At 41.8% G+C, this 144,179-nt stretch overlaps 2 protein-coding genes and 1 long non-coding RNA gene across 4 annotated transcripts; 2 read left to right on the forward strand and 1 right to left on the reverse strand.

Annotated features, from left to right (window-relative positions):
• The first annotated feature begins 2,721 nt into the window (after positions 1 to 2,721).
• Positions 2,722 to 3,311, forward strand: LOC122650668 (predicted GPI-anchored protein 58). Its single transcript, XM_043844064.1, has 2 exons — positions 2,722 to 2,928; positions 3,081 to 3,311. Exons 1-2 carry the CDS (start codon positions 2,722 to 2,724, stop codon positions 3,309 to 3,311), a joined length of 438 nt encoding a protein of 145 aa, XP_043699999.1.
• Positions 3,312 to 28,877: 25,566 nt separating this feature from the next.
• LOC122651848 (RING finger and transmembrane domain-containing protein 2-like) lies at positions 28,878 to 111,456 on the reverse strand. Of its 2 annotated transcripts, XR_006331523.1 has the most exons (9): positions 110,563 to 111,456; positions 103,845 to 103,921; positions 85,881 to 86,049; positions 58,355 to 58,443; positions 58,082 to 58,246; positions 57,826 to 57,903; positions 45,074 to 45,177; positions 29,119 to 29,288; positions 28,878 to 29,067 (listed from the first exon to the last, which is right to left on the reverse strand). XR_006331523.1 is itself a non-coding variant. In XM_043845405.1 (8 exons), exons 1-8 carry the CDS (start codon positions 111,227 to 111,229, stop codon positions 29,183 to 29,185), a joined length of 1,455 nt encoding a protein of 484 aa, XP_043701340.1. In that variant the 5' UTR covers positions 111,230 to 111,456; the 3' UTR covers positions 28,878 to 29,182. The 2 variants fall into 2 exon arrangements, 1 of the variants encoding a protein (XP_043701340.1); XM_043845405.1 differs by having other exon boundaries at positions 28,878 to 29,288.
• LOC122651849 lies at positions 29,174 to 46,360 on the forward strand. Its single transcript, XR_006331524.1, has 4 exons — positions 29,174 to 29,310; positions 33,731 to 33,736; positions 45,406 to 45,410; positions 46,349 to 46,360. It is a non-coding gene; the product is annotated as an uncharacterized LOC122651849 (long non-coding RNA).
• Positions 111,457 to 144,179: the final 32,723 nt, after the last annotated feature.

Consider the following 144,179-nt stretch of genomic DNA (forward strand, 5'->3'; position numbering starts at 1 on the left):
GCTAGAACTCAGCTGGGTTACTATTTACTGGGTTGTCTGGGCAGCTCCTGGCTGCCAAGTGGTGGGCCCAGGTCAAGATCCGAGTGGACCAGTGTAAACCACTCCCCATGAGGTCCACAATGACCTAACATGCATGTAGGGTCGATCAAGGCACTGCCTATGGTGTAAAACCCAAGAAAATGAGCTTGTTCACATTCTAAGCATTCTCTGGATGATGCACTAGGCGATGCACACATCACCCAGAGACATCACCCAGAGAATTAAAGTGGATTGTTTTGCAGATCTAAGTTTGGGGACCTCCACGTATGGACTATAAACTGTGTAAGGAGGTGAAAAATGACCAAAATACCCCTCCTCACATCTGTCCATAATTATGAACACCTTGGGTACCCAAGTGGGCCCCGCAGGGCTTGGTAACCCTATCTGTGTTGGTCTTACAGCACTGCTGACCTAGGGACTGTGTTGTAAGACTATTGTGACCTAGAACCATGTACTACAGTGGTAAAATACCATATTGACCCTAAGCCACATTCTCCGGACGATGCACCGAGACATAGGCCTAAAGCCCAATGTAAGGCCCAGAGAATTCCATGTGATCTCGGACTGAGCACCGAGTCAGACCAATGAGTCTAGATCAATACTAGGACATCCAAGAATAATTTTAAATATAATTAACACATGTCCAATCTAACACTTTAGGATTTGATTCTATGTTTGAGGTGCGCAGCCAAATACCGGCCGAAACTGAACAAACAATTGAACCGGTAGGATCAAACCAAGGTGAGTGGAATTACACCATGAGTGTAGGTGTAACATAATGGATGGGTCATGACAACAACAACAATATTTACTATCTTTAATTACTGTAAATTGTTTTATATCCTCATTTGAATTTTGAATCTTATCTGATGAACATTGGAAATGGATGATAATGCTTGTATGTGGAATTGCTAGATTAGATGCCATAGCTGGCTTGGAAATGAGGCATGTGGTAGCCTGTAGAATGGGATATGGTTGACACCACCCGACTCATATGATGCCATATAGACATGGGGTTAGAGATTCATCACCCGTGCTACGCACCCTTGCCAACAGCTGTTAAGGTGTTGGATGCCTGTGGGAGCGACCGTATAAATTTGATTATGAGCTATATGCCGGGCTTTATGCCATAATATAATTCAAAAAAAGAAATGCGATTATGAGCTTTATGCTAGGCTTTATGCTGGGCTTTATGCCATAATATAATCCAAAAGAAAAGAAATGTGATTATGAGCTATATACCAGGCTTTATGCCACAATATAATCCAAAAGAAAAAAATGTAATTATTAAGCTAAATGGCAATGATTACCTCACAGGTTAATCACAGAGGGCCGGTCGGACTGACCTTGGAAGGGATGCTGGAGCTGACTAGTCCTCTCCGACAACTCAATGGGTGTATTACGGGAAGGGGTTTCAAGCCTGCACTAGGGATACATGTATTGGGGATTGTAATAGCACTAACCTGCCTTAGTTGTGATGTTAGGTGGCTAATAAATAAAATGAACTGCACCTCATGTAGGACTCATTTGGTTGTGCTTGCATGTGCATGCATGGTTTATATTTTATTCACGGGCTCGGTGGAGCTCATACTCTTGTATATTCTCTTTTAGTTGATTTCGCAGGAATGGATTTGCCAATGGGCGAGAAAGCTGTCGATGGAATTGTAGATCTTCCTCATCTAGTTGCTTAGCGACGATTTTGTTATTATTTAAGTTTCATTCTTTCAAGAAGTGTAATTACCAAGATAATGTATTTATTGAACATAAATGGATATGTATATGGTATAACATAGGTGTTTGGGATTTTATTGTTAATGAAATAAATCATTTGTGGGTAGTTCGATCTTCCATTGCACTCTGATATTCATTTATTATCTTTTTCCTCATTTTGTGGTTTGTGACGTGTAAGTACTGCTTCTTGATCCTTGGGGATTGGTGGATGTCGTAGGATATCCGATCACTTGCCTAAATCCTCCCAGGGGATGGTTTGGGGTGTGACAGAGTGGTATCAGAGCGAGAAGCTCTATTTACATTCACAAACAACGGAAGTAGAATGGTGGGTGGTCTAGAGACAAAGAAATAAAAGTTTTAAGAAAACACCAAAATAAAGAAGTAGATGAACACAGTAGGGAACTAGCTAGGTGCAAAAACCGATAACTTTATAATTGAAGAGGCATAAACTTTTACATCTGGAAAGGAAACTAGAAGTACTATTTTCAATCTTATTACAAACGAAAGTGCAACCAATAAAGCAAAATCAAACACCAACATGATTTGGAAGACTCTAAATTTTAGCAATTCTAAAACTAGATCTACTCTTGAGCTGAACCTTAAGCTTGAGATGATAACCAACAAATCATAGATATCTATAGACTCAGCTGTATTATAGTTAAACCTTGATAGCCAGGGACTTCTGTGTAATTAAGAGGGGAAACAAAATACCTTTAGACTCATACCACCTGTATCAAAATCTTACCCCATCGATGGTCAGGCCGAAGCTAGTGCATATCTTACTTAACACTGCCTTAAGATCGTCGCACCATGTATTTCAAATTTCTTGCTCCAAATCATTCCATTCAAATATTTCAAGTACATAAATGTTGCCTCAATATATGAAATATATTGAATTTTCCTATTGCATCCAAGTAATCATAAATCCTAAATTTCTTTCAGAGAGCAAGCATGGTGCAAACTCGATCCAACAGAAATATTCCTCGTGGAGCATGTCCTCCTGTTAACCTTCCAGTCAATCCTCCCAATGAATCTGTTGCTCAGAACATGGAAGTTCCACCTGCACCTATACCTGAGGCCCCTCCAGCTCATGCACCTGCACCTTCCCCTGGTATGACTGCTAATGAGGTGGCTACCATCATGACCAATATGATGCAGGTCATGCAACAACTACAACAAATTCTGTTGCAAACCGGCAAAAATAGTAGGAGTTGCCAGCCCACTTGACCACTCAAATTGTGACTGCAATGCAACAACAGCAGGAAAAGTTCATGACTTGCATGAACGCACACTTTCAAGGTGCAAGGTAGGCACATGCCGCACCAGGGGCTTCTCCTGTATTTGACTCACCACCTGTACCTGATAAGTTTGTGGAAGACAGACAAGGAGTTAAGGGTGTAAAACAACATGGGTCCAGGAAGAGACCTATGAACTCACAAGAGCCTGGAGAGCCTAATAAGGCTCCCAGAGGACCCTATCCTGATTCAACTCCAACATGCTCTGACGGGGAGGATGCAAATCGACCTAGCCAATCGGCATAATTCAGCGTTGTGCCCTGGCTGTCTAAGTCAAACAACCGATGCTATGTCCATAATCGGTCAGGGCATAGATCCAGGGATTACAGGTATCGGGGAGCCAAATTCATGCCGTATTTGAATGTCATCTACCCGGAGCAGCCACAATAGGACAGTAGGTTAGAAATGGAGCAAAATTTTTAATTTCCTCGGCCGGCATCGAGTCAAGCGAGTCAGGCCTCTCCCCAACCCACTGTGCCTGCTAGGTGTTTCATGTGCAACAAATTCAGACACATAACGAGAGAGTATGCCAGTCGGGGATACAATCCATATCCACCGTTCCAATCTGCTACTCGATCTTCCAACTCCACAGAGACAGAGTTCGAGGGCAAGTAAATGCCTTGACCATAGGGGAAGCTAAGGCAAGTTCAGAATAATAACAGGTATTCTATCTGTATCATCCTCACCTGTTGAGTATTATTTGATTACAACATATCACACTCTTTCGTTCTACTGAGGTTGCTAATGCGAGAAAGGTGCCCTCGAAGAACTTAGAACACGAATTGGTGGTTAGCATTGTTAATTGAAACGTTGTGAAACTAAATAAAGATTATGGACCCTATCCATTTGAAAATTCTATATTGATACGTAGATTCTGGAAGGACGATAAAAGACCGTAGGCATGTAGTTAGGTCTTGGTAAAGTATTATACCGCAAACCAAACGAATAGAACATCCCATGCAGGATTCAAAAAAGTGTGAAGTATACTAGGTAGTTGGAAGTAATTAACCGAGGTGAAGAATTTAAGTTGGTGACAAGGACGAAAATGGGTGTTAGTATAAACCTAGAATAACCAAGAGCAGGAAGAAACTGGAACTGAAAGTATTAGACAAAACCTTGCTGAACAATAGGTATGAAGGGGCTAATGGGTCCCCGAATGTCTCCTCCGTTATTGGGAGTGAACAATAGGGATTTCATCAATATCCCAATTCATCCTAAAGTTGAGACTAGGTATTGGGAAACTAGAAGTTAAAGTATTCATAGGAAGAGCCGTGTAGGAAAGATGGTGTAGACTTATGTCACATAACCCAAAGCCGTAGAAGTATAGATTATTAGGCAAAATACATGGAAGTAGTTGGACCGTTTGATTTCTTTTGAGGTATATGTTGGGAGTTCGATTTTCCTTAGGCCATTAAAATCAAGCTGAACATTAGATCAATCAAACTCGGGAGCAATTTAGATAACTTATTGGGAGTTGGATATGTTTGAGGACCAAATCTTTATAGCTCAATAGAAACAATGAGCGATGCCGATACAAATGGAAGGACCTGAAGTACATCATGGGCAATCAAGTATTTTCTTGGGAATCACTAACCAAAAGGGTGGTGTGGTTCGATAAGAAAGGGAAGTTGAATCCGAGAATTATGACCAGTAGCGTACTAATTGGAAGAAGTCAATGGCGTATTCCATGCATTAGTGTTGAAGAAGTACCTCCCGGACTCGACTCATGTCTTGACTTAGGAACCACTTAGACTCATTTCCGCCATGAACAGTCAAGAGAAACCCGAAGAGAATGTGGGATGTGAGAAGCATAATCTCCACAATCGGATTATCTTATTGTAAAGGTACTGTGGAATAGTCGGCTCGATCAAGAAATGTCCGACTGACAAGAAAATGAAAGGCGGTCAAAGTATCCTCATCTACTTGAATCCCTACACACGTCCAATTTTGAGGACAAAATTTTTATAGGGTTGGGGGAATGTTAAACCCGTGCCCAAAAATACGGGCTAATTTGAAATTTTGTTGGAAGTTCAGAACCCGAGGTCAAAGCTACCAGTACACTGTGGTGCATTGAACCTGTGGTTGAACATAATGAGGTAGCCCCATTGGTGAGGACCTACATACCATTAAGAAGGCAAGCACCAACTCCTTGCAACTGTACAACTCACCACCAAATGTACAGCCTGAGGAAGGTACCATCCCTTCATTCTAGGACCCTTGGACTTAATCCTAGTTCTAGGCTAAACTAATGATGATCCTCATCACTTTAAATATTTTAGATGAGGCATTTTTAAACCCAAACATCAATTTGCATGATTGATTTGATGATGAGAACCCAATTCCATACATATATCTTAAATCCCAACATAAATGACAAATTCTGCTAATTTACAGATTGACCTTCTCTTAGTTAAAATGATATAACTCCCCCACCCGAACTCCATTTGTCTTAGTTCTAATTTTTTAGAAACTAGACTCATAGGGCTGCATTTTGTTAGGAGACACCATTACCTAGTTATGTCTCTAAGTTAGTTACAAGTTCAGCTCAAGTTGCTGTCAAAATCAGATCCTGCTGTCTTGATAGGTTGACCTTTGCGTAATAAACATAACATAACTTCATAATCCAATCTTCATTTCCTTTGATTCTAGTTCTGCTAGAAACTAAATTCATAGAGCTTTATTTTCTTAGAAGGAACCATGATCCAATTATGTCTCTAAATGAACCGAAATTTCATTTCAATCCAAACAAATTCTGCAAATGAATTCACTGGGCGATAGCACTGGCGATGCACACATCACCCAAAGTGGGAAAATGCAGTATTTTTAACTGCAGATGTGCGGGGACCATCCATACTAGCCATGGGCACCCTCCATAGGTTGAAGGGAGTCTTGGGAACCACCTAATACCCTTGGACCCCTGTGGACCCCAAAAGAGTGCCCAGAATGACTGAGAATCAGTCTAAAAATACATTTTGAAAAGAGACCTAAGTAGCCAAAGCCAAACAGGCCTCAGTAGGGGGTTATCCAATAAAAAGACGACCCCAGCTTGGTTATAGAACTTTAGTTGCTGCTGAAACCATGCGAGAGAAAAGAAGAGAGAAAAGAGAGAAAGAGAAGGAAAAAGGGAAGAAAGGAAGGAGAAGAAGAAGAGAAGGAAGAGGAAGGAAGGAGGATCAGCTTGGCAGCCCTGATCCCAGTATACCCAAGCCATTCTCAGGTATAAATACTTACCCTAATACGCTACTGCTGCTATTCTCTATTTCCTCATATGGATCTATGCTTTATGGAGGTAGATCCGGCCAAGGGAAGCCCAGAACAGCTGGGGACTGCCTTGTGCTGCCTCAGATCCAACGTGCAAACATGTTGCTTGGAAGATCTGAGGGTTTTTCATATATTTTTACTGCTATTATTTGCTTGGGACTGAAATCAGTCCCTGTGCCTGGCTGCACTACCTTATTGCACCCAGATCTGGCAGTTTGGGCTTGGATGTGTGCATATAGGCTAGTCTTTGCCTAGATCTTGGTAGGGACAGCCTACTACCATGATTATACATGTAAATCTGCCCTTGCATGTAGCCAAAACCTTGGCCTGAAGCTGGAACTCAGTTGGGTTACTATTCACTGGGCTGTCTGGGCAGCTCCTGGCTAGTAAGTGGTGGGCCCAGGTCAAGATCTGAGTGAACCAGTATAAACCACTCCCCATGAGGTCCACAATGACCTAACATGCATGTAGGGTCGATCAAGGCACTTCCTATGGTGCAAAACCAAAGAAAATGAGCCTGTTCACGTTCTAGGCATTCTCTGGATGATGCACTGGGTGATGCACACATCACCCAGAGAATTAAAGTGCACTATTTTGTAGATCTGAGTTTGGGGACCTCCACATATGGACCATAAACTGTGTAAGGAGGTGGATGATGACCAAAATACCCCTCCTCACATCTGTCCATAATTATGAACACCTTGGGTACCCAAGTGGGCCTTGCAGAGCTTGGAAACCCTATATGTGTTGGTCCTGCAACACTGCTGACCTAGGGACTGTGTTGTAAGACTATTATGACCTAAAACCATGTACTACAGTGGTAAAATACCATATTGACCCTGAGCCACATTCTTCGGATGATGCACCGGGACATAGGCCTAAAGCCCAGTGCAAGGCCCAGAGAATTCCATGTTGTCACACCCCAAACCACCCCTTGGGAGGATTGGATAGGTGACCCGAATTGCACGATGGCAATCCGTCAAATCCCACGGATCTAGAAGTAGTGCTTACATTCATGAACCAATATCCACATCTCAACCATAAGTAAGATCAGAGTAATGTAGAACATCTACAATTTAAACAAATAACCAGAAGCATAGCAATACGGGAAATGGTGTTAATATATACATATAGAAACTTGTTTGTTACATTTCCCAGCACACACAACCCACAACAAAAGAAAACATAAACCGATAAGCACAGTACTACATACATGATTATATATAGGGTTAGGATACCCAACCCCAAAAGAAAGAAAGAAAACAAAAGCAGTAATTAAAACCGATCCACGGCCAAAAATAGGAAACCTCCTAACAAAATAAAAAGGAGTTCCCAGCACAAAACATCAGAAGCACTCCTCAACGGTCTTCATCCACGACCACCAAGAAAGTACGTAGAATTGGTATGACCTCCGTCGGGGTCCATACCAACATCATCATACACACCAGGACTGTCCTCCTCTAGATAGCCCACCATGCCATGGCGGCATCCACCTACAAGATCATCTAAGAACAAAACAACATATAACAGAGTGTGAGCCCCACCGAGCTCATGAGCAAATAACGTCCATCATTTATGCATATGCAATCACAATCCACAGTTCACATGATCTACATGATATGCAAGTCCGGTTTTATTGTTAGCCACCTAACATTACAACTAAGTCTGGTCTGTGCTACTACAATCCCAATGCATGTATCCCTGGTGTAGGCTTGGTTACCTCTTCCCGCGATACACTCATGGGGTTGTCGAAGAAAAAAAGTCAGCTCCAGCATCCCTTCCTAGGTCAACCCGACCAGCCCTCTATGATTATCCTGGTAAACAACCGTTTCTTCCCTCATGCACCATATAGGTGTTCTAAATCTATGCACCTTTCGGTGTTTCGATATATGCACCTTTCGATGTTCTGATAATTGCACCTTTCAGTGTTCCGATCCTATTCACTCCCTGATAATTGTTTCCCAGGCATCCAGCACCTTAACCCCTACTGGCAAGGGTTTGTAGCACGGGTAATGAAACTCTAGCCCCATGTCTATATGGTATAGTATGAGTCAAGCAGTGTCAACCGCATTCATAGTAGGGGCTACCGCAGGTCTCATTTCCAAGCCAAGTACGGCATCTATTCTAACAATCACAATCATCATATTCATTTCACAGTGTTGATGGACAACAGTCATTATGCAGTGATTTGAGTAACTTTGATCATAAGTATGTAAATAGCATAACAGACAAGATTCAATTATTAATAGCCAGCATCAGATCATAATTACATTTGCACATACGATAGTATCATTCACTCACCAGTACTTGGCTCTAGGTACTCAGTCACAGATTTAATTCCAGTTGTTGTCTGATTATTGTCCTCGAGCACGGGATCAAGTCCTAGATACCAAAATTAAACAGTGTTTTATTCAGTTATTGGTCCTAAACTGGTGTCCTATGGTTACCCTATCTTACTGGGTTGACCCAGGGTTTGGTTGGTCTCATTTGGAAACACCGGGCCTTGCACTGGGTCTTAGGTCATGTCCCGGTGCATGGCCCAGTGCCTAGGGCACAGGGGTAATTTGGTCATTTACAGTGCCCACACCAGTTAGATTTAGTCCACAATATATTTTACATTACAACATACTGTTGGCCAACTCAGGACAATGCAGTATGATCAAGCACAGCAAGGCACAGCTGCCTGCGGGGCCCACTTAGGGTTCCAACCAATTTTCACATATAGACAGATGTGGGGGAAGGTCATTTTTGTCATTTCCCACATCCCACAGTATCCAAGGATCAAATCCCACAAGAAATTACAATTTTACCCTTTTGTATTAAAAGATTCCTTCACTGGGCGATGGCTGTGGGCCTTGCTGCATCGCCTAGTGCCTGCAATCGATAGCAGGGCTGAGCTTCCTAGGCTGGGCTTTGCAGGGCCAAGGGTTCAATGGATCCTCTACATGTTTGGGGGCTTGGGTAGCCCTAGTGGTGACCTATCCCATGGTACCATTGGTTCCTTCATCAGGGTTCTAGTTAGGTTGGATCCGGCTGCCCAAATAACCCTAAGGTTTCATGGCTGTACCCACCTAGGGTTAGGTCAATGCAACCCTAGCTTGCAATCTGGGCTTCAATCCAACACCCAGATGGGGATCTGGGCAGAGCATGCATGCTCAGCCAGAATTCTGCTAAGGGAACAGCAAAACCAAATATTGATTTTCACCAAAAAGCTCAGATCTACCATGCACAAGGTCTGCATGGCTGATCTGGACCAAGACTGGGCAAACCCAAGCTGTTCTGGGCTGCCCAGGGTTGCAAAACACAGTAAACATCAAGAAAGAACAAGTACAGCAGGTATGGGGGAGGTTCCTATACCTGAAAATGGCTGTGAAGTGGCTCGGATCACCTAGAGATGGAGCTGGCAGCAGCCCTCCTCCTCCTTCCTTCTTCCTTCTTCTCCTTCTTCTTCTTTCTCTCCTTTCTTTCCTCTCTTCTCTTTTTTGGATTCAGTTACTGCCAAGGGTTCTAAATGAACCAAATGGCCTCCTATTTATAGACTTGGCCCCTACTGAGGCCTGTTTGTTTGCTAAGGTCCCTTTTTAAAAAATCATTTTTAAAGTGATTCAGTCTGGTTCTAGGTACACAGGTGGGGTCCCCACTGAACCAAGGGTATGGGGTGGTCCCTCAGAGTCCCCTCTATCAGTGGAGAGTGTCCATGGTCAAGTTGGGTGGTCCCCATAATTATAATAATTAAATATATGCAAAAATCAGCCACTGGTCGATGTCTCTAGGCGTTGCTACATCGCCCAATGCCATCGCCCAGAGAATTCCTGCAATAGAATTCAAAGGGGAAAAACATAGGGGTTTGACCCTGGGTTAGGGTATTGTCCCCACATGCCCACCATGGGTTTTATATGATTTTTTAGAGGTGGGTCCCACCACTTGAAGGAGGAGAGAGATTATCTGGGATCCAAGTCATACATTAGGCTGTGAGCTGTCCAAGAGCAGGGGTCTGTTGTCCATCTTCTCACAGGTGTATAGGAGGACATGCACTGAGTTTCCTCATTGATCCATACCACTGGAGCGATGCTCCATAGTAAATCTGACTGCCTGATCAGAGGTTCCTGCACTTCAGTCAGATTCCAGCCAGTCAAAGGGCAGGGTTTGACACATGTGATCTCAGATTGAGCACCGAGTCAGACCAGTGAGTCTAGATCAACACTAGGACATCCAAGAACAATTTTAAATATTAATAACACATGTCTGATCTAACACTTTAGGATTTGATTCCATGTTTGGGGTGCGCAGCCAGATACCAAGTTAGACCAGTGAATCTAGATCAACACTAGGACATCCAAGAACAATTTTAAATATTAATAACACATGTCTGATCTAACACTTTAGGATTTGATTCCATGTTTGGGGTGCGCAGCCAGATACCGGCCAAAATTGAACAAACAACTGAACCGGTAGGATCAAACTAAGGTGACTGGAATTACACCATGAGTGTAGGTGTAACATGACTGATGGGTCATGACAACAACAACAATATTTACTGTCTTTAATTGCTTTAAATTGTTTTATATCCTCATTTGAATTCTGAATCTTATTTGATGAACATTGGAAATGGATGATAATGCTTGTATGTGGAATTGCTAGATTAGATGCCGTAGCCGGCTTGAAAATGAGGCATGTGGTAGCCCATAGAATGGGATGCGGTTGACACCACCTGACTCATACGATGCCATATAGACATGGGGTTAGAGATTCGTCACCCGTGCTATGCACCCTTGCCAACAGGGATTAAGGTGTTGGATGCCTATGGGAGCGACCGTATAAATGTGATTATGAGCTATATGCCAGGCTTTATGCCACAATATAATCAAAAAAAAAAAAGAAATGTGATTTTGAGCTTTATGCCGGGCTTTATGCCATAATATAATCCAAAAGAAAAGAAATGTGATTATGAGCTATATGTCGGGCTTTATGCCACAATATAATCCAAAAAAAAAAAGAAATGTAATTATTGAGCTAAATGCCACCGGTGAACTCATAGGTTAATCACAGAGGGCTGGTCGGACTGACCTTGGAAGGGATGCTGGAGCTGACTTGTCCTCTTCGACAACTCAGTGGGTGTATCGTGGGAAGGGGTTTCAAGCCCGCACCAGGGATGCATGTATTGGGGATTGTAGTAGCACTAACCTGCCTTAGTTGTGATATTAGGTAGCTAATAAATAAAATGAACTGCACCTCATGTAGGACTCATTTGGTTGTGCTTGCATGTGCATGCATGGTTTATATTTCATTCACGGGTTCGGTGGAGCTCACACTCTTGTATATTCTCTTTTAGTTGATTTTACAGGAACGGGTTTGCCAATAGGCGAAGAAGCTGTCGATGGAATTGTAGATCTTCCTCATCTCATTGCTTAGCGACGATTTTGTTATTATTTAAGTTTCATTCTTTCAAGAAGTGTAATTATCAAGATAATGTACTTATTGAACATAAATGGATATGTATATAGTATAACATAGGTATTTGGGATTTTATTATTGATGATATAAATCATCTGTGGGTAGTTCGATCTTTCGTTGCACTCTGATATTCATTTATTATCTTTTTCCTCATTGTGTGGTTTGTGACGTGTAAGTACTGCTTCTTGATCCTTGGGGATTGGCGAATGTCGTAGGATATCCGGTCACTTGCCTAAATCCTCCCAAAGGGTGGTTTGGGGTGTGACACTGCTAGTGTGGTTGTAGTGAACTTTATGTCTAACCCTTTCACCCTGCTCTGTAATCCAAACCCTTGCACCCCAGATGCCGACACAAGGTTGCAGTAGAAATACCGAACCAAGTTTGGGTAGCACGACAGTGTAGGAGATAGCATTAGTGCCCAGCCTAGGGCATTGAACTTGGCATAGAGCCCATACTGGTGGAAGTCATCTACTTGCACCACCCTACCATTCACAATGTTTTTAGAATAGAACTTCGCCCAATCTTGCGAATGCTCGTATCGGGAGAACCAAAATTGATCAAACTCTGGTTCCTCGGATGAAGAATCTTCTTCGAGTAATGGAGAAGATACTACCAAGGGTGAAGAAGGCACTGGGTCTTACCGTAAGCACTTGCAGGTCACTGCCTTTCTTGTCGTGTTGTGTTTGCCGCTTGTAGACATGGTTGCTGTAAAGCAAGAAGGAGAAGAGAAATTAGGGCATAAAATAGTAAAATCAAATAAAAAGAAAAGGAAACTGAGGACAGCAGTGCTATAACAGTAAAAATTTCAAAGAAAACTCACTTGGACTCACGTAGATGCACGGGAAACTTGCAAAGATGCTTGGATTTTGTGGGGAATTAGTCAAAAAGCCCTTTGGAGCACTGACCTTGTGGTTTGGAGCTCTCAAAATAGGATTTGGCATGAAACAATGAGCTCATGGATTGTTTATAACTGAGCCCCGATTCTCTGGGCGATGCACTGGGCCATTGAGCCAACTCCCATTGAAACGCCCAGAGAATAGAATTTCAGCATGAATGTGATTTTTAGTACATGGGCTTATGTCTCCTCTGAAGTAATAGTAAAAATAAGTCCATTAAGGCTTTTGTATGATAATGTGAATAAAAAAATAATAATATAATAATAAATATAAATAAATATATATATAATAAATAATAGTAATAAGTAAAATACACAAATGTATACAAGGTGGGACAAATAAGTGAGAAAATGCAAGAAGACAAAATTTTTTTTATAGCCTAATTTGGGAATAAATATTATGCACAAAGTAATATATACATAGACACTTGGATGTATGAACCTTTGTGTGGGTGATGTGTGTGAAAACTCAAACATAGATATGTAGGCATAAATGGTAATGTGTACTTGCATCATGGCCGCAAATTGTGTAGACATTTGGCCCAGCAGCTCCTGTTGTTGCTGCATGGTCTGCATCATGGTGGTCATGATGTTGTTCACCTCTCCAGCTGCCATACCTGGCTGAGGTACAGCGGCAGTAGCTTGGGCAGCCATTGGTACCCTCGGCGAAGTAACCGATACTTCAAAATTCTGAGCTTCGGCTCCGTCTGGTAGCTCAACTTCTAGGACAAATCGAGGGCGTCTTCCACAATGACCACCTCGGTTGTATCTAGTATTGACCATGATTGATTCTCTGAAAGAAACTTTATGTTCAATATTCCCACACCCTTAACGAAAACAATCTATAATTTCTAACTATCACATGTATGCTGTCATTTCCACAGTTCTAGTGTAATAATGTTAGCATTCAAGTAAGAAGTGATATTTGCCAATTACCATTGCTAAGAGTTTTATATCTACGAAGTGTTTTATACCATGATATGTGATGCAAGATGACCAACTAAAGATTTATATTAGTGAGCAGTTATTTAATCTATACCTTTGCCTAGCATGCGAGTCTCTCCAACTTCTTCCCAGTGATAAAAGCATCTATGTATAGGTATCCTATATCACTCCTAACCTCGTCTGCTAAGGTAAGGTAAATGGCACGATCCTCTGCACCACTAGTGTCTGCAAGTGCCAGGAAAACAATCAGTTACTTTCTGCCCGGGACTGAATATCTCGAATCCAAGCTAGTCTCTTTCTCAGTCGCCTATTGTAGAGCATGTTGCCTGGGTCTCCAAGCTCTAACAACACAGTCAGATCCTGCCATAATTTCTAGGTATTAGGTTTCTATGTTCATTTAACTCAAAATCATGCTCAACACTATAGGTATTTAAAGCAGCATAGGCAGAAAGTTAATTGGATCAGCTCGAGGTTGCACACAATGCTACAGTGTTCAACTAGATCTAACACACCACTCAGGTAGGGATATGTGCAGTGTATAAATTTCTTATTTTTCTCCGTAGCCTTTTGGGTTTAACTTTGGTTGAGCTAGGCCATGGGTAACGTATGGCCTACTTACAGGCACAGTGTTATAAGTAATGTCTAAATTCCCAAAGCTCATTTTGTGTCCTGCCTTTTTGGACCTTCACCAGTGACCTATGGGCTGTGTGATGAGGTGGTAAATGACCAAAATACCCCTCTCCACTTATGCTTGTTGTCATCCATACCCTGGGTACTCAAGTGGGCCCCATAGGGCCAGGTAACCATGTTCAAGATTGGTTCCAGCTGAACCGCTGACCTGGGTACTGGTTTGTGTGACTATTTGGGCCATGTATTGGCTGAGTATGTTGTTAGGGTACCAAGTGAATCAAATTCCACATCTCTAGATGATGCATCGGGAGATAGACCCGAAAGCCCAATGCAAGACCCAGAGAAATCCCAAGTAATACTTGTATGAATGCAAAGTCTGACCAGTAAGCCTAAACCAACACTAGGATATTAATGTAACTTTAAATATTAATTGACACACATTTATGATCCGATAAATTAGGTTTTAATCCTATGCTCGAGGTGCACAGTCAGACACCAACCAGAACAGAACCGACAGCTAAACCAGTAGGACCAGAACAAGGTGAGTGAAATTACACCGTGTATGTAAATGCGACACGGATAATATGTCAACACAAATTATAATGATACTATTACATTGTTCACTTAATTCAATTACTGTGAATTCTATTGAATAAAGAATGCTTGTCTGGTGAATTCTGTGATTGGACATTGAATGTTGTATGTGAATTGCTAGACTAGATGCCGTAGCCGGCTTGGAAATGAGGCCTATGGTAGCCCGTAGAATGGGATGATGTTGGCACCACCCAACTCATACGATGCCATATAGATGCATTGGGCTAGAGTATCATCACCCATACTACGCACCCTTGCCAACAGGGGTTAAGGTGTTGGATGCCTGTGAGAGTGACCATATGAAAGAGAAAAGAAATGAAATGAAATGAAAAGAGAAAAGAAAAGATAAATGTTATGGGCTATATACCAAAGAAAAGAAATGTGATATGTGAAAGAAAGGATGGATGCCTCACAGGTTAATCCAGAGGGCTGGTCAGGCTGACCTTGGGAAGGGATGCTAGACGGAGGTCATACCGCTAGTACAAGTATTTTTGGTGCTAGCTGAAGAAGACCCGTGAGGGGTGCAGTTGACTCTGTTTTGACCTTAGGTCTCCTTTTTGTTTTGTTGGAGATTCCATCTCTTGCACAACTTTTGTTTTTGGGGCTCGGGTTGCCTTGCCCTGTTTATATTCTTTTGTATAAAGTTGTGTCAGATAGAGTTAGGAGCTGCTGATGTTCTGGGAGTGAGAAAGAGAATGAACTAAAACACTATTGATGTATATATATTTCCTTTCTTTGTTTTTCCTTTTTAAGTTAATGTAAATATAACTTTCCACAGCACTCTGTGTTTTACATCTTGTAATATTGTGGATGTGTGTGTCTGTGAATGGATTAACTGCTTCTAGATCCTTAGGGTTTGGCGAATTGCAACGGTGCAATTTGGGTCACCTACCTAATCCTCCCAGAGGGTGGTTTGGGGTGTGACATTAAATGTCACAGAGGAGATTTTAAATGTCACAGAAGAAGTTGCTAAAAATAAAATATTAGCAACAATGGTTTGGAGGTGAATAAATGATATTTGGTTGCCAACCAATATCACACATCCATTCGTATAATTTACATAATGAAGGGTATATGGAAGACCAAAATGTCCACTTAGGGTGCATATAAATATGCGGGTCATTTTCTCATGCTGTTTTGTATTTGAGCTTGGGGAGACTTAGGGCATTAATACATTCTTTCATGCATAACAATGAATTTCATTGCATATGATTGACCGACACAACGGGAATGGATCTCACAACCACGTGCATGCAAACCCAATCAAAAGCCATTTAAAACACTCACTGGCACATGTGTTTCCCTTAGACCGGCAGATGGGAAAAATACCCTGTAATTGCCGGTGTCCCATCTACCGGTGTGGGATTTCGTTTTACATCCACATGGGTTTTATTTTCCTTGTTTCAAAACACAATATCACTTTAAGGAGAGGCTCCCCAAGTGCCAAGAGAAAAATCCCTTGCTTCCCCAAGACTTCCAATGCGCCAACATCAATCCATCATTCAAATTCTCTTTAGGGTATGTTTCTACATCAAAACTAAATTTTCTTTCAAAAACTTGGATGTGTTCTTGAGTGTTTTAATCTCACCCATTCCCCTTTCTCTTCTATGGTGCTAGATTCATGCTACTCTTCATGCTTCCATTCCTTTACTAGTTTCCATACATATAACAACCATTTTACATCACACACACACAATTTCAAATTCTCTCTATTGCTATTCCCTATTTCTTCCTTCTAGGGTTTAGTTTGGGGCTTTTGTTTTGTGTATTGAACGTGTGCGATGAATTGTTATAGATTTGTTTGATCCTTCTTAGACTTACGCCATGTAGGTCAATGTACGTAGTATTATAATAATTCTTGTACAATAACTCCCCTCTTTTGTTCTCAAATTTGTTAGCCTTAGGTTGTGTAGACTAGGTGTTTGTATAAATTCCCCTATGAACTTTTATTTGTATGTATAACTTAGATAATTGCAACCTATTTAATTATGAGCTCCTTCTCTTCATTGGGGATGCTTGTAGGATATCGATTTGTTCAATATAATTAATGTATTACTTGGGAAACTACAAATTTATTTATTTTTACATTGTATGTACATTCTCCTCTGGGTTTGTATATGAATGATGTCAATTTAACAATGTTAAACTTGTTTGAATTAAAATATAAGATTTTGGGTTATGTTAGTTCAAATTATAATTACCTTAGCACTATTGTCTTATTTTTATATTCTTATCTATTTTCTATATATATATATATATATATATATATATTTTGGTATCCCGTTACTGTTTCTCTTTCTTATGATGTGTAGGTCTCCATCATGCCTCTAAGAGTTGTTGGTAGAGGCCACGGTAGGGTGATGGGCGAGGAGGAGGAAGAGGTAGGGGTAGGGAGGCACCCCCTCCATCATTTGATGAGGGTTATTTCAATCATGGAGGCACACAACCTCGTGGCCCAGAGTTGAGAACAAGACCGTACTATGCGAAAGGGAAGTGATCACTGATCACCAGACATTTACAAGTGCATGAAAGGTTCGGGGCACAGTGTTCGGGGCACAGGGTTTGTTTTCTACGCTTCGACAATGTGTTCGTATCGATCGAATTCATATCAAGGTAGGCTATTCCATTAAAATTCTAATTGTTTGTGTTCATGAATGAGTTCATGAAAATCTTTGTTCCCTCTACTTCTTCTTATACATATTGCATAAACTTGCATAAATCCGTATTTCTATACAATCCTTACAATGTTCTAGTAACTATAAACATGATTCATACATCAATTCAACAATGCAAAAATGAAAATTTCAATATCATGGTTACTCTTTCTAGTTTTTCTAAACCTAGGGTTTGAATTTGGGGTTTTTGCACTGTATAAGGAATATGTCTTACAAATACTTTCTGACTTCTATGATTCTTTCTAGATTCATGTAATGTAGTTGATATATGTACTGTTATGATACTTCTTGTATAAAAATCCTCTTCTTTTGATTTCAAGAACACTATCTTTAGGTTGTGCATATGTGGTGTTCGAAAAAGTGTCCATGTGAACTTTTCTATTATATAAACTAGCTATTTGTAAGCTTATCTCAATTTGTAACTTGCTTTCCATTGAGAGTACAAGTAGTTATTACATTTGCTCATTATAGTCAATGTATTACTTAGAAGAAACTCTAATCTTATTCACTCGTATGTACGTATAATTTTCTTTTGTTTTGTATATGGTTAATATCGATCTAACAATGTTTGGGTATAATTCCAAACCTAACGCTATCCTTATTATCATTGCACGGTGCTTAATTTACTTAAATTCCTCATTTCTTTATTTGTCTCATTACTATTTGGTGTGTTCTTACAAGATTTTTAATACTATCATAGAGAAAATCGGATTGGTTGGATAGCGAGTTAGCTTAAGGTAGAGCATTGCGCTCTAACACCAAGTTGTCACGCCCTCATTCCTGAACCACCGAAATCTGTGACCAGAACATACCGATACGCTCTACACTACCACCAGGATCACTGATGCAGTATTTAAGCTAACTCTTCCACCCCACACGTGGTAAATCAAAGATCAAGATGAAATACATACATAACCATAATCAGAGTAGCAAAAACTATGTGTTAACATAATACCTTAACCGTGATAGTTTATCCAATATTATCGTTTTATCACAACCAAATATTAGCCATTACCGATCATTCCCATCGGGACTTATGTAATACATAATAGTTAGATAATACATCCCTCATAACGTAAATCAAAATAATAAAGTTGCAGGTATCAATGTAGCAAAATATAAAGTATCAAAATGGGGCCACCGACCCAATATCCAATATCGCTACTCTCCCTGGTAGCACATCACGCAATTGCAGTCTGGTCTATGCCCCCTTCCTCAGGGGTCCACCAGTCCTCGCCACTACCGCCCTCAAGGGCCACATACTCTGAGCCGCTCAGCTCTTCCACATCTGCATCAACATCTAAAAAGAGGTATCCATGAGGAATGAGCTCCACTGAGCCCAATCAGCAAATCGAATCATGCAAGTGGGTACAATATGCATGACTGACAAATATCATGAATGCAATAATTACTATGCTCCTAACGTCTAATTCTAAGTTAGGTATAGTGCTATTGCAACACCCTAGGTAGCATCCCCGACCCTCCATCACACACACCCGAATGGCCTATCCGGCAATGTTAAACTTGAGTTGCGCAAGGAGCCTGCAGGTCCCTGTCCTCGATCGGGCACGCCGGTCCCAGTACCTCAATCGGAATCATTGGTTTACCTAGTAAATCCCCAAAGTTAATCACACTGCCACGGTTCCGGTCCTACAACGGATCACCGCTCCCAGTCCTCAACCGGAATCGTTGGTTTCCACGTGGGGGGATTATCCAATACATAAACCCCTGTTGGTGAGGGTCATAGCACCGGGTAAGATGTCAACCTAACCAATAACATCTAATGCCTAATAGGGAATGTACATGCATGGGCCAGAGGTCGAGTCCATAGTCCCTCCACTGGGCTCGCTATCCTCTTGCCCTCTCTAGCTTACATGTACACATTCAATCATAATTTAGTTATCGATCCCAAGTCCGACATACACTATGGTACTTGGATCCCATCATTCTCACATCACATCACCATCAACCGTACCCATATTCCAACACATACATATCCATTTCCATTCACAATATGCATCACCATATTCTCAATGCATAAAACTATATCTTTTCTCATTGCACATACCTTTCTCAGCATTCTTTCACATTCGCATTCTCATTCTCATCACATAACCATGTTCTCATTCAAATATCACATCAAAATAGTAATTTTGAAAGTAAATACATCCTAGCATCTACACTCAACATGGAAGCATTCCATCATTAATCAATCAATCTCGATAATCAATCAAGCATGTACATGTATGAAAATCACACAACAAAGTATTAAACATTTTGAAGTAGGTTCGGGTATCCGATTTCCTCACCTTGTTCTTCAAATCGACGATTCTAACCAAAATTTTGATTCCTGCGTGTACCCGTATGGCTCCTCTAGATGGTTGTTATTACCTAATTTAATATGTCTTGTAAGGTATTAATAGTTGTAGACAACCCCAATTAAAATCCTTCAAAACCACTACTTAAACATTGTCAAAGTAGGCAAAGTCACTGGAGTAAATTCAATTTGGGTAAAGCTGTCAATGCACATTAGTAGGCTTTGACTTAAATTTTGAGGGCCTTCCCAAAATATTTGGTCAAAGATCTCTTCATATGAAATTTTAGCCCTTTAAGTCTAGTGTACAACACGATTTGAATCGCGTCGATTTATTGTATCGGCCAAGTTATGGTCAGAACAATGGGCAAAGGTCAATCTGGCCGACAGTTGCATTTTTCCCAAACAAGCAATTGTATCTGCTGATTTCATCTATCGGTTTGAAGCATAATGAATCTGGCAGATGGGTTCCAGGGCACATCTGCCGGTTATACCCGATTGCATCTTCCAGTTTCAGTAAAACATACATTTCTTGTTTTGGTTTTGTGAACTTGGGGTTTTGGGTCAAATGTGGTGTACCTCAAGGTCTCTTATGTCTTCCTAGTCATGAGGATCACCTCAAAATAGGGTTTAATGCTCTCCAATAAATGGGGTTCATAAACCCTATGCTTTTAATTGGTTTAAACATCAACAAAAGGGAAGGAAAGTACATGGGGATGTACATTGGGGTAGGAAGATTTAATTAAAGTCCTCAATGTAGTTTAGTACAAGGCCATATATGAAACACTAACAAATCCTAAGAAAACCCTTATTTCACTTGTTCTTAACCTAAATTTCATGTACATGATTTTGGCTTTAAATGTAAAAGAAAATGGAGGTCTCATGGGTTCATATAGCCCTACATTTAAGGCATTAATATTTTCCATTAATGGTTCTTCCATTTTGATAGATGGAGCTCCATTGATATTGCATCCACAAATCCAAAACCTAACATGGTCTTAGGTAAAGGAATAGACATAGGAATAGGGAATGAAAGCACTCACCAAGGATTTGATGAGCTTGATTTGAGTTCCTCCTTCTTCTTCTTCTCCTTTTCTTTTTCTCCTTCTCTTCTTCCCTCCACGATTTAGGTTTTCTAGCAAATGGGGGTTTTCCCCAATAGTGAACTAGTGCTTGTCTTTATGATGCTAAGACCTACTAAGGCCTGTTTGGCTGGGTCCTAAACCATAAATTGCAATTGGTTAGGGCTTGTGTTGGCCAGATGCAAGTCCTCAGGTCTGAAATGGTTTATTGGGCCATTAATACATTTAGGCCCACAGCCCAAACACTATCTAGTGTGGAATGACTCTAGTGTTTCCAAGTCCAGTTTAGTATCGAGTAGGGGTAGGCCCCCACTCGGGTCTAGGTAGCATACACGCATACTCTCTAATCGATAACCCTACAAACCTTCATTACAAGCACTACTTAGGGTGAGTTAACCTTAATACCCCTAGATTAGGTTAGCGTTAAGTAGGGGTAGATCCCACTTAGGGTCAGGTGGGGCCCACATCCATTTAATTTAATTTTAAAGCTTAAATGGCCTATTTTTTACTCAGATCCAGCCAGGACTTTCTCCAGTACACTCGTACACTTTCAAGGGCATTAATCTTATGGATCATACGCATTAAGTGCCATTAGGTACAATGCACGGTTGAAGTTGATTATTCATGGTTAGTCACTTACCACTAATCATCCGGGTGGCTCCTGATTGACTTCACACCACGGCACGTACACAGAGGGTAGTCGATAATTTTATCATTGTCTACTATAGCCCAAGGTCACCGGTGTCGATAGTTATCGTTATCGTAACACCTATTATCAAAATTTCAAATTAGCTCAGATTTCTGGGCACGGTTATAATAGTACCACTCTCCCCTCCACAAGCCCTCTTTCTCAAAGATATGATCAAAGAAGATAAAGAAAGAGGAAGAAAAGAAGAGAGAAAAAGAGGAAGAAGAGAGAGAGAGAGAGAGAGAGAAAGCAGGGAGAACAGAGTGAGAGAGAGAGGGAGAAGAGAATAAGAGAATGAGAAGACAAGGGGATGTGGCTCCTGAGCCGCACCGTTGAACGGCACTTAGAGGACCGCCATGTCACAATCGCGGCACCATGGAGCAGGAGCCGAGCCGCCCAAGCCAAAAAAAAACATTGGGAGGAACCTCTGCAAAGCCTAAAGAAAGATCTCCAAGAAGGAAAAATCTGGAAAAATCTAAGAAATCTTGAAGAAAACTCTGAAAGGCTCTAAGGAGCCCTATAAGACTCCCGATCAAGTGGTGCTCTATCACCCTCACATAATTGAACCTGGTTGAGTGGTGCCATATCACGCTCACATGATTGAACCCGGTCGAGTGGTGCCCTATCTCCCTCACATGATTGAACCCGATCGAGTGGTGAAGTATCACCCTCACATGAATGAATCCAGCTGAGTGATTCCACATAACTATCATTTTTGGTCGAGCGGTTACACATAACCCCCATTTCTGGTCGAGCGGTTCCATATAACCCTCATTTCTAGTCGAGCGGTTCACATAACCCTCATTTCTAGTAGAGAGGTTCCACATAAACCTCATTTCTGGTCGAGCGGTTCCACATAACCTCATTTCTGATCAAGTGGTTCCATATAACCCTCATTTCTGGTCGAGAGGTTCTACATAACCCTCACGAGGGCCCCCATAGCCCTCATTCTTGGTCAAGTGGTTCTTTATAACCCTCAATGATAGTTGTTAAATGGAAGTTTTTACGAATTTGGTTTTACTATCGGTTTTTATCAAACATAGTTTTCAATGAAGATTTATCGATTGATTTACTGAAGTGGTTTTATTGTTCAACTCCGTCACCTATGAGCAAAGTGATGACAATACATGCTCCTAGTGACAGAATCAAGCGGTCTTTTATCTTCGCCCCTCAGCTGTTGGCACAGGCCAATATCAAAGAGGGGCAAACTATAGATGCTGAGTTTTGTCACCCCCAACAATGATGACAACCGGACATGGATGACTGACAACGTCCTTCACGGACACCACTCAAACCCAGAAACCCTTAAAGAAGAGCCCAAAACACCCAAATGGTAGCGGAGCTCGCATATGGGCTTCCATGGTGTAGCGGTATACATGTTATTGCAAAGCCTAGGGACTAGGCTACCGCAGCATCACGGTAGCTGTAGCCCCATGGTCCATTTTTGACAACTACGCCATAGTAGTTCAAAGCACTATTGTGATGCCGCAATAGCTACCACAGTGCCGCTGAGTGACGAGAAACCCTATAAATAGGGGTCCCCTCCTCCATTTGTGGAGAGAAAGTTTCCTCAGAAAACACACTCCCAAAGCCCAGTTTTGCCCTTTTAGCCTCCTATCCAGAGTCAGGATCGTCCGAACCCAACTTTCCCAACCCATTTTCACACCATTCCTTTGAAGAGTTGAGACTTCACTATGGCGTAGTTACTCTGTCCGAGGATCAAGCATCTGGCTCCCAAGACCTCGTGACATCGTTATTCTGTCCGAGGATCGAGCATTTGGCTCCCAAGACCTCATAACCTCCTTATTCTGCCTGAGGATTAAGCATCTAGCTCCCAGACCTCACAACATCGTTACTCTTCCCAAGACTCAACACTTGTAAGTGGTTATCCTGTCCGACGAAGAATAAGTCAATCGTTTGTCTCCACCAAAGCCGAGGAACACTTTCCATCTTGTATATTTTATAATCGCATTGATTCATTGTGCAGGTATACATTTCTATCATTAACCTTTGATTATGGCACAATGTAGACTTTTAAGTGTCCATGTGTAATATACATAATATTTAGCATAATGTAGTTTAGTTTTCTTTGAATAGTTTGTGCATCATCACTTAGCCATGCATGTTGGTATAGGACATTTTATAATGGAAGAATATTCGAAAACAAGCATCTAGTAGAAGGACTGGTTTACCAGGGCTAGGTGGGTGCACACTTTCCCAAGAGAAAAATGCCAAATGAAGCCACTCAATCAATACATGATACGTACCACCTCCTTTTCCCCTTTCCCGCTAGAGGGAACCCCCCGACGAGGCATGATCCTCACACCTGTGAAGTAGCAAAAGAAGGTATTTTGCTTAGGAAGTTTCTATCAGATTTGGAGATAGTTCCTAGGCTTGTCAAACGCCTTATTCCCCTATTATGTGACAACAGAGGGGGTAATTGCTCAAGCAAAATAGCCTAGCATCCATCAGAGGAACAAACACGTGCAACAGAAGTATCACCTCATCAGAGAGATTATTCAGCAAGACGACATGGCAATCTCCAAAGTTGATACTATTGAAAATGTGTTTGATGCCATGGCAAAGGTTTTGGCTCCTAGCGAGTTTCAAAAACACATGGAGGGCATGGGTTTAAAATGTATAGAAAATTGGCTTTGACGTACAAGTAGGAGAATGTTGGATTTATGTATCCATCAAACCTGATTTATTTTACTTTAAACCAATTATTTGTTTTGATTTAATATTATCACATGCGATATAAACTTTTTGCGTATTATGTATCTTTAAGTCTATACTTTAAATTGGAGTCACGACTAGGATTTGGGTTGGACACCCTTATCATATGGTTGTCACATTAGGTACACCTAAACATATTGTTACACCCGCACCCCAAATATACCCCTATACCCCAGGGCAGTTCAGACCTTTACCAAAGACAATGCCACGGAGGCATTGACCAACACCTGTGACCTTAGACTTAGATTATTATTATAGAGACCCCTTAAAGACCTGGAAGTGTGGGTCAAAGCCCCATAACTTTCCTTGAAGTTTGGGCCTTGACAGCAGCACTGGAGTCACGAATGGACTCACTCGTACTGAATCCACTCAAGGGTCTGCCCGTGCTGTTACTTGCCCTTTTGGTAATTTTCCAATGGGACCCACACCCCCGTGTCCCGGACACCCTATTTGGACCTTTGGACTATGTGGACCCCTGCCCTTACCCTTAGTTGGGTGAGTAGGCAATGAAAGTGGGCCCATAAGGCCAAACTTAAAAGATTAATGGGTTTTAAGTACCCTAACTAAAACCAAACAAGACCTTAGAGGACAATTGAGTCCTATGGACTTAGGGTGCACCCCAAACACACCCTAATTAACTAAATGGACCCAATGGTCTAAGACTTGGGCCAAACATGCCCTAGGACCTAAACTAAAACCCATTTAAAGCCTAAGGGATTAAAATGTATTCTAAGGACCTAAACCAAACACTACCTAAGGCCCCTTCTACCCCCTTAAAGATAAGGAAATCCCTCCCATTCACTTATCTCTCCCCCTCCCAAGCAAACCGTGGAGGAGAAGAGACAAGAGAAGAAGGAGGAGGAAGGAGAGGGAAGAAGGAGGAGTGGAAGAGGAATGACAGGGGAAGGGAAAAATATGGAAGCCATGCCAAGATGGCTGGCTGCCCCACATCTCCTCCCCCAAGCTAACTGGCCAAGGGAGAAGAGAAAGAGGAGAAGACGCTCACCTAGCCGTCGTTGCTGCCTCCATTGAAGGTAAGACTCCAAGCTTGGTACTCCTCCATTCTCATTTCTGTTTTGTAGTTTTCCTTGAGCTGGGACTGATCTAGGGTTCCACTTGGGACTCAAGGTGGAACTCAGTCCCTAGTTGGAGCTCTAATGGGGCTGACCTAGACCTGGTTTAAGCTCCCATGAGCTGCATTTACAGCCCTTACTGCTAAGCTTTGGTTTTAAACCTTAAAACCCAACCCTTAGACCAATTTGAGACCAAACCTTGTAGGATCTTGGATCCATGAGGTAAGCCTAGGATCTATTGACTCTAGGAAGGCCTAGACACCCCTCCCTGACCTTGAGAGCTAAGGGATCTCCAAGATTCAAGTTGGAGCAAAAGCCCTTTGAAATCTTGAACCGGATTGCCGGTGGATGCACGACCAGATCCATCCATCATGGTACCGTCCATCAGCCTGCCCAGTGTAAATCCTGTGAAATGACCTGAACGGATGAACAAACGGACTCAAGTCTGTTGCATCTGCCCGATGCCAGTTGCTCTCGGGCATGTCTCAGGAATCGAACGGATGCAGGGGCGGACCCAAGAAGCACATCCGCCTGTTGATCCGCTCCCTTTCTGGTGTGCTTCAGGTGTCGAATGGATGCACAATCGAATCCAAGTAAGATGTTTCGCTCGTGGATCCGCTCACTCTGTCTTTATCTTTTGTCCTGAACAAAGTCAGGGGCTGATTCACTTCTGCTGAAACCGTCTGTGAGTCCGCTCGTGCTGCCTTGGTTGAAATTTGATTTTACCCTTGGGGGCCTAGCATAGGACCCTTTTATACCTACTTTAATGATTTCTTTGGTATGTCTAGGTCGGTGCACTGGTGAGATTCATGTAAACCACGTCGGATGGCACCCGATGCTTGGGGAGATTCATGTCAATCATGCCGGGTGACACCCGAATTCCGTGAGTGGGTTCTAGGTGACTCTATTGGGTTTGAATATTATAAATTTGGCAATATTAAGCATGTTATTGTATAATTAGAAGCATTGTGCGCATTGCATTGATTTTCTTAAATGTGAATTGTTGTGAATGTAATATTGTTCTCACCATTGTATCGAGCTATGGTGTCGGATGTGCTGGTACCAGAATCCCAATTTATTTAATTATGAAAACTGTTATATGCCATCCTGATCTGTATGTGTCGTGCCGTGCTGGTACCCGGGTACTAGATGGAATGGGACGTTGATGCACCCGGAATACCTCTCGAGATGATAGGACCTGCATATAGTATATCTGTGGCTAGGATGCTTGTTCCCTTATGCTACGACCCTTACCAACAAGGGTTTATGTGTTGGATAGTCTGAGCACCTGATGGTTGTGGAGGCAGGAGAGGCCAGGTCAAGGGTAGTGCTGGCTAACGGGGTCTGCCACTAGGTGGTCATGATGGCTTCTACCGGAGTAGGTCCCCTAGTGATAATTAAGGTTTCACTGGGGTGATAGGATAAGTAACCCTCAGTGTCTCCCGAGTTATCACAGTAGTATACACTTGATCGATAGAATTGTATGTTAGGTGGAAAATGAATCTAACATTAGCATGCATCATTCTGTTTGATATTGATTGTGTGATGTATGTGCATTCCCCTTTGCTCCCTCACTAGCTAGTGTAGTTAACCCCGTTGTACAACCTCTTTTTAGTTTATATGCAGATAACCTCATGACGAGCACCGTTGGATGCGAATCAAGTGGAGCCGATGACCGTGACTTGGATGTAGATGTACACCCAAGAGTGGCGCCATTGGGGCAATTAATTAATTATTATTTAATTTCTGTATTCCTTCCATAATCATGTATAAATTGTATGTTTAATTATTAGGAAAGATTGAATGATTACGAACATTGTTATTATACTATGTGTTATCATTAGAGAACCGATGCTCTATAATTTCACATATTTTAACTAAATTTCGCTTCCGCTAACTCTGTGATTGGAACGATTAATTTCATTTGGTACGTTCCTTTCTGTCATCATATTGTGGTGACAGGGTGGATTGTGGCTCAGGACACTATATCTGTGATCCTGGTAGGTATTAGGATGATGTGTGATTGTCCCAGTCACCCCCCCTATTGTGACAAAATATCTTACATCGGGATTGAAGCGTGACACATTCATGCCAAGGTATGAATGCGAGCACACATAAAGTACAATGAGAAAAGGGCAATTGTGGAACTTACATGTTAAATGATTACAAATGATTAGATCCTCATTGTGCTACATGGAATGATGATATGACAATTATGATCATTGGATGGATAGTACATGACTTTAGTCACATGTATAGAGCCCGGCCCAACCCAACCCTATTGCAACCCTAGTTCATACCATAAATATGTGGGTTGTTGATCTTGAATGCTTTATTGTACATTCCATTCCTGATGAAAATGATATCTTATATTGTATGACTCTTCATGAATAATTACACTGCCTCTTTAGTGGAACAACCAATTGTTATTTGTGATGGCTATTTTGATCCGATTACCTATTCAGCTAATGGGCTGTTGTAATTCTATTTATTCACAATTTTGCTCTGCCTGAGTTATGGATTTTCAAGGAACATGTTGGCACTGAAGGCTACAAGTATCATGCAAGGATTGCAACAAGCAATGTACAAGAGGTTTTGAATATTAGAGGTTTTGGTGAACAGTAAAGAAATTGTGAAATAGTTAAAGCAAGGTACTCAAGCTGGATGGCCTTGGGACTTTTTTTTGAACTATTTTAACAATATATTCATCATCTCAAATGGTGAATGTATCATTAACTGTTAAAGATGCTTACTTTGTATCTGTAGCTAATAGGGTTGCTCATAATGCTAACTGCTAAGTTAGTTTATATTGTAGTAAATGATGCACCTCACTTTTTATTTTGTTAATTTTCTTCAGGGAGAGGGCTCTCTACACTGCCTGAGCGAATAAGGGAAAACAAACACAACCCCCCTTGGAATCTGATTGAAGGGGGAGGAATATTTATGACATATCACCCCTCTACATGAACAGTGATATGTGAAAGGAGCGTGCAATTTAATTTTTGAGCCGACATTCAACAAAAATTTTTCCCTTTTCTTTATTCTGAATAAAAAAATTAGGTTTGGATTCTTTATGGAAGTTCTTTCATCTTCTCAAAAACCTAATGGTCAGGATATGAGAAGACATGGGAAATGATCCCACTGTTGGGATGGAGATCTTTTACCCTTTTTTTAATGAAAGATTTGGAAGTATCAATCGGTAAATTAACCACCATCTGCTAGACTGCAGTTCAGAGCGTGACAATGGAGCAGCTTAACAAACACACCCCCCCCCCCCCCCATCAACAAAAAAATTCCCTCCTAACCCTAATAAATAAATAAAATATTCAGGTTTCTCATTTGGATACTGTTATGAATTTGGAGATCACAGAAAAATTGCAATCATTTTCAGTGTTTGTGATATTTCTGAAATAGGGAAGAAAAATGTCTGCATTGAAAAGAATTTACAATAAATGCTGAACAACATACATTGAAGATGATTTTCATTAGCATCTAATAACATGTATATGATATACGCTCATGAAGACCCTTTCATCTTTAGTTTGGGGTCCATGTTATATAAACCCCCATAGTTCATGATTACAACATATGAAACATGAAACAAGTTGAAGTTGCTCATTCAACTTCAGCAATACCTTTCAAACAGAGTAGACATCTGATGGCAGCAGCCCAAGAGAATGGCAGCAGAAAAAATTCCATTCAGTACCTGCGCTATATGAGACAATTGAGCAAGGAGGAAATTTGACAGGCTAACAGAACAAAGGCATATTTTAGAACAACTGAAAGAACAGGCTAGTTGACCCATCGCCAAACGATCTGAGATCTGCAGGTTTAACCAGTGCCCTACACAATGGGCATGTCCGTTCTCTCTCAAACCTGGAAAGATGACAATAAATCTGTCAACACAGAAGGGAAACATGCCATTCAACGAAAGCTGGATACGTGCACAGAAAAAGTAATATTTTTATAATGTACTTATACAGTGAGAAATAACACATCACTTTACAATAAAAAAGATAGCATCGGTTTTATACATATATACTAAATGATTTAGGGATACAACAACACACAAACTTCTGTATTCTGAAACAAACCTTAACCCCAAAAAAAATATTTCTGCACATACAACTACAAAACCTGTCATGACTGCAATGACTTACAACACAAAATGAAGTGAAATACATTCCACTCAATTTTCAGCACTGTTCAGGGCAATTGGAAAAGGCAGAACACATCCATGCACAAAAGAGGGAAGAACAGAGGCAGCTATGCAAGTGCCAAATAAAGAGTGCATTCTCTCAAGGACTCCAAATTATCAGCAAGAAGACAACTAAATCTGGTCCAGAACAACCTAATCTCTCAGACTTGATATAATAGTTCAACCACAAATTACAATCAAGATCCATCAATAAGTGATGGGAAGGCAGCGCTCCCCAGTACAGAAATAAACACGTGTATTATCTTATAATCACCCAAAGATTAGTAATTGGATAAAAAAAAATTTCATTTCAGTAATCAAAGAAAAGACCACAGACGAAGGATCGAGGCCTAAATGGCCAGTTGGAACAATCTTTAAAAGGCAAGATGGATAATTTAAATACAGAAAAGACTCGCAGAATTGCGACTTACCCCTATTGCTCCGTTCAGCTAACATGAGATCGTTTCATAAGTCGGGATTCGGTTATCCAATGCAAATCACATTGGTTGCTAGCCAACCCCCTGCATCTATTCTCAAGGTGCTATTGTCCCTTCCCATTTTAGGTCCACTGAAGATTGCTGTAGATTATTAGAAGAAAAAAAAAATTAGTTTCTGTCGACACTAGTAATGTTGGAAGACAACTAGGCGTGGCCTTGCAGTCAGAAGGGATATGTACCTATTGGTGGCAAACCAAAAACCTAACCCTAATTAAAGAATTAGGGCTAAAATAGGATAAACAAAGAGGACAGATCTAGGGGAAAATTGACATCACTCAAAATGCTGATCAAACCAGTCTCAGATTAGGATCTAATAACCCTCTGACTGAGACAAACCAGTCCCTATAATACCTCAGATATCCTGGGATTTCAAGTGTGTGATAAGGGTTTATGTCAATCTCGGATGGAACAGTGGAGGCTTCTGGTTGGGTACGGAATTAGAACTGGGACTAGGAATCTATGGTAGGATTTGAATGGGAAAGTGTGCAGGGTAATGGTTAAGGTTTTTTTTTTTTTAAATCCCAAATATTCTCTGGGACCCGGGCTGGCCCCTAGCACTTTATTAACAATCAATCAACCAATAAAAAGGAATACAAGGGGGGGGGGGGGGGGCATACCCACCTTACCCCAACCCAAGATGAGAACATTATAATTCACACACTCTAGCAGACCATATCTCACTCCCATACCAGACCCACAAAAATAATTAACGAGTTCTCAACACAGGAATACCGGTTACATCCTCACACAGAATACGCCTGAGACCCAGAGGGAGCTCCACGTCAGAAGCAAAGAATGAATTAGTAACCGAATCACCAGCCCAATTTGCCAGCCAGTCAGCAGCCCTATTGCCTTCTCTAAAGGTGAAAGAAATCGTGGGGTGGAGCGAATCGATCAAAACCTGAATGTCATGGAACCAGTACCATCCTTTCCAAATAGTGCACTTGCTTGAGGAAGTACAACACACCACCATGGAGGAATCTGTGTTAACATGGAAGTCAGAATACCCCATAGCAGCGTACATTTGGAGACCATCCTTTAGAGCTCTGATTTCTGTAATGGAGTTGGTACACTCCGCATAAAAATTTGCAAAGGCTGTCAACAAGCGACGATCATTGCCTCTAATAATGCCCCCTCCACCCCCCAAACCCAGATTCCCCCTACATGCGCCATCCACATTGAGCTTGACAGAATTGAAAGGGGGGGGGGGGGCACCAGTATACGGGGATGGGCATTTTGTATATAATTGGAGGTTGAGAGGTTTAAAAATATCAAGAATAAGAGACTCTTTTAAGGTTGGAGATTCCCCAATATGCTATCACGCACTTCCTGCGAGTCTATCTGCATCAGAATCTCTTGATTCCAACGTCCCTCAACAATGAAAACATCTCTTACTTGCAAATTGAGATCTAGGTGGAGCACCCCATCAACATGGTCCATTAGAGGGCCCCATCCCGACCAATTATCGATATCCCCTAATCCAATAAGCCATCTAGAATTTGACAATAACAGCTCCATTTGATTTAAAGCTCTTCTCCAAGAAATTGATCCAACATCTCTCACATTGGCCAAAGCAATGTCATCATTCTTAAGGAATTTAGCTTTAAAGAATTTGCACCACAGTGAATGTTCTGTCAAAATTCTCCAGAGGCCCTTAAACCTAAGGGTACTACCAATGTCTTCTAAAGATCGGATGCCAAGCCCTCCTTCCTCAATCGGCCGTGCAATCTTATACCAACCCACCCAATGGTGTCGTTTTCTCCAATCCGAAAAATCCCCATAAAAAATCAGAGCAAATACTGTTAAATTTTGCTTATGACCATATTGGGAATATCAAAAACAGACATAATATGAATGGGCATAGAGGAGAGAGTACATGCCTGAGGAGAATAAACCTTCCACCCGCCGAGAGTAGCTTCCCTTTCCACCCCGCCACTTTCTTGCGCATTTTCGCCAAAAAATCATCAAAAAAGTTGATACGGAGCTTGCCAACATAAAGAGGAGCACCAAGATATGTAATCAACAAGCTTTTCCTGGCAAATCCTGCAACAGCCTCAACCATTTGGAATTTATTTTCCTCAGCTTTTTTCCCTAAAACAAAACAGCTCTTTTGCTTATTTACTAGCTGCACTGAGGAACCTTCATACCTGCTAATAAATCCGATAATTTGTTTTAGGGATTTTTTCAAGCATCTCGAAAAAATTGTGGTGTCATCTACGAACAAACTATGAGTAATTCCAGGACAGCCCTGCGGTAGCTGGTAGTACTCTGCTCTACCCTCCACAAAGAGCGTTCTCAAACCTCTACTAAGAACTTCCTCCGCTAAAAAGAAAAGAGATGGCAATAGAGGATCTCCCTGATGAACTCCCCTAGAGGATCTGAAGAAACCAGTAGTCCCGCCATTCAAAACAGTTGAGAACCAACAATTTTCCACCGTTTTTTTAATCAGATAAATCCACCTTTCTGCGAAACCAAACCTGGACAGAACTTGATATAGAAAATCCCATTCAAGGCGATCATACGCCTTAGCCATATCCAGCTTGAGAACCACATTCCCACCTCGGGATTTCCTATTTATGTCATGAACAACTTCTTTAACCAAGGTAATATTATCATGAATGCTTCTACCTTGAACAAAATCCCCTTGTTCTTAAAAAATTATGCCAGAGAGAATAGAAGCCAGTCTAGAGGAAATTATTTTGGCAATAATTTTATAAGAAAAATTGCAAAGGCTAATGGGGTGAAAATCCGACATTACCTCAGGATTTCCTCTCTTAGGGATGAGCACCAGATGTGCAAACGTATAGCTCCTAGGCAAGAAACCTGCTGCGATAATGGTTAAGTATGGTAACAAATGCAGCAGATTTGAACAAGTTGAGAGAAGTTGAAGGGGGCTGGATGAAGTCACAGAAATAGATTATATTGACAGACCAGATTAAGGACAACTGAACTAACCAAAGATTGATAACAAAAATTAAGTGGTGGTAGGGGGAAAAGAAAAGGGGGGGGGGGGGGAGAACAACTAGCATTGAAATCAACAGGTTAGAGAAATCACCAGCCTAACCTGGAAGGATCTCACAGCAAAGGGCACAAGCACCAAATCGATATCCTTCAGGCCATAACCCGAATATTATTAATCTCAATCAAATACAAGGGTTACAGCAGAGGACAGGCCCTTTATTTATAGACCAGAGTGACAACTAAAATCCTATCAGACCATGACTCAACCAAAATCAGAAAAGTAAAAGGAAACCTTTTTCTAGACACAGCATAGTATTCCTAATGCCATTAGGTAACTAACTAAGAAATGATAATAAATCTTTAACTCAAAAAAGAAAGTTAAATTCTAATAGTAACAGACTGGTGGAGAGCTGAAGCACTACATCCTCAAGAAGAAGAGGAACAAGTGATGTAGGACACAACATAAAGAAAAAAAGGCCAAAATACTGTTCACTTTACTGTTCACGTGAACAGTGTCACAGCCCCTTATTTTACCTTGGTGAAAATATTATTAAAAGATCCTTGGTGGGGACTACATGAGAATCCAAGCTTTGACAAGAAAGAGGATCGTCTGCTGGAAGACTTGAAGATCTGATTTTATTTTGTTACTATTCTCTTAGTAGTACTTAGTTACTAAATCTATTAGTTTCTATTTTAGTAATTCTTTCATGTGGCTAAACTATAAAGCCTAGTAGTTTCTAATTTTAGTTACCTTCTATTTTAGTTATGTTCAAGTAGTTTTTATTTCCCTACTTTCTATTTTCAGTTAGTTTCTATTTTAGAAAGTTTCCACTTTTTTTTCTGTAAGCTTGCCTAAGCTATTAATAGGCCCCCTATTGCAAGGAAGGAGTAGATTTTGAAGAATAGAATTTTCAGGCGATGTTGCCATCGTTTATGGGAGAATATCCTTGTTTCAACAGCTGGGGTAGTTGTGGGTGAGAGACCCAGGCTGAGAAAGTTGTCCCCTACCCCCTTCTTATTCTTCTATGATTTCTATCTACTCGAGAGACCCAGGCTGAGAAAGCCATCCCCTACCCCCATCTTCTTCTTCTTCTATCTTCTTTGTATCCATAGTTATCAAGGCGGCGCCATGGCGTCCGAGCTCCTTGGTCGCCCTGGGCGCCATGGCGGTGTTGCCTTTATTTTTGACCCTTTAAAACGCCATGGTCGCCTTCCCGCTTTGATAACTATGTTTGTATCTTCTTCTCCTTCGTATGCCTTTCTATGTTCATTATATGTAAGCAGAAAAAAAAAAACAATAGAAGTTTCAGTTATTCAATTTGTTCATCCTTATTAGGTTGATCCTGGTTGCAAATGATCTCCCGTTAGTTTCCCTACTTCGAGGTTGACTTCTACATCATTTGGTATCGGAGCTAGGGTTGATGTTAATACAAGGAAGATGAAGTCAGAAGTTCCTTCCTTTGCTGGGCGGAGGGATCTAGTCTTCTTCTTTGGCTGATTGGATTCTCTAGAGGAATATTTTGATTGGTACAACCCGACAGAGGAATGGAAGCTTAAATTTGTTTACTCCCGATTGATTGGTCATGCTAGACAATGGTGGAAACTCCATGAAGAGAGACTTAGAACTAGAAGATGTGAACCTAGGACTTGGGAAGAGATGAAGTACGAGTTGAAGAACAAGTACCTACCGGAACATATGCACAAAAAGCTCTCCCTTCCACAAGATTACCACCAAAAGATCTTACACTTGAAGAGAGTGTGAAGCAACTAATAAATCAAGTGGCCTCTTCTAAGCAAATATTTAAAGCCACATTGATGCAGTTGCCTTAGCCTGGCTGGACCGGCATGACCTACTTTGGAAGCCCAAACCAAGGACTGGTCCTAAACCGGTTTTTTGGTCTGGCAAGGACTGGTAGTTTAGTTTAGGATGCAATATTTGTTTTATTTCTTGGGTAGATTACGTAGGAGCTTAGTTGGTAGTTTCCTTTTCTTAGATATGTCTTATTTTGGTAGTTTCCCTTTTGGTTAGTTTCTATTTTATGTAAAGGTATTTTCCTTTAAATTGATCTACTACGATAGAAGAGCCAGATTTGAAGATTTGATTAATAGAAGTTATTTGTGAAGCTCAGTGAGAGCGTGCGTGTGAACGTGAGTTCCCTCTTCCCTTCCCTCCTTTCTTCTAATTCTTCTACTATTCCCTCTGTGAAGCCCACCATAGCAGACCACCCTCCCTGGTTCTACATTATTTGGTATCAGAGTCGAAAGATCCCACCTTCTTCTCTATACCCTCTCTTCCGTTACTGTTCTGCTATGCCAGAAGCAGCAGTGAAAAAAAAAAAAACACTCAACTATCCTCTTCGATTCCAGGCAACCACACCTTCCCTTTCTCTCCACCCCCCTTAGCAAAACCCAACCCCTTTATGTTTCCCTTTCTTCCTCGCTGTAACAGCGACTCAAAAAAAAAAAAAAAAAAAAAAAAAAAAAAACAAGGCCCACTCTTCCCGCCGATTCCAGCAACCCATCCCACCCCCTGCAATTCCTACAAACAAACCCCCAGTCCCATCTCTCCCGCCGATTTCCCTTAGCAGAACCCCCACTGCCTTCCCTTTCCCCCCTGTGAACCGATCGAACATTCCCACCCTTCGGTTCCAGCAATTGAAATGAAAAAAAAAAAAAAAAAAAAGATGTGAAGAAGAACAGAGAGATCGAGAGACAGAGAAACAGAGATTCGAAGCCAAAAAAAATAAAGGGCACATACCTGGTTCGAAGTACTCCTTCCACGATTCAACTCCCCGCAGTCGATCAGCTCCCTCGCACCAACGTCATCCATCGAAGTCATAAAGCCCTTTCTTCCTCGCAGCCAAACCCACGATTTCACTTTTCTCTTTTTCTTATTTTTTATTCCTAAACTGCCCCTCAGTCTTTTTATTAATTCTGTTTTACTCCTTTTTTCACTTAGTTTCCAAGATTACCCTCCACCCTTCCCCATACAACTTACTTCTTCTATCCTTCTTAAACTTCGATATTACAGTTTTACCCCTTTTAGGAACTTCTACTTAATTACAGTTCTGCCATTAGTGTCATAAAATTCCCTTTTTGCCATTCACCTTTTGTCTTTAAGTGTTTCTTCTTTAGCTTAACCATGGTAACCAATAGTGAACTTAACCAACAGCTCAATTCTTGTAAGGCTGAAACAGATGCCAAATTGGACACTCTTACCACCACTATTAATTCCATTCAAAAAATGATGGAATCTATGCAAGCTTCGATTGATCGATTGGTGGCTTCTGAGAAAGGAAAGAGTCCCATGATATCTGTGGATTCTTCGAATTACACCCCACTACCACTACCACCATATGGGGCTGGACAATATGAAGGAGTGAACAAAGCAGCAAAGTTGGACGTCCTCGATTTTTATGGGGACCACGACCCGGAGCAATATCTTGACTGGGTTCATAGCTTGGAAATATTCTTTAGATGGTACAATTTACCAGAGGCCAGGAAACTGATATTTGCAGAGAGTAAGTTGAAAGGCACGGCCCGAGTTTGGTGGATCAAACACCAACAACAGAACCGTACTCGAGGTCTTGGCCAAGTTACTACATGGGCTGAGATGTGCACTGCAATGGACCGAAGATTCCAACCGGCTGATTACAAGCAGCGTGTATACCTCAAATTTGTGCAGTTGAAACAAGATAGTTTGTCAGGTGAGGAGTATGTGGGCAAGTTCTATTACTTAGCCACTCGATCTGAGTTTAAGTGGGACGAGGAAGTCTTAGTGGCGCAGTTCCGCAATGGCTTACATCCACAAATTAGTGCCGCAGTTGCCGCCAGTAGACTACCTACTATGGAGGAAGCAGTTCAGGTGGCCTATCAGGTTGAGGAAAATTTGAGGAAACCTTACAATCGAAGAAATTTTACTGGCACATATTCTAGATGTGATAGTTTTCGCCCACATCAGTCTTCTTTTCAGGAGAAGTCAGCTTCGGTTAACAAACCATAGGCTAGTGATTCTTCTGTGGCACCTACACGACCGGTTCGTCCTTACTCCCCACCTCGGCGAGGTTTAGATAGACCTTATTCTCTACATCAGCGTGGATATGATAGAAATTCGGTGATGCCGAAAGCAGCTATTCAGTGCTTCACGTGCAAGGGGTATGGCCATATAACTGCTCAGTGCCCTAACCATTTGGTAGCCCACATTGACAAGGACAATTTTATATCATTTGACCCAAAGGAGCAACAGCCCACAGGGACAGTCAATCTCGTGGCTGAACATGAGCGTGAGCCTAGTGAGGTTGATGATGATGATAGTGATGGCGAGCATCAGTATTGCTATATTATTCGCCCACTCTTGACAACACAGAAAGTTTCTAATGAGGAAGCTAAAGATTGGCAGCATAACAATATTTTTCAAACCAGGGTACGATGCAATGACAAGCTATGTGATATGGTGATTGATTCAAGCAGTTGCACCAACGTTGTCGCTAAAGATGTTGTTCGCAAGTTGGGTTTAAAGACGGAACCTCATCCGAACCCCTACAAGGTTGTATGGGTGAACAATACAAACCTCAAGGTTAATGAAAGGTGTTTGCTCCCATATTCTATTGGTGGACTGATTGATCAAGTGCAGTGTGATGTCCTCCCTTTGAAGGTCTGCCACATTCTTTTGGGATGCCCATGATTGTATGACAAGAAAGCCAAGCACTGTGGTTATGAGAATACACATTCCTTTCAGCATGGTGGCCTTGAGATGAAATTCCTCCCAGCTAAGGATCTTCCACCTATCAAACTCAAGAAGACAGCTGGTACATTTCTCCTACGGCGAGTTGACTCAGACAGCATTCTTGGCCCTATCCGAACTCGACTCCGGAGTCGAGTTCTTTTCGGAGGAGAGTTGATGCAGTTGCCTTAGCCTGGCTGGACCGGCATGACCCACTTTGGAATCCCAAACCAAGGACTAGTCCTAAACCGGTTTTCTGGTCTGGCAAGGGCTGGTAGTTTAGTTAGGATGCAATATTTGTTTTATTTCTTGGGTAGATTACGTAGGAGCTTAGTTGGGAGTTTCCTTTTCTTAGATATGTCTTATTTTGGTAGTTTCCCTTTTGGTTGATTCTATTGTATGCAAGGGTATTTTCCTTTAAATTGATGTACTACGATAGAAGAGCCAGATTTAAAGATTTGATTAATAGAAGTAATTTGTGAAGCTCAATGAGAGCGTGCGTGTGAATGTGAGTTCCCTCTTCCCTTCCCTCCTTTCTTCTACTTCTAATTCTTCTACTATTCTCTCTGTGAAGCCCACCATAGCAGACCACCCTCCCTGGTTCTGCATTACACATTTTGTCCCCATCACCCTCCACCTCCAACAGATGCTACCATGGAAGTCATTGAAGTTTTGAAGAGGGAACAACAAGAAGAGAAGGCAGACTCAGTGATCACAGCCATTGAATCCATTCAAGAGATGTTGGTGTGTGAACCATAGTTGGGAGATTAATGGGCTGTTAGTGCTGCCCTTGAAGGGGAAGAGTGTGAAGCCACCCTGAATGATAGCAATCTATGAGGTTAATGTTGAACAAGGTTCTAAAACTCGGATCTCCGTACCAACTCGGTTCTAGGAAAAACCGAGTCGAGTCGAGATCTCACTGAGTTGGTGCATTTTTTTTTTCCGACTCGAAGCCTCATCTCGGTGGGTTTTAGACCTAGTTTGGGTCTGAAACTTGGTATTCAGCCTATTTTAGGCCATTTAAACACAATGACACTATCAGATTTTGCAAAACCAAAGTCCAAATATGAGTTTCACTTTGAACCATAGGTTGATAGGTGTCGAGGGCGACGACGTACTAAAATACGCTACTCTACTCATAGTTTAGTAATAGAAAGCAATCAAAACATTTAATTAAGGTAAAACAACTTAAATAAGCATTAGAAATGTTAAAGTGTACAATACATCAATCTTTAAACAAATGTTACATAAAATGTGATATGTTAATGTATTCAACCCCAACCATATCCACATAGAATTCCCATGTCATAGTGTTGTCGTAGTTTTGCACATAGTTTACCACAGCACTCTTATAAGTGTTGTCATCAACATATTCCAACTTCCCTATCCTAGGGTATAGAAGAGGCGGAGGTGGTTGGTTTGAGGCGTGAGATCGACTACTACTGTCATATTGAGGCATAAATGGGTATGGCTGGTTTAGGACTGGGAATATGGGCTCAAAACCAGACCTTGTGCTTTGATTGTCAAACTCATGTGTTGACTGCCCAAACTGACCATAGCCACTATATTCGGAACCAATACTCTCCTGGCCATAATCATAGTCATGATGAGGCTGAGATGAATGCCACGACTGTCGCTCACTAGTAGTATCTATACTCGTGCTTCCGAAACTAGTAGTATCTATACTCCATCAAGTGATAGATCATCCAAAGTTGTGTAACATATCTTAAAATGACATGAATCTACCAAGGATTGAACAATTTTTTTCGAAAAAAATAGATTTGGGGAAAAATAGTTTACCTTTGAAAATCCTTCAAATTTGTGATGAATCTTGAAGATGCGTAGTTGAATCTTCAAATGTGCAGCTGAATCACAGTTCAAGTCTTAAAATCCATCCAAAAATTGAAAAAAGAGAGTAGTTTTGGGAAGAAGAGAGTAGATTTTGGGAAGAAGAGACTAAGAGAGTTCGTTTAGGGGTTTTAGGAAGAAGAGACTAAGAGAGAGTATGTTAGGTGGGCACTAAAATGGTAGATGGGCCATTAAAAGGGTAGATGGGTATTAAAAATGGATCAAACCGAGATATCGACCTGAGATCCGAAATCTCGGCGAGATATGGACTAAATGGTTAATAAAAATGATTCAAAACGAGCTATCGAACCGAGATCCGAGTTCTCGGCGAGATCTCACGAGCAATTTTTGTCATCATGGAAGAGTCTGTCCTTTATGTTTCAAATGACAAAGCGTACATTGAAGAGTTTGAACCAAAGAAGGTTGTAGACACAATTGTAGAAGACCCCATAGACATGACTGCTGATTTCGAAGTCGAGCACATAGAGTTCGTCATGCGACCAGAGTTCTTTGAAGAGAAAGTTTCATGCCTTGAAGACTACATTCCTAACATCCACGAGCTGTCTCAGTACTATTATGGTTTGAAGACAAACGTGCACAACACGAAGATCAGTCTTACCCTCTTTAAAATTCGAGGTGAAGTTTTTCTAAGGAAGAGTTAATGTAGGACAAAACATGAAGAAAAAGAGGCCAAAACACTGTTCATGTGAACAGTGTCACAGCCCCTTGTTATGCCTTGGTGAGAATATTATTAGAAGATCGTTGGTGGGGACCACATGAGAATCCAAGCTTCGACAAGAAAGAGGATTGGCTGCTAGAAAACTTGAAGATCTGACTTTATTTTGTTACTATTCTCTTAGTAGTACTTAGTTACTAAATCTATTAGTTTCTATTTTAGTTATTCTTGCATGTGACTGAACTATAAAGCCTAGTAGTTTCTAATTTTAGTTATCTTCTATTTTAGTTAGGTTTTAGTAGTTTCTATTTCTCTACTTTCTATTTTCAGTTAGCTTCTATTTTAGAAAGTTTCAATTTTTATTGCAAGTGTCGAATAATGTACACCAGAATACCGTGGGGGTATTCTGATCTTTTTACAGTTATTTCTTTGTTTTTCTGTACCCCCTAGTTAAGTCGGCTAGGGGTATTTTAGACTTTATGCTGTAACTCTTCTTATTATAAATACATAGGCTTGTGTGATCACATTGATCATTCAAGCATTCTCCTATTTTCTGTTTTGTTAATATGGCATCAGAGCCAACTTCTCTGATCTAGGTTTCAAAACCCCATCCCTTCCATTGCTCCTCTTCCACCTTCTTCCACTCGATATTCTCTCTCTTTTCCTTTTTTTTTTTCTTGGTTATCTTCACTCACTAGGGCAGATCTAATGAGGTGATCATAGGATCTAGATGCTGCCCTCAATCCAACCTCTTCAACAAATGGTTTAATCACATATCAAACTCGATAGCTGCTGCCCTGTGTCTTTCCAATTTGTTTTGGAGTTCTCCCCTTCTTGAAGATCAATTTCTCTTTTGCCTTGGAAGCTGTTTTTCCTTATTGGAGATCCATCATAGCAGTATTGGCTAGCAACTATCACAGGAATTTCAACTTATTTAAAGCCCATACCCATTATCGATCTCACTTTAGGGTTTTGAAAAACCCTAACTCTTATCGATTTTTGGGTTTTCTATTCTTTGCTTTAGCTGATCTTTGGAGATCTTATTCACACTGCTTCAAGGAGTAGTCAACATTACTATCAGCCCCTTTCAAGTTTTTTGAAGACCCCTAACCCCAACGATCTCCTCTTTCAAGGTTTTTTCAAAACCCTGAGCCTTATCGATTTTGGGGGGTTAGGGCTGTTTGTTGCTGCTATTACTTTCAAGGGAATTTCTGCTGCCAAGAGGATCACTCGGCCACTATCTTCCGCGCAGCAGCAACAAGACATCCCTAGTCCTCGTGTACAGAATGAAAACTCGAATGAAGAAGTCCTTATTTAAGAAAATCCAGATGGAGTCGAGAATGATGAAACCATTGTTGCGGAATTCAGCCATGTTGACGAACACGAGGTCGAATAAGAGAGCCCCGAACTTGCCCCAATCATCATTGAAGACCCTGTGATTGGTCGTCCTCTTGAAGCTGAATCCGAGAGTGCCAACATAGTTCCAATGAAAGTATGTGACACTTGTGGAAGTGCAGCGTGGAATGAATTGATTTTTCCTTGTAGCAAGTGCAACCAGGGAACAGAACACATTTACTGCATGCACCAGAATTTTGTCGGCTCTCCACGGAAAGATCGGAAGTGTGAAAGATGCCAGCCCCAGTTAACAAAGAACCACATACTTGTCCTTCCAGAGCTTACTGAAACTCGTGGACGAGTTTCTTTTAAGAAGGCGAGAGTAGATGTAGGGCCATCGGCAGCCCAGGCCAGGCCCAGCCAAGCACTCCACAATGTACCATCTTAGGCCTAGGCCCAGGCTCAGGCCTCCTTGGCCCCCTGACTAGGCCTGCAGCCCATGTTCAAGTCCAACCCAGGTTCAAGCCCAGCCCAGTTCTGTCCAGCCTGGACTTAAGTAACTCTGGCTCCTCACAGCAATTTCGTGGACTCCTTGGGTGGACAAATCTGGCCCCACAAGTGAACAGATGTTTTATGACTTTTCATTTCTCTAGGTTTAGTCTTATGAGTTTTCATTTCTCTAGGTTTAGTCTTGTGACTTTTCATTTCTCTAGGTAGATTTATTATTCTTGTTTGTAGTGTTTCTATGTATGGGAATTAGTTTCTAGATTTTTGGGAGATTGTTTCTATATATGGGGGATAGTTTCTATGTATGGGGGATAATTCCCCAGTGTTGGGATCCATCTAGCTTGGGAATTCCAACATTCCATTTATTATTAGATGCATGTAACCAAAGGTTCAACTAAACCTTTTCCTCCCCTATATAAAGAAATCATGGGAGCCTCTTTGGCAACCAGAATTTAAGGAAAAAAAGAAACCTTTCTTTGAAAAACCATATCCTGTGGATCTCAGGTGGGCTGTGGACTCAACAAAATTACATCCAAGGTGGATCTCCTTGGTGGTGGAATTGGTTGATCTCCAACAGCCAGGGCACTAGAGGATCTCTAGTTGCCACATATCCATCCTTAACATCTTCCATCACCATCTTCAATCAACTACACAACCGAATTCACCAAGTAAGTTAGCCTCCTCCATCATAATCCTTCCTTTCATTCCCCCTTCATTTGCAGCCTTTTCTCTACATAAAACCCTCCAACCGTGAACCCTTTCTTTAATTTCCATTAAACCAGAATCGATCTAGGCAGCAGCCTTTCTTGACTGCACCAACCCCCTTCTTCTTCTTCTTATCCTTTTCTATGGTCTTCCATATGTAAACAGAAAAAAAAAAAACAAAAAGCAATAAAAGTTTCAGTTATTCAATTTGTTCATCCTTATTGTGTTGATCCTGGCTGCAATCGATCTCCCGCTGGTTTCCCTGGTTCGAAGTCGGCTTTCGCATGAACAAGAAGCTGTTGTCCAAGTAGTACTAGTAGTAGTTCAATACTTTGTTTTATAATCAAGTGTTTTGTGTTTTTAAATTGAACAGGCCTAACCTGGTTGAACCAGTGTTTCAATTTAAGTGACTTAAGTCACCACTTTAATTAATGTAATTTTCTTTTTTTCCTTTGGGTCCACACTCCCACGAATTTAGAAAGGGAGGTGGAGTAGTGTTAGCTGGCTAGGATTGTTCATACTCCTAGGCTGAATAGGAGTAAGGCCTTTGGGCCAATATATAAGCAATGGAAATCGTGGAGCACCACACACTCCACTTTTGAAAATTAATTCTGCTTTGCAAGCTGTTGCTACATGTCTTCTTCCATGAAGAATTACGCTGTGACTGATCAAAGCTGGTGGGATTGGTGTTTGATCCAATCGAAACCTTGCGGTGTGAAGCCCGGGTGATTCTCTTTAAGTTCTACTTTCTAGTTTCAGTCAAAGATTGAATATTTATTCAAGCTACTTCAACAACAACCTGCTGCCAATAACTTTCTGTTACTACAAGTTGGAAGCATACCCCATCACCCAACTTCTTCTCCTAACCCTCTCTACAGCCCCAACCCTAGCTTTCCCCCTTTCTAGTTTCACTTTCCCATAACCCAAAATTCCCACAGACCTAAACAGCCATTAGAATCACACCAAAATTGGATCAATTATTCCTCCCACCAATTGGAACACTCAATCCTAACCCTAGCCACATTTACCCACTCAAACCATAAAATCCTCCATCTCTTTTCATTCCCCAAAACCCTAAATTTCTGCCCAGCTAATTCCAACCATCAAAAACCCTTCCAATTCTGACTGAGTAAACCTCACACCATAAGAAGAGCTTGATTCAAACCCCTGCCGTATCTGTCCATCATAAACCCTAAAATCCCCCTTTTCCCTCTTTTCTAAAACCCAAAACCCTAAACCTAAGTTGCTGCCCAGTCAAGTTTACACACTTTCTCATTCATCAAAACATCTCAAGACCTTTACTGATAGACTTCCCTACCTTCACTAGACATAACCCATACATCAAACCCTAACCCTAATTTCACCAAAAACCCTATTTTGACCTAGCCGATTCACCTGTTCATAACAGATCCTGGTTATCTGGCTCCTAGTTGGTCCTCTACCAATCTAAGACTCAATTACCGACTTAAACTCCTAATGCAACTAGGAAACTATAAAAGACACTTAACTGAACTAAAAAAACTTGTATTGACCCTAAACTACCCAGTATCTGGCGTTTATTTGAGGCCCATTACAAGCTTAAACCAAGAATTACTTGTCCCAAAGCTCAATCAAATCCATCCATAGCACAGGCCTATCCAGTGACTCCAGTCTCAACCAAGCAATCTTGCCTGCATCACCTAGGGCCTATGCAGAACTAGTTTTGGATCACTAACCATGGACACCCAAATTGTGCACCAAGCCTGTCATTTTGGCTTGGCAACCATCCAGCCAATAGATCTGCAAATTCTCATTCTGTAATTTGTGTACATGTGAATACCACAAGTACAAGTCAATGACACCCAGAAGTGAAATATTTTAACCAGATTGGTATTTCATAATTACCATATGCAGGAGCATAAATAGCTGATTATCCCTGAAAAGTTACAGCTGAGAAGTGTTGACACCCTACATATCTTTCATGCCACCTAATATGTTCAAGCACTACTGTCCAACTTAATGGGGTTCTCAATGTTTTTAGGGTACTCTTACTTGCCACACAGTTAAATAATATGTACCAAAATAAACAAATTCCCAGTTTCCATTCCAATTCTCACAACCGCAAATTCTCAAACAAAAGATCCATACAGGAGAACTAACATTAGGTCATTAACTGTTCATAAACGACAAAAGCTAATTAAAACAAAATAGAACTGAAGGAAATAAACTCACCACTCTGATACACAGTCTTCACAAAATATATGTTTACAGCGAAGTAAGATTGGAGCATGCATCTTCTCCTGGCAAATAGCACACAGATCACCAGCTGCATTGACCTACATTCAATTACTGATAACTTAGAATGCTTGTAAAGAAGAATTATATAATTAATATATTTAAAAGGTAAGGAATTATACATAATCATGTTTTTCTAATGTCCTCAAAACATAAATCTTACACCATCCCAAATTGAATCATTTATAAAGGGTGAAAATTCCCTACAAATCAGAAACACTTAGGTTGAAGAGACCTCAATTTGAGAATTGAGAATCATATATATTAAGGCTGCGTTCGCAAAATCTTGTTTGGTATTTCGGTTCGTTTTTTGGTCTTTAGGAACAAACCGAATGGAAAAGTTGTGAAAAGAACATTCTTTACAGACCGCCTCAGGCATGGTCTGTAAAAAACGAGAACAACTAAAATGAACGTTGAACGAGAAATATTGGGAAAAACCTGTGATTTGAGCAAAAGATAGAGAAGGCATCCTCTCTCACACGAGAGAGAAGGACGGTTAGGGTTCAGTTCTGATCTAACATAGGATCTTTTTTCTCCAATTTTGTGGCAGAAATCTGATCATAATCAAAGACTCGAAGATCCTCTGGTGTTAGGTTGGAGAACTCTTATCAAAAGGTATGGATTTCCCATGATTTGAGTAATTTTAGGGCTTTTGTGGTGGTAGGGATGATAGGGATTTTGATGAAATTTGTTAGGGCTTTTGAAATATATAAACCTATTATTCAATGTAATGTAAATAATCTTATGTTTTAGACTTGGTTAGTTCGGAACGGAAGCCATCGTTTGCAGAAGAAATTTATATACAATGGAAAAGAAATTAGAACATCAACATGAATGCTTTCATCTATTCAGTAGACTGAAAACAATTGAGTCTGAAATTTCATGAATGCTTTCATCTATTCAGGACACTTAATTTATGGGTGTTGCTCTCCCAAGTTTTCCATTTCTTCTTAAATGCTCCTCCCTCTCTCTGTTGCGTATTGGTTGTTATTTTTCCATTTTTCTCTCTCTGTGATGAAATGCTCTCTCTTTCTAATTATATGAGGGTGGGGGTCCAACAAGCACTTGCTGCAGAGGGGGCCCACAAGCACCCGGCCCGCCCCTTCTTCTTCAGTAAAGCCGACCTCTTTTTCACCAGTGCTGATGCAGTGCGCACGTAGATGAGGAAAGCAAAATCCCAGTGGGGGGGAAATGCCAAGTGAATGGTTTGAGAAACATAGATTTACCTGGTTTCAAATCATGAGCTTGTGCTCTGGTTTTGTTGGAACTCTTTTAATGGAGTTTGAAGCTGGTGGGAAATTTTTTACTAGTGAGTACAGATAAGCATTCCAGGGGGGATCCATTGTTGTAGGTTTTAGTTGATGAAGCGGAGATCAGATTGTGACTGGTGGGCTCTTTTCAGTACTTTTGAATCTTTTTCTCTAAAAAGTGTGGAAAAGGTTGTCACAGAGATGTCAGAAAAGATTTAAATGAGGGACAAAGAATAAATCATTGTCCATCATGGACCATGGGTCAGCTCTTTGGATTTGGCCTCCCTTCGCTGCACAAGTAGATGAGCTAGAGTAATGGCTATACCAGTTCAGAACCAATCTATAAATGGGAGTATGCCCACAACCATGTTAAATAAAAAAACAAAATATCCCCATTAGAACTGGCCTAGGGATGGTCCAGAATAAAGTAATCAGAACTGGCCGAAATGATAAGGTGGAAAACATAAACAGATCTGCTTAATTCAGTTGAGCTGGCAGGTTGAAGTGAGCTGACCAATATCAGCACAGACTTTCAAGCAAGTAAGCCTACTCCAGCCAGCCCAGATCACCCAATTCAATAAAATCATATAGGTCACCAGTTCAATCCAATTTTAAAGAAATCCAGATCTAAATCAGGACTTGCCAGATTGGATGGATGGATCTATATTGTGTACCATATAGATTACTATGATGAAGATTAAGTGCGTGGTTCTGATAAATAGAATGTTTAAAAGACGGGGGAATGCTTAATTCATGGTGGGTCATTGAGAGGTGGGGTTGCAGATCTTCTTCTTATATACCAATTTCTCTCAGCTCAAGTGTCTTGTAGATCTAGCCAAAACAGAAAGTCTCTTTGAATTTCTGTGTTTTTTGGGCCTAAATGAAGGAGATAATTGCCAGTTCAGTTTTCCCTGTTGAGTATCAATCATAAATCATAATCAGGATCAGCCCAAGGGATGCCAATCTGAATTAGACGTTCCACTAGAGTTGATTCCAATTTTTTGAAATCATGTTGACATGTAACTATGATGTCCTATTCCTTTTTCAACAATCTGGATTGATCTCCTTGACATGCCAGATGATCGGGGCACTGGGTCAAAACTTCAGACCCAAATGGTGATGTTGCTGAAATTTAGGGGATGTAATGCTTGAATGGTTGTTATGATTAAATATAGGTTTCCATTCTAAAAATTCTGTTTTGACCATCAGGTTTCATCTTGCATTAAACATTGAGCCATATTAAGAGCAATGCATTGTTATCCTTATGTATACTTTGGAATGATGGGAAACTTTAGGATAAGAGGAGCTGTTGTGACCTTATATGTATACCTTGGAAGAAAGGATTGTGTTTTCTACATGTTTTGAGGAGATATTCCATATTGAGATTTTTCATTTAAGAAGAAAATCCTATTTTAACCATCTTAAAAATAGCAAACTCTACTGGATGGGTTTCTAATCAAGGTTTGTGGCGAGGTCTCATGGTTACTTGTAAATTCCAAACTCTACTTGATGAGTCTTTAGCTCAAATTGGTAGTGCACTTGGAACATGAGCATATTCCAAGGGGATGGCGGTTCAAATCCACCAAGGCCCTTTTTATTCAACTGTTCATAGTATAGTCAGTGTTAACAAAACAGGAATTTCGTGAATGGCTTGAATGATCAATGAGATCAGTCAAGCTCTCTATTTATAATAATAATAATAAAAGAGATTACAAAGGGAAACCATGTTCATGACACTGTTCATGTGAACAGTGTCACAGCCCAAATTACAATTCTACCCTTGTTCAAAAGTACATAAATAAAGCATAAATAAAATACCAAAAATACCCTTATAATATCGGGTAACACATCTCAACACTCCCCCTCAAGTTGGGGCATAGATATCACACATGCCCAACTTGACTAGACTAGGATAAAACAACTTCCCACTCAACCCTTTGGTGAAGACATCAGCCAGTTGATCTCCAGACTTCACAAAAGGGATACAAATCTGCCCACTCTCTAACTTCTCCTTGATGAAGTGTCTGTTAATCTCCACATGTTTGGTACGGTCATGCTGCACTGGATTGTGGGCAATGCTAATTGCTGCTTTGTTGTTACAGTACAACATCATTGGAAGATGAACAGAACCACGGATATCAAGGAATAAACTCTGAAGCCACAGTAACTCACATATGCCCTAGGCCATAGCACAGAATTCAGCTTCAGCACTAGATCTTGCCACAACATTTTGCTTTTTATTCCGCCATGTGACCAGATTTCCTCCAACAAAAGTACAATAGCCGGAGGTTGATTTCCTGTCAGGGTTACCACCCCAGTCAGCATCTTTGTAAGCCTCAATGCGAAGATGGTCATGAGGAGACAAAAGGATCCCCTTTCTGGAGTGACTTCAAGTAATGGAGAATACGAAGAAAAAGCATGACCATGTGAGTGGAATAAGGATCATGCATGAACGGCTCACAAGACTCACAGCAATGGCAATATACTGTCGGTGTGGGAGAGATAAATCAGCTTGCCCATCAATCGTTGATATCTGCCCTTATCAACAGGTTCACCATCCTTCTCTTCCAGACGGGTAATAGCTTCCAAGGGAGTGTCACAAGGATGACAACCAAGCAAACCAGTCTCTGATAGTAAATCTAGAACACACTTTCTCTGGGAGAGAAAGATGCCTTTTGGAGAACGGGCAACTTCAATCCCAAGAAAATATCTTAGCTGTCCTAGATCTTTTATGTCAAATTCCCGTCCCAAGAAAGCCTTCAGGTGAGAAACTTCATCTGTATCATTACCAGTCACAACTATGTCATCAACATAAACTATGAGAAGAGTGACCTTTTCTCCCTTTCACTTGATGAACAGAGTGTGATCAGCATTACTCTGTTTGTATCCACAGGAGACCATAGCTTTATGAAACCTACCAAACCATGCCCGTGGAGATTGCTTCAACCCATAGAGTGCCCTTTTGAGCCTACAAACTTTCCCATGGGTCTTGTCAGAGGAAAAACCCAAAGGAACATCCATATAAACCTCCTCTTCCAACTCCCCATGAAGAAATGCATTTTTTACATCCAACTGCTGTAGATCCCAGCCAAAGTTGACAGCACAAGACAATAAGACTCGGACAGTGTTCAACTTCGCAACAGGGGCAAATGTCTCCTAGTAGTCGATCCCATAAGTCTGAGTGAAGCCTCTGGCCACAAGCCTGGCTTTATATCTATCCACTGTTCCATCTGGCTTCTACTTGACAACAAATACCCATTTGCACCCGACTAGTTTCTTACCCGAAGGAAGAAGAACTAGCTCCCATGTCTCATTTTTAAGTAAGGCCGTCATTTCTTCCATCATGGCTGCTTTCCACTTTGGATCTGCAATCGCCTCTTGCCATTTCTGAGGAATAGAAACAGAGGAAAGAGAAGAAACAAATGCACGATAGGAAGGAGATAAAGCATCATAGGAAACAACATTGGAGATGGGGTGTTGGGTGCATGACCTAATGCCTTTACGAACAGCGATAGGTAAGTCAAGGGAAGGATCCTTACCAGATGATGGAGCAGGGTCTGGATTTGGATCAAGTGCAGACGATTGTGGAGGTGGTATGGTGGTGGTGGTAGTCTCAACTTGTCCTATGCGCTCCCGAGTATATACCTTATCAACAGGGATTTGACTGACTGGTCTATGCTCCCCCTGAATAGGAGCCACTGTAGGAGCTGAAGTTACAGAAGGCTCCCCTTGAATAGAAGCCGGAAGAATAGCAGACACATCTTCAAAACCCTGATCCTGCTCCCCCTGAAGAGGTGTCTAGGAATAATATGACAAGGACTCATGGAAGACAATATCCATGGAGACAAAAGTACGACGAGAAGGTGGATGGTAACACTTGTATCCTTTCTGGGTCGCAGAATAGCCCAGAAAAATACATCCAAATGCTCCGTGGATCAAATTTCCCACAAGGATGATGATTGCGGACATAGCAAACACAACCAAAAACTTTGGGGGGAACCACAAAGGAGGAGGAACCCTGGAGGAGATCAACGGGGGAACGACCATCAAGGACACGGGTAGGCACACGGTTGATGAGATAAGCCGCGGTAAGAATGGCATCACCCCAGTAGTGAGAAGGAACCTGCCGTGCAAACATAATGGCCCGGTCTACCTCAAGGAGAAGTCTATTTTTCCTTTCAGCAACCCCATTCTGGGCAAGTGTGTCAACACAGCTGGTCTGATGGACAATACCATGTGCGGCCAAATAAAGTTGGAACTGACCCTCCATGTACTCTTTGCCATTATCACTGCGTAAAATGCGCAAGGTGGCATTGAATTGGGTCTGAACCATACGATGAAATAACTGAAAACAGCGGAAGACCTTACTTTTATGGCTCATCATGTACACCCAAGTGGCACGAGTATAACAATCAATAAACGAGACAAACCATCGATGACCAGAAAGGGAAGTACAATGGGCAGGCACACATCAGAATGAACCAAAGCAAAAGGAGACTCACTTCTTTTATTTAATGAAGAATAACTGGACCGAGTCTGTTTGGCCAAAAACACAAGCCTCACATAAAAACTCATTCCTATTACAATGCTTAATCAAGCACGGAAACAAAAGAGACAAAGTACTAAGGGATGGATGACCAAGTCGACAGTGTCAGAGATGAAGGTCATGGGACGAGGTGGACTATAAATGATGAGCTGTAGAGGAAGCCAAATGCAAAGTAGAAGGCTGACCCGGGTCAAGTAAGTAGAGACCACCCTGCATCTCACCACCCCCAATCATGCACCCCGTCTCCAGATCCTGTATGACACAATGAGAAGGAAAAAAAGTCAGTGTGCAGTTCAGATCTCTAGTTAGACTACTAATAGAGAGAAGGTTGGTAGAAAAGGACGGAACATGCAAAACAGATTTTAATGAAAGGGTAGAGGAGCAGCGTATAGAACCCTTCCCATTAATAGGAGAAAGGGAACCATTAGCTATTCGAACACTGTCTTTGCCAGAAGATGGAGAATAAAGATGAAATACATGGGAGGAGCCAGTCATGTGGTCAGTGGCACCGGAATCTATAATCCAAGGACTGCATATAGCCGATGCACACAGATCATCGACCGAGTACCGAGGCAAAATTAGAACCAGGAGGGGCAACAGGTGCAAATGCCGTAGTGGAGGCAGCGGAAGAGGCTCGTAGCATGCGACGGAAAGCTAGGAGCTCATCCTGAGTAAGCCCATTATCAGATGAAGGGGCAGCAGCAGCAGTAGTAGGAGAATCAGCCATATGAGCCTTGGGCTTAAACTTCCCACGGGCTTTCTTTTCCTTAAAATCAGCAGGCTTCCCATGGAGCTTCCAGCATTGAACCTTAGTATGATAGAGCCTATTGCAGTGTTCACACTTGACAGGACCTTTAGGGACAGCAGTACCACCATCAGTAGTGGTAAGAGAAGGAGTACTGGAAGCAACTTGCAAGGCGGATCGATCAACAGTAGAGGAATGCAGCATAGCAGCCCGACGAGATTCCTCATTATGAACTAAGGCAAAGGCCTGCTCTAGGGATGGAAAAGGGGACTGCCCAAGTACTTGCACCCGAATAGGATCAAACTCCATATTTAGTCCAGCCAAAAAATCATAGACACGTATTTTGTCAACGTGTTTGCGATAGGCAGCCAGATCAGTAGCAGTAGAGGGCTGATAGTGGGAGTAATGATCCAATTGCTGCCACATGTTCTTAAGGGCAGCATAGTATTTGGAGACAGAGAGCTCCTGTTGGGTAGTGGCATTAGCCTTCTTTCTAATCTCATAGACTTGTGCATCGTTCCCCGTGTGACCATAAGTCTCTTTGGCACCATTCCAGATAGTATGGGCTGTGTCCAGTATAAGAAAATTGTCTGAGATATCCCCTTGCATAGAATGGATCAAGTAGGACATCACCATCGCATCAATAGATAACCACTTGTTGAGCTGAGAACCCTCTTCTACTGGTTTAGTTGTTGTCCCAAGAAGATGGCCAGTGAGGCCACGGCCAGCTACTGTCAAATAAGTAGACCGAGACCACTTTAGGTAGTTAGAGCCATCAAGTTTGATTGGGGCAGCAAGGGGAAGAAAATCAGTCCGGGGCTGGCCATCAATGCCAGAAGAGGTCGAAGAAGAATCTGAACCAGTCATTGCAGCAGGTAACCAATCTTCAATGAAGCAACAAACAGCCAAAAAAAAATCCAAAAAAAAAATTCTGGAATCGACCCCCAATAGAAGAGGGCTGTATTGGAGCAAAAAATCTCAGATATGTAGGCTGGGAATGATGTCGCATGAAGGCAGCAAGGGTGCCAATCAGATGCAGCAGGAACCAGCAGCCCAACTCCAAGATCGATTAATGTCAGGGTTTTGAAAAAAAACCTAAGAAGAGAGATCGATAAGGGGCTGGGGTCTTCAACCAATCTGATGAAGTGAATAGGGGCTGAGAACAATATCAAATAAAGATCCCACAATAGAAGATGTAGCCGAAACAGATGTAGAGGCCTGATCTCCAAAAAAAATAGGAATCTTCAAATCGTAGACAGTTCTTCAGCTCCACTCGATCCAAAAAAGAGGCATAAAAAAGGAGGTATGTTGGGGCAGCAGCTAGATCATTACGATCACCTCAGTAGTGCTGCCCTAATGGGAGAAGAAGAATCAAAAGAAAGGAAGAAAGAAGAAGGGAAGAAGCTCGATGGAGGGAAGGAGAAAAAAATCAAAGGGAGGGAGGTGGATTTTGAAAACCTAAATCAGAGTGTATTTGGCTCTGATGCCATGTTAACAAAACAGGAATTTCGTGAATGGCTTGAATGATCAATGAGATCAGTCAAGCTCTCTATTAATAATAATAATAATAAAAGAGATTACAAAGGGAAACACTGTTCACTACACTGTTCATGTGAACAGTATCACAGCCCAAATTACAATTCTACCCTTGTTCAAAAGTACATAAATAAAGCATAAATAAAATACCAAAAATACCCTTATAATATCGGGTAACACATCTCAACAGTCAGTTATGACATTGACCCACACAAGAACCCAAATTTAATGGCATCTTTGAAATTTGACATATTTTTATAATTACTTTGGTTATGTTAATGAGATATTTTAATTTTATGCTAAGGTTGGTAAGAGAAAAGGATTTTACAAGTATTTATTGGTATAATTTAGAAAGAAATGGCATTATTGTAATTAATATCAAATTTGGAAGACAGGTTTTACCAAACGACATTTTTGTTCTATTATTGTTCTGAAAACGTTCTTCAGACCATTACCAAACGGCCATTTTCATACACAGAATGCTGTTTCAGACCAGAAACGCCAAAGAACGTTTCTGGTCAAGGACGGGTGTTCTTTACTCAGACCGTTACCAAACTCAGCCTAAGGATAGAGTCCTACATTTACTTTGAGTTCATGTTCATATTAAACTAGATCAATAAAAAATGGGGAAAATTTCTCACTCCCAGATACTTATCCTATATCTACTCAAGCTCCCCTACTCAAAGTTTCTTTTCTAATTCTCCCAGAAAATCAAACTTTGACCTCTCTTACTCTCCTATTAATTCTAAATCCCTAAATTTCCTTTGTACCCCTCACCTCCCCTACTACAACCCCTCAGGTGGCCCCCCTCTCCCATTGCCTCCCTTCGAGACTTCCCCAAACACTCCACCCTGCACCTACCCCTACCCCCACCTCTGCCCTCCGCCCCTTTCCCCCCCCCCCCCAACCTCTCACCCCTGCCCTATGCAACCCCCACCCCGTCTCCCTTATCTCTGCTCTGCCAGTAAATTGTCAATGCTCATGGCATGGTTCGAGATCATAGTTTCCCAAGTTTCCACGACAAAACCTATATGTACTATTATATCAACCAGGTTTCGACATATTTCAACAATATTTCAGAAATTTCAAAAATTTCAACCAAAAAATACCAAGTTTTGACCAATTTCAACCAGCCTAGTTTCGACCAGTGCATGACATGTCGAATTTTGCCCAAAAAAATACCAGGTTTCAGCCGAGACCTGGGAAATCTTGGTTTCCTGGTTGGTCAAAACCAGCCTCGGAACCGAGTTCTTGAACCTTGCCCGGTGGCAACGTCTCCAACGAAAAGACAGGAATCCAATGCAAATGGTCTTGGGATAATTGCTTCCTCTTTCAGGGCACCTTCGCCACCTGGTGGGCCATTAGCTGAGATGTGCGACCAAGCACGATGCATGTCTGCTGTGGTGGTGGTGGCGGCAGCAGTGGCAAGAGTAGTTAATGTGATGGTGGAGGCCTCAATTTGATGTCCAGTGGATGATGGGTTACTAGTGGTGATAAAAGTGGGCAGCCCCGGAGCACCTACGGTTTCATCTCCATCAGAAGTGCTACAGCAGACCCTTGCTTCAGTCCCCGATGGCAGGGGTAGCAGCAGCTCCACGTTCAATGCTGTTGCAGTAAAGTCAGATACTGCATTCCAGTGGCTGAACCAGGGTAAATAACCACTGGTAAACATAAATGACTGGTTTTATTTTTCCTAATCTCTTCTCATCCATTCAGTTGGGACCTACAATGGGTTGTTCGCCATTTCTGAAGAAAAATTTTTCTTTTCAGTAGTTATTTTTCTTCTGCTTTCCTGGGTTACTGTTATCCATTATTTGTACATCTAAATTCTGAGATGAAAAAATTTTACCAAGAAAGAAGAACAGAGATAGTCGTTGCAGGGAAAAAAGCATAGGGGCCTAGGGGGTGGCGGTGGGTGGGACTAAGGAGGAAGATAGAAGGTGAGTAGTTTCCTTACTTTCCTAAGAATGAGTGGGGCTGACAGAGGGGTCTTTCAGAGAGTCTCTTTTCTCTTTAAGCAATAACAACTGATTGTAGGTCCTGGATTTTATAACAGCTGGTTCATGTCGATGCTAATAAAGACGAATTTTGTGACAGGGTGGGGAGAAGAAATGGATGGTGGGGCAGGGTGAGAAGTGGTGACGGGGCGAAGTGGAGGTGACGGTGGGGTGGAATGTTGGGGGAGCATCGGAGGGAGGCTACTGGGAGTGGGGTGCCATTGGAAGGGAGGGGAGCAAGGGTAATTTAGGGATTTAGAATTGATGGGGGAGAAAGGGAAGTGAAAGTTAGCTTTAATGGGGGAATTAGAAGAAAATTTTAGTAGGGGAGCTTTGAGTAAATATAGAGGTAATACAAGGGAGATAAATTTTCCCTAGAAATTTCAAAAATAAAAATCATTATACAACAATTTTGAAAAGCTATGCCATTTTGTTCACAGGAATCTTGTAAGGAACATACTAAAACCTAGGTGCCTCAGATGCCAATAATAGATGAGGCACAAAGACTTTATTTCTCATTTTGAGGTGTACGAAATGCAAGGTTCAAGATAGCCTGAGCTTGAAACTGAAAGATTGCACGAAACCACGAAATTTCAGTCAAAACTTGGAAGGTTTTGGTTATTGGTTTCAATTGATGGTTTCGAGGCCCAAATGGGCAAATTAGTTCCCAAAACTTCTAAGAAACCCTATCTAGGCCTTAAATATAGTGGAACCCTTAGATTTTTAAATAAAAAACACATACAAAATATGGTAGTTTGTCTTTGGAACCTAGGTTGGCACTGTACTTGGTACGTTGTACGATGCTGTATACACAAAATTTATTACTAGAACACAGATAATTCACAATTAAAACACTTAAAATATGCTTTGGGAATGAATAAGCATCAAATTAGAAACCATTTCATAATTATCAAATGTTATTCTTGATAGTTCATTACAAAGATATGGGAGTGTTTTGGCCAATAATCCCAAAAACTGAGGTTTTCTAGGAAGTTTTCCTCTTTCGAGTCGAAACGAGTGAAATGATAACAACATAGTTGTCAAGGCGATAAGGCGACCCAAGGCGACCCAAGGCGGTGGAGAGGTGTCTACGCACTTAGGCGACAAGGCACCCTCAAGTGAAATTTTTTTTATTTCCTCAAGTGTTATTTTTTTTATTTCCCCCCTTTTCTAAAATTATTTACTGTGCTACAATATACCTGATATCATCAAAAATCAACATTAAGCCTCCTCAAGTCATCAAAAATCAGCATTAAGTCACCTCAAGTCATCAAAAATAGGCATAGAACTAGAAGACAATAGAATTGAAGAAGCAAGCTATTGGAAGTTTGAAACAATCAAAACATACATTTGGTTTATACTTTTCTTAGAAAATATGATCTTATCTATAAGTAATTAAATTGCTCTCGATTTAGAGAGATGTTCTTGTTCTCTAAGAAGTTTGACTAGTCAAATGATTTTTAGTTTTACATGAGACTTTTTGTATTAGTTAGAGCACAAAACCAGCTTTCCAACAAATCCAAAATTGTTTAAATCTGATTTATATTGAAGAAGTTATGTTCCAGTCAAACCTTATTTGGTCTACGTGAATGCTGTCAAATCGCTGTGAATGAAAATATTTTTCTATATATCAAAACAAATGAATATTCAGTTTTTGGTTCTTAGCAATGTTTTACCATATTAAGATTTATAGAATTTTTAGATTTGAGAAAAAACCCCAGCATTTGAAAGTTCAAAATTTCACCTACCGTTGAAAATCCAGTTTTTGTTCTTGAACTGGGGGGTTGACTTTTTATCCTTTTGGAATTTTAACTACTTTTATTGGATTCAAATAGGGGGGCATTTGCTTATTTATGAATAATATCTAAGTAACTGAAATTACAAAATTAAAAACATTTACTTATATGATATTTGGCATAAATAAGGGTCAATACCAGGTTCAATACCAATAAAACCCAGTTCAAGGCCCTACGATAAGGCAGTTATCGCCTTGGGCCCAACAAAACCGCCAGGATGCCTAGGTGGCGCCTTGACAACTATGGATAACAAAACTTGAAACATGGTCAAAAGTTCTTCCAAACTGCTGAATTTTGATCGAAACCATGCATTTTATACAAAGGCTTTGACCGAAACGATAACGAACTCTGAAGCATGGTCGAATTTTGGCCGAAACTGCAAAATTTCAGTCAAAACATTGCACTTCTTCAACATCGCAGGCTTTTTCGTTTCGACAACCTGCGAAACCGAAATATTTTGGTTGGTTTCGTGAAATTTCATTGAAACCTTGTACCATGACCAAATGTCATTCTGATTCTGACCAATTTCCTCATTACTTTATCAACAAACATATAGTTGTAACAAAGTAGATTAAATTTTCCCAAAGACTAGAACATACTTCCTGAACCACTTCTTTTTTTATTGCCTATATGTAATTTCACATGACATAAGTACCATAACATATTTAGATCAGGCAAAGAGGAGGAAATGAAGTAAAAGCATCATATAAACATAATGGATGAGAATAATGGAATATCAAGGTTTGAAAATTTAACTACACTTTAGGGACATTGGGCTACAGAAAACTAAATCTAAAGTAATGGACCTATTTATCCTACCTGTTCAGATGTAGCATAAGAACCGTAGTGGACCTCTTTTCGAGATAATGCCTTTAAAGCAGCAAAGAATGATTGTACCTGAGCATTAGATGCAGAGAAAAGTTAAAAGTACAACATACAATACAACCCCACTAAAAGCCCATGATCTTCAAAACAAATTTCTTAGGATAGCATACAGGCAATAAAATCACGCAGAACCAAAAAAATAAATTATAATTGGTCGGACACAAAAGATTGTGTTCATGGGAACTCATACCTTCTCAACAACTGACGTAAGCTTAAATGTTAGGTACAACCCTGTAGTTAATGATGAGAAAAGGCTGCCATACTCCTTGTTCAAGAAAAAACGGTACCAGACAGGTGTTGGTAATAAAGCACGATACAGTAGCAGCAGGTACTCAACTAGAGTTAGCATTTGACCCTGGATAAGCCAAGCAAGGTTTGAACAAAGAAACTAAAGATATAAAATGAAGATAATAGTATATTGTAAAGTTATTTCACAAAATATACTCTTTAAGACAAACCTTACCTGCTTACGATAATTACGGCCTCTACTGTTTTTGTAATACATCAGTAGAATACACTTGAAAACCATAGCTGCCTGCCGCACCATAGTGTCTGAAAAAATGAACCAATTCTGAAGTAATGCTCCCAAAACATACACTTTTATATCTATAGAAATGGAAAATGATCCATACATAAACTCGATAAAGCAAGAACGACAAAGATCTTTCATAACACATTCAGCTAAAACAAAAAAATTGTTCAAAGAGGTGGCTGGCACCCAGAAAGAAATCTACGAACATGTAAAGATCCCCCCCCCCCCTTTTCTTCTTTTGATAGGTATGTAGAGGATAAATTTTGTAATGAGGCATTGATGTGGTTCTAAATCACCTAGGCATTACGGTTCAGACCACTAATAATACCAAAATCGCAATGACAGGTTTAGGAACTAGAAAACAGAGAGTTAATTAAGCAGGAGCATAACAAGCCTCATGTAGCCAGAAATTTGGTCAAGTAGGCTGTTAGGGATAGAGTACAAACCATAAAGTCTGATTCAGATTTGACGATCAAATCCTAAGATACCATGTAATTACAAAACTAGTAAGTAACCAAAGTAGAACTCAGATTCAGTAACTGACAGAGAATAGCAACCAAAAACCAGGAAATAGAAAGTAGAACCAAAATCAGATTTAAAAAGCAGTGCTGGACATGAATCGTAACAGCTAGAACAGGCACTGATATAGGAACCCAAATACATAATTGAAGGAATAGTAACCAGAAACAAACCAGCAACTAGAACTAGAAGCCACAGGTCAAGGGAAAGGTGCAGAAACAGGTTAACATGTAGTTACCAAATCAATGACCTGAATCTGGTTCTGAAACAAAGTAGAAGAGTTAGAAATCTCAGAACAGAACATGCAACTGATAGAAAACAGAACTGAGTATCAGTAGCATGAAAACAGAATAATACAAGAGAAAAGACTGATATACACACAAAATATATGTAGAAAACTGACCTAAGAACTGAAGAGAAAAGAAGAGAACTAGAAGAAGGATATGTTCAGGAGTCCCATCTAATCTGTAGGGCAGGAATCCCACCAAGGGCTTCACTGCATCTTACAGCAAAGGAGCTTTGAATATCATAGAACTAACAAGTGAAAGCTATGTTTGAATCTCAAAATTGTGGGGGAGCTGTGTACCCTCCTGCTTTTTATTTATAAAACTAACAAATAACAGAATTAAGGAAACTCACAAGCACAGGCTAAGGAAAGCCCCATTACAACCTTACTATTGAAAATAGAAAGTCTCTAGAAACTCTAAGAAAATAGAAATATGCACCTAATTTCATTAAGTCTCAATTCCCTCATATTTGGAAAAACCCAAAAACGCTTAGTCCATGACAAATATAAACCAAATCTTGAACAAATCTTGACTCATAAACGCTTAGTCTCATATTTGGAGACTTAAATTTGACTCTTAACTTGAACATATCTTGACCCACAGGTTCAGTTGGACCCAAAAGACAAAACAAGCTGCTCTTCTTCTCTTCTAACTGGAATTCTGCATCAACTCTCCCTGGCTTTAAAAAAACACTTGGCCTGGAGTTTTGTGAAGTTCTCAACACATTATGTACATCCAGCTTGGAGACTTAAATTTGACACTTAACTTGAACAAATCTTGACCCATAGGTTCAGTTGGACCCAAAAGACATAACCAAACCCAAAACAAGCTGTTCTTCTCTTCTAACTGGAATTCTGCATCTACTCTCCCTGGCTTTAAAAAAACACTTGACCTGCAGTTTTGTAAGTTCTCAACACATTATGCACATCCAGCTTCATTTCATAAAAAAAACTCGGGCAGCTCAGAGATATTAGGAATGTAATCTTCAAGTCTAGGAGATTTCTCTTTGAAGAACTGCTGAGGAATCACAAACCCTACTTCTTCAAGAACAGCATTGTAAATGTTGACGGTTTCTTGTAGAGTGTCCTTGACTTCATCTTTGCTCTTGGCCTCATCTTCCAAGTTCCAATACTACATCAACCTTGTCTACAGCCTTGTATTGACTTCATCTTTGCTCTTGGCCTCCTCATTAGAATCTTCTACCTGTTGATCTTCCATCTTCGAATCTTTAAGCATGGTCTCTTCTTTGTCAGCACAGGTCACCGTGATCACTTCAGCTCTATCCCAAAATTAAGGCTTCACTTTGTTGATTGATGCTGCTTTGAGCTGAGACTCAGTACTTTCAAGGTCAACTCAGTTTGTCCTTTGTACCAAATATAGTGGATGTGGTGCAGTCAAGAAAGGCTGCTGCCAAGATCGATTCTGGTTTAATGAAAAGTAAAGAAAGGGGCCACGGTTGGAGGATTTATGTAGAGAAAATGCTGCAAATGAAGGGGGAATGAAATGAAGGATTGTGATGAAGGAGGCTAACTTACTTGGTGAATTTGGTTGTGTAGTTGATTGAAGATGGTGATGGAAGCTGATAAGGATAGATATGTGGCAACTAGAGATCCACTAGTGCCTTAGCTCTTGGAGATCCACCTTGGATGTGTTAGAGTTGTTAGAATATCTTGTATAGGGGTAGTTCTGTCATTGTCATGTTATAAGACATGACCAAGTTGTATTTTTCTTGTTCTTATTTTATTTTCCTTTACCTCCCTAGGGAGGCCTGTGTAATTTGGAAGAGATTATTAATGAAGTAATATGTGTGTTGAGAATAACTCAACACACAATCGATTCTCCCATCCTCTTCTCTTCTTCTTCTCTTCTCTTCCCTCCTTCTTCTTCTTCTTGCTGTAAATCTCATCTCTCTTACTAGATTCGATCCATCTTTAAGCTCCAACATGGTATTAAAGCTAAGCAATCTGGTTTGAGAGTCGACTAAGCTATGCTGTCTTGTTCTTCACCTCTCTTTGGAACCCTAAGAGGACAAAGGGTTCCATTAGAGGCTGTACTATGTGAAGTATACACATACTACACTATTTGGTGGTTCATTCTTCAAACCCACACACCATGGATGGAGTTTAGTGGCTGTTGTTGAAGATTGAAGCTCTTACAGCCACCCAGTTTTTTCCGCCAGCTGAAGGAGTGGTTCTCCTATTTCTCCCTCATCTTCCCATCTTTTGGGAAGAGGTTTGCTGCTTGTGGATCGCCTAGGGGTACTCTTTTAAACCCCCTACCACTCGGTTGAAGAAAGGACCTGTTTGAGGAGTATAGCTCCAAATTGTGACACTCTCAAGGTACCGCCAGCTCTGTTTTTTGTCTCTGGTTTGATTCGTTGTTGAAGCTAAGTATATTGGATGTGTGTTGGTGTATACGAATGGAGTTGTTTGTTCCTTTTACACCTATTGTTGCTATGGACTGAAGGTTATTGGGTATTAGAGCAGTTTGGTTGATGTTATACAAGCCTTTACTCCCTATACACTTGCTGTTTTTGGTATTGATTCTCTGTTTGGTTGATTTGGCTGTTTGGTGACTTGTTTGCTGGTCTGCCTATTTTGTTTGGGTTGAGGGTACTCCCCATTTGAGTAGTCCACTATTGTTTGCTGAAGTGTCTGCCCATTATGTCTACTGTGTCTGGACAAGATTCTGAGGTCAGTGGACCAACTACAGCTGGCAGCCTAAGTAGTGGTTTCCCAACCATGGCTTCTTTTGATAACCCCAACACCCAAATCTCTGTTGTGAAGTTGGACAATACCAACTACTTGGATTGGTCTCGTTCTGTGAAGTTGTCCTTACGCAGTAAGGGAAAGTTGGGCTACATTACTGGGTCAATAACAGCTCCTGCTACAACTGATCCAGGCTATCTCAAGTGGGAGACTGAGAACTCCACTGTTATGACTTGGCTGATATTCTCCATGAAACCTGAGATAGGCAGGAGGTTTATGAGTAAGGAGACTGCGAAAGATATTTGGGACAGTGTCTCCAAAGTTTTTGATAGAGTTGGAGATGCAACAAAAGTGTATCAAATTCTTCAAAAGATCATCCATATGAAACAGGATGATGGGAGTATATCTAAGTACTACAACTCTGTTATTAGCTTGTGGGAGGAATATGATCACTATAACAACCTCCAGTTGTCCAACTCTGATGATCAAGCAAAGGTCTACAGGACTCGAGAAAAGGAAAGGATCCTTATTTTGCTTGGAGGTCTTAACCCAGAGTATGAGCCTCTTCGCCTGCAAATCTTAGGAAGATATCCCTTTCCATCTCTGGATGAAGTGTGCAACTACTTGCAAAGTGAGGAAACCAGGAGAACCACTATGGATATTGCACCATCAACAGAGAGGCCTGCTCTTGTTTCCAATTCCCACAGAGACTGGAAAAGTGGGGGGAAAGGCCAAGGGCTACCTCATGGAGATCACCGTGAGAGATACAAATGTGATCATTGTGGCAAGCTTGGACACACCAAGGACAGGTGTTGGGATCTTCATGGACAGCCCCCTGGTATGCGTGGTAGTTCATCTAGTGCCCGTGGAGGAAAGCGAGGGGGAGCTAGGGCTCACTCCGTGACATCTGAGTCTGAGCCACCTGGATCCCAGTCGGCTCCTGATTCCCTCTCACAGGATGATATTGCAGCCCTCCGTCGGCTGATGTCTCACCTTGGAGCGTCTGCTACTGGTTCTACCTCTGGAGGATCTACTACTTCTGCCTTAGCTCTGCAGGTCTCATCTACTCCTCCTACTGCACCCACCTGGATTATTGACTCTGGAGCCTCTGATCCCATGACTGGTATGTCACAGTACTATGATTCCTACTCCATTTGCTCTGGCCGGGACAAGGTAAGGGTTGCTGATGGTTCCCTTTCTTCTGTCTCTGGTAAGGGTAATGTGCGAGTTACTCCTTCTATTTCCCTTGAGTTTGTCCTTCATGTTCCTGATTTTGCTACTAACCTATTATCAGTGAGTCACCTAACCAAATCCTTACATTGTTGTGTCACTTTCTTTTCTTCCTATTGTGTCTTTCAGGATTTGGAGACAAAGAGGGTTATTGGCAGTGGGACTGAGAAAGGAAGACTCTATCTTCTTGAACCAAGGTTACCTGCCCAATCTACTGCTGCAGCTTATGTTTGTGGTCAGAGTGACCGTAGTACTTTGGAGTCTATAATGCTTTGGCATCAGCGTTTGGGTCATCCCTCTTTTGTTGTTATGAGGAGACAGTTACCCCACTTGTTTACTTCTTTCCCATCATCTTATGTTTTTCAGTGTGAATCTTGTATTTTTGCTAAATATTGTCGCACATCTTATCTTTATCATGGTAATAGATCTACTGCAGCTTTTTCCCTGGTTCATACTGATGTTTGGGGGCCTTCCCCTACTACTTCTTTATCTGGATTTCGTTATTTTGTTTCATTTGTGGATGACTATTCTCGGTCTACTTGGACTGTTTTGTTGAAACAAAAGAGTGATGTTTGTGATGCTTTTAAGGATTTTTATCAACTTATCAGTACTCGGTTTGGTACCCACATTCAAATTGTTAGGTCTGATAAGGGGGGTGAGTACATGTATGGGGGGCTCCAACAGTTCTTTACTGATAATGGCATCCTCCATCAACTGGCTTGTGTTGACACCCCACAACAAAATGGGGTGGCTGAGCGCAAAAATCGCCATTTGCTAGAAATCACCAGGGGTCTTCTCTTTGGTATGCATGTGCCTAAGACCTTCTGGTCTGATGCACTTCTCACCACTGCATTTCTTATTAACCGGATGCCAACTCCACTCCTTGGCTACAAATCTACCCTGGCTCTTCTTTCTCCTCAATCCTCAGCTTTCTCCTTGCCTCCGAGAGTCTTTGGTTGTGTTTGTTATGTTCATGTCAACAAATCAGCCCGTACCAAGCTTGATCCCAAAACTCTCAAGTGCATCTTCTTGGGCTACTCTGATTCAACCAAAGGGTATAAGTGCTACCATCCTCCTTCCTAAAGGCGACTTCTCTCTAAAGATGTCACCTTCTTTGAGTCTATCCCTTATTTTTCTTCCCCTCAATATTCTGTTCAGGGGGAGAGTACTAACAGTGAACAGAACGCTGATGTCATTCCCTTTCTATCTCCCTTGCCTACCTCTACTTCCCCATTCCTATTTGATATTGGAAAGTACAAAGAAGTGGATTTTGTTGATGATGCGGATGCTGATGGTGTTGTTGATATTGATGCTAGTAATGGTGGTGATGCTACCAGAAAAAAAGAATACAAGGGAATAAACTAATGTTGATGGTGTTGTTGATATTGATGCTAGTAGTGGTGGTGATACTAGCAGAAAAAAAGAATACAAGGGAATAAGATTCAAAGAAGATGGTGTATTCACAAGAGGTGAATGCTTGTTGAAGGGAAAAGGGAAGCAACCATGGTATAAGCAACCCTGCCAAAACCCCTCTTTGGATCCACATCCTCAGTCTCATCCTCCTCAGTCAGGTAATTCCTCTCCTTCTGAATTAGATCTTCCCATTGCTATGAGAAAGGGGAAGAGAGCATGTACTAACCCCATAGCCCAGTTTGTTTCCTATGACTCCATTTCTCCTACATGTATTGTTTTTTCCACTCCCTTTGAGTCTTCTTCTATTCCCAAAAATGTCATAGAGGCCTCATCCGATCCAAAATGGATGCAAGCAATAACTAAGGAAATGGTTGCTCTAGAGAAAAACAATACTTGGACACTAGTTGATCTTCCTGGGGGGAGAACTCCAGTTGGATGCAGATGGGTTTATACAGTCAAATATAGATCCGATGGTACAGTGGAGAGGTATAAAGCTAGGCTGGTTGCAAAAGGGTATAGTCAGGTGTATGGCATTGACTACCAAGAGACTTTTGTCCCCGTAGCTAAGCATAACTCAATCAGGGTTCTCCTTTCGGTGGTAGCCAATAAAGATTGGCCAATGTACCAATTAGATCTGAAGAATGCATTTCTTCATGGAGATTTAGCAGAGGAAGTGTACATACAGCCTCCACCTGGTTTTAAGTGTCCCTCAGCTGAAGGGAAAGTGTCGCTTGAAGAAGGCTCTCTATGGCCTCAAGCAGTCTCCTAAGGCCTAGTTTGAGAGATTTAGACAAGCCATCCTGAAGAATGGGTATTATCAGAGTCAAGCTGGCCATACCTTGTTTATCAGGAGAGATAATGGTACAGTTACAGCTCTCATTGTCTATGTTGATGACATTGTGGTAACTGAGAATGATGTTGCTGAGATAAACAGATTGAAGTCTTATCTGGCTAGACAGTTTGAGATCAAAGACCTTGGACTCTTGAAATACTTCTTGGGTATTGAAGTATCTAGATCAAGGAAAGGGATCAACATTTGCCAAAGGAAATTTGTCTTGGATCTTCTGAAAGAGACAAGGATGATGGGGTGCAAACCAGCCACTTCCCCCATTGATCTGAATCATAAACTTGGTGATGAATGTGGTTCTTCTCTTATAAATGCAAGCAAGTACCAAAGGTTAGTTGGGAAACTAATCTATCTCTCCTTAACTCGACCAAACATCTCTTATGCAGTTGGAGTGGTGAGTCAGTTCATGCATGCTCCCAGAAGTGGACATCTGGATGCAGTGTATCGCATCATTAAATACTTGAAATCCTATCCAGGAAAAGGTCTTCTATTTGCCAGTCATAACCATTTGCAGATTGAAGGCTACACAGATGCTGATTGGGCGGGTTCAGTTTCTGATAGGAGATCTACTTCTGGGTACTGTACCTTTGTGGGTGGTAATCTAGTTACCTAGAGGAGCAAGAAACAACCAGTTGTAGCTAGATCCAGTGCAGAGGCCGAGTTTAGGGCCATGGCCCATGGAGTATGTGAGCTTATATGGCTGAAAAGGCTTCTTCAAGACTTGAGCTTTGAAACTAAAGGGCCAATGAAACTTTATTGTGACAACAAAGCTGCCATAAGCATTGCCCATAATCCGGTTCAACATGATCGAACCAAGCATATTGAGGTTGATCGTCACTTCATCAAAGAGAAGCTGGATTCTGGGTGCATTTGTACTCCCTTTGTGAAGACAGGTGATCAAGTAGCAGATATCTTCACCAAGGGTCTCACTCCTAGTCTATTTAGTACCCTATTGTGCAAGCTGGGAATGTATGACATTTATTCTCCAGCTTGAGGGGGAGTGTTAGAGTTGTTAGAATATCTTGTATAGGGGTGGTTCTGTCATTGTCATGTTATAAGACATGACCAAGTTGTATTTTTCTTGTTCTTATTTTATTTCCCTTTACCTCCCTAGGGAGGCCTGTGTAATTTGGAAGAGATTATTAATGAAGTAATATGTGTGTTGAGAATAACTCAACACAATCGATTCTCCCATCCTCTTCTCTTCTTCTTCTCTTCTCTTCTCTTCCCTCCTTCTTCTTGCTGTAAATCTCATCTCTCTTACTAGATTCGATCCATCTTTAAGCTACAGCTGGATGTAATTTTGCTAAGTCCACAGCCCACCTAAGATCCACAGGATGTGGTCTTTCAAAGAAAGGTTTCTTTTTTTCTTAAAATTCTGGTTGCCAAAGAGGCTCCCACGATTTCTTTATATAGGGGAGGAAAAGGTTCAGTCGAACCTTTGGTCACATGCATCTAAAAATACATGGACTGTTGGAATTCCCAACCTAGATGGAATTCCAACACCTAGGAACAATCCCCCAAAAATCTAGAAACTAATTCCCATACATAGGAACTACAAACAAGAATAATAAATCTACCGAGAGAAATGGAAAGTCATAAGGCTAAACCTAGAGAAATGAAAAGTCACAAGACTAAAGTGAAAAATCATAAAGCTGTTCACTTGTGGGGCCAGATTTGTCCACCCAAGGAGTCCACGAAATTGCTGTGAGGGCCAGAGTTACTTCAGTCCAGGCTGGACAGAACTGGGCTGGACTTGAACCTGGGCTGCAGGCCTAGTCAGGGGGGCAAGGAGGCCTGCGCCTAAGATGGTACATCGTGGAGCGCTTGGCTGGGCCTGACCTGGGCTTGGCAGGGGCTGCCGATGGCCCTGCATCAGGATGTCGTACTAAATGTGAGTCCACATTGGTGCATCTCAACATAAACAACTCCTGACAATCTCCTGAAGTCCTGATCACCTCAACCAATTGGCTAAGAGTATTATGATGATCACCGCAGGCCATAGCTCTGATATCCATTGATGAGGTTCTAAGCAAGGTTTAAAGTATTGGTATCACATATCGTATCGGTGAGGGTGACTTTGAGAGACATATCGTATTGTATTGGAGATACGTATCGCACGCTACAGATACGCATGAAAATGGTCAAGATACACATAGAAATACATTTTTGGAGGAAAAAACAATATAAATAAACAATATTGCAGTTTTAACCAAAAAAAAAAAATTTATTGCAGTTTGTTTCCTTGATTTGATTCGTTTTTCAGCAAGGAATCAAAGCCCAAGCATGAAATTTGAAAGAATATGTCACAAATTGAAGTTTTGGATGAAAACTTGTCCATCCAAGTGCTGTTGATGCTTTCTGGTTTCTGGAATCACGATTCTGTAGTCACATGTGCCTTTTAATGTGTGTATCGCAATGTATTGAGCCGTATCGGCCGATACGATGCGATACGTATCAATACTTGAATTTTTTTTCAACCCCTAAATCAATCGTGATATACCAAAAAATAGCATCAAATCATATCGAGAGTATCGATCATATCGTATCGCACCGTATCGGCCGATACTAATTGATACCATTTTTTTTTTAAAAAAAAAAAGAGACGTATGTCATTGTCTTGTATCGATACCCTGCGATACCGATATGTATCGGCCTAGACGAAAAGATACGGTGCGATACTTTAAATCATGGTTCCAAGTCACCAAGGCATTAGGGTTCAGAACACCAATAAAACTAAAATCGCAATTGACAGGTTTAGGAACCAGCAAAAAGAGATTTATTTTAAACTGGAGCAAAATAAGCCAGATGTGGCCAGAAATCTAGTAGAGTAGGCTGTTAGAGATAGAGAACAAACCTTAAGAGTCTGATTCATCTCTAACATTCAGATCCTAAGATATCATGTAGTCACAATAAAAAAGCAAGGAACCAAAATAGAAACTCAGATTTAGTAACTGATAGAGAATAGCAACCAGAAACCAGGAAATAGAAAGTATAACCAAAACCAGATTTAGAAAGCAGTATTGGACAGAAGTAGTAACTGCTAGAACAAGCACTGAAATAAGAAATCAAATCAATAATTGAAGTAAATAGTAACAAGCAACAAACACAACAAATAGTAACTCGAACTAGCAGCCGCAAGTAAAGGGAAAAGTGAAGAAACAGGTTAACAGGTAGTTACAAATCGATGGCCTGAATCTTGTTCTGAAACAAAGTAGAAGAGTTACAAATCTCAGATCAGAATATGCAACTGATAGAAAACAGAACAGACAATCAGTAGCAGGAAAACAGGATGATAAAAGAGAATGGAACTGATATATGCAGAAAAGGTTGGTAGAAAACTGACCTGAGAACTCGAAGATGGATACGTTCAGGAGTCCCACAAGAACTGCACAGCAGGAATCCCACCAGGCTACCTTGGCATCCCACCAAGGGCTTCATTGCATCTCATATCAAGGACCTCTGAATCTCAGAGAACTGACAAGCAAAAGCTATGATTGGATCTCAAAATCATGAGAGAGTTGTATAGACCCTTCTCTTTATTTATAGAACTAAGAAATAACAGAACTAGGAAACTCTCCATGTGCAGACTAAGGGAAGTCCCATTACAACTTAACTCTTGAAAATAGAAAGTCCCTAGAAACTCTTAAGAAAATCGAAATAAACACCTAATTTCGTATAGGCCTCAAATCCCTTATATTTAAGCTTATTGATTAAACCATTTACAATATAAAACCAAAAACACTTAGCCCATGACCCATATAATACCCCAATGGGGACTTAAATTTGAGTCTAACTTAAATCAATCTTGAACCACAGGTCAAGTTGGACGCAAAAGAGCAAGTTTTTCTTCTCTTTTGCTGGAATTATGCATCAGGCCTCCAAAACACCTTGAAGCTCGTCAAAATAGAGAGTCCTATCATGAGGCATGTTGCATAGAACTGGAGGATCATGATGTGAGGCATAAACTTTCTTCACCGAGACTGTGCCTTCTAAATTGTGGTGACAAGAAGAGATTACAGGTCCATGCCTGCTAGAAATTTCCTTACCAACAAACAAGAGTGATGCAGATAACTCCCATAATTGGGGCATATTTTATTGGGAATAAGCCCTGGGTTAGGTTATGTATGTGTTGGGACTTTGATCACCATGTGTTTTCATTGTAATGGACCCCTTTAATGGGCCTAAACATAGGTAGAAGGGGCAGGCATATGGGATTAGGCTTAGTCAGTTAGTTCTTCTTAATTTTAAGTTGTTTAATAGGCTTTAAATTCCCTCACCTTGCATGAGAAGGTTTCCTTTTATTATTATGCTTCTTATTTATGTTGCTTAGCAATAGGAATTTATTTTCCTATTCATATTAGGAATATGCTCTAGTTTTTATAAATAGCTTGAAATGAGCCAAGGCTCCATATGAATAGATGAATAAAGTTTTGAAATTTTCTTCAATGGATACTGTGTGATTCAGTAGGGGGTGAGATATCCCTGGAGGGCAGTGAGATTCTGTACCTTGTTCGTGGGAAGCCATAGTTATCCTTCTTTTCTTCTTATATTCTGTTTTTACTGCTAACAAGGTACTGTTTGAATCTCCCACCGATTGCTACTCCTATGTTTTGGTTATTCTCTGATTTATGTGATTCAACCAGTGTTAATCAAATGATCTTCCTAAGTATTTTGAGGTTGCTGAATTACATCCAAGGTATCATTGTTTACATCCCTGCGGCTACCCTGTTTTAACCCTATTTTCAGTCTGATTTAATTACTCACCTGAGACTGATTTGTACATCAGATCAAGGGGAGTTTTAGGACATTCAAGGCCCTCCTAAAAAGGACCTTCGACCAGAGTTTGGTTAAGATCAGATCACTTGAACTGCTGATATTGATTTTCTCCCCTGTCTGTCCTATTTTATGTTTCAGACCTGAAGTTTCTCAAATTACATTTAATCTAACCCTTAGATATGATTTATATAATTTCTGCTTCAGATTTGGTTATTCTTTAATTACTCTTAATTTGACCCTTGGATCATCGCTGTATTAAGATAATTCACTCTATTTGTTTGTGAGTGAGTGTCAGAGTCTGACCTTCATATGAGAAGGTTGACTTTTGTTGACTTTTCTGATTTGGGTGACTTGAAATCCTGTAAGAGGGGTGTATAACCTGAACTTAGGATTCAGCCTACCTACCCCGCACCAAATTGGTATCAGAGCTATGGCTACCCCAAGTACTAACTCTACAGGAGATTAAAATTCAAATGCAACAATTGGGTGATATGATCAAGGGTCTGTTTGATCGAATAGTATCTATGGAGTCAAATCTAATCAAGAGTCTGGATGAATGATTGGCTCGAATGCAGTGATGTTTGGGCATCCCAGAATCATCTATAGCACCTCCATTGAAAGTGAAGAGACCTCCTTTAAAAGCAACAGAACCTGAAGTCGAGGTTAACCTTGAAGAGATTCCAGCAACCGGTGATGAAGCGGAAGAAACAGTGCTTGAAGCTTCCAAGACAGAGGATCAACAAGTAGAAGATTCCACTGAAGAGGTTTCTATTGAAGAAATCAAAGCATACAAAACTGAAACAGTGAAAGATGATGTAGTGATCGAGGACACTCCACAAAAAATCATCAACATACATGGTGATGTTCTTGAAGAGGTAGAATTTGCGGCTCGATTCTTTAATGAGAAGGCTCCCACAGCTGAGGACTCTATGGATATGACATTCAAGGTTGATGCTGATTCAGAGATTGAACACACAGAATTCATCATGCCACCAAAGTTCTTTGAAGAGAAAGCTCCACACCTTGAAGTCTACATTCCTAACATCCACGAGCTGCTAGAGTTCTATTATGGTTTGAAGATGGATGTTCACTGCATAAAGTTAATTCCTCGATTTTGTAAAACTCAAAAACGAGTTTCTTCAAGCCAGGGAAAATTAATGCAGAAAACTCACATAAATGGGCTTATTTTATTGGAAATAAGCCTTGGGTTAGGTTATGTATGTGTTGGCCTATGATCCCATGTGTTTTCATTGTAATGGACCACTTTAATGGGCCTAAAATATGGGTAGAAGGTAGGCATACACGATTAGGCTTATTTGGTTCTTTTTAATTTATGTTGTTTAATAGATTTTTAATCCCCTCACCTTGCGTGAGAAGGTTTGCTTTTATTATTATGCTTCTTATTTATGTTGCTTAGCAATAAGATTTTTCTTCCTATTCAAATTAGCAATATGCTTAAGGTTTTATAAATAGTTAGTAATGAGCCAAGACTCCATACAATTTTTGATGAATAAAGCTTTAAAGTTTTCTTCAATGGATGTGCGATTCAGTAGAGGGTGAGATTCTGTACCTTGTTGGTGGGAAGCCATAGTTAATCCTTCTTTTCTTCTTATATCTGTTTTTACTGCTAACAAGGTACTGTTTGAATCTCCCATTGCTACTCCTGTGCTTTGGTTATTCTCTGATTTATGTGATTCAACCAGTCTTAAACGATTGATCTTCCTAAAAATTTTGTGGTTGCTGAATTACATCCAAGGTATAAATGTTTCCATCCCTGCGGCTACCCTGTTTTAACTCTATTTTCAGTCTGATTTGATTACTCATCTGAGGCTGACTTGTCCATCAGATCAAGGGGAGTTTTTCGGACATTCAAGGCCCTCCTAAAAAGGACCTTTGACCAGGGTTTGGTTAGGATCAGATCACTTGGTCTGCTGATATTGATATTCTCCCCCATCTGTCATATTTTATGTTTTGAGACCTGAAGTTTCTCAAATTCCATTTAATTTATCCCTTGGATCTGATTTATATTTAGGGTTTTGAATTAACCAGCCAAAAAGGGAACTTGACCGAATTTTTAGGCTAATCTGCTTATTTGATTTTCAGTAATTAGAATTCTCTTGTTTCCTGAATTTCTGTTTCAGATTTAGTTATTCTTTAATTACTCTTAATCTGACTACCGGATTATCGCTGTATTCTGAAGATCATCTACTCTATTTATTTGTGAGTATTTGTCAGAGTTTGACATTCATCAGAGAAGGTTGACTTTTGTTAACACTTCTTTTTTTCCACAATTTGTTCCAAAATCGGTGGATCTTTTGTCCCCTCCCCCCCCCCCCCCAAATCACAATTGTTTTAATGTTCTCTCACTTGTCAATAAGTAACTTTTTTGCTTACTAACTAAAATATAATAAAATGCTTTTAAAGTCCTGACCTCATAAATCTTGCATTAAATGAAATGCCTCACCTGTTCTATTGTGCTCTAAAAAAACTAAAGGGCATCTTTAAAACAGCCATCAGCTTGAACCACGTACACATGAATAATATGTATGAAAAGAAGTATAATGAAATTACAATCTACTTCCTAGATTACTGGCTAAGGTATTTCCTGCTTACAAAAGAGGTTCCAGATTCAAAGAAAAGTAAATTGATCTATGGCTTTTGGTCTGGCATTTTTTAGCGCAGTCCAACAAAGCTCGTTGTCCAATCCAGCCTGCTCTAGGGCCAAGCTTGAGCTCACCAAAGGCCTTCCCGGTATTCCTCCAAGTACATCTTTGTATACAATACAAATTATTTGTAATGGTCACAAACACATAAGCCAATAAAGACAGATGCCACCATGCACATGAATTTAACTTGTCTAGATGCCACATTGAAGGGAACTTGAAGTTCTCCAATGCATTAACATCAAGGTCAACAGCTTTTGAGCTTCAGTATCAATGAACTTATCAAATAATCCATAGGCAGGTTACTTGAGATTAACTGCAATAATATTTCCATTATCTACAAGACCAAAGTGTTATAATATCAGAAGTTAGACAACCAGATTAGAGAAAGTAGAAGAGACGAGAGAAGAAGTATAGAGTGCAAATCCCAAGAGAGAGGAGACCTGCGGGAGAACTGAATATTCTCTCGCAGGTCACTTAATTTATTATTTATAATAAATAAAGACTTGGACAAAACTGCCCTTACATATGCCAAAATACTAAAAAACAGAAATAACAAAGGACACAAAGACCTATTTGCCCTTATAACTATCGACTTCAACACTCCCCCTCAAGCTGGAGCATATATATCACCCATGCTTAGCTTTTTACAACAAGATCGAAAAGTAGGAGCAAATAAGGACTTTGTGAACACATCAGCAATCTGATCAGATGAAGAGACAAAAGGTGTCTCAACCAATTTCTTCAAAACGGCACTGCGAACAAAGTGACAAGCCACCTCTATATGCTTAGTTCTCTCATGGAAGACGGGATTACTAGCAATATAGATGGCTGCCTAGTTGTCACGAAACATCTTCACAGGGGTTGGAACAGAAAACCCCATCTCAAGAGGAGAGACCTAACCCACATCAGCTCTGCAATGGAATGGGCCATGGCTCTATACTCTGCTTCAGCACTGGACTTGGAAATCATGGTCTGTTTCCTGCTCCGCCACGTAAGCAAATTTCCCCCAACAAAAGTACAATATCCTGTAGTAGATCGACGGTCACTAGTAGAATCTGCCCAATCAACATCAGAATAAGCAACCAGCTCCATATGTTTATTTGGGCGATTAATCAGCCCCTTCCAGGGGCTCCCTTCAATACCGAAGAACATGAATAGCTGCATCCCAATGACACTTGCAAGAGGACTGCATGAACTGGCTAAGAACTCCAACAGCATAAGAAATATCTGGCCCAGTGACGTCAAATATAACAATTTCCCAATTAAGCTTCTGTAGGAATGAACATCTTTAAGATTCTCACCATCATCAGAACCAAACTTGTGACTATGATCCATAGGAATATCTACTGGTTTTGCAGCAAGCATACCAGTTTCGTTCAAGAGATCTAGCACATATTTCCTTTGGGACAGGCTGATTCCCTTTTTGCTTCGGATAACCTCAATCCCAAGGAAGTAGTGAAGCTGGCCCAAATCTTTGGTCTGAAAATGTTGCTGTAAGTAATTTTTCACCTCCTAGATACCACTTTCATCATTTCCTGACACAATGATGTCATCAACATAAACCACAAGCACCACCAATTTCTCTCCTTGGCGGCGAACAAACACAAAATGGTGAGAGAAGCATTGAGTAAAACCAAATTGTGTGACAACTGAACTAAACTTCTCAAACCATGCACGTGGAGACTATTTCAACCCATAAATGGCTTTATGCAGCCTACACACACAACCACTATTCTCCCCCTGAGCAACATAGCCTGGAGGTTGCTCCATATAGACCTCTTCAAGTAGGTCACCATAAAGAAAGGCATCTTGATGTCTAACTAATAAAACAACCAAGCAAAATTCACAGCCAAAGAGATAATGATGCGAACAGAATTCAGCCTAGCCACAGGAGAAAAGGTCTCAAAATAGTCAACACCGTAAGTCTAGGTGTACCCTTTAACTACTAGGCGGGCTTTAAGCTGCTCAACAGACCCATCAGAATGGTACTTAATAGTGTACACCCACCGACACTTGACTAGGTCTTTACCAAGAGGTAAATCCACCAACTCCCATGTATGTCGAGTCAGTAAAGCATCCATTTCCCCATCCATGGCCTTTTTCCAGGCAGGGTTATGAAGAGCCTCAGTGTGAGTGCGGGGAATAGTATACGAAGATAGAGAGGTAGCAAGACTATGAGGACAAGAAGGAAGATGGGATAAAAAAACAAATTGCTCAATAGGATAGGTAACTAAAGACTTTTGAGTACATGAACGTTTACCTTTCCGAGTGGCAATGGGTAAGTCATCAGGATCCGGATCAGCTGGTAAGTCAGGAAGAGCAGGTAAGGTTGGATCTCCACCAGAGGTTGAGGGAGGTGCAGGAAGCGATGCAAAAGGGCCAATCGGATCTGTATGGAGCTGCCAAATGTGCCTCTTGCACCGGTACACTTGTAGTGGAGTAGTCATAGGAACGATGGCAGGAATAGGAGGAGAGTCAGACACAGCTAATGGATCACTAGACATAGTGGGATTATCAGAAAAATAGGATGTACCCTTGAAGGTGACATCACAAATTGCCTTCTAGTGAGAGGGTCATAGCATCTATACCCCCTTTTGGGTCCTAGAGTAACCTAAGAAGATACACTTGGTTGACCGAGGGTCCAACTTATCACCATGGAGATGGAGATTGTGAACAAAGCAAACGCACCCAAAAACTCTAGGAGGCAAGCTAAAGCTCGAAACACCGGGAAATAAAATAGAAAAAGGTGACTTGTCACCAAGGACAGAAGAGGGCATGCGAGTAATCAAGAAACATGCAGTAAGAACTGCATCACACCAAAAATGTTTGGGCACCTGCATATGCAACATAAGGGCCCTGGCAACTTCAAGTAAGTGCCTATTTTTCCATTCCGCAACCCCATTCTGTTGAGAAGTATAGGAACTACTAGTCTAATATATCATCCCATTAGTAACACAATAAGATGAGATCTCATTTTGAACAAACTCCAAAGCATTATCAGACCGAAATATTTTAATAGAAGCATTAAATTGGGTTTTTATTTCATTGCAAAAATTCTGATCTATCCTTTAAAAGGTACAACCAAGTAGTCCGGGAATAATCATCCACGAAAGTGGCAAAATAACGAAAACCATGTCTATTGCTAGCACGACAAGGACCCCACACATCTGAATGTACTAAGGAAAATAAAGAAGTACTACGGGGCATAGGACGAGATGGAAAAGTAGCACGATGATGCTTACCCAACTCGCAGCTCTCACACTCTAATTTATTTAAACTCTTAAACTGGGGAAAAACAACTTTTAACCTAGACAAAAATAAATGTCCTAGCCTACAATGCCATCGAAACAGAGACTCTCCACCAACAGTAGTAGATGCAGCAAGCAGACGGGGCAGCACCATGCAAATAATATAGTCCATCTTTCTCACACCCTCCACCAATCGTCTTCCTCGTGTGAAGATCCTGAAAAACACAGTAAGAAGGATAAAAGGTTACCGAACAATTTAGATTTTTAGTAAGTTGGCTAACAGAAAGAAGACTTAAGGAAAATTGAGGAACATGTAAGACTGAAGAAAGAGAAATATTAGAATTACGAGATACAGTACCATGTCCGGTATCAGGAGTAAAGGAACCATTGGCCACAATAACAAGAGGGGTGTGAGAGTTAGAAGAGATAGAACTAAAAACAGATGACTTACCAGTCATGTGAGCGGAAGCCCCCGCATCAATAATCCAGTGTGTGGAAGTAGTGGAAAGGAGAGAAGCAGGAGTACCTGCATGAGCTAATGTGGCAGCGGTGGTGGGTGCCCCAGAAGTGGAAGTGGATGATTCCAAACTCTTGATGCGACGCATGAATGTTGCATCTCATCGCGAATGTTGGTAGAAGAATCTCCCACGGTCAAACCAGCCTTAGCATCGCTAGGTGTAGCAAAATCAAAGCCATCTTCAGAAGCTGCATAATTGACCAAGTTTTGAGCCCACTTGGGTTTCCCATGCTTGGACCAACATGTGTCAACAGTGTCATTTGTCTTCCCACAATAGGAACATAACCTGGCTGCTTTATCAAGATGTTGTCCTCCAGAATTACGACCACCAAATCCACGTCCTCCCCCTGAACCACGGCCTCTAGTAGTAGTGAAAGCAGAATTTTCCTTTGGACTGGTGTCGGGCTTAGAGCTAGGAGGAACAATACGTTGCAATCTAGAAAAGGTGTCATTCAAAGTAGGGACAGATTCACCAGCAAGTAGATGTCCTTTAACAGCCTTGAGGCTAGGATTTAAACCAGCCAAAAATTTAGACACAAAAAATTCGTTTCTTTGAGCCTTCACTTCACAATGTCAGTGGTGAGGGGCTGGAACACATTTAGTTCTTCGACCATTCCCTTAAAGGTACTGTAATAGTCTTGGAGAGACTTGTCCAACTGCTGAAATTGAACAATTTCTCATAGAGGTCGAAGATACGTGTCATACTCTTCTCTTGAGAGTATGTCTCCTTGAGATCATCCCAGACTCCCTTTGTCGTGGTGTGGAACATAACATTCGCAGCAATATCCGGCTCCATGGAGTTCCACAACCAAATCAAAATAATAGCATTCTCTTTATTCCAAGTACTATAATCCTTAGAGTCAGGTTCTAGAGGAGGAGAAGTAATATAGCTAAGCTTGTCCTTAGCTATAATGTAAACTCGGACAGCCTGTGCCCACAATAAGTAGTTGGAATTCCCCTTTAGCTTTATGGAGGTAATCTGAACATTCAAATTGTCGTGGGGGTTCTTCGAATCAGCCATAGTGTATAAACTTCAAAAATCGATAGGGACAAGCACCCAAAGTAATCGATTCTGAAGTAATAAAGGTAGAGAAGCAGCAACCAATACCTCTCGATAGAAGCAGCCAAAACAAAAGTAATAGACAGCAGCAGCATCACACCGATAGAAGCAGTCAGGACAATGAACAAGGCATAATCGATCTCAGGGTTTTTGAGAAGGAGAAGGAAATCTTCAAATCAGCAGCACCATCATTCAAACTAGGGTACAATAACCTCCAGAAGCACTAAATATCATGTAGAAGTAGGCCGGAACCACAGGACATCAAGAAAAACCTTCCCAGAGAAAATCGATAATTGTCAGGGTTCAAGGTACTAAAACTCGGGTCTTGGTACCAACTCGGCTCTTGGAAAAACCGAGACGAGTCGAGATCTCGGAGTTGGTGCATTTTTTTTTCTCCAACTCGAAGCCTCAACTTTGGGTCAACCCGAGATCTGAGATCTTGCCGAGATCTCGCTGAGATATGTCGAGCTTTGTTCAGTTAGGTAAGGTATTTAAGTGATAGGTGGGTTAAAATAATGGGTCGAAACCGAGATCCGAACCGAGATCCGAGATCTTGGTGAGATCTCGCCGAGATATTGCACTTTTGAGCCTTGCAGGCAATCTCATCTCTTCCAAAAACCGAGAAACTCGGCGAGATCTCGGCGAAATCTCACGAGTTCTCGAACTATGTCAGGGTTTTACCCTGGATTCGATCTCAGCAGTCTTCAAGAATGGTTGAGGGAGAACTCCAATCAATCATCAGATCAAGTAGTTAACAATAGATATCAATCCATTAATCCTTCAAGGAGTGGAATTACCTAATAGAAAAGGCAGCCATAGGTGGCTGTACACAAAAAACAAAAGTCGATTAAGGGAAATCACAAGAGAATCGTGAGGGGGGCTACTCCAATCTGATTAATCCTGCTCTGATACCATGTTGTAATACCAGAAGTTAGACAACCAGATTAGAGAAAGTAGAAGAGAAGAGAGAAGAATAAGAAGTATAGAGTGCCAATCCCAAGAGAGAGGAGACCTGTGGGAGAACTGAATATTCTCTCGCAGGTCACTTAATGTATTATTTATAATAAATAAAGACTTGGACAAAACTGCCCTTACATATGCCAAAATACTAAAAAACAGAAATAACTCAAGAACACAAAGACCTATTTGCCCTTATAACTATCGACTTCAACACAAAGTTAACATGGACTGTTGGACCAGGTGGTTGGACTGTGACTCTGGTGCGAGGCAATTGTCGTCCCAGGTCATACTTGGCCTATTCTTTCAGAATGTTGAGTAGTCAATGGACCATCCACTCCTAAAATCGCAACAACAATTGGACTATTTGGACCAGTTAATAGGACTGTGTTACAATGCATATCGTGGGGCCTAAACAGAATCCCACGCTAATCACGAGACCTCTTCTAGCTCCATCGTGAGGTCTTTTTTGGTCTTTCTCCTTTCCCTACATCCTATATATTGTACTCCGTTTCTCTATTCATTAATTCAATACATTATTTTATGGCTGCAACTCTTCTCTTCCTTCTCCTTCTTCTCATCTTCTCCTTCTCTGATTTTCGCAGGTTACATGGTATCAGAGCATAGTTCCTAGGCCTGGTACAGATCTGCACCAGTCTCTTTTCTTGTTTCCTCTTTCCTCTTTTTTTTTCTGTTCTTTCTTTTCCTTTTCTCTTCTGCGATTTCTGGTTAGTTCTACCAGAGGTTCACGACCCTAAAGAAGGGGGTGATTTTTCACCCCTGCGGTTTTATTGGTGTTTATTGGTTGCGGATTTGGTGTACATGATGTAAATCTGTTCTTCTTCAATTAAAAGCAGATTTTTTTTTTTTGTTCATGGTGATGTTTGAGGATGTTTGATTGCCAATCGAGTGACATATTGCTGGTCTGATGTTTTTTGGGTGGTTCAATTCATGTTGGTAGCAGTCCTATCGATTTTTCCTGAAGCCATGGTTGATGTTTGCTGGTTCTATTGGTGGTAACAGCTTTTGAGGCATGTTTTGTTCTCTTTTGGTGATTCGATTGGTGCTCTTTGTCAAGTTTTGGGTCTTCTTTTTGAACGGACAGCATGGGTGATGAAGATAAAAGCAGTGCAATGGTTACTGAAGTGGTGTCCTCTTCCAATCGAATCACAGAGAAGAAGCTTGAAGGTATTACCAATTTTCAGCAATGGCAGAAAATTGTGAAACTTGTTTTTACCGGTCGGAATCAGCAGATACACTTGACAGGACCCACACCAATGGATGATGCAACGAGGAAAACTGCTGATGCAAGAATTCTTGGGCAGATGTTCAACTCGATGGAGAACCATATTGTGGATTTGGTTACTCAAATCGACACTGTGAAAGATTTATGGGATTATTTAGGAGTACTTTATTCTGGTCAAAATAATCTGTCAAGAATTTATGAATTATCACAAGAGTTCTATAGAACTGAAAGAAAGGGGCATTCCATCACCCAGTATTTTGCTGATTTTAAGCGAATGTATGAAGAATTGAATGCCCTTCTTCTTATTTCTTCGGATGTGAAACAGATGCAAGTTCAAAGAGAACAATTGGCGATTATGGGATTTTTGGGAGGACTCGGACAGGAGTATGAGTCTGTTAGATCACAAATTCTTGGTGGTGAGAATATTGCCTCTCACAAATACGTTTGCCCATGTTCTTCGCGTATCTCGTGAGAGTTCCCGTGACTCCACACCAGCAGTTGACAGTTCAGCTCTGGTTTCACAAATTGGGGCTGGTGGTGGTAGCTGTGGAAATGGTGGTTACCATGGGGAAAGTCATGGACGTGGGACTAGTAGTGGAGGTGGTCGTGGTATAGGAAGAGGTCCAACTCAGCAAGGTAACAGCCAAAGTTATGGGCAGTCTAATGGCTCTTCTAATGGATCGGATGTTGTCCGGACTTGTTATCACTGTGGTCAACCTGGCCACATTCAGAGAATTTGTTGGAAGCTTCATGGGAAGCCTGGACAGCAGCAGTTTGCAAATTCCGCTGCTAGTAGTGATTCAGCCCCTCAATCTCAACTTTCTGAGGGTAAGGTGATTATTATGTCAAACGAAGAGTATGCACGGTACAACCAGTTTCAGATTTCACAGCCTACCTCTTCCACTACTACTTTGGTTAAGACAAGTTTAATGCTACTGCATGCCTTTCCGCTACTTCCCATCCCTGGATCATTGATTCAGGGGCATCGGATCACATGTCAGGAATGTCAGGTATCTTTTCTTCCTTGTCACCATCCTCATCCAGTGTAACCTTAGCTGATGGGTCTTCAGCAAAGGTTAAGGGCACTGGTACTATTCATCCTAACTCTTCAATGTTCCTGTCCTCAGTTCTCTACCTTCCAAATTTTCCATTTAATCTTATGTCTATGAGTTAGTTAACTAATACTTTTAATTGTTCAGTGATATTTTATCCTGATTCTTGTGTTTTTCAGGATCTTGCTACGAAGAAGACGATTGGTAGAGGACGTGAGTCAGGGGGGTTGTACCTACTTGACGGCTCTCAAGCTGTTGCTTGCTCCAGTATTGCTTCTCACCATCAGATTCATTGTCGGCTCGGTCATCCTTCCTTGGAAAGTCTTAAGAAATTTGATTCTCGTTTTAATTCTCTTTCCAGTCTTGAATGTGAGTCCATCAGTTTGGTAAACTCCACTGTGTGAGTTATCCCCCCTAGACTCCTAGAGTCAATAAGCGTTCTGCTTCTCCTTTTTCTTTAGTTCACTCTGATGTTTGGGGTCCGTGTCCTGTCGTATCAAACTTGGATTTTAAATACTTTGTTACTTTTGTTGATGACCATTCAAGGATTACTTGGTTATATTTAATGAAAAATCGGTCCGAATTATTTTCTATATTTTGTGCTTTTGTTTTTGAAATTCGAACTCAGTTTGGTATGAATGTGAAAGTCTTACGTAGTAATGATGCCAAAGAGTACTTTTTTGCTTCTTTTTCTGCATTTATGGTTCAGCATGGTATGGTCTACTAGTCTTCCTGTTCTGACACACCACAACAAAATGGTGTGGCAGAAAGGAAAAGTTGACATCTAATGGAGGTTAATCGTTCCATGTTGTTTGAGATGAAGGTTCCCAAAATTTTAAGGGCTGATGTTGTAATGACTGCATGCTATCTTATTAATTGTATGCCTTAATCTGTCTTGCACGGAGGAATTCCTCATTCCATATTGTTTCCAACTGAACCATTATTTACTTTGTCGCCTCGCATTTTTGGACGTGTATTTTATTCGTGACCATCGGCCTGGATTGTCAAAATTGGAACCCAAAGCCATTAAGTATACGTTTCTTGCTTATTCTCATACCCAAAAAGGGTACCGCTGTTATTCTCCGTCTTCGTGCAAATATTTTATTACCGTTGATTTGTCCTTTGAATCCATGCCATACCATGCTACTCTAGTATATGCTTCTGAATGAGACGATGGTTTCCCTGTGTATATTATTCAGTCTCCTATTTCAACACAACCAGCTCCTACACAAGGACCACCGCCAACCCAGGTATATGTCAGACGCCCACAAGTAGCTGCTGCCCCACCTGTTCTCACGAACTCTGTCAGGTCTCCTTCTACTGTAGATCCTCCTATGGATATCCCTGCGATTGATCCTATTGTTTCTGATCTTGACATTCCTATTGCTAAACGAAAAGGTATCTGTAGTTGTATTTAGCATTCTATTTCCAACTTTGTTTCTTACTCATCTTTGTCTCCTTCATTTCGTTTCTTTTTATCTACTGTTGAGGGCCTGAGGCCCATCCCCTTCCTAAGTCTGTGACAGAAGCATTGTCTAGTCCTAGCTGGAGGACAGCTATAGAAGAGGAATTAACGGCGTTAAAGGTGAAAGATACTTGGGATATTGTACCGCTGCCCCAAGGTAAAACTGTCATTGGTTGTCGATGGGTGTATGCAGTGAAAGTGAATCCTGACGATTCTCTTACCCGTTTGAAAGCCAGACTTGTAGCAAAGGGTTATGCACAAGTGTCCGAGCAAATTACTCAAACCTTTCTGACAATTCAGGGAACCTCCCATGCGTTTCTGACAATTACTAAGACCTCCCCTACTTTTCAAACTTGGCTTCACTTAGCACCAAGCCGATAACGGTGTTAGTAATTAACCTGTTGCGACCAAAATGCCCTCACTTATAAAGGCCAATATCAACGCACCCTTTCCCTTTCTTCTTCTTCTTCCTCCTCTTCTTCTTCTTCTTCCTCCTGCAAACCTTGAACCCAGATGAGATGCAACAGCACTCTTCTCTCCAAAACCCACCTCCTCATCCTTCTCGTTTCGCTTCCACAGCTTCAGATGCAACAACACTCTTCTCTCCAAAAACCTAGAGGCCGAACCAAAACCAGTCCTCACAGCCGTCAAAACCTTCGTACCTGCAACGATCGCTAACCTTGGTCCGGGCTTCGACTTCCTTGGCTGCGCCATCGATGGAGTAGGCGATTTCGTTTCTTTACGAGTCGATCCAGTTGTTCGTCCAGGTGAGATTCCAAGGGAAAAGAAGAGAATCAGAGAGACTTAAAATTGGTAAAACTTCCTTTTATTAGAAAATTTATCAGTTTGGGAGGTTTACCTGCAAAGAATTGATTTATAGAAAAAGATTGCAGCAAGATACACAAGACCCATGTAGGAAATTGCAGAAATCAAGCTGGACGAAGAAAGAATCAACAGAAATAAGTAATGGGTATTGTTTGAAACAGGGGATTAAATGAGAATTACTATTTCTATGGGTTATTTGTTTTTAAAATTGAGATCTGTGGTGAAAGAGGAAGCGAGCAGGAAGAATGTTCCCACTCCAAATACAAAAGCTGATTTTGATACATCTCTCCACATCACCAAATCCACTGAAAAGGAAAGAAGCAATGCGAAAGAAATTTCACATTCAAGGATTCAATTTGACCCTTAAAATTATAACTCACTGAGGTTTTGCAACTAGCTTGGGGTCGTCTCTAGACTTTGGTCAAACACCTCTCAAACGACAACTGAGAAAGGACTTACATGAAGCAAGAAATGACTTTCCATCTCTAACCCTCTTTAAGAGACTACTTAAAATAAGCTTATCAGTGCTCTGTATTTGGAAAATTTTGGGCATAGAATAGAGAATCAATCACCTCTTCAAATTCTCATCTTATCTTTATGATTTAAAACCCTAGATGTTTCAGAAGCTCTCTTTCTCAAAGGATAATGCAGAGTAAGAATGAACTCCAGAAACCAGAAAGCTCTTCATCTGGGACAATTACTAACAATCCTGGCACCTACCCGATCAAGAACATTTCATTCTGCAACCGTTGGAAATTTCAGAAGCAGAGTAAGACTGTAATGAGAGAGAGAAATTTAATATGTTTCACAGGTGGAGGAGAGTGGGGGTTGTGGCCTGGTGGATGGGGTTGCAGAGGGGTGGGAGTAGGGGGTTTGCAGTAGAAGAAGAGAAGAAAGGGCAATAGGGTAACTTCCTAAAGGGAAAATAGGTATAATTGTCAGGTTCCTTAGGTTTTTCAAATTTATCCATTAACTAGCGTTAAAATACTAACGGACTGGGGCTAAGTGAAGCCAAGTTTGAAAAGTAGGGGAGGTCTGAGTAACTGTCAGAATCGCGGGGGAGGTTCCTTGAATTGTCAGAAAGGTTAGGGGAGGTCAAAGTAATTTGCTCTATTATTATTATTGGTGATGATTCAGTTGTTATAGCTGAGTTGAAATCATATCTTCAACAGAAATTTCAGACTAAGGACTTGGGCAGCTGAAATATTTTTTGGGAAAAGTGGCCCACTCTCAGAAGGGAGTTTTTTTGTCACAACGAAAGTGTGTTGAATTTACTCACTGAGACAGGTATGCTTGGGGCTAAGCCTATTGACTCACCCATGGACTACAGTGTGAAACTGGTTGTTGAAGGAGGAGATGTTCTTGATGATCCTAAGAGATATAGAAGACTAGTGGGTAAGCAGAACTACCTAACAGTTACCCGACCCGACATTGCTTTTCAGTTAGTGTGGTGAGTAAATTCCTTTCCTCTCCTTGGACCTCTCATTGGGATGCAGTTGCGCGTATTTTACAATATCTTAAAAAGTCTCCAGGTAGAGGCATTATGTATCGAGATCATGGACATAGCAGATTTAAAGGGTTTTCAGATGCTGATTGGGCAAGATCTCCAACTGATAGGAGGTCGACTACTGGATACTACATGTTTGTTGGAGGGAATTTTGATTCATGGAAGCCCAAAAAGCTGAGTGTTGTGGCTCATTCCAGTGCTGAGTCAGAATATAAAGCTATGGCACAATTGACATGTGAATTGATGTGGATACAGCAGCTATTGTCTAAGTTGGGCTTCAAGACTTCAGTTCCCATGCAATTATGGTGTGATAATTAGGCATCGATTCATATTGCTTCTAATCCTGTGTTTCATGAGAGGATGAAGCACATTGAAATTGACTGCCACTTTGTTCCCAAAAAAATGCAGAGTGGATTGATTCTTCCAAGTCATGTCAGAACTGGAGAACAACTTGCAGATGTGTTTACTAAGCCTTTGGGTAATGGGAGGATAGAGTATATTTGTAACAAGCTGGGCATGATTGATATATATGCTCCAGCTTGAGGGGAGTGCTAGAATGCATATCGTGGGGCCAAAACAGAATCCCGCCAGACGCTAATCACGAGACCTCTTCTAGCTCCACCGTGAGGTCCTTTTTGGTCTTTTCTCCTTTTCCTTAAATCCAATATATTGTACTATGTTTCTCTATTAATTAATTCAATACATTATTTTACGGCTGCAACTCTTCTCTTCTTTCTCCTTCTTCTCTTCTTCTCCTCTGATTTTCACAGGTTACAGACTGGAACCTGAAGAATGTGTGCATTCAAATTTAAAAACATTTGCATAGAAAGCATTAGAAGCAAGATCCCAACCCGGAACCCATATTTTGCTATCGCTGCTTTTACACCACCCAAAATCTTTTTGTAAGAAAATGAAGACTATATTAGTATATATATCTGTAACTTTTATTCTAACTTTCAGACCACTCAAACTGCTTGGACCCACAGTCGAACAAGACCACCAATCTCTGGGCCTAAATGGTAGAACAGCTTCTCATTTTTCTGAAGACACTGATTACATAATAGTATTAAATTGTAACCCTATGGGAATATGTGTGTCTAGCCATAATGTAGGGAAAAGTCAAGTACATACCGTTCACCATTATCATGAATATAGCATGCCAGAAAGGTGGTATTGCTTTTGGAGGAAGCATAATCAATGGGTATAGAAGATCTTCATTTCGATACCACCAGTAAACACCAACCACGTGGAACATGAACACAATCATGATGCCAATAAGGAGAGAAATTTTTCGCTCTCCCTGCACAAACCAATGACTTTCTGCTTGAGGAATAAAAAAAAGGCAAATCCTAAAGTGAACACTATAAAACATAGCAATAGAACAGGTGAGAATGAAGCTTCCATACATGTCTTTGACACACAAAATCCTGAAGTGAACACTATAAAACATAGCAATAGAACAGGTGAGAATGAAGCTTCCATAATACATCTCTAAATTAAGCAGTTGAGAATGAAGCTTCCATAGTACATCTCTAAATTAAGCAGTTGAAGCTTCCATAGAACATCTCTAAATTAAGTAGTTTGATGATGATGATAATACTGCACGTCATCAGAACAGGTTACAACAACAACTCAGCCTTATCCCAACTAAAAGTGGTCGGCTACATGGATCCTTGCCCTCCAGTCAGCTCTATTCAACGTCATACTTAAACAAGGCCTAGACTATGCATGTCTTTCCTCACCACTTCTCCTATGGTCATTTTAGGCCTGCCCCTAGCTCTTTTAGTACCTACGATCTGGATCAAGTCAGTCCTCCGAACTGAAGCATCCAAAGGCCTCCATTAAACATGGTCATGCCACCTCAGACAACTTTCACGTAGCTTATCTTGAATATTCCTAGATCAGCTCTAATATAATCATTCTTGGTTTTACCACTCTTCCATCTCAACATCCTCATCTCCGCTACGCTTACCTTATCTATATGACGCTTCTTAAATCTTAAATGCCCAACACTCCACGTCATATATCATAGCCAGTCTTATGACTGTCCCATAAAATTTTCCTTTAAGCTTTGCAGGAATCTGTCGATCCCATAACACTCTGGATGCCCCTCTCCACTTCATCCATCCTACTTTAATTCTCTGTGAGACATACACTTCTATAACTCCAGCTTGGCATTGATTCTAGCTTTTGTCTCATCCACCAAAACAATGCTATCAGCAAAAAACATGCACCAAGGAAAATCTTGGATGTCTCTTGTTAACTCATCCATGATAAGAGCAAACAAATAAAGGTTAAAGCTGAACCTTGATGTCTCTGGTTACAACAACAAACTCAGCCTTATCCCAACTAAATGGGTCGGCTACATGGATTCCATGCAAAACAAAGTAGGGAAAACTGACTGGAAGTAAGAGGAAAGAAGAGATGCAAAAATAAAGAGAGGAGAGATGAGAAGTGAGATGTGAAAACCGAGAACTGAGAAATGAAAGTAGGAGGAAAGAGGCACAGCCCAAGAAATCAGGAAAATCTCAGGTAAATGGAGTCAGCAACATAGATCCTTGCCCTCCAATAGGGTCTATCCGAGGTCATACTTGGTACAGGACCCAGCCTACGCATGTCATTCCTCACAACCTCTCCTATGGTTATTTAAGGCCTGCCCCTACCTCTTTTTGCTCCAATCGGGATCAGATCAGTTTGAGAATTAGAATAATTTCACAGCTGTCTCTAGTGGGCGCAAATTAATATAAAATCAACTAGGTCCAAAATTGGGTTTTTAATCTAGGTTTATGGCTCTGGTGGTGGACCCATGTCCATTATATTACCTATGATCTAAAATAGAGGTTTCAGTTCGGGTCCGTTGCAAAGGCATGGAAGTTAGGTATTCTATATAACCCCTAGGTCTACCATAGCATTAGATATGTTATCAAAGAAAGATAATATATGGGAGACAGAGAGATTCAGAACAGTGGAACTCAAACCTCCTCCTCGTCTTCCTCCTGCTACTGTTGTTATTTGTCTTTTTCTCTTTATTTTTTTCTGATAGAACTCTGGTTGCTGCTCTTTATCTTCTTCATTTTTTTTTTGTGGGTGGGGATTTCATCCAATGGGCAGGACCTGGAAGAGGAAAGAACCCCCGAGTCTACGGCATGTCATTTGTGGAATCTGATGAGTCACGAAACAACAACCAACCAGCGGCCGACACGTGGCGTGACCGAGGCCGAACCGAACCGAGCCGTTGGGCCATGGAAAAAGAAAGTCACAGGACTCGTGAGTCCTCAACAATCGAGGACAAGGCCGAGTACCACGAGCTCGGCACCATAGTCGAGGTCGACGAGGCCGAGCTCCCCAGGATCGGCAACGCAGTCAAGTCCTCTAGGGCCGACATCGTGGCCGAGCCCTCCCAGTTCGACAGCGGATCGTAGCCCCACGTGGTCAACGTCCCCATTTGCTCAGACCGACCAAGTAGGAGCCGACACCCAAGCGCGAGCCCCGAGCCGAACTCTGGTTAATTGGGTCACAAAGCCCCGTCAGAGATCCCGACATTCGAGGGATATACCCGCTCAACCGGGTCAGATCACCCTCCAAAAGCGGAACCATGGCACATTCGAACTAGGACTCTTACTAAGTAAAGAGTCCATGTTCAATTGCGACTTTGCTAGGCAAACTCCTACCAAAAACAAAACTCTTACCATCCAAGGACTCTCCGTCGCCTTATTAGCAGTCTATAAATACTCAGGTATGGAGCTCAAACGCTCAGCTCAATTTTCACTAAGTTGAACTGCTGTTACTTTAAAGACCTGACTTGAGCGTCAGAGAGCCCTTGGCCGGAGTCACACCGGCTCTCTTGCGCTAACTTGGTTTTTGCAGGCTCATTCACGAGTGAACCGGGTGGCGGAGGTTTTCACACGCAACAAATTTGGCACCGTCTGTGAGAACGACGTCTGTAAAGCGTAGTTGTTTCTACCCATCGGAAGAGTGAGAACAATGGTGCATACGAGATCGGGTCAGCACGGCACCGTCTCTAGGGGAGAGGGAACGCAGCCCGGCGGTGGAGCGAGAAACTCGCCTCCGCCCGAGACCTCGCACCAGGAAGCGGCGAGGAGACCCCCCCGAGGAGGAGAAAGTCAACGCGGCGCGGTGGCGGCGGCCGAACCAACCCTGCCCGGGGACAGCACCGAGGGACTTATCCTGTTGAATTCGGCACCGGGACGGCCGCAGGGCGAACCGACAGTGGTTGGCGTTAACTTGCCGCCGCCACCACCACCTCCCATACCAGAAGATCTCAATCCGGAGGCTCCCGCCAATAATCATTGATTCATGGACCTTCAACTACAAATGCTTCACACCAACGAGACGCAGCGCACCTTCGTGGCTCAACTAGCCAAGGGGGGAACTTGGGTCAGCCACCATTGCCATGTGCGCCCATCGGCACCCCGCGGGTCGCCGATAACCAATCCCGAGGTGAGCCGAGTCGCACGGCATCTTCTCGACCACAACGCCGAACTCCCCCTCCGCGGCCGAACTCGAGGGACAACAACTGCCAAGCCGGATATAAGGCGCGCGAGGAGCAATGGTCCCTTGGACATGGACCCCATCAAAGATTTGGCTCGAAAACCGACCAAAAATATGGTCGAACTCTTGGAGAGGTGCAACGAATTCGCTAACATGGCTGAGGTGCTCCAAGCCCAGAAAGGAACCGAAAATAAGGGCGAGAAGAAGAGGTAGCGATGGGTGACCGCAAGGAGGAAAAGCAAGCCAAGACCGACCGCCAACCCAAGAGGACAGACCAAGCCCAAAGTCCGGAGTGCACCCCCTTGAACACATCTCGTAAGGAGATTTTGGTGCAGGTCCAGGATGAGGGATACATGCGCCGACCTCGACCAATGCAAGCGGGGACTTCTCGAAACCCGAACAAGTATTGTCAATTTCACAAGGATATTGGTCACGACACCGAAGACTGCTTTCATTTGAAGAGAGAAATTGAGGAGAGTTGATAAAAGCCGGACATTTGAAGCGGTATGTGAAAGGAAATCGAGACGAGCGGGGAGGTAGGCCAAATGAAAACCGTGATCGAAGAAGAGACAAGCCGAGGCGGGACGACCCAAGGACTGAGCGCGGCGAGGACCGGCCTTGACCCGAAAAGAAAGGCGAGGGTTTGGAGCCGAGTGGGGCAAAGGGGCACCAATATATACCATCCTCGGAGGTCCCGGGCAGGAGTCAACGCGAAAAGCTAAAGCCAACGCACGTTTCGTAGCGGTGGCAGAGATGCCAAACAAGATAGCAAGGACGGAGACGGTGATCTCCTTCACCGACACCGACCTCGAAGGTATAAACTTACCTCATGATGATGCTTTGGTGGTGCAAGTAGAGATCGCGAAAAGACCCGTTCACCGAGTATTGATAGACACGGGGGCGTCAGAAGATCCGATGTCCCTCGATGCATATCGGCAATTTGGCTTCGGCGATGACGTCCTCAAATCTGAAGGGACCTCCATACATGGGTTCTCAGGAGCATTGGCAACGGTTAAGGACTCAATCGAATTGATGGTTACAATCGAGGAAGAACCGCATCAAGCAACCGTTAAGGTCAAATTCATGGTGGTGAGGTCGGTGGTGGCCTTTAACGCCATACTCGGTCAGCCGACCCTTACCACCCTCCGAGCCATCATCTCGCCAATTCACCTCAAGATGAAGTTCCCGACGGAGAATGGAATTGGCGAAATACAAGGTGATCAAAAGAAAGCCAGAGAATGCTATGCGACGTTCGTCAAGCAAAACAAAGGCAATGTCTGAGGGATGGCTATGTATGTAGAACATCTCCCGGAAGACCAACGGGATAAGTTGACTGAGCGACGGGGGAAACCAGTCGAAGACCCTTATTCCGTTGCCACTCGACGAAGCCGACCCTACCAAGACAGTTCAACTAGGCTCGCTACTGAGCATGGAACAAAGAGAGAAGCTCGGAGATTTCCAAAAAGGAACATGGATGTCTTGGCCTGGTCGGCAACCGACATGACCGGGGTACCGAGGGATGTAGCCGAACACAGACTCCACATTGATCCGACCCGAAAACCGATTCAGCAGAAGAGGAGGAACTACGCCCTTAACCAGCAGACCGCGATCAATGAAGAGGTGAAAAAGCTCTGACAATCCGACTTCATCAGGGAAGAGAAGTTCTCAACGTGGTTGGCAAATGTCGTCATGGTTCCTAAACCGAACGGGAAGTGGAGAATATGCGTCGATTAAACTGACCTCAAGAAGGCGTATCCAAAAGATGAGTACTCCCTACCTCGAATTGACTTGTTGATCGATGCCATCGCTAGTCATGAGATGCTCAGCTTCATGTACGCGTACTCCGGCTACAATCAAATCCTCGTGCACGAGGAAGATGAGGCGTACAAGGCCTTCCGAACAGATCAAAGAACTTTTGTTACAAAGTGATGCCCTTTGGGTTGAAGAACGCGGGAACTACGTATCAGAGGATGGTCAACCATATGTTCCGAGATCAGATAGGCCGAAACATAGAGGTATATGTAGATGACATGCTCGTCAAAAACCTGAAGGCTGAACACCATTTAGCCGACCTAGAAGAAGCATTCGGAGTGTTGAGGAAGAATCGGATGAAGCTGAACCCCGCTAAATGTGCCTTCCAGTTGACCTCGAGAAAGTTCCTCGACTTTATGGTCTTCGTTCGAGGCATAGAGGCTAACCCGACAAAGATCACAGCCATCCAAGAGATGACCCCTCCCAAGATAGTCGGGAAGTACAGAGGCCGAACGGAAGAGTAGCAGCATTAGCGAGGTTTATGTCGAGGTCGGGCGACAAGTGCTTACCTTTTTTCAAGACATTGAAGAACCTTCGAAACCCGAAGGATTTTGTGTGGATGAGCGAGTGCCAACAAGCTTTTGAGGAGCTAAAACGGTAACTGGAGAATCCACCTCTCCTCTCCCATCCCGAGCCGAAAGAAGAACTGCAACTCTACTTAGCCTCAACGCCTGTGGCCGGCAGCGCCCTACTACTGAGAGAAGACAAGGTCCAAAAGCCAATATACTACGTCAGCCATGTGTTAATCGATGCGGAAACACGGTACTCCAAGTTTGAGAAGGTCGCGTTTGGGCTTGTAACGGCGGCAAGGAAGCTGAGGCCATACTTCCAAGCCTACCCGGTCACGGTTTTATCCGACCAACCCCTTAAGAAGATAATACACAAGCCTGAGGTGTCGGGTCGGCTGATCCACTGGGCGGTGGAGTTGAGCAAGTACAACATCGACTATCGACCCCGTACGGCTGTAAAAGGGCAAGCCCTAGCCGACTTTATCGCCAAATGAACCATAGCCGATCCCGAGGTCCGAGGAGATGAGAGGCCGACCACCGAAGATGAGACAGAACAGGCCGGCGTGGGGCTGATGTTGGTCAGCCGGGAGGGATTCCGCATCCAATACGCATTAAGATTCAGATTCTCGGCCTTCAATAACAAGGCCGAGTACGAGGCTCTACTAGCCGAGCTCCGAGTCGCCAAAGCCATAGGCATCGAACAACTGAAAGCGAGAAGTGACTCGCAACTCGTGGTCAACCAGGTTAATGGCGAGTATAAGGCAAAAGATGAGAGAATGGTAGCTTACCTGGGATGAGCCCGAGAACTGATTGCCGAGTTCGAACATTTTGAGATGACCCGAGTACCACGAGAAAAAAATTCTGTAGCAGACTCCTTATCGCAGTTGGCCAAGGCCGAAGTGCCAAGCCTAAGCAGTTCCGTCTATCCTGAAATCCTGGACGAGCCGTCACTGAACAACAAGAAGGTCAACCACATCGAAGAGGACGGTCCAAGTTGGATGGATCCGATCGTCAACTATTTGGTGAATGATCAACTCTCGGAGAGTCGAGAGGAGGCGAGGAAAGTCAAAATCCGAGCCGCAAAGTACACCATGGTAGATGGAATTTTGTACAAGAGGGTCGTCTCAGCTCCCCTACTTAGATGTCTCGAACCAAAAGGTGTCGAGTATGCTTTAGCCGAAGTACACGAAGGAATATGCAGTAGTCATATGGGAGGCCGAGCACTAGCATACAAGGTGCTTAGGCAAGGGTTCTATTAGCCGAGAATGCATGAAGAAGCCATGAAATATGTAAAGACTTGCGAGAAATGCCAATTATTTGCCCCAATACCACATAAGCCCGCAACAAATCTGACATCTATGTTGAGTCCGGTCCCCTTCGCCATGTGGGGGATGGATATACTAGGAAATTTTGTTCCGGCCTCGGGGAACAGAAAGTATCTGGTCGTCGCCATTGACTATTTCACTAAGTGGATTGAGATCGAGCCATTGACAACCATCAACGAGAAAAATATGGAGAAATTTTTCCGAGAACGGCAAGCAATTCGATAACCCGAACTTCCGAGAATTTTGCAAGCACTTCTATATAGACTTTTGCCCGGTGGCAGTGGCTCATCCAAAAACCAACGATCAAGTCAAGGTGTCTAATAGAACGTTGCTAGCAGGAGTAAAGAGAAGGCTAGATGAGGCCAAGGGAAGATGGGTAGAAGAGCTACCAAGCGTACTATAAGCGTATAGAACGACCGTGAGAACCCCTACCAGGGAGAGCCCATTTAGATTGGCATATGGGACCGAAGCACTCACTCCGGTAGAGGTGAAGACCTCAACCTACAGAACGCTCAACTTCAATGAGAAGACGTATGAAGACGGCCTGAGGGCAAACCTAGACTTCCTTGACGAAGTAAGAGAAAATGCGTTACTAAGAAACATGGCATACCAACAGAGAACGGCAAAGTATTACAACTCAAACGTGAAGGAACGCCTATTCCATCAAGGGGATCTAGTCCTTAGGAAGACTAGTGCATCTCAGCCGCAACAACAAGGGAAGCTCGCCTTAAATTGGGAAGGGTTGTACATAGTGTCCAAACAGATCCGACCAGGAACGTATCAATTGAAGACTCCGAGGGGCAAGAAGATACCCCGACCTTGGAATTCTGAGAACCTAAAGAAATGTTATCAATAAAAGATTGTTAGAGTTTGGTTCGAGTTCATATTAGTAAAATTTTTTGTTCTCATTTCCAAAGTTTTTTGACATCAATAAAGAGAAGATCTCATCCAAGCTCCTGGTTTACTCCAAATTGTTATTCCTCAAAGTCATAAGACCAATCCTCATAGGTTGGCCGACCCCGAAGACCGACCCTCATGAGTCGGCAAAACTAAGGTCATAAGACCAATCCTCATAGATTGGCCGACACCGAAGATCGACCCTCATAAGTCGGCAAAGCTAAGGTCATAAGACCAATCCTCATAGGTTGGCCGACACCGAAGACCGACCCTCATAGGTAGGCAAAGCTAATGTCATAAGACCAGTCATCATAAATTGGCCGACACTGAAGACCGACCCTCATAGGTCAGCAATGCTAAGGTCATAAAACTAATCCTCGTAGATTGGCCGACCCCGAGAACTCAAAGGTTGGCCTCGAGATCGGCCTCGGGTCGGCCTCAACGACTGGCCTTGGGTTCAGCGCATTTGTATACCTAAACGGTCGAACTCAACCTCTAAAGAACAAAATCGCCTAGTACAAAGGGTCGGCCTAATAACGTTGGGGATTGGGTCCCCCTATACTACATACCGAGCACAAAAATTGACAACAAACACTTAGAAAAAAGAAAATTTTTCATTAATTCAAAGCCGAAGAATCGGCAGAAATATACAAAAAAAAAGAAGAGAAGAGACCTCGGTGGGTGCACCATACATTCATAAGAAAAAAAAATACAAGAGCAGCAGCCTTCAAGAAGTCGGCAAGTCCTTGGGGGCGTCCTCGGAAGTGATGTCGACAATCACGGGGGCGAGTGCGAAAGGATCCTAGGTTTACTCCATCTCGACCCCATCCTTGGCCTCGGCAGTCTCAACCACGGTGGCGGCATCCTCATTGAACTGCAAGAGATTAAATTAGGATGCGACTCTCGCAGCTCGTTCAAAACCTCAGCCCGGCCGTCGCTGAACCCTGAGGTATAGGTGGGCTTGCTTAGTTGATAGAGCACCTCCCGAAGTCCTCCGCCTGAAGATAGCCGTCTATGGCCTCCTTCTTGGTCTTCTGCTGGTCGGCCTTGGCTTTCTCCTTCAGATCGCCTAGCTCAGCCTTCAGGTCTCCGACCTCCTTGGCCGACCTCTCCTTCAAGGCCTTTAGCTCGGCCCTCATCGCCTCCAGGTCGGACTCAGCTCTCTTCCTCTTCCCCTCCTCTCGGCACTCCCAGATGGCCTGCTTGGCAACATCTCCAGCCTTCTCGACCGGCTCCTCCAGCGAAGCATCGTCCGCAGACAGCTGGGCAAAACGGAGGGCAGCCTCGGTGGCCTTGGAGAAACCCTGCGAAGAGAAAATCACGACTGGCAAATCAAAGGACACAAAAAGAAAGGGAAGAGAGAACAGAAGAGATCCAAGTCTGAAGGATGAGCCACTTACACTGGCCATGTCCTGGAACAACGAACCCGAGAGCTCGGCGTTGCTCAAGTCGGTGAGGAAGCTTCGATCGAGAGGGAGTTGAGCCGCATCCAACCACTCCCGAGCATGGGGCTCGGACTGCAGTGCTGTGTCCCCAGAGAACAGCTGCCAGGAAGGGCGGAAGGGGACGTTGGTGGCCGAGGCCCTCCTTAGTGCAGGACCCCCGATGACACCGAGGGGTACTCCGGGGGGAGTGTGTTCCTTGAGGTTGACCGAGATCTTCCCCCCTCTGTATCGCTTCTCCAACGACGAGGTGGGCTCCTCCCGATCCCTCTTCTTCGGGAGGGATGTCGGAGCCTTTGGAAGGTCGGCCTTGATGCCGATCACCACGTCCTTCTGGCTCGGCCCCATCAAGCCCTTGCCCTTCGACTTGTCCGCCGCGACTTTGCGTTTGTCCTTCTCCGCCGCCTTTTTCTTCTCCTCCATGAGCTCGGCCTTCATTCGAGCCGCGTCAAGCTGAGGAAGATCACCAGCCACTACAACAAAATAGAAAAAAGAGAGTGGTGACATACGAACGAGAACGATAGTCACCAAGACGAGAGCTCAGCTTTGACTACATACCGGGGGTTAGCCTCCAGAATCGGAGGAACTTCTCGTCCAGATGTTGCAAGACGTTAAATGGCCGACCCTTAATAATCATGTCGTACGATTCCTGGTCGTACTCGTTCAGGGTCGGCGCTTGGTTGACGTACTTCAGCTTTATATCCTTCCACTCGGTCCTAAATGGAGTGTCGGGGATAGAGGCGAAGAAGCGAGGCTTCCAGTGCTTGTTGGAGGTCTAAACTCACTGCAAGAACTTGAAAGCATTCACCGCCGAGTTCCTCTGGGTTCGGCGGGAGAAGTAATACCACCCCCGGTCCTAGAATTGTTTCAGGTAGTAGAGCTGGGAGAAGAGGGTCGCAGTCACCACTCGGTTGAGTCAGCCAAAGAACACGTGGACGCCGAGCATAATCAGCCACGCGTTCGGAGTCAACTGACCCGGTGACAAAAGCCAATGATCCAAGATCTCGTCCACCAGACGAAGGACCGGGAAACGGAAGCCATACCTGAAGGCTATCTCGCAGAGGGCCACCTCGTCGGGACGAATGAAGCATGCCATTTCCCGAGGCCTTGGAGCTTGAAGCCGGATGGTATCCGGAATCCCATAGTAGGCACGAAGCTCCTCAAGCTCGGACTCGGAGACTGTACTCTCCACAGCTTCGACACTGCCTTCAACGGGGTCGGGGACCTCGGCAGACGATCCCTCCGACCCCTCTCCATCTTCTGAAGACTCATCCTCATCTGAGGACGAGCAGGCATCCCCCTCGTGGTCCTCAGGGCCAAGCTGAGCTGAGTGGGTGGGCTAGTGAGGTAGCGGAAGCTAGGCACCACCAGAGGGACGAGGATCCACCGTCCCGGGCTCATCCAAATCCGAGCCCAAAAGGTCCACAATAGGGGACAGCCCTGAGAACTCTCGGCTCGGGCTCACGACATTGCACAGCTCAGCGAGAACCTCCTCATCGAACCCATTACCGACCGACATGATTAACAGAAATAGGGTACTTACTGGAGCCGAGGTTGACGACGAAGTTGTAGGGGGGGAGACGTAGGAAAAATAGGCACGGGCTAGCGTCGATGCTGAAGGGAGCAGAAAGCAAGGAAAGCTGATGACGCCGAGCACAAGACGAGCTGAAGAGCTGTGGAAACCGAGAACTCTTAGTTAGCCGAGTGCTCTGAAAATTCAAGCAAGAACAAATGAGGAACAGTACCCCCTATTTATAGTGGCTGAGGGGTAACCGAAACGTCAGGATCCAACGGTCCAGAAAAAACCGCGTAGATCCAACGGCCCAATGATGATGACGAACGTGTTACATGAAAAACAAAGCGCTGCCAGACGTGGCACTGACAGCATTTAATGTCACGTCAGAAGACCTTGGCCTCGGCCAGCGCGAACAAAACTCATTCATCGTCAAATGCATACTCACCAGGTCGAGCCGAGCCTTGATGAGTGGGGGGCAAGTAATGAGTCACGAAACAACCAACATGCGGCCGACATGTGGCGTGACCGAGGCCGAACTGAACCGAACCGAACGAAGCTGTTGGGCCATGGGAAAAGGTCACAGGACCCGTGAGTCCTCAACAACCGAGGACGAGGCTTAGTACCGTGAGCTCAACACCATAGTCGAGGTCGCTGAGGCCGACAACTTAGCCTAGCTCCCCAGGGTCGGCAACGCAGTCGAGTCCTCTAGGGCCGACATTGTGGCCTAGCCCTCCCGGTTCGACAGAAGATCGGAGCCCCTGTGGTCAACGTCCCCATCAGGTTACAAATTTGTGGGTTTTTATTTGTTACTTCAACCAAGGAAATTGTTCCCTCATTTGAGTTCCCATTGTTCTCTTGGTTCCCTCATATGATTTCTTGTTTATTGGGGGGTTTTCTATTTGATCCTGCTTGGGATTAGACCTATTCTGGTTCTAGTCTTACATTATTTAGTATCAGAACCTACCGTGGCTAGCCATGAAGATACTAAATTCAGTCATTGTGGGTATGAAAGCTAACCCCAATGAACAGATTTGTGAGCCTCAGGTCAATGATGATTGGGCAATCAATGCAGCCCTTGATGGTGACAATGATGATGAACTCTTGGATGATGATATCATGATACTGAAGAGATTTATGAAGTCAATGTGGAGAATAGAATTTTGATTACAGAAGCAAAAGGTGAGGATTGGCACCGACATTGTATTTTTTTTACTTTGACATCACAGGTGATCGTGGATAGTGGAAGTTGTGTACACAGCAGGAAAGTTGAAAATAGAGGCTCATCCACAACCTTATAAAGTGTCCTTCCTCAACAACACCACTTTGAGATAAATCAACGATGTTCGGTACTACTGAAATTGGGAGAATATGAAGAAGATGTTTGGTGTGACATCATACCCATGGTATTGACTGATGTCTTACTTGGACGACCATGGATGTATGGCAATAATGTGCTGGTGGGATAATGCAAAGTTGACCTCGAACAGGGGAAACCAGCGGGAGATCGATTGCAGCCAGGATCAACACGATAAGGATCTATTAATGGTGTGCAACAGCAGCAAATCTCACCCTGGTTGGGAGGAAGGGTGCTGAGATTAGGATCTTTGAAACAGCAGCAGAGACTAAGAAACTGATTCAGCCGCAGGTGTGGGAAATGGTCTTCTTTGTCTCCGAACAGCAACAGCAGATTCAGTTGCTATTTAGGATGCTTTCTACGTCGTCACAGATGTAGAAACAGCACTTGGTTGCAGTCACACAACAGCAGGAACAGTAGGGAATCGAATAAGAGAAGAGACATAGAAGAAGGGGATAAGGAGATTTGGCTCTCTCAGCCCTAGGGTTTTGGCTCTCCCAGCCCTTCAAGTCACTCACATGGACAAGAAAATATTCATGCTTCAAAGCAATATTTCATTCACTTAATCAAAATCGTCTCTTTGGCTTCTAAAAGCCTTACATATAAATAGGCAAGGAAGAAGAACTAATCTCGAGTACAGGTTTCGACCTGCCAAATTTCCGAGTTGGGTCGAGATCTCGGCGAACACCGTGTTACACTGAGCATATAATGTTTGTACACCGTGCTACACTGAATCACAAGACTCACTATTTTTATTCTATTTCTTATGTTTTCATTGGCTTGTGTACATTATTCTTGCACACATTACACCGAATCACTAGGCTCACTTAAAGAAAAATAAATTGAAGGAAACCCTGGACAACTGCTCACACTTTGGCTGAGGGGAGAAGATGAAAAACCCTTGACTGCTGCTCCAGCTCCGGTGACTCCGGCTACTGCTCTCCATCTCCAGTGACAGTGACTCCAGCCCTTTCCAGTAAGCTGTGCTTTTTTTCTTCTTCTTCAGTTCTGTTTTTCCACCCTTTTCTTCTCCTCCTAGCCAGTTCTCTTCTTCTTTTTTTTTTTCTTTTGTTTCTTTCTCCCTTTTTTTTTTTCATCTTCAAATATCTCCTACTGGATTTTCCTGGTTTGGGGTTATAGACTACTCCTAAGTGACTGAAGAAGTGGTCAGTATCAGGGATATTGTTTGTCTTAAGCTTGTAGTAATCTGGGATCTTGATTCTGTTTTCCATCCTTTTTCTCCTACTTTTTCTCGTCGTCAATTATTTTTTTCTTCTTCCTCCTATTTATCTATCTTTCTATCCTATCTCGACAGTTGACAGGTCATATTTTCATCTATTCTGTAGCTTGCAATATCTGTGTTTTGCCAATCTGATTGTGTTTTTATTTAATCTCACATTTCCATATCTACTGATCTGCATTGCACTTCGCTTCCAAATTTGTTTTTATTTAATCTCACATTCCCATATCTACTGATTTTTATTGCACTTTCGCTTCCAAATTGATATATCAGTTTTGAACTTTTGCTTCCAACTTGATTCTTCTATACTTTTATATTCTTAGTTCTTTGCTCATCTTGCTTGATATATGAAAGTGTATGGATTCTTCTGTATATTGATTGAGATAGCCATCGATGTAATGGGTTGTTAATTTATATGTTTGTGTAGCTTACTACCTTTAATAGGCTGTTAAATTATTCATATACCAATTGTGCTGAAAACTTTTGTATTGTTTTGTTAATTGGAGAGTATTATTTATTATTGGTTTGTGATTTTGTGTAGTTGGATACATACAATGATTAAAAAAAAAATATTACTAGGGCGCCTTGTTGCCTAAGTGCTTAGTTGGCCCTCGGAGGTTTTGTTGGGGCCTAGGCGACAACTAGGAAGGCGCCTTGTTGCCTAAGCCCTTAGTTGGCCCTCCCATAGTTGTCAAGGCGCCGCTTAGGCGTCTAGGCGGTTTTGTTGGGGCCTAGGCGACCTCCGCCTTATTGTAAGGCGCCTTGCATTGGTTTTTATTGGTATCGAACCCGATATTAGCCTTATTTATGCCAAATATCATTTAAGTAAATGTTTTTATATTTGGTATTTCATTTACTTAAGATATTATTCATAAATAAGCAAATAACCCCCTATTTGAATCCACTAAAATATTAAAAACTCAAATTCCAAAAGGACAAAAAGTCAACCCCCCAGTTCAAGAACAAAAACTGGATTTTCGACGATAGGTAAAATTTTCAACTTTCTAATGTAGGGGTTTTTCTCAAATCTAAAAATTCTATAAATCTTAATATGGTAAAACATTGCTAAAAACCAAAAGTGCGGTAAAATATTCATTTGTTTTGATATCTAAAAAAATATTTTCATTCAGAGCGATTTTGACGACATTCGCACATACCAAATAAGGTTTGACTGGAACATAACTTCTTCAATACAAATCAGATTTAAGCAATTTTGGATTTGTTGGAAAGCTGGTTTTGTGCTCTACTAAATACTAAAAGTCTCATGTAAAAATAAAATCATCTAACAAGTCAAACTTCTTAAAGAACAAGAACATTTCTCTAAATCGAGAACAATTTAATTACTTATAGATAAGATCATATTTTCTAAGAACAGTATAGACCAAATGTATGTTAGATTGTTTCAAACGTCCAATAGCTTGCTTCTTCAATTCTGTTGTCTTTTAGTTCTATGTTGATTGTTGATGACTTGATGTGGTTTAATATTGATTTTTGATGACTTGAAGTGGCTTAATCTTGATTTTTTATGACTTGAGGAGGCTTAATGGTGATTTTTTATGATATAAGGTATATATTGTAGCATACTAAATAATGTTAGAAAAGGGGGAAATAAAAAATAACACTTGGGGGTGCCTTGATCGCCTAGGCGGGCACCTTGTCACCTAATCGCTTAGACACCCCTCCAACGCCTTGGGTCGCTTTGCCGCCTTGACAACTATGGGCCCTCCAACGCCTTGGTCGCCTTGACAACTATGTTCATCGAACAATGAGGCCTTGATTAAGGAAAATCCTTTACTTGATGCCATCTGAGTTCACTGAGATCACCCTTAACTGGTTTAGCCAATTAAAGAGATTGGATTCTGATATTAATTGTTGAACTCAAGGGTTCACTAAGAGGGGGGTAAATCAATGACACCCTAAATTTTTCCCAAAATGAATGGATCAGTCAACTTGCAATGTGTCGCTATGACCATACACACATTCACAAGCCACACAAATCTTAAAGAAAAACCACAGGGAAGCAAACCACAATGGACCAAATATATGTGGTTAGCCAAAGTGGCTACGTCCACAGTGCAATGGCAACTTGGGATACAACCCAAATGTAGCCTGGGTATAATGCGCAATACACTTCAGCAGCACCCACTACTCAGAGCACCAACCCCAAATTTAGTAGCACCACCTACAAGGAGCACCCACCCCCAGATTTATGTAGCATCCAATACAAAAACAACCCCTCTATCAAGCACCCACTTGATAGCTAACAAGATGTAACAAGTTTTGACATACAAAAGATGTTCCCAATAAAAGCACAATACCGACTGAGCATTTTATCAAACACCTTACCTACAGTTAGGCTTATATATGACAGAAAGCGCAATAGATAGGTTACCTACAAAACAGGTTGTTTCTTCCACTTGTTTTACTCAATCTCTTCTCTTCTTCAATAACAAAGCTTCACCCAATTACTCAAGGAAGCATAGTTGTCAAGGCACCGCCTAGCCTAGGCATCCAGATGGATCTCTAGGGGCCTAGGCGACTACCACCATAGTATAGGGCGGCTTGCACTGGTTTAATTGGCATTTGGCACTTATTATCATTTAACTTAAGATATTATTCATAAATAAGCAAATATCCCCTATTTGAATCCAATAAAAACAATTAAAAAATAAAATGATAAAATGATAAAAAAGTCAACCCCCAGTTCAAGAAGTTCAAGAACAAAAACTGGATTTTTGACGATAGGTGAAATTTTCAACTTTCTAATGCTAAGTTTTTTTCTCAAATCTAAAAATTGCATAAATCTTTATATGGTAAAACATTGCTAAAAACCCAAAGTGCAGTAAAATATTCTTTTGTTTTGATATTTAAAAACATATTTTCATTCTGAGCGATTTTGACAGCATTCGCGCAAACCAAATAAGGTGTGGCTGGAACATAACTCCTTCAATATAAATCAGATTTAAGTTGTTGGAAAGCTGGTTTTGTGTTCTACTTAATACAAAAAGTCTCGTGTAAAAATAAAATCATTTAATCAGTCAAACTTCTTAGAGAACAAGAACATTTTTCTAAATCGAGAGCAGTTTATTACTTATTGATAAGATCATATTTTCTAAGAACAATATAAACCAAATGAATGTTTTGATGGTTTTAAACTTCTAATAGCTTGCTCCTTCAGTTCTTCTGTCTTCTAGTTTTATGTTGATTTGTTATGACTTTATGTGGCTTAATATTGATTTTTGATTACTTAATGTGACTTAATGTTGATCTTTGATGACTTGATGTTGCTTACTATTGATTTTTTATAACTTGATGTGACTTCATGTTGATTTTTATGATATAAGTTACATATTATAGCATACTAAATAATGTTAGAAGAGAGGGGAAATAAAAAATAACACTTGGGCGCCTAGGCAGCACCTTGTCACCTAAGCGCTTAGGCACCCCTCCACCGCCTTATGTCGCCTTGCCGCCTAGACAACTATGCAAGGAAGGCTTGAATACTTCTTGAGTCTTCTCACAAAATCCTTGCTTTGTTCTCCACCTCTTCTCTTCTTCCTTTCTCAACCCTTAATGATTTTTTTGCTAAACATGAAGAATCCCTCTCACAATATGATAATCATGAATGGCTTCAAGGATCTCTTTTAGAGTTTTCCTTTTGGAGACTCTGCTCCTCACTTTCTCTTAAATATGGTTTCTTTTATTTAACCCCTTATATATGGCACATAATGAATTAAAAACAATGAAACATGTAGCCGCAGTTGACGTTGAGCTTTCGGTTTGATGTTGGATGCGGCTTTGTTGGCGTCAAGCAAATGTCAACCAGCCTTAAGCCAATGGCGATAGATCTTCATTGTGCATCAAACAAAACTCAATGCAAGTGAAGTTCCTCAGTACCCTTGATTAACGTGAGACATTCTCTGGTCATCATTCGATAGAGTCCAGTTGACATAGAGTGCCTGTCGAGTATCCTTCCTTCAACATCGACTCATTTTTGTCCAGCATCGAACAGTGTGTATTGGATGTTGAACTCGTCTGATCTACTGAACTCCTAAGATCTGTTGTACCATCTGTTCTTCTTCACAACTGGCCATTCTTCCTCTTCCACATCAGCAATGCACCCATTCTCGGTGAGTGTGTTGACCAACTGAATGTGTTGACAACACTCAGACACCTTGCTCGACACTTATCTCCCGGCCACAAAAAATAGCATTTGTGAAGATGCAACAGACTGACAGTTTAGTAGAAGAAAAAGAAACAATCGTTTTTCCTTTATTTTGTTTGTTCCCAAATATTCCTGTTCAGCTACTATAGGACCTTTCTAATTCAAACCCTCAAATTTTGTTGCTAGTTATTAGGCATATGTCTTCATCCAGGAAATATGCACAGAAAATAAAGAACCATACAGCATAACAAAAATATACATGAAAATTTGTTACAAGAATAATTATCTCTAAACTACCAGAGAATTAAATGAATGTCACACACCTTTAGAGCTGTCTGCTTTCTTAGAATATCATTGGACTTGAACATTACTGCAGCAATCCAGATTGTGACAAAGAAACCTGCAAACAAGAGCACCAGAAATCAAACGCAAAGACAGCAGAGTAATATTAGCTTCCAAAGGAAAATTTAAAATGTGCTAGAGGAATCACCATCCTCCCTGATCCAATGCTATATCTACCTAAGACACAGAATGTATGGCCAAAATGACCGTAAGAATTAATTTGTGCCCATTAAGAAATAGAAGAGCATAAAATAGTCCAAGATGACCATGGAAAATGAGGAGCAACTGGAAAAAGGATATGCATTTAGCCATGTTTGGCTGCTTAAATTCCACTGTGCTCAACAGGGTAGTGAAGGAGGTAAAATAAAATTCAGTTCACTTGACCTTATACTGTTGGCTTGGTTTCAACTAGTCATCAAATCTTTAAAATGGTGGTGTTTTCTTGTAGCTGAAATTTTATTCCACATAAGCTCTACAGTATTACAAGAGTCATTCTTTCCAACAAAAGACTATCGCAGTGGAACATCAATATTACCACTTAAGCAATAATTACCATCATTGAATTTCCTCACAATCTATTGGATTCTCTGAAATCAATTGGACCACCTAGCAATATTCTATTTGCTGAATAATGTAATAATAATAGGCCCTTGTCATTTTGAAAGAAAAAAAGGAATTTCAGCCTCATCATCTGATTTCAGTTAGATTAAATATTCGATGGATCTTCCCTAATAATAAATATATAGGTCTTCTTTTTAATAATGAACTTAAATGTAGTCCTAGATTGGTAGGAGTCCAACTAGGAGCCAGTACACCAGGATCTGATAAGAACTGGTTGACCGATTGGGGCAGAATATGAGTTTAAGTCAAAATTAGGGTTAGGGTTTGGTTAGAAATAGGGTTTGAGGTATTGGTTATGCTAGACAGGTGTAGGGGAGTCTATCAGTGAAGGTCCTGAGATGTTTTGATGAGCGAAAGTGTGTAAAGTTGAATTGGCAGCAAGTTAAGGTTAGGGTTTCAAGTTCTGGAAAAGAGAAAAAGATGGATTTCTAGGGTTTGGCTGGACAGAAGTTAACCATCCTTGAATGGTTTTCTTAGGTTGGTATGAGGGATAATCAGTCAGATTTGTAGACTGTTCTGACGGTTGGTTTGGGCTGGACAGAAATTAGGGTTTTGGATTTTGATTTGAGATTGGGGGAAATTAGGGTTTCAGTGGTTGGGATGGGCAAGGGAGGTCGAGTTCTCCTTATGGGCAGGGGGTGTTGTGGTTGAAATTTGATGAAGTTCTAATGACAAGTTAGGTTTGTGGGGAATTTAGGGTATGGGAAAACTGAAAATAACAAAGAGGAAAACTAGGGTTAGGATTAGAAGGATGGAGATGAAGATGGCTCATACTTACTGTAGTAGCAGATTACTCTTGGCAGCAGCTTGTTTGAGGATGAAACTTGAATAAAAATTGAATCTTTGAACTTGAACTTGAATAAAAATGAGATCTTGATCTTGAACTTGAACTTGAACTTGAATAAAAATCAGAATCTTGATCTAGAATTTGAAAGTAGAACTTGAGAAGAACCACTCGGGCTTCACACCGCAGAGTCGATTGGATCGAACACCAATCCCACCAACGAACCACCCGGACTTCAAAGCTCAAGGGGTTGATTGGATCACACACCAATCCCACTAGCTTTGATCACATACACAAAGCAGATCTTCAATAGAATAAAGGTTGCAGCAGCTTGCAAGAGTAGATTTCATAAAACAGTGAGGTAAAAAGGAGCCCCACGGTTTGCCTTTATTTATAATGGCCAAAGGCCTAAATTCCTATGCAGCCTAGGAATAGGAGATCCCTAATCCTTGGCTGAGTCTAAATACAAAACACTCCCTCTCTCAAATTCGTGTGGAGGTGTGGACCCTAAAATAAAACTTAAGTTAAGAAGATTCTATCCTAAAGAATATTTTAAAATCACATAAATTGTACCAGTGGTTCAACCGATTCAATTTTAAATACTAAAACATGAAAATAAACAAAGTATAGAGCTAATCCCGTATGCAACTTATGTAGCCCAACTTTAGGCCCATAAAAGTGGTTTATTACATAGAAAACCCATGGGAACAAAGGCCCAACATGTCTATAACCCAACCCTTGACTTATTTCTAGGGAAAGAAGCCCAGTTTGGTGATAAACCTGCATCAAACTTCTAATCAATTGTTTACCTGAAAAGAGAAAGGAAAACATGAAAAAGAAGATCAAGTGCTTCAAGGGAAAAAGAAAAATAAGAAAATGCAAGCTAAACCTATTCCTTAAAGCATATGATATCTAATTAGCTCTCTAGACATCTTTGAGAGATGCAAGCCTTCACTGCATCTTTAAGTCGATCTAATCCCCTAGATCCATTAAGTTGTACTTTGATATAGTTTATGACTGGCCATGGCGATAAAAAAAATTAATGCAGGGATTGCCCATATTTGTGACACAGGCCCACTCATCCATATTTGTACAGCTTTGGTAGCTAATGGGACAGTCCAGAATGAGACAGTTGTAAGAAGGCTTGCAAACATTATCCATATTCAATTCTCCTTCTCCTCCAAAGCAACCTAGAATTTCATTCATCTGAAAGGCTCATTGGTTCCTTGGAGTAAGCTTTTTTGGTTCAAGCATCACATTTCTCGTCACTGCTTCACGGCTTGGAGAGTCTTCACCAACTGTCTGCCAACTCAAGCCTTTCTTCGCAGCCGTCAGATCTCAACCCCCCTGCCTGTTGCCTTTGCTGGAACAATGCTGAAGACTTGAACCACCTTTTCTTTGATTCTGGTTTTGTCTCGGTAGAGATTTTGAGAATTTCGAGTATCTCAGTCGAGTCGAAACGAAATGCAACATCGAACTGAAAAATGCAATATTTCGAAAATTTCAGAAATTATGGTGAAATTTCGGAAATTTTGGTCATCTCGTTTCGGAAATTTCGGAAATCTCGATCATTTTGGCATTTTCCACCCACAGAAAAAATACCATATTTCGGTCAGACCGAAACACCGAAACGAAATGAGATTTTAAACACAGAATTCTCCCTTTAATGCAGCATCAAAGGGCCTCACCCGTAAGAAGAAGAGGAACAAGCCCCACTCCCATGTGGGGGCCGTGGGGCCCATTGAGTAGTCAGCTAGGATTGACCCTTGGCCCCCATACTTAGTTAATAGCTTAGTAGTTGCTTAGATTTTCTATACTTAGCTTTATTTTTCTGTTTGTAAATTGAACCGGTTTAAATTGGTTGCATCCAATTAGTTCAATTGGTCTAATTTAAGTGAAGTGCTCCTATTGGCTAATAGGTTCTTAAATCCTATTGGCTAGTAGGAAATCTTCAATTAATCAGCTGTTTTAAGTTAGGATTTCTCCCTTCCACGATTTTAGAAGGGTAGTTTAGGAATCTTTTAAGTTTTTTTTAAAATTTCACACTCCTTCCACGACTCAAGTAAGGGAAGTGTTTAGATTGCATTAGGAATGTAATTTGATCCAGCCAAGGAGTCAAACTCCAAAGCTGAATCGTGGATGGCCTTTGGCCCTCTTATTATTATAAATGTTAATAAAGAAAAACAGAAGAGACAGTTTTGAAGTCTCCCAATCGTGAAGTGTTCTCTGCTGCCATGTTGCTGCTGCTACTGCTCTTTAGAGTGTTTTGCCTTGTGGTTCTATCAAGGAAGAAGGACAGGTGGATCTTCTGTGACTCCTTGCGCCGTGACGGCCGGGAGGATCCTTATCCGAAGGTGGTTGTATCCTTCAACCCTGTTCAAGCTGCTGCCAGTGGAGTTCTGCTGCAATTTGATCAGTATCTTCTTCTCCTAATCCCCTAATCCCCCCCCCCAATCGATCCCCCTTTATTTTGGTTTGAATCTCATAAACCCTAGTTAGTCTTAAACCTGTCCAGTCTTAATTACCCCATCAGAATCTTCTCAAACTCACACCTCAGATCCATTAGGTCATACCGTCTGCTCGATCGCAGTTTCAACCCCTTCTTAACACAAAAACCCTAATCCCCTTCAATTCTACTAAACCTAGAAAACCCTAAATTGCAGATCCTACATATCCAACCATCAAATAGCTCCCATATTACAGTCGAGTCCCCTTTTTGTTGCCACTAACACTCAGTTATAACCTCTGTCCATAAATCCCCCTTTAAACCCTAGATCTCATCCTTTCCTTCATTTCCAAAACCTGAAACCCTAACCCTAAAATTTTCAGATTTTCAAATTCTGTTCAAACCTCATTAAAACCTAATCTAACCTAGTCCATTATACCTTTAAAAGCCTGCCTAGTTTTATCAAATAAAACCCAGTTCCATTCTCCCAAGTATAACTCTAGAAATTGATCAAAAACCCTAATTCTGCCCATTTGAACCATGGTACAAAATTTCGCGATATATCGGCGATATTTCGGTAATTTCGACATAGCCGAGACGAAATGCAAGGGCGAAATGAAAAAAGTCAATATTTCGGTCGATATTTCGACCATTTCGAGATATTTAGGTCACATACCGATATATCGGCGAAATGCTACAAACCAAGGAACGTGACCCATTAAAACATGGGTATAAAACCCATATTTCGCCAGCTAACGGTCGATATATCGACCGAGAGCTTGGCAAAACTGATTTTGGGGCTTTTTTCATGCTTCTCTACTCTTCCAACTTGGATTCTAAGGATCTTCCTACTTGTTCTTCATCCGCTTCTGCCGACGCCAACATCATATCATACTGGATCATCTTCTTCACAGACTGGATCGATTGGTAACCCTAGCCCATATCCTAGGATAGGTTACCTACAGTATGTTGATGACTCCATTTACATGGCACTTGTGGATGACTACACTCGTTTCTTCTCCGAAACTATACCGTGGCCCACATATGTCCTTCAAACAGAGAACAATGGACGTCGACTCCAGCGGGCCATGAGTGGGGTTGATCCAAGGAGGCACAGCAACTATTATTAGCACTTGTAAGTTGTAAGTTGTGATTTCACTGATTTGTGAACTTGTGAGTTGTGAGTTTATGACTTTGACACTTTGTGTATTGCCTTTAAGTATTTGAGCTATTGAGTATTGAGTTATTGACTATTATGGAGTTTATGAGAATATGATTCATGAATTATGTCTTATGAGTTTTAATTAGTTTGTTTAAATTTTTTTTGTCTTTAACTGCCTAATCAATGTGTATTTAACTATTTATACATTAGGGTCGGCGACCGTATACTGTCAATCAAGGGTGCAAGCCCAAAACACCACTTTGAATTTATTTTTTTGCAATTTTATGGTTTAAATGTGTTTATTTAGCTTAAATAAGGGTGTCCATAAAGTATCAGGCCTAAATATGGCCAAATACCCACCGAGATGGACCCCCGAAATATTGTAGAAAAAATGCAATATTTCGGCCAAATTTCGCGAAATTTCGGATATTTCGGGTATCTCGGTAGGCCCGAGATACCAATATATCGCGAGATATAGTACCTTGTGTGCAACTATCAACCATATTTGGATGGAACACAATATCAGGAAATGGACCTCCAATTCTCGATCTTACCAGAAGATTTGGGATTCCATTTCCTTTGAAATTAAAACAAAGTTATCGCTAGCTCCTCCCTCCATTGTTTTGACACCCCAAGGAACAGGCTCATTGTTGATTCCTGGGGTCTCTCAAATGTTTCTTTTGTTGCTCCAGCCTCCCTTAGCTAAGACTTTGGCTGGCTATCTTTTTCTCTTTCCCCTTTGGGGTCCCTTGCAATTCTTTTTTATCTTCCATTTTGGTAATGAATTTATTTATTCACCCAAAAAAACCATTATCCAGAGAGCCAAATCAGTGGGTAAGCAAACGAAACCCCTTGTTCATATGGCGACCTAGAGCAAGCAACTCTTTAGCAGATTCTTTAACAAGAGATGGGGTGGGCAGAGGGAATTTGTACGCTGTGCCTGTCCTATGAATCGATTTAAACACAGTTTTTGAGAGATGATGCGTCCATACTAATGCAGGTTGTTCAATTTGTTAAGTTTCTTTTACAATTTCTGTCTCAGCAAAGTGCCTGATAAAGCTTAAAAACTCTTTAAGATAAACAGGTTCAAAACCAACATTTTAAAACGTGGACTAAAATCCTGCCCACATGCTAAAGCAGATTTAAATAATGAATGGGTGGACAAATTAGACAGTCAAACCAAGATGGATTTAGTTCTAACTGATGTATTCTACTCCACTAATCATGTAAGACCAGATAGAACTCTGATCTGGGTTCTACTTCTAAGCTATTGCATTCAAGGCATCAATCAGAAAGGGGAAAGGACAAATACAAAAGAAAGGAAAGGAAGAGTTCAACCTCCCTTATTGCCTCTAATAAATCCTCAGCAAGGGAACCTAGGTGCACAGAAAATTATCTAACTATCTAAAGTTAAATCTAAATGATTAAATCTTGTAGTTTTCCCATCTCAGACAAGGTTCTTCACACGATACTGAAATTGTCATTGTTCTTCTACAAATACCTTTTTGTAACAGTCTCACTTGAGACACAATTAGGTCATCATCAAGCCAGAAGGTTCTACCAAGTCAATGACACTATGTCGTTGGACTGAAAACACATAACTGGAGACTACATTTTCATAATTTGTTTACCAGAGCAGTTGAGTAATAACAATATTTCAAAAGAACGATTGGGGAAGAAGAATACCTTGCAAATGCTGCCGGATAAATACAACCAACAGTAGCAAAGAGAAGGGAAGAATCTGCTCAATCCACCTTGCAACCTGCTGAATATCGTATCTCTGGTAAGAAGTATCCCTGGTATTACCGCCCACAACATTACCAGCCTCACCATCCGTGCTGCCATTACCCAAATTGATGCCGGAGATGGAAGCCGAAGATGACGAAGAAAGCCCTTCTGCATTACCGCTATCATCGGCAGCGTCCCCCTGACGATCTGATGCACTTGCTGCTGCTGGTGCGGCCATCTGGTCAGCGGATATACCTGTATCACCAGAATTTGCCTCTCTCCCAACTGCTGATGAACTTGGGAGGTTTGTTCCCAACCGGACATGCTCTTGTTCTCCGGCACCGATTATCCTAATGGAAACCTCCCCGCCGCTGCTGCCTGCTGCAGGATCATCCAGTCGATTCTGAATATTGTCTCGGAAACCAGAATTAATTCCTCCATTGATTAAACCCTCCGTTTCCTGATGATTTGACCGGGTACGAAGAATACCAGAGTATTCCAACAGAGCAGACAGAGGCGCCTGGATGAAATTTGCAGCAGAGAAATGCATTCCGTATCGTCTCGAATTACTACTGCTGCCCGAAGAATTCCTGTACGGGTCGGAATTGCTGACTGAATTCTCCATCCCTCAATCCCTAAACCTAACCTTAATCGTCGAGATCACAATTATAAAAATGCCAGTATTCTAACGGGGGAAAGAATCAACGGATTTGTCCTTGCCAAAACCAGCAGCTCGTGGAGATCCCTTGATAACGTCAATTGAGGTGATCGGCAGGAAGTTAAACGATGATCAGATACTAATCCATGAAAACAAACTTACCTAGAGGAGATGAAGCTCCGTCAACGTGTTAAGGTTTATACAAACCTAACCTCTAAACCTAACCTAACCTAACGTCGAAGGGCTTCGCCCGGGAGATCGCTAGAATGATAAGATTGATTGCTAAGAGAGGGAGAAAATAAAAGAACAGATAAGTCCGGACACGGCGGGAATGACTCGTCAAAAATATAACCTCAACTGTGCACAGGAAATGTAGATGAAATTTTTCGTTCTTCAGAGAAACCTTTCTTGAGGAACGAAGAATAATCGAGGCTGCTTCGCCTCTTTCTCTGTCGCTTCCCTCGAGTCTTGAGTCTTGACTCCGACTCCCCCGCTCTTTCTCTCGATCTCTCTCCGCTGCAAATTTAGAGGGAAATTTACATTTGTCACCCTGTGGTTTCAAATTATTACGTTTATCACCTCTGAAATTTCATCTATTTCAAAAACCTCCCCTATCGTTAGATTAAAACCGTGATGCTGTCATCGCCCAAATTTAATCTAAATGCCCATAATACCCTTAATAGCACTTCATTCCATACTTATAATTTACCCCATTTTGAATGAAGTGCTATTACATTTTTACCCCTTTAGATGTTACAGCTGTACCCAAAACTCTAATATAATATTGTGCTGTTGTGCCACGTAGGCGAAGCAACAGCATATGCCGGGCAATTATTTGCAATGGCCGTCAAGCCAACTCATCAAATCATCGACCGCAGCACCGAACTCCTGGTTGAAGAAAGGTTCTTTAACCGAGACTGGGGAAAGTTCGTGGACGGCGATTTCCTTGATTTCCCTCCTAGCACTTGTCCCGAGGTCAAAGTGGATCGCAAGGAGAACCCGGTGGCCACGTGCATCAACAAGTGGTGCCTCTGTGCCATGTGCATCGAAAAGAGACTGCTGTTCGGGATCCAGGAACTAAGCTTGGATGAAAGGTGAACAAATACCTTGAACATAGCCCCCTGCACTTACAGGGTTGGACCCTCCTCGCAGCTCTCAATGTGGGGTCAAAGCCCACAACAATTCTTGGCTCATCCAGCCTTGACAGTAGGAATGGAACCACGGACGGAACCACTGCTGGTGATTCCGTTCAATCATCCGTTCGAGCTGTCAAGGGTATTATGGTAATTTTAGTGCATGGGACCCATAGCCCCGCACTCCGGACATAGTGTCTTTATCCCCAAGTGTGGTAGGCCCCACCCTTGGCCTTCACCTACCTATTGGGCCACATAGGTGGGCCCACATGGCTCAATTTAAGTAAAAATGAGTATCTTGACTTATGGGGTCAACCAAACAAGGCCATAGGGCTAGTTGGCTTGGTAATAAGAGCCATCCCTTATAGCTCATTCATTCCACACCAACCAAAAACGTGGGAGGTTGGGCTAGAGCATTAAAGGAAGCTTGAGAGAGGAAGAAGGGGGGGGCAAGATCAAGGATTGATTGGTGGTGGGTGCCCTAATCCCTAAACTGATTGAGGTAAGCCTTCATTCCACCCTCCTTGCTCTCTCCCTTTCAATCTATTTTGGGTTTTGAGAACCTCCTTGAGCATGGGCTTTACCTAGGGTTCCACTTGGAACCCAAGGTTGTGAACTGATGATCTATGTTACTCTGCAATGGGGTTCAACAACCATCTAAGCCTAAAGGAACCCCATGTATCAACCTATTGTTGACCAATGGTTTGCCAAACCCTAAAACCCTAAATGAGGTCAAATGGAAGCCATGTATAGTGAACCCTAGGTTCAGGAATGACTGGGTTCATGGTGACCCTATGAGGGCTTAGGACATTCCCTCTTAGCCTTTGGAACCAATGGATCCCAAGGAAAAAGGCTAGGACAAGAAAGCTCCCGGAATGACTGTTTTTCCTTGGGCGGAACTACGAATGGAACCAGGCATCGGGCCTCCGCCCGTAGTTCCGTCCCATTTAAAATGAACATCGATTGGGCCGAACAACGAACGGAACCACCCTGGTTGCTTCTGTCTGATGTTCCAAACCCCTCGAACACGTTTCAGGACATTGGTGGAATAACGGACGGAACCATGACTGAGATTCCACCCGATCTTCCGTCCCATGTCTTTCAACCCTAGGCATGGGCAGAACCACGGACGGAACCAGTGGCACTGCCTCCGTCCCTACTTCCGTCCCTACTATTTTTTGTATTGAGTTACAATAACTCTTGGGGCTCCTCATGGGACCCACCTACACCTTCTAACACGTTACTTCACATATCCCTATGTAATCAAAGTAGCGTAGAAGAGTGTGCACCGAGACAATACTCATGGACGATACAACAACGACAAGTGAGTGGATTTTAGGCCTTGTTGGGTTTGCCTATATGCATCTATTCATAGATAAACGTAATGCTAATATCATCATCATAACCATGCTTGCATTATTGCATATATTGTTGGGTTTTGGTGCCGAAAAGTGTCGGTATCGGGATCCCGAATTATCTGAACTAATGACATGCATGACAATTTGCCTATATGCATCGTGTTGTGTTGGTAACCAGGTGTTAGATGGAATGGGACGTTGATACACCCGGATTACCTCTCGACTAGAACCCATATAGTATACCTGTGGTTAGGACCAGTTCCCTATTCTACGACCCTTACCAACAAGGGTTTAGGTGTTGGATAACCAGGGTGCCGAATTCTATGGAGAGGTAGAGAGGCCAGTCATGATAGCCATGGTTATCAGGGTCTGCCTCTAGGTAGTGATGACTGCGGCCGGCAGGGCTCCCGTGTGGTAATTGGGGTTACATCTATGGCATCGAAAGGAAGGGACCACAGTGTATTCCTGAATTATCATTGTAGCATTTACCAATTGACCTAGCCTTGTGTGTTAGGTGGAAAATGAATTAATAACATCATTCATCATGGACTATTTGTGCCTCGTGTGTATGTGCATCCCCATCCCCTTACTGGCTCAGTGGAGCTAACCCCCGTATACACAATCTTTTTAGATGCTGATATAGGTACTGGATGTCTTGCGGGTCTCGAGGTTGAGCCCTCGGGATATGATGCTATTGGATCCGAGGATCCGGAGTATGAGGTCGAGGAGCACAGAGATGGATGTCCGTGGGATGATTGCTCTTATGGAGCACAGTGATTACTTGGGACTTGGTCCCCTTTTTAATTCTTTTGGGGCTTGTAAGCCTTTGTATAAACATTTTCATGTTATACTATTATTTTGTATAGTTATGTCATGGTCAGTCTAAACATTGTGTTATTATATTGTATCACGTAGAGGTTGAACATGATGTAACTATTGATCATAACGCTTCTGTACTGATGCTTACTTTTGGAAATGTAATTATTTTACCTTCTGCTGCACTCTGATATGGATGTGACATTTATGTTAGTTTAAGACTGTGGATTGGGATACTGCATCTGTGATCTTGGTAGTGTTGGGCTAACGTGTGTCATCCCAATCATCCCTTTTATTACTATTATATTCCTTATTGGAATGGGGGCGTGACATTAGAGATGAAGCACCATCTTCTCAAAACTGAAGAAAACGAAAACAGAGTGAAGAAATCAATTTGTTAAGCTCCATAGTGAAAATCTGCTAAATATAAGAAAGATAAAAAGGGTATCAGTTTTAGTTACCATCAGTGGGAGAAAGGATTTCCAGCCAAACCTTGGCCGATGATGGTACACCTGGAGCAGGGAATGGCATTTCAGTGATAGTCTTCGCCCTCCCCATTCACGGCTTGTCGTAGATTAAAGAACACAAATAAAAAAGGATTGAAGCTGTCTTTGAGTTGCAGGAGGGCCATGTTTTTGCTCCTCTCCATCCTTGATCCTTACGCCAAGCTCCGGTGCTATTAATCGCAAACTATAGCAAACACCTAACGTGAAGATGTTATTCGCCTCAGAATGTTGGATGATTTCAGCTTTTCAAACAGTGAGGTTTCAATCTGCAAAATCACTTTTTGATAGGGTTTTAGGCCACCCTAAGCCCATAAATTTATGGTGTTTGACACCGGCATATTGATCGCCGGATTTGTATCACTCATTGTTGGGAATTTTGAGGCCGACTGCCTCTTGGATTAGCCACCACTTGTGGCGTTGAAAAATCTGAAACCCGAAGGGACCTTTAAAACATGGTCATCGTTCAATTTTGATGGCAGCCTTCTGGTTGCTAGTAACTCGCCGTCATTCGCCATCAGTTTGGGAGCCGGTTATCGGCTGGTCTGGCACCGCAAGACTTTTTTCCTTAAGACTGAACCTTAGGGTTACTATTTCGTTATTTTGGGGAAGAAGAGGGAATATTCCCCTGATTCCCCCAAGAAGCAATGGTTAGGGTGGGGTGGGGTAAATAAGAAAGGGCAAAATTGTTTTTTCAAAATAAAACTAACAGAGTTAACACTCAAGGGTGCAGACATAATTTTGAAAATTTTAGGAGTGGTAGATGTAATAGTTTGAAACCACAGGGGTGGTAAACATAAATTTCCCTTTAGAAAATGATAAAAACTTCAATATCGGTGTCTCTGATGTTTTCCTTCTCGCTCCAAGGGACAAGCCACACAAAAAAAATTAGGGAAGGGGTGTGTCGATCATTTTGCGCCCTGCTGTGTCTAGCCACATACATAGTTAGTAAGTTCAGGTATGACAATAATACGGAAACGGATACGTGCGACAATTAATTGGGCCACACGACAATAGTTCGTTTTCAAAAATTTGGCGCAATAAAACATATAAGGCAATTAATTGGTACGTGTTTTAATACGGTTGCTCTGAAATAGTACCGGAGCAAAAATACGGGTTTATCCTAGTAAAAATCAAAGAGCAAACTGATTTTTTTTGCAACTAAATTCTAATCTTCCCATGCATTCATGAACACTTAAAACCAGTATGTCTTTCCAATTTGAAATCATTTTCTATTCTTCTGGATCTCTACATCTAATATTAATTAAGTTTAACCATGTCTATCAAAACAAATGTTGATAGGTAATCCATCAATCGCAATCTATCATAGCAAATAATAGCTTGTATCACTCAAAAAAAAAAGAATACTAATAAGTACACAATAAATCCACATAACCCATGAAATCCACAAAATAGAGTTCATGCTATAAAAAAGAAAAAACATCAATTGTCTATATCTGATGGTGCTTGTGTCTCTGAACCATATGTGAAAGGAGTATTGGAATTCTTTCACAATCAATAGAGTAAAAGAAAAAAAAAGAAAAGAAGAACAAAGGAATTACCATGCACCATGAAGGCATGAATTGAAAGCAATTAACACATAAAAAAAAACCCTAGTTTATGAAGAATTGCAGATCTATATAAATCTTATCAACACAAACACACACACACACACACACACAGAGAGAGAGAGAGAGAGAGAGAGAGAGAGAGAGAGAGAGAGAGAGAGAGAGATTAAAGATACTTGGAATTAATGGATATGAACTAGAACTAGAGTGCTTGAGAGTGATGGTTTGCTAGAAGCATAGAATAAGCCTTCTTTTTTTTTTTGGTGCAATAGAACGAATGTTGGGGGTTTTCTCATTGTTTTTTGGGTTTTAGCTTTTAGGTTTAGGTTTAGTTTTTTATTTTTAATTTAATTAAATTAAAAAACATAAATATGTATTAATACAGTTGTTCTTAAGAGTCGCATACGGAATTAAGCTACCTCATAGAATAAGGTAAGAGTCGGGTAATTGAATTATACAGTTTGGTACGACAATTAATACGGAAATTAAAACGCGAACTTAATAACTATGGCCACATATACTCACCACAGCGCACGACCAGATGACGGGATCGAGAGAGATTAAAGATACTTGAAATTAATGGATATGAACTAGAACCAGAGTGCTTGAGAGTAATGGTTTGCTAGAAGCATAGAATAAGCCTTCTTTTTTTTTTGGTGCAACAGAACGAATGCTGGGGGTTTTCTCATTGTTTTTTGGGTTTTAGCTTTTAGGTAGGATTAGTTTTTTATTTAATTTAATTAAATTAAAAAACATAAATATGTATTAATACAGTTGTTCTTAAGAGTCGCGTACGGAATTAAGCTACCTCATAGAATACGGTAAGAGTCGGGTAATTGAATTATACGGTTTGGTACGACAATTAATACGGAAATTAAAACGCGAACTTAATAACTATGGCCACATATACTCACCACAGCGCACGACCAGATGACGGGATCATTATCCTCTCAGGTTCCCTGCCCGGTACAGTTGTCCGGCTCCTCTCATAGGGGGGCAGAAATGACGACCTAACCCCCTGCCCGAACACACTGCCCGAGTGAGGTTAAGTCATCATTTTCGCCCCCTATGAGAGGAACCGGACAACTGTACCGGGCTGCGAACCTGAGAGGAAAAAAATTCCTAGGTGATGTTTTCCTACATTATTTAAAAATGAGCTTCCACTTTTTTTTTGTTTTTAATTCCTTTTACCAAACTACCCATCCAATCTCTCGTATGTTGGTAGAAAAGTTTTAATTCAATCTGTTTTGGCTTTTATTACCTCATATGTAATGTCTTGCTTCTTGTTTCCAGTAAAACTTGTAAAGCCCTTAATTCTATTTGTCTTCGTTCCTGAAATGGTGATTTTGGAACCAACAAGAAACTTCATTTAATTGGCTGGGACACAATTTTTAATTCATCCCAATCTGGTGGCTTAGGCCTTCGTAAGGCTATGACTCACAACAAAACTCTCATTTTAAAATTGGGATGATGTCTCTTAACTGAGGACACTTACCTGTAAAGCCAGAACTTTTAAAGTCAAATACTATCCCAGTACATCCTTGTTTAACCCTAAGGTATTATCAAAAAGAGGGTCGTGGGCAACAACATTGTCTCAGTCATTTCCATTTTGAAACAGATAGTTTCTATTAAAATTGGTAAGAGAACAAAGCCTCCATTTGGTTTGACCCTTGGTTTTCTTCCATCCCACCTGAGATTAAAATTGTTCAATCTACTCATCTGATTAGGGATATCATCTCTCATTCTGAGCGGAACATTGAATTGCTGACTAATTTTTTTCCATCTGCTTTTATTGGTGAAATTCTAAAGATCACTATTACAGAATTTGATGATCAATGGAGTTGCTCCCTATCTAAAAATGGGCGTTTTACTACTCAGCTGGCTGCAAAGTTCATTACTACACCTACTCAATCTAGCCCCATTCACTCAAAATGGTGGCGGTATTTTCTGAAAACTTAATATTCATTCGAAATTCAAGGTCGTGTTTGGTCACGTAAATCTTACAGATTAGTTTCTACAGAATTGTGATTTCGTTAATTTTAACTTGTTTGGTTGCATGTGAAAGTGATCCGTACGAGAATACCCAGATTCACTCAGAATCATCTTTTCTTAATAAATGTGGTTCATTGGTGAGATCAAGTGAATAGGTAAATTCAAGTTTGAAACACCAAAATTGACCCAAAGTATAAATACCTGGATTCACTTGGAATCAAGGAACTAAATCTTGCGAGATCTCGGTATTTCTAGAGCTCGAGATGAGATGGGGTTGTAAAATTACAATATCTCGTCAAGATCTCGGGTTGACCTAGATCTCGACCAAGAGGTTGCTTTACTCCTGCAGCAATTGGTTTTCACCATTTTTTGGGCTGGATTTCTTTGGAGAAGCTGCTGCTGAAATCATTCAGCTGCACCAAAAGGAAGATTAGTGCATGATTTGTGGTTCTTTACATCAATTTTGAAGAACTTTTGAAAGGCAACCAAACCAGCCACACCCATACTTGCCTCAGTATGCTAGTAGCAGTGGATCTCACGCCTCATGGCAACCGCCTGGTCCGACTCTTCTATACCCTGAGATAGGGGACTTGACATATGTTGATGACAACACATATATGAGTATTGTGGCAAACTATGTACAATACTACAACAACATGATGACATGGGAAGAATATGTGGATTGACTCATTCTGGACGAGTGAGTGCATCACATTTTATGGGATGATAGATCATAGATGTAATATGTGAATCAAGTTGATGTATTGTACACTTTAACATTTCTAATGCTTATTTAAGTTGTTTTACATTAATTGAATACTTTGATTGCTTTCTATTACTAAATTATGTGTAGAGTAGGGTATTTTAGTACGTCGTCGCCTACCAACCTAGGGTCTGAAGTGAAACTCCTATTTAGACTTTGTTTTTGCAAAATCTGATAGTTTCATTGTGTTTAAATTGCCTAAAATAGGTTGAGTACCAAGTTTTAGACCCAAACTAGGTCTAAAACCCACCGAAACTAGGTTTCGAGTTGAAAAAACAATGCACCAACTCGACCGAGATCTCAAGATATCTTGAGACAACTCGATTTTTCCCAGGGTCAAGTTGGGGTCTCCAAGTTTTAGTTCCTTGCTTGGAATCACATCTATCTGGCAACAACTCCTTACTCGCAGAAGATGAATGTAACACCCGTGCCCAAAATCCGGGCCTAGTTGAAACGAGCCTATTTTGAACCTATTTGAAACACCCACACCTTGACTGGGCATACCCTTAACCATTGGTGAATAACCCAAGCCATATGTCCAACCATTTTTGGGGAAGTCCTAGACCTATCTTGGCAACCCCTACATGTGTTAGGATGGGGACACAACATAGGTTGAGGCTCAAGACCTTATAGAGCTTGAATTGTAGTAATTGTGTAACACTCCCTCATACGTGGACCTACCCATAACCTTTGGTAAGTGACTCAAGCCATTGGTCCAACCATTAGGAGAGGTCCTTGACCTTTTTGGGCAGCCCATTTCATGTTTTGGGAACCACAACCATGTTTGGAACTCAAACCCTCTCTGGGCTGAAGCTGGGTTCACTGGCAGCCCTTGGGACCCTTTTGAGCCCCTTGCAAATCCATCAGCCGCCTAAATCAACCGCCTACCCCTAAGCCCTTGCTGTTGTATCTGCCGCATGGGAGGTAATAAATCAATCCATCAGCCACCCATCTGCCTCCTCAGCCCAAATATGCCTAAAACAACATTTTATTGTTGTAGGACCCACATGGACCTAATGCAACCTAAACTAAGGCAACGCTAAGAACTGTGGGACCCTTATAAATCCTCTCTTACATTGTGGGACCATGGTGAGGGGTATGCTTGGTTAAAATGATGAAATATGTAGTTTTAAAATGGGTATTCCATAGACCAACCAAACATGCCTTAGTTTAAGCTGTCTATTTAAGGAAATGAGTTTCTAAAACCCTTAATTGCTCAGCTTTCTTTCCAAATTCATGGAGAGCAGCTAAGGAAGGAGCAAGAAGGAGAGAAAGGAGGAGAAGAAGGGAGGAGAAGCTTGGGAACTCAGTTGGACCATCGCCTCCTGACCTAGATCTTCAAGGTTTGCTAAAATTAACCTACTCTATTCAATTTTTCCTTTGTTAGCTCTTGATTTAGGGTTTTTACTTGGGGGTTTTGATGAAGATTACTTTGATTACTTCCATAGTTGATCTTCGTAGTAATTTAATTAAAGATTTAGGCTCTACTCTACTTCATCTAACTGTAGGTATGCCTCATCTCTATTTACCCCATGGTTTGGTAATGGGTTAGTAGTTACATTGGTTTATTGTTCCACTTTCAACGCTATCTTCCCAGCATTGATCAGGTCTTATATGGCATGCTTGAGATGTATGCATTTGTCGGTCTGGTGACCTTTCTGATTGTGATAGTAGTAGTGCAATTCTGGCTTGCATCCTGAAGGAGGATTGGCCAAATCTACATGTCTCGGTGGTACGACATCTAGCATCCCTTCCCTTTTAAGCTTGAAGAAGAGGCGAGTAGGAATCATATTGCCAATAGTAAACCGTCTAAGAGAAGCTGACTGTTCTGCTTGGATGACCAGCAGTGCAGTGGCAGTTGGTGAAATCTTCTTCTTGGTGTATTGACTAGTGGTGACCGCGTTCACTTCGGGACCATTCCCTCTTCCTACTTTGTTGTTCTTATTAAGATAAGATCCAGAGGCCTCCTTAGTTGAAGCCTGTGCTTACTTTCCCTTAAAGAGCTTGTTTTTAATTCGCTTTCTGGTAGCTATGAGTGCTTCAAATGTTTTGATGTGGTGACAGTAAAGGCGGTCATGGTATTCTCCATGCAAGTTCTCTAGTATCATTTTTACTTGTTCTGCTTCATTCGGACGTTTCCACATCCTGGACGCCTTCTCACGAAACCTCATAATGAAATTAGAAATCCTTCATCGGCTCCTTGCCTTAAGGTTTCCAACTCACACCAAGTGATGTCTACCTCAGTGTTGTAAGAATACTGCTTGGTGAACCCCGTCACAACTGCCGACCAGGTTTGAGTTTGAGTCTGGTCTAATTGAGTGAGCCACCTCAGAGCTGATCCAGCCAATGAGTAAAGGAAGGCTTGAACCATTTGATTTTCTGTAAGCTCCCATGACTTGGCCACAGTAATGAAGATCTTCAGGTGGGCTTTGGGGTCCCCTATCCCATCGAATTTGTTAAGCTTCCATTTGAAGTCTTCAGGTATTCTCCCCATCGTGAAGAAGACCAAATCATCTTCTGGCTTTGCTACTGCTTTCCTTGCACAACTATCTCCAATTTTTTAACTTTCTCTCTTTCAGTTTTGGGGGACTTCTGTGGGTGTTAATGACCATAACTTCTTCCTCCTCTACCACCCTGGCTTAGCCGCGAGTTACCCATATCTACATATGGAGTCCAACGACTAATCACGAGGCTGTGTGTTTCCATGCCATGTGTGTGTGCATGATAGTGGTGGCCGAAGCGGGTATCATCCAATCTCAAAGTACTTAGTATGATGTGCCCCACCTCCCTAGGGGTAGATGCACAATAAGGAGTACCCTTGTTGTTTGATTTCACTTTGAACACAATGAATGATGTAGTTGGTACATAAAGGGGGTTAGCCAAACATGTTATCAATCAAACAATGCAGAAGGAAGTATACTCTTGCATTCACTGGTAGCATCTAGTATTAAAATCTTAACCATCAAACCCTAGCGGAGTCGCCACTGTGAGGATCCGTTCCTCCTTGAACCGCGCTGCATTCCCTTTTTGGGGAGCGCATTTGCTTTGGATGGGGTTTGGGGGTTATACTCCTTGGTTGGAGAGAGGGAGAAGGAATGCGTCTTCTCAATGGTTATGATTTATCACGGGATGGGGGTCATAAAATTTAAATGAAATGGAGTTGCCACCTAGGATTAGGGCCTAGGACCCATTGGTGTAGTCCTGTGAAGGGCTACAGGACTTCGTTTGGTCTGGTCAGAGATTCAGGGTAAGTGGTCAGGTTACGAGAGTGGAAAGATATTAGGCACCCACCTCACCTAGGTAAACCGGTCTTTCTACTAGATGCTGGTTTTTGAATATTCTCCCTTCATAAATGTCCTATTTCCACATGTATAGCTAAAATGATGCATAAACTGCTTTAAATTATATTAATCTAAATTAACTATTGTATACTAAACGAGAGTAATTTAAAAGTCTACATTGTTACAAAATTAAAATGCGATTAAAGAATGAAATACCTGTATGTCTTAAACCAATGCAATTATACGGGATGAATCACGTCCCCTAGCTTAGGTGGAGGTAAAATACTGGATTTGTCCTTCGTCAGACAGAGTAACGGCGTCGAAAAGTAATTGCTCGAATATCGGGCAAAATAACGGCATCAAAAAATCTTTGGAGAGTAATCACCCGGATGTCGGGCAAAGTAACGGCGCACAAGTGTCGAACACTAGGACCTTGGACAGAGTAACGACGTCTGAAGGCTTTGGAAAGTAATCTCCCGGATGTCAGGCAGAATAACGGCTTACGAGTGTTGGGCACTAGGACCTCGGACAGAATAACGGCGTTGGAAGGCTTCAAAAACTAGGCATTAGGACATTGGACAGGGTGACTAGGCCATGGGAGACTTCCAGGGTTTGGGCGAAAACGGGTTAGGGTAGGCGGATTCGGGGGACCCAAACTCCGGACAAAGGCACGAGGCTCGAAGGCTCAAAATCTAACTGGACCAGGGCCTTGAAATTAGGAAAAAGAGGAAAAAAAGAAAACTGAAGCTCTAGGGGTGCCCCCAACTCCTCAACTTGGAACTTGTTGAAATGAGGAGTGGGGGCTATTTATAGGAAAAAATCCCATCTGGCGGCACCGCAGCAAAATCTGCTGCATCGTTGGGCAATAAAAATTGCATTTTGCATCCCCTGTGGCACCGAGGCTTGGGGCGCAGCGCTGCCGCACGGCACCGCAAGGTGGATTTTGGGATTGGTGTGGCACTGCTGTGTGGCACCGCGGTCGGGCACGGCGGTGCCTGGCAGTGCTGCCATGTGGCATCGTAGCAGGGCGTGGCGCTGCAGGGACCCCAAAAAACTTTTTTTTTCATTTTTTTTGCCCCGCGGCGCCGCCAGATGCAATTTTTGCCTATAAATATTCCCCTTTCACCTCTCATTTCAACAAGTTCCAAGTTGAGGAGAGGGAGTACCCCTAGAGCTCTAGTTTTCCTTTTTTCCTTTTTTTTTTTCTAGTTTTGGAGCCTTTCCCCTGTCCGATTTCAAGCCTTCGAGCATCATCCCTCTGTTCGTAGTCTGAGTCCCCCGGATCTGCCTTCCCTAACCCGTTTTTGCCCAAACCCCAAAGTCTCTAATGGCCTAGTTACACTGTCCGAGGTCCTAGTGTCCGATAGTTGTGAAGCCATTACTCTGCCCGACATCTGGGTGATTATTTTCCAAAGCTTTTTGACGTCGTTACTCTGTCCGAGGTCCTAGCGCCCGACACTTATGAGCTGTTACTCTGCCTGACATCTGGGCGATTACTTTTTGACGCCGTTACTCTGTCCGACGAAGGACAAAGCCAGTTTTTTGCCTCCACCTGAGCTGGGGGACGCAATCCGTCCCATATAACTGCATTGGTTTAAAGTGTATAGGTATTTAATTCTTTCATCGGACTTTAATTTAGTAACAATGTAGACTTTTAAATTATACTTGTGTAGTGTATAGTAGTTAATTTAGATTAATGTAACTTTAAGCAGTTTGTGCATCGTTTTAGCTGTACATGTGGAAATAGGACATTTATAAAGGGAGAATATTTGAAAACTAGCATCTAGTAGAAAGACCGGTTTACCCGGGTGAGGGGGTGCCTAACACCTTCCCACTTTCGTAACTTGACCACTTACCCTGAACCTCTGACCAGACCAAACGAAGTCCCGTAGCCCTTCACAGGACTACACCAATGGGTCCTATGCCCTAATCTTAGGTGGCGACTCCATTTCATTTAATTGTATGACCCCATCCCTTGATAAATCAACATACCCCTGAAAAGATGCATTCCTTCTCTCTCCAACCGAGTAGCATAACCCCAAAACCCCTCCAAAACCCAAAAAGAGAGCCGCCATGGAACGGGTGCAGTTTCCCTCAGGAGGATGGATCCTCACAGTGGCGACTCTACTAGGGATTGATGGTCAAGCTTTCACTACTAGATGTTACCATTCAATGCAAGAATATTCTCCCTTCTGCATTGTTTGATTGATAAATTGTTTGGCTAACCCCTTTTATGTGCTAACTGCATCATGCATCGTGTTTGAAGTGAAATCAAACGATGAGGGTACTCCTTGTTGTGCCTCTACCCTCGGGGAGATTGGGCACATCATACTAAGTACTCTGAGATCGGATGATACCCGCTTCCGGCACCACTATCATGCACACACACACGACATGGAAACACACAACCCTGTGATTAGTCGTTGGACCCCATATTTAGATATGGGTAATTTGCGGCTAAGCCACATCCCTTGATATTTATTGTACGAGTTTAGAATCATTGACGAGGGTATTCATTAGTGTGTCGTGGTGGGCACTAGCTTGATTACTCTGAGATTGTGTGGCCTACTCTCCAGGTATATTAAAAGAACCACGTGCCGGCAATTCACGACCACGAGCAATAGGTATATCAGTTCTGTCAAGGGTAACCTTGTTCTGTCCTATCAGCCTACCTATTGCATGCATCATGTAGGAAATTAGACCATATGTGATTAGGATACACCACAAACTAATGTAGCTACCCTTCGGGGCTGAAAATGAGGTTCTTGGTAGTATATCCTCCTTAATGTAGTTTTCCTATCATGGGAAAGAGCTCTATTTGTCCCTCAGATGTCCCTCAATAGACCCTCGATAAAAGCGACACAATCATTCAAGGCGGTGTATCAAAAAAACAAAAGTAGCCTCGATAGTCCCTCAAAAAATGATACACTGCCCAGAATATTATGTCAATAATGGAGCTTTGGTTATCCCAAAATGGAAGGTACTCTATATTAACAAAGGATAGACTGCCTGGAAATCCTTGAGAAGGCCTTTTCATAACGATCCTAATTCAATCTTTAGGAGCCATCGAACAAGGAAGGATTAGAGAGATTATATCAACTTACAGGGCCATAGGAGTCATTCCTAGGTCATTTCAAAAGTCTGATGAAGATCTCACTACTAATTACCAGAGTAAGATGGAGCTAATAGGTCAGAAACGGATCATTATGCTACCCAACCACTGCTTGTATGTATATGTTTGTATATTTGCTTTGTAAACCAAAACATAAATATGTACATATACATATATAAAGAAAATTAAAAAAAATAAGATAAAAAATGATAATTTATTTGTCACTTAAGATCCTAAAATAATCTTTCGTCTTTGCAAGGCATAATTCTGTAATGAAAGAACTCTTTGTTGCCCACTTGGGACTGTCAGGCCAGCCGGTTAACTTGGACCGACCTCCACCAGTCTCCATCCTCTTCATCCAATAGAAGTCTTTGCCCATCTTCTAGTGCTGGAAGGCAGAGACTAGTAAGGTCACCTCCTCTTACGAGTACCATAGATCCACCAGAGGCCGACTCTTTAGAAGAAGTTTTGAGTCAAGAAATGATTAGCATGCGAAGAGAGATGACTGAGATGAAGCAGCTAGTTACACAGATGGTTCAGGAAATGCAAAGTCAACCTCAAGGGGACAATACACAAATCCCTGGAGAACCTAGGGTGATACCAATACCCAGAGTACAACCCAAAGTTCTGATAGAGGAGGAATAAGTTGTGGTCATCAACATCCCCACTGAATCCCCCTGATATTGAAAGAGAGAAACAGATGAGAGAGAAAGTTAAAAAAATGGAGATTATTGTGAAAGGGAAAGTAGTAGCAAAGCTAGAAGATGATTTAGTCTTCTTCCCGATGGGAAGAATACCTGAAGACTTCAAATGGAAGCTTGACAAATTCAATGGGATAGGGGCCCCCAAAGCCCACCTAAAGATCTTCATCACTGTGGCCAAGTTATGGGAGCTTACAGAAAATCAAATGGGTTAGGCCTTTCTTTACTCATTGGCTGGATCAGCTCTGAGGTGTCTCACTCAATTGGACCAGAGTCAAACTCAAACCTGGTCGGCGGTGGTGAAGGAGTTCACCAAGCAGTATTCTTACAACACTGAGGTAGAAATCACTAGCTGTGAGTTGGAAACCTTAAGGCAAGGAGTTGGCGAAGGATTTTCTAATTTCATTATGAGGTTCCGCGAGAAGGCGTCTAGGATGTGGAAACGTCTGAATGAAGCAGAACAAGTGGAAATGATACTAGAGAACTTGCATGGAGAGTAGCATGATTGCCTCTACTGTCAGCACATCAAAACCTTCGAAGCACTCATAGCTATGGGAAAGCGAATTGAAGACAAGCTCTTCAATGGAAAGGAAGCCCGGGCTTCAACTAAGGAGGCCTCTGGATCTTATTCTAATAAGAACAACAAAGTAGGAAGAGAGAAGTGTCAAACCCTGCTCCTGATTGGCTGGAATTTTGATTGAAGGACAGGAACCCCTGACCAGGCAACCAAGAACACTGTGGAGTATCACTCCAATGATTTGGATTGATGAAGAAACCCTGTGTGGATCATCCTACATGCCTGTTAGTAGGTAGATCACTGACCCTTGCGGCTTTACAGCTCACAGCATGATGCATGGCTTGGACTCCAGGTAATCTCTCTCCTCTCCATAACTGTGGGACCCACCTCTGGAAAGATGTGTAAAAACCTCTAAATGGCATGTGGGGACAATGCCCTGACCAAGGGTCAAAACCTTGTGCAGGCCCCACTGAGATTCAGCCTTGCTACAATCTCTGGGCGATGGCACTGGGCGATGCAGACAAGGCCCAGAGACATTGCCCAGTGAGAAAAACAGCATATTCTAATTGATTTAAATTATGGGGACCACCCATAATGGACATGGGCACCCTCCATAGATAGAGGGGAGTCTGAGGGACCACCTCATACCCTTGGTTCACTGTGGACCCCACCAGAGAGCCCAGAGTGGCTGTGAATGCAGTAAAGAATGCATTTTGAAAATAGACCTTAACCAGCCAAATAGGCCTTAGTCAAGGCTGGGCTTTATATAGGAGTGCCTTGGGCTCACTTGGAACCCTTGGCTACTATTCATTTCGTGGGAGAGAAGAGAAGAAAGAAAAGAGAGGAAAAAGAGAGGAAGGAGGAGAAGAAGGAAGGAGAAGAAGGAAGGAGAAGAAGGAAGGATTGGGTGGCAGCCTTGCATCCAAGCTTGGGATCGAGCTTCTCACACCTGTGCAGGTATAAAAACTCATGAAACACCTGCTGTCCTCTTTAAGATCTCTACTGTTTGTTGATTTCTCTGCTCTCTGGCAGCCCAGAATAGCTGGGACCTGCCTAGAACTGCTCCAGATCTGCCATGCAAGCATAGAGCATGGGATATCTGAGATTATTACTAAATTTCACAAGTCTGATGTGCTGTTCTTGAAGCCAAAATCTGGCTGTACACAGCTGCACTGCCAGATGCTCAGTTGCTTGGCTGTTTGGAACCCTGGATGCAAGCCCTGGCTGTATGGGACCTAGCCCTAGGTAATTGCAGCCTTGAATCACCATGTTACATCTATTCACAACCTTGCATGTGACTGAAATTGAGATTCATGCCTAGAGAAAACCCTATGATACTATTCACTGGGCTGTCTGGGGAGCCTCTGGCAGCCAAGTGGTGGGCCCAGTGGAAAATCCACATAGACAGTATTGAGGATCACCCCAGGGGTCACCTTATGCCCTAACATGCATGGGGTGATGATTTGATCACTGCCCATGAGCTGCAACCTTGGGATCTCAGCCCATTGTCGATTTGAAGACTCTGGGTGATGCACTGGGCGATGCACCCAACTCCCAGAGACATCGCCCAATGAATGGAAGTTGGCAGAATTACTGATCTTGTCACACCCCGATTCTTGACAAGGAATATTATACGTCATAAGGGGTGACTAGGACAATGCGTGTCATCCTACTAAGCTGCCCGGATCACTGACACAGTGTCCTAACTCACAGTCATAACCAATATTAAAGCAATATAATATCAGAATGCGAAAAGGGAATATTACATTCCAAAGATCAGTAGTTTTGCGGAAGCATATAAAATCAAATAGTTACAAGATGTTCAAGGCTAATGATAAAATACTGTAATTAAATATATTTTCCATGACCATCTAATAACTATCAAAAGGGTATAACAGTAAATGTTTATACATGGGCTTTAAGCCCCAAAATAATCAAAAAGGGGATCAAGTCCCAAATATCCTCACGGTCCGTAGGCGTAATCATCACAAGGACACTCGTCACCATGTTCCTCTAACATAGCTTCCGGCTTCTCCGTACCAATGTCATCATATCTCGAGGACTGGACCTCGAGTCCCGCGAGATACCCACCATCTGCATCATAATCTAAAAAGTGTGTACACAAGGGGGTTAACTCCACTGAGCCAGTGAGGGGATGGGGATGCACAAACATACAAGTCACATAGTCCATGATGCATGCATATGTTAATTAATTTTCCACCTAACACACAACTAAGTCACAGGTATATGCTACTGTGACAACTCGGGAAACACTATGGGCCACTTCAATCATCGTCACAATGAATCCTCAATTGTCACTAGGGAGCCTACGCCAGTCAAAGCCTCCAAGACCATCTAGTGACAGACCCCGATAATCATCACTACCATGACTGGCTCTCTCTCACACCACAGAATCCGGGCTCTGGTTATCCAACACCTAAACCCCTGTTGGCAAGGGTCGTAGCATAAGGGTACAAAAATCCTAGCCGCAAGTATACTACATGCAAGTCCTATAATCCCGAGAGGTAATCCGGCTGCATCAACGTCCCATACCATCTAGCACCCGTGTACCAGCACGGCATGGCACATATAGTTTAATATGACATTCAATAAGGGTATTTCATATATATATCCGGGGTTCCGACACCGGCATTCACCGATACCGTAACCTAACAAAAGATAGAAAACAACCACAACATTATTAAATCAATCAATATTTAAAAGTATGCAAAATGCACAAGCATGCTTAATAAAATATACTACTAGCATGGTACATGTACTTTTAATAATAACAAGCTCAAACAATAACCAAACCCACTCACAATATATGTTATGCCCCGATGTTACAAGGTTGTCACCGCGATTAAGTAACACGTCACAAGATGGGAAATTTAAACCTAAGGAAAGAGTGAGAATAGGGTTAAACAAGTAAAGGGGAGGATTCCCAAAAGGTATCCCATAAATCACCTAAGTATAAGGTTTCAGAGGCAGGGTGGTTTTATGGGTGGTCTCATGCCCAATTCCTGAAACCGCATGTAAATCCTAGCTAACCAGGGGCTCAGGAAAGTCTCTGCCAAGTGCGGTTTTATGGGTGATTTTTCTCAGAACATGAAACCATACGTAAATCCTAGTTAACCAAGGGCTTACTCAGGGAGGTGATTTTAGGGTGGTTTCTCTTAGGTCTTAAAATCACATGTAAAACCTCATAGCTCCAGGTCTAAGATTCAAGGGGTTTCTCACCAAGGGTTCTATTTCCAAGGGGTTTAAAGGTAAGGAGACTTCAAAGGAGCTTCCCCCTTAGGTCTATTAGGGTTCTAAGACCTCATTAGGTCCATACAACCGAAGGGATTCAAGAGGTGAATCCAAGAAGAACCTATTCGAAAGCATGATAGGGTAGAAACCCTAGGTTTCTCAAATAGAATGAGATTGTGAGTCTTAGGGCTAGCAATGGAGTGTAACAACTCCACAATAGCCTAGGATAAAGGTTCCATCGATTTCCTTGGTTCCAAGTGGAACCCTAGGTAAAATCTTTCCCATTGCCCAAACCCCAAAACCCAAAAATAGAAGAAGAGAGGTGGGTTTTAATGGCCTACCTGACCAAGACAGAGGAGCTCCACCTTTAGGGCTCCAAGGGTGGGGTCTCAAGCCTCCAGCCAAGCCCTTTCACCCACCTTCCTTCACTCCTTCCTTCCACAGGTTCATCTCTTGGCTTGGTCTTCAAGAGGGGAGGATGACATGAGCTTCAAGGGAAGGACAGCAAGGGCTCCCTTCCTTCCCTTCTTCTTCTTCTTCCTCTTCTTCCCCTCCTTCTTTCCTTCTTCTCCTCTCCTTTCTTCTTTCTTTCTATTATTTCCCTTCTTCCCACATTTTGGTTGGAAGAGGGAATGAAAAGGCTAAGGGAATCTAAGCTCCAATTTATAATTTAGACCCTTACTAAGGTCTGTTTGGTTGGGTATTAAATAGGTCAAAACTCCTTTTGGGTCAAATAGATTTAAGTGGGTCACTTAAACTAAATGGGTTACCCAAGTTAAATGGGTCACCAAAATTAAATGGGTCACTTTAAGTTAAATGGGTCAACCCATTAGTTCTAAATAGGAAAGAAGTCTATCAAAAAGGGTCTATTAAAGGGTGGGGTCCATATAATATGGGATCATATGTCCCTTACACATTTCCCGAGGTAAGTGGGACCCACAAATAAAATATTCCTAACTCAACTAAAATAGCCCAGGCAGTCCAAACCTTGGCCCGCACTTCGAGGACATCAAGGGAAAGGATAAATAAATAAGTCTAGGCTAGAATTTACTTCTCCATTGTCATGGTGCGTCACTCATGACCCCGAATAGTTTCCTCCACAGGAAACCCATACTGTGGTTAATGATTTTGTAGTTGGGTTTGACCACTAATGAGTACAGCTCACTAGCATACATGGCAGTGGTAACTACACGTCACGGGGAAGAAATAATAATTAATTATAATCCCGGGTGCGGGTATAACATATCTAGCTTAGGGACCCTCATCCATTGGCCATGGTGCCATGTGGGAAGGTGGGAAATGACCTAAATGCACCTCCCCACATCTGTCCTTCTGAAGGTATGGCTTGGGAACCCAAGTGGGCCCCGTAGGTGATGGAAACCCTGCCTGTTCTTGGTTCTGCAGCACTGTCAAGCTGAGGGAAGCACAGTAAGCCTATTATGACCTAGGGTTAGGTATAATTATTAAGAATGACCATTTTACCCCTAGACCACCATCTCTGGATGATGCACCGGGACATAGGCATAAGGTCCAGTGCAAGGCCTAGAGAGTTCCAAGTGAGATCCAACTGAACACCGGGTCAACCCAGTAAGCTTAGGTTAACCCTAGGACTACTAGAGATAGATTGGAAACTTAATATGACAATTTCTGATTTACATCTAGGATTTGATCCCGCACTCGAGGTCTACAATCAGACTGCTGTTGGAACTGAATTTGCAATCGAGTTCCTAGAACCAGACCCAGGTGAGTGAAATATTATCTTATATGCATGTGTAACTGTATACCAGCAAATAAATTATTAAATCTTAAATGCTGTGTTATTTAATTATGTTCAATTATTCAAGTTACTGTACAATGATTGTCTGTTGATCAACACTGTGAAGATTATCTGATGATTGTGAATGTTAGACTAGATGCTATAGTCGGCTTGGAAATGAGGCCTGTGGTAGCCCGTAGAATGGGATGCAGTTGACACCACCTGACTCATATGATGCCATATAGACATGGGGTTAGAGTTTCATCACCTATGCTACGCACCCTTGCCAACAGGGGTTAAGGAGTTGGATGCCTGTGAGGGTGACCATATGTGTTTATGAGAACAGAAAAGAAATAAAAAGAGAAGAAATGTGTTTGCACCGGAATGGTGAATTTGAGCTATATGCCGGGCTATAAGCCAAAAAAGAAAGGAAATGAGAATTGTGATGGATTACCCTACAGGTTAATCATAGAGGGCTGGTCGGGCTGACCTTGGTGAACGAATGCGAGAGCTGACTGGTCCTCTCTGACAACTCAATGGGTGAATCGCGGGAAGGGGTAACCAAGCCCGTACTAGGGATACATATATTGGGGATTGTAGTAGCACATACCTGACTTAGTTGTATTGCTAGGTGGCTAATAATAATCTGGACTTGCATATCATGTAGGATCATGTGGAATGTGGTTGCATGTGCATGCATGATGATATGTTTTGCTCACGAGCTCAGTGGGGGCTCACACTCTGTTGTATATGTTTTTCTTAGATGATTTTGCAGATCGATACTGCTGTGGCATGGAGGCTCATTACGAGGAGGAGAGCCCTAGTTGTTATGATGATATTGGTGTGGACCCTGATGGAGGTCGTGCCAATGATGCATGCATTCTCGGTGGTCATTGATGAATACCATTGAAGAGTGCACCTGATGCTTTTTGTCTTGGGGACTCCTTTTTGTCTTTATTAGGAGTTTATCCCCGTTCTGTTTGTGGTTTTGCTGTAGTTTTCTTCCTTTTCTTTTTGGGGTTGAGTTATCTCACCCTGTACATATATGTATGTATATCTTTCTATCTTTTAGCTTTTGTTAGCTTAGTTTTTCTTTGTGGGTTGTATCTGGGTGGGAATGTTTCAGAACACAATATATATATATGTATATATCACTATCATTCCCGTATTGCTACGCTTTCTCTATTATTATAATTGTAGTTATCTGCAGCACTCTGATCTTACCTGTAGTAATGTGACGAATGTGGAATCGTGAATGTAATAACTGCTTCTAGATCCGAGGGATTTGGCGGATTGCCGTTACGTAATTTGGGTCACCTACCTAATCCTGCCAGGGGTGGTTTGGGGTGTGACATGAAGGGTCTCGTAGTGAACGCAGTCACCACTGTTCAGTACACCAAGAAGAAGATTTCGCCGACAGCCACTGCACTGTTGGTTATCCAAGAAGAACAGTCAGCTCCTCCTAGATAGTTTACTTTTGGCAATCTAACTCCTACTCGCCTCTTCTTCAAGCTCAAGAGGGAAGGGATGCTAGATGTCATACCACCAAGACATGCAGATTTGGCCAATCTGACTCCAGGATACAAGCCAAAATTGCACTGCTACTACCACAATCAGAAAGGTCACCAGACCGACAGATACATACACCTCAAGCATGCCATACAAGACCTGATCGACGTAGGGAAGATAGTATTGAAAGTGGAACAACAGCCCAATGTAACTACGAACCCTTTGCCAAACCACGAGGTGAATATGCTACAAGAGGATGTTCCCTTTAAAGATCCAATGGTCCTGATTCAACCCATGAAGCAAGAACAGAGGCTGATGGACGCTCCTAACATCCCAAACTAAGGACAGTGAGAAGAAAAGAAAAGAATTGGAGCCACTAACGCAAAAGCCAAATGAACGATTCTCCAACTTCGTTAAAAGATTCTATGAAGAAGCTGAACAAATACAACCCCACCTAACGGAGGAAGAGCAAGTGGGGATAATCCTAGAAAATTTGCATGGAGTGTATCATAAATATCTTTACCCTTAGTGGCGTAAGATACTGGAAGCATTCACCACCCTGAATAGGTCGCTTGATGAAGATGAACCTGACTCCCCAAGATCGTCCGTGGAATCTGTGAATGCCTTAGAAGAAGGGACAACGGGTTTAGACCCAACCTCACTGATTCAGCCTGAGGGGGGGGGTCCCTTGAAGGAGTTAAAGAGAGTTTGGTGGGATAAGGTGCATCTCACGTGGCAGTTGGACCTCCCAGCAGAAGCAAGGACCAAAATCAGTAAATTCCTGAGAGAAATGTACAAAGAAGAGATGATTGAAAGTCACCCAACAGCATTTCGTGGCCGAAGATGATACGCTCAGAAGAGGGGAGCGAAAAGGATGATGGTGTGTGCCTGTTGTGCAAGAACCAACTGCAATGGAAAGTTCAGAGACGGCAAGAAGCAATGTGATCGAGGGAAAGGCGTAATCTTTGTCCACCGAATGATGAAACTGGAATATCTAGAGAATGGGCTAGATAGCCTTGGACCTGATGTGCAATTGAAAAAGTTTGGGTTCATCGATTATGAGATCAGCCACATGACATATGTGGAAAACTCAGAAGATGAAGAAGAATCCCCTGACCTAATGCTTCACATTCAACCCATTGGGGAAGGGCCACCTAAGGGTAACATGAAAGTCATTGAAGAGGTCACACCAAGATTGATCTAAGCCTTATCTGCACTAGCCATTGTTGAGACTCTCTCCGAAGACACTTTCCTTATCCATATGGGAGGAAATACTGACGACAACAAAGAAGAAGACTTTGAATTACAATCTGAAGATGAGTTCTCCGTTGAAACTGCAATAAACAATATCGGAGCAGACAATGACGGAATGGACCCAAATGATTTCATTCAATCTATCCCTTCTGGAGATGAGGGAAGTAGCAGCAATGAAGAAGAAAGATCTCCAAAAAATCGAAGAGCATGGTTCATCAAAGAAGAGGGCTTCAACAGATGGGGCATGAGCATCTTCCATCAAGTGCAAGACATCCTTGAGCTAATATCCACAGCCCATGACATCATGTACACAACTACCTGTAGCTTCTTGAACATGGTGTGCGGTCACTTGGCGGAGCATGTTAAAAAGATAAAATTACTAGTAGAAGAAGAAGTACTTTAGAGAATATTGCATGAGCTGAGAAAGATGGCTTGGCTGAATCTTGCCTTAACAAAGGATTTCTTTGGGAATCCACCTCAAGATCCTATGTTATACTCGGATGACTTCCCCTACGTAGATCAGTTGAGAATGATAGAGAAATGGGAAAATTGGGTCGGTAACATCAATACCGGAGATCCGTATTTTGATCCAACACAAGGAATTCACCCTATTGATAGAAGTGGGGGAGAAGTAGGTGACCCAAGTCATCAAGCTTCTGAAGAATAGTCAGATGAAGAAACATCTAGTGAAAGTCTAAATGATGAAGTAATGGATGAGGACTACCCAACGAAGCGACTGAAACGGAGGAAGAACCTACTGTCAACCAGTATGAGGAAATCTTTGGGCCAAGAGCTTGGTCCCTTCCATTCGAAGCAAGAGGGATCCTCAGAACGGTCAATAGGATCCATTAAATGCTCTTTAAGGTAGTACTTTTAGACAAAAGATATCAAGAAGAACTGCAACGACAATAGTCGGTAAATGAAAAATGCCCATTACCTCAAGTCCTGAAAGAACTGGAAGATGCGATCGCCTTGGCAAGAGATTTGTGCGGAAGTCCTCTAGCATCTTCAGACCGTGGAAGTGAGGACTCTCACAAATGGGCACAAACACATGATAGGTTCTACCTCTACAACGTCAACACGGATGAACAAATGAGAGATCCCACAAAGAACATTCATCCTGTAATCCCCAGCGATGAAGAAACATCAAAAGATGAGGAACATTTTGAGTCCTTATCTGAAGCCATGAGGTTTCAAAAGTTAGCCAATGAGATCTTCGAAATGATCCAGCAGATGATGCTAGTAGGCCCACGAAAGCCAGAACATGACCAACTTGTCAGACATCTCTATGGGGAGCAAGAAACCCTGTCTAAGATTCTTCGAAAGGCTCAAAAGATGATTGCTACCTTGAAGGCAGAGAGCGAAGCCACTTGTTCAAGAAGGAAGAGCTCAAGGAACCCTTGTGATAACTGAAAGTGACCTGGAAGATGATGAGCTATGCTCGGTAGAGCTCATTGTCAAAGGGAAAGAACATGAAGTATCACAGACCCAGAGTGGAAGAAATTTCAAAGATAAAGGTCTGATTATAGAGAAACCAAACGCACCTGCCTTACCCTAGGGCAAGTATGAGCCAAAAAATAAAGTGTTGAATCAACTGAAGAAAATATAGCTAATACCTCCATCTGGGGATTGTTGATGGCCTCCCTACCACATCGGGAAGCAGTCTTGAAAGCACTTAACAAAGTTTAAGTACTAATAGAAATGGGCCCAGAGGAACTTTCAAACATCATGGGGGCTACCTATGCCACACATTCTCTCTCATTCTCCAAAGATGATCTGCCACTTGGAGGGAAGAATCATAATCGAGCATTGCACATTACAGTAGAATGCAATGGAAATCGGGTCCCCCAAGTCTTAATAGATAACGGATCAGATCTCAACATCATACCTCTCAAGGCCTTAAGCTGCATAGGGCTGGACCTCACTCGTATGAAGTCCTTTGCTCAGATAATCCGAGCATATAACAACACAAGAAAGAAAGTTCTGGGAATTTTGACCACTGATATCTGAGTCAGACCTACCCAGTTCATAGTGGAATGTCAAATGATTGACATTCAAGCATCATTCAACATGCTATTGGGACGACCCTGGCAACATTCTGTAGGGGCAATGGCCTCAAGCCTACATCAGAAAATGAAGTTTATCCATGAAGGGAAGATGATCACTATCTTCGGTGACCCAGAAATAGTCCACACCTTGGCAAGCATTGAGGTAGGAGTAGAAACTCTAGAAGACACCCTATCACGCCCCCATCCCGATGAAAGATATTTTACAATAAAGGGGGTGATTGGGACAACAGGTGTCATCCTAATACCTACCAGGATCACAAATACAGTGTCCCAAGCCACAGTCCACTCTATCATCAAGTCATGATAATAGCGGGGAACGTACCCAATGGAATAAATTGTTCCAATTACAGAGTTAGCGGAAGAAAAATTTAATTAAATCATGTGAATATAGAACATCGGTTCTTTAATAATAACACATAGTACAATTGCAATATTCGTAACCATTCATTTCTCTCATTATAATTAAACATAAAGTTTATACATGAATGTAGATGAATACAGAAATAAATAAATAAATCACGCCACTAGGGCACCATTCTTGAGTGTTCATCAACATCCAAGTCACAACCGTCGGCTCCACTTGATTCGCATCCATAAGTGTGCATAAAGAGATTGCCTGCATATCGACTAAAAAGGGGTTGCGCAATGGGGTTTGCTTCACAAGCTAGTGAGAGAGCAAAGGGGAATGCACATACACACAAACACGCAATTTCAAACAATTTATGATGCATGATAATGTTAGATTCATTTTCCACCTAGCACACGAATTCTAAGTCAAGTGTATGCTACTGTGATAACTCGGGAGACACTGAGGGTCACTTAACTTATCGCCCCAAAGAAACCTCAATTATAACGAGGGAACCTACGCCGGTAGAAGCCATCAGACCACTCAGTGGCAGACCCTGATAGCCATCACTACCCCTGACCTGGCCTCTGTCCTCCACAGACAACAGATGCTCAGGACTATCCAACACATAAACACCTGTTGGCAAGGGTCGTAGCATAAGGGAGCAAGAATCTTAGCCGCAGATATACTACATGCAAGTCCTATCGTCCCGAGAGGTATTCCGGGTGCATCAACGTCCCATTCCATCTAGTACCCGGGTACCAGCATGGCACAACACACACAGATTAGGATGACAATTAACAAGTTTCATAATTAAAATTGGGGTTCCAGTACCAGTACACCCGACACCGTCACCCAATACAATAGTGAGAACAATATCACATCACAATCATAGCAGTTCACATTTGAGATAAATAATGCAATGTGCACAATGATTATAGTTTATATAATAAAATGATCAAGATTGCTTAGTAAATATATTCAAGCCCAACAAAATCACCCAAAACCCACTTACCGAACTCGGGTATCACCCGGCATGGTTGACATGAATCTCACCGGGGCACCAGCTATCCATCGAGTTGAGTAGCCTAAAAATACAAAAGCAATCATCAAAAAATGTATAGAGGGGTCTCATGTTATGCCCCCAAAGTTAGACTTAAGTTTCAACCAAGACAGCACGGACGGACTTATGGATGGAAGCAACAGGGTGAGTCTGTCCCTGACTCCATTCATGCCTAAAAGGTTAAAACACGAGGGACGGATCCACAGATAAAACTTTTGCTTGGATCCATTCCTGCATCCGTTCAATTTCTGAGACACACCCGATAGCAAGCGGAACCTCGAATGGATGCGCCATCTTAATCCGTCCTTACATCCGTTCGATCCCTGAGACATTCCCGAGAGGGAACAGACCCGCGGGTGGAGACAACAGAGTAAATCCGTTCCTTCATCTGCTCGACTCCAGTCACTGGGATTACACTAGATGGACTGACGGGCGGTACCACGACGGTGAATCCGTTCGTTCATCCATCAGAATTCTTTTTTGAGATTTCTCAGGGTCTTTCCTCCAGCTTGGAACCTGGAGTTCACCCTGCACTCAGGATCATAGAGGGGGTGTCTTAGGTCTCCCTAGGGGCTTTAGAACCTTGGTTTACCTCTTGGATCCAAGATCTCATAAGGGTTTGGCTCCATTTGGTCCAAGAGTAGGGTTTGATGGTTTAAAACCAAGGATTCAACAGCAATGGCTGCAAGGCAGCTCATAGAAGCCTTAACTAGGGTTTGATCATCACCATTAGAGCTCCATTTAAGGATTAAGCCTCACCTTGAGTCCCAAATGGAACCCTAGGTTAGCTCAAGCTCAAGGGATATACTTCAATCAAGAATGGGAAATGGAAAAGAGGGATATACCAAGAGTTAGAGCTTACCTTGGTGAGTGGAGCTCCATTCCCAGCCCTAGCCAGCCTTGAAGATCCACCTTCTTTTCCTCCTTCCCTTCCTTTCCTTCTCCCATTTTTCTTCTTTTCTTCAATCCCTGTCAGGACAACAAGAGGAGGAGAGGTAGGGCAGCCAGCCTTCTTGGTATGCCTTCCATCTTCTTCCCTTCCCCTCTCATTCCTCTCCCTACTTCTTCTTCTTCTTCTTTCTTGTCTCTTCTCCTCCACGATTTGCTTAGAGGGGGAGAGATAAGAGGATATGAAGTAATGTTTTATCTTTTAAAGATCAAAAGGGGGCCTTAGGTCTTGTTTGTTTAGGTGCCCCTAAAACACTAAGTAGTCTTTTGGGTTTAATTGGGCCTTAGGGCTTGTATGGCCAAGGTCATAATCTATTAGGTCTATTTAGTTAGGACATGTTTGGGTCAAGCCTAAGTCTTATAAGACATATTAGTCCTTAAGGTTTGTTTGGTTTAAGCTAGAATAGAGAAACTCATTATTTATTTAAGTCTTGTAGGCCCACTTTCATGGCCCAATTAACCAATTAATGGTGAGGGTGGGAGTTCATATTGTCTAAGGGTCCAGTCCTGGTGTCTGGAACATGGGGATGTGGGTCCCATAGGAAAATAAATCAAAAGGGCAAGTAACAGCTCGGGCGGATCCACGAGCGGAACCGATCGAGTGAGTCCGTTTGTGACTCCGTCATTGCTGTTAGGGCCCAAACCACGAGGAAAGTTTTGGGGCTTCGACCAGTACTTCCAGGACTTCGAGGGGACACTTATAATAATAATTTAAGTTCAAGGTCATAGGTGTTGACCATTGCCACTGTGGCATCATCCGTTGGTAAAAGTCTAATTTAGTCCGGGGTATTAAGATATTTTTTTGGTGTGGGTTGGTTGAGTTTAAAAATTATACCGCAAGCGTACGGGTCAATCGTAGCTACGGGTCGAACATGAGGAGATATACGCCACTTTATTTAACTAACTTAAAAGTAATGCAAAGTGAACCAAATTAAAGTGTTAAATTAAACTAATAAAACTAATGAAAATTAATGTATCCTAACTCATAAGCATCTAACAAAATTAAGGGATTAAGTTGGCGTCGTAACGCATGAGCATCTAACCTATCAAACTAATGTAAATTGGAAGGAATCACAAAAACGCAGCCACACTTCATAATCACATAAAAAGAAATAAGGGAATAAAAGTGCATCCACATACCACAACCATATATAAAAAATAAAAGAAAGAGAGGGAGAAGAAGAAGAAGATAGAGAGAGATAGAGGAGAGGGAGAATGAGATTGAGAGTTTAGATAGTAAAACCTGGATGTGCTTGCATGAATGTAACTGAAAAGCTTGAATACTTCATAAACTTACCTTGGCCTCCTCTTCTAAATCTTCAAGTCTTGTCATCAACTTAAGAACTTACACTAGAGGGCTTAAAACCTAAATTAGAATTAAGAAATTACAACCCAATTCAAGACTTAAATTGAAATTAAAGCATAAACTAAACCTATTACAACCATTAAATGAAAATCAAAAAGCAAACTAGAATTTAGAAAATTCAAAAATCACAACTTAGAAGGAGAAGAAGAAAAGAAATTTTACTAAGTGAATGAACTCAAAATTACACTAAAAACTGAATTAAAATTGAACTAGAAACTAACTAAAAACTGAACTAAAAAAAAACTAACTTGTTCCAACCGAAAGGGCAAGGGGTATTTATAGGGGGCAGACAGGAGAAGAGAGAAGAAGGAAGTGTAGGAGAAATATTCCCTAAGAAAAGAGAATATTCTCTTCTCCTTCCTCTTTTACAATGCCTTGAATCCTAAGCAAAAAGAAAAAAATAGAAAGAAGAAGAAGAGAAGATTGTTTACATAGACCTTCTATTTCTAGAAAAGTAAACTTCCAATTCTAACAAGTGCTATCTTTTCTTTGTAGATATTTTCTCTAAGCAATAAAATCAAAGCATCTTTGATTTTTTAACCTTCCATAGATGAGAAAATATCTTTCAAAATAAATCTATCCCAAGTAGAATTCCAGAAGTGCCCTTGAGAAGTTGGAGGAGAGAGAGAGTAAGGGTGATGACTAGGATTCCTTCAAGAATAAATAAACTACCCATTCTGTCCTTCAGAAAATGTGGAGCATGGGGTGCTTATATAGGCCTCACCATTGTGTTCCTTGCGAAAAATCACCCAAAATAGACCCAAATTTCGTCCAATTTGGAGTTCGGGAGCCCAAGATATCTTAAGTTGAAGTTGGATTGTCCAGAGCCCTCCAAATGGAATCTTTCGGGTACAGGAAATATAACTTCTGGTTATTGTGTTAAGGCCCCTGGAATCTGAACTTTCGCTTCACTTGTCCCCGGCTGACTGTCAATAATTACAAATAAACCCCTATAGACCATTTTCGTGCTTCGTTACGGAAACGGCCGTAACTTCTTCGTTTCAACTCGGAATCAAATGCCGTTTGAACCGTTACGAAGTTGACTCGATGGGCTACGCATCCATGCCATTAACACCTCTAAATAACTTAAAAACATTTCCTTAGCATTATCTCCTCCATTTTCACAAGAATTCACCTAAAACCTGAAAAGCACAAGAAAGCACCGAGTAACTCTGTCCAATGTGGTAAAATGTATGCTTTATGCCCTAAGATTTCACACATAAATGTGCTCATCATGGGTGTAACACTCCCCCAACCTTATTAAAAATTTCGTCCCCAAAATTTGGGGCGCCTAAAAGTCTCAATGGGTAAGGGCTGTTAAATAACAACAACTCTAGTCACCCATTACAAGGACTAAGTCAATGGTCCGCTTAAGGTGGGGCAGTGCCTACATGGTACGACAAGTCAGGTTTTACAATTCATCTTCCTTAAAGGGTCACATTACTACAGGGGTTGTGGTTTGCAGTAACCCTGGACTCAATTAGGTTAAGGGTCAACGATTACAATATATTAGGGAAATAGGGCCTCAATAGTAAGTTAAGCCACAAGGAACAGAAGGTTCCTTAGATCTTCCAGGTCAGGTCGGTATTACACTCTATCATCCTTGAGTTACAGGATTTAACTCCATCTAGTCCTCAACACAGGGTTCATATTTGAATGCTTCCTCTTCGGGTTATCTCATTATCTAACCCAACTTTAGAATGATTTAGAATATTGATGGAATCTCCTATTGTTCACTCCCAGTATGGAGGGAACGCATTTGGTGACCCTCATATCTGTTGTTGGAGAAGGTCTTGCTACATCCTTCAGTTTCAGCCTTCACAACCTTGTAAACCTACTACTCAACCATCCCACAGGAGAAAGTCCACATTAGTCCTCTTTCGAGAACCAACAATCTTTTACCGGTTCCGGTCTAAGTCATTTCTTTTAAGCAGGTCCTAATAATTTACCAACCCGATCATTGTTAAATTCATTAAAATTTAATCCTAATATTAGTTTGACCAAGGTTGGGGCTCAACTAGCTATCATAGTATGGTCAAGGCAAAGTCGCATTTGTAGTGCAGGAGGAATAGTCTAGCCACACACTCCATGATTTAAGGGATATATTTATTTATTTTATTTTCAATTCCCATATATACATAAGTATAAGTTTGATAATTATATTCATATCCCTAAGGATGTACCTGTCATCTAGGTAAAATTTCAAGGGTAGGCTAGTCTTAGGTATGGTATACTAGGTCATTTTGGAGTCCTAAATACGACTTGGAACTCCTCCTATTGGTCTAAATAAAAGTTTAGATGGACCAAGCAAATTTCAACTAAAGTTGTCACTAGCCTATGAGATGTCATAGACAACTTTTACTTATACAAGGTCTCCATTAGTCATTCAGACTAAGTCATCTAGGGTAATAAGCTTGACATTAGGTTGTCACCCTTCTTGCTCTGTCTGGACACAAATTTTACATTTGGTACTCCTATTAAGGTTTCTACTTCATATCGATGTGGTCCTACTAATTACTTTGGGGTCCAATCATTCATAGGGTTTACGGATTTTCATCCTCAAGGGTAACTCTCCTCCTTTCTCATAAGAGGGGAGCCACAGCATATACTAATGCCTACCATCTGCTTATTGGCTGGCTCGATTGATGTAGACCCAGATATTTCAACCGCAAGGCATTCAATTAGATTAACAATAACCACGTATGGGCCAAACAATATGGTTGTTAAAACTAGGGTATAGGCACATAATCATCATATATAGGTGTGGCCAAAAGGTCTCAAAAATTTGGGCTTAAAATCCTAAAAAAAACGGATGGACTCATGGGTGGAATCATTGCTATGAGTCCGTTCGTGGTTCCATCGCAAAATAGGCAGGACGGACTAACGGGCGGATGTGGAATGTGAATCAGTTCGTTCATCCGTTCTCAGAAGACTAGGTTTTATAAAAATACTGAGGCGATTGGATCTTCGGATAGACTCACGAGTGTGGATCCGTTCGATGTTCCGTGCAGCTTTAAGAACGAAATCTTACAATTTTTGTGCGGGCGGAATCACCATAATGGATCCGTTCGCAGAATTTTTATAAAAACAGAGCCACGAGTTTTCAAACTCATTTTGGATCCAAAAGAGAGGGACACAACCGTAGGGGAAAAGGCTCGCCAAGAAACTTCCGTCCAAGCATCCTTACCCCTTTTTGGTGGATTTTGGAAAGCCCAAACCCTAGGATCGATCTCCTCCACTCCTAAGGTAAGGTTCTCTCCCTATTTCTCCCTTCCTCTACATTTTTAGGGTTTTTGATGGTGTCCTTTCATCTTCTTTTCCTTTCACATGGATTAGGGATAAACTTTTCAAGTTTGCTATTGTACTTTGCCTTTGATTACATTTTCCTAGCCATGTACACACCAAAACCATGCCAAAATCAATTAAGGTTTGGGTTTTTGGGTTGAATCAAGCCCTAACCGATCAATGGCACTATGTTAGTGGATTCTCGTATGCATATTGTATCTTTTATTGAATTTAAAAGTCTAAGAATTTTAGAGATTGTTTATCAAGTTTGCCATGCCAAGTTGAATTTCTTGAATTGTTTCTAGGTTTTGGTTGGGGTAAAATT

The sequence above is a fragment of the Telopea speciosissima genome, chromosome 2 (genome assembly GCF_018873765.1).
Source record: "Telopea speciosissima isolate NSW1024214 ecotype Mountain lineage chromosome 2, Tspe_v1, whole genome shotgun sequence".
Taxonomy (NCBI): domain Eukaryota; kingdom Viridiplantae; phylum Streptophyta; class Magnoliopsida; order Proteales; family Proteaceae; genus Telopea; species Telopea speciosissima.

Coding starts and splice junctions, on each gene's coding strand:
- LOC122650668 (XM_043844064.1), top strand. CDS start 2,722: ATGGTGCAAACTCGATCCAACAGAAATATTCCTCGTGGAGCATGTCCT. Junction 2,929..3,080: donor TCATGACCAATATGATGCAG/GTCATGCAACAA, acceptor GGTGCAAGGTAG/GCACATGCCGCACCAGGGGC.
- LOC122651848 (XM_043845405.1), bottom strand. CDS start 111,229: ATGGAGAATTCAGTCAGCAATTCCGACCCGTACAGGAATTCTTCGGGC. Junction 86,050..103,844: donor GAAAGCAGACAGCTCTAAAG/GTGTGTGACATT, acceptor TGGTTTGTGCAG/GGAGAGCGAAAAATTTCTCT. Junction 45,178..57,825: donor CTTATGCTACATCTGAACAG/GTAGGATAAATA, acceptor AATTGAATGTAG/GTCAATGCAGCTGGTGATCT.